General features: G+C 39.8%; 2 protein-coding genes and 2 pseudogenes across 5 annotated transcripts; 2 read left to right on the forward strand and 2 right to left on the reverse strand.

Moving 5' to 3' along the window:
* Positions 1-2978: 2978 nt before the first annotated feature.
* Positions 2979-27871, reverse strand: QTRT2 (queuine tRNA-ribosyltransferase accessory subunit 2). Of its 3 annotated transcripts, none has more exons than XM_032348240.1 (9): positions 27701-27871; positions 22343-22563; positions 21528-21583; positions 19596-19672; positions 17813-18025; positions 12144-12343; positions 9376-9527; positions 7128-7245; positions 2979-5074 (listed from the first exon to the last, which is right to left on the reverse strand). In XM_032348240.1, the coding sequence occupies exons 2-9, from the start codon at positions 22540-22542 to the stop codon at positions 4843-4845; spliced, it is 1248 nt and encodes a 415-aa protein (XP_032204131.1). In that variant the 5' UTR covers positions 22543-22563; positions 27701-27871; the 3' UTR covers positions 2979-4842. The 3 variants fall into 3 exon arrangements, with proteins under 3 accessions (XP_032204131.1, XP_032204142.1, XP_032204151.1); XM_032348251.1 differs by having other exon boundaries at positions 22343-22499; positions 27701-27868; XM_032348260.1 differs by lacking the exons at positions 19596-19672; positions 22343-22563; positions 27701-27871 and having other exon boundaries at positions 21528-21568.
* LOC116593794 lies at positions 14797-15605 on the forward strand (annotated as a pseudogene).
* A 50-nt stretch (positions 27872-27921) lies between the features above and the next one.
* Positions 27922-117783, forward strand: CCDC191 (coiled-coil domain containing 191). 2 transcript variants are annotated; one of them, XM_032348203.1, is made up of 17 exons: positions 27922-28190; positions 30517-30555; positions 37840-37981; positions 41979-42122; positions 45305-45483; positions 47160-47383; positions 50484-50637; positions 61519-61709; positions 69708-69957; positions 74221-74678; positions 75485-75597; positions 77585-77667; positions 78572-78673; positions 95849-95992; positions 99764-99916; positions 100466-100611; positions 117187-117783. In XM_032348203.1, exons 1-17 carry the CDS (start codon positions 28101-28103, stop codon positions 117329-117331), a joined length of 2757 nt encoding a protein of 918 aa, XP_032204094.1. In that variant the 5' UTR covers positions 27922-28100; the 3' UTR covers positions 117332-117783. The 2 variants fall into 2 exon arrangements, with proteins under 2 accessions (XP_032204094.1, XP_032204103.1); XM_032348212.1 differs by having other exon boundaries at positions 28093-28190; positions 37908-37981.
* LOC116593787 lies at positions 91718-92042 on the reverse strand (annotated as a pseudogene).
* Positions 117784-118717: the final 934 nt, after the last annotated feature.

Below are 118717 nucleotides of genomic sequence, written 5' to 3' on the forward strand. Positions count from 1 at the left end.
GACAGCGGCTCAGGGAAGGAGGCGACCATTAGGGAGAGTGTGCAGAGAGGACGTGCTAATCCCTCTGAATTGTACCAGCGGAAGCTCGGGGCCGTTTGAACTTCTTGGCAGCTTCAGCCTGGTCTCAAAGTGCATCGTGAGGAATGAGAACAAAAGAAAAGTTCACTCCGAGTTCCTCTTGTCAAAGCAGGGGAAATTGCTTTGAGGCCAGCCCTAGGAGATGCTAATGGGTAGAAAGCGAACCAAGTAAAAGAAGAAAAAAGAAATGTGCCAGGTCACTGGGAGCCTGCAAAGCATCCAGCGAGCGAGATAAAGCCACTACTGACAAGACATTCAGCCCAGGTCCCACCATGCACTGCTGTGCGAGTCACTTCTAACCAGCGCTCAGCTGGCTACAATCCGCAGAGAAGGCCTCAGCTGCTCCGAGAATATCTGTTCACTTGACGCACCGTAATTGAGCTCTCACTGTGTCAGCCAGGCCGATAGCTGTTAATGCTGGAAGGTGCGATGGGAGCCCTTATGTCCTGGTACCAACCGGTTTTGTGAGTCAGAAAGGCTCACTGGAAAGTGAGTACTGGAAGGGCACAGCTCAGCAGAAGACGGGGGAAGCGTAGGAGAGCCAGAGTGGTAACTGGGAAGAAACATGCATCTGTTTCAAGTCCTGGAGAGTGAAGACCTACTGACTGCTGGTCGTCCTTCTCCAGGCCTAGCGCTCTCATCCATAAAATTGGCTGAACAGGACGATGCATTCCTTCCCTTTGAGCAGATTTAAAATGGAGCTAGGAGTTCTCTGGGGATCCGTGCCATGGGGTTGGGACAACGTGGGGATCTCTTAATGCGGGAATCTAATCAGCGCAGGAGCTAGAAACCAGAGGTGCTTTTTCTGTATGTTTTGATGAGTCACTGAGAAAATTTAAAATGCTAAAGATGTCACAAAGCTTTCCCTCCAAATTCTAAACCTGAGGCTGCCAGCTCAGAGCACCTAGGTTTTATTTGGCTAGCAGAGGTTTTTTTTTTTTTTTTCTTTTTAATGGAACCAGCGTTTACAAATTGTGAGATTTCTGAAAATCCAGATTTGGGGCTTTGCCGAAAGACCAGAAGCTCTGACAGCTCTGGACCCACAGCGGCGAGTGGCGAGAGGTGGGGAGCAGCTGTCCCATTTAGATGAGGCACTTGCTCTCCAATTGGAGCATCTCTAGCACTCATCATGGTGACCATATAATTTGTCATCCAAACTATGGCACTTTTGAAAGTGCTCTTTTTAATTATGCCTGGATGCACAGACACGAACCAGGGCCGTTATGGGCAAGGAGGATGTATGGTTACCCTAATTCACATTGCTTGCCCTGGGCTTTTTTTTTTTGCATACTGTTCTTTGGGTTGTGTGGTCATAAGTCAGGGACTCCCCTGAGAAGGATGGGAGAGAAAAGGTGTAAAGTGAGGCTGAGACCTGAACGATGAAGAACAGGGAAAGAAACGAAAAGGAATATTAAAATGAATGCCAATTACACAAAACCTTCAGGTAAAGGCAGAGCCTTGCTAGTGGCTGGCTCAGCGTGTAAGTTTGACCTTCCCGGCTCCCTGCCCTCCACAGCACTGTCAGTTTTAATAAGCTGTAATCCCACAGCTCCGAGCGAGACTAATCAAACTGCAGAGAGCAGCCTGTTCCTAATCAGGAAGGCACAGGATCATCATTTAACTCTGTGGTTCCTCAGTGAGCTCCAAGCTGCCTCGACAGGAAAAAAAATTAAAAAAAAAAAAAAATCCTGGATCAAATAGCTGTTTACACACTCGATTCTTGACCTTTTGATGGTCTTTGTTTGAAATTTTTATTAAAATGCTTTAATTACCCAAGTATTTGGCTAAAAAAATATTTTGGAAGATTCTTTTCACTTTGTTCCCAGAGAAGACTAGAGTGGTGCTCCCCTAAGGCATTTAGGACACCTCAGACTCCCAGATTCCGAGTCCGCTTGAACTAACTGCAGACCCCCAGCCCTTTGGACACCATTCAGGGTGTGGCTGTAGTTCCAAGACTGGGGGCAGGAGGAAGTGGGGGATGTGGGATAGCACCTGCGGGGGCCAGCATGGGACCGTGGGTGACACATGCCAGTGCCGGCCCTTCCCCAGGGCGGGAGTAGGAGCCAGGCCATGCTGCCCTGAGGCTCTAGAAGCCTCCAGCACCTCAGGGCCTCATGGCCTTTCTAGTTCTCTCCCTTCTTTTCGCCCCTTCAACCCAGGGGCAAGTCACAAGAGGCTATTCAGTGCAATGCTCAACCACAGAATCTTAGACGCAGCTGAAGTTTAACTTAGGAGCTGACTAGTGTTAGGTCCTTAGGCAAACTACTGAACCTTCCAGAAATTCCTGGTAGGCCCTCTGGCAGGCTACTCAGCCTTCCTGAAACCCAGTTCTTAACACAGGAACAATATCAACACCTCATAACCGTGCTCTGAGGGTCAACAAGATATATAAGGAGAGCATTTACTAAGGTGTCCAGTACGTTAAAAATCCTCTCAATAGTTTATGGTTATTATTATTTTTATTATGTGCTAGCATGGCCTTAAGGTCCCTAACTGTATAATTTAAAGAGACAGATACATTGCTAAATCTCCTTGGATTCTGCATTTAGTATGAGTGCACTTAAAACAATGACCGCAGATGAAATAAATGTAGAAAAAAATTCTTTTCCAATGGAGAACATTTCTAGTATCATGGAAATTTAATAGTTTGCTTAATAGACTCACTACTATTTACAGGAAACAAGACAGTATATATATATATTTTTTAAAGATTTTATCCATTTATTTGACAAAGAGAGATCACAAGTAGATGGAGAGGCAGGCAGAGAGAGATAGAGGGAAGCAGGCTCCCTGCTGAGCAGAGAGCCCGATGCGGGACTCGATCCCAGGACCCTGAGATCATGACCTGAGCCGGAGGCAGCAGTTTAACCCACTGAGCCACCCAGGCGCCCGACAGTATATTTTTTTAATTAAAAATATTTATTGGCTATTGACTTTAACAGACTTACATTAAAGGAAAAAAACATTTTTTCCAAATGTGCTAATAAGAAAAAGACCCAGAAAAATGAACAATGCTTGAGCAGACTATCCAGTATTTTGAACATAAATAAAACTCATAAATTTAATATGGATTCTGGGATATTAATATTCCTCCAACAATGGATTTGGCATTGAACAGGAATACAAACATATGAACAAGTCTAGTCCAATATATTTCAAAGCAAGCAGATCCTTGAGAGCGGATACTCTTTCTTAACTATGCTTGCCATTCATGGAGGAGAGATTATAGGAATGTCAAGGACATTCCTAACCATTAATTAAAAAAAAAAAAAAGATACCTAACACATAAAAATATAGTAACCACATAATAATTAAAAACGATGTTCAGTAATGCCCACTGAAATGGAAAAAATACCAAATTATAGCCTAAGAAAATAAAACAAATATATTCCATGCGCCTACAAAAACAAAGGTGTTTTTTGGGTTCTGTTGGCTGCTTTTAAAAAACTATGTGTGGATATACTCTTACAGAAAACATGACAAACAGAGAAAAGCCCAAAGAAAATAAAAATCACCTGTCACATCAACATGAATGTCACTCCTCTGGTGAAAGCAGAAAAAACTCATAGAATTAGAGATGATCCAGGAAGGTCTTCCCAGTCTCAAGATCTGCTGATGCCAACTCACCAACCACTTCAGAAGTCACAGCCCGAACCTCTTTTTTGGCTCTCAAACATCTCTACTGTTGCCTGATTCCCAGAACCACTCCATTTTTATACCAGGCCAACAGGGATCAGGATACAAGAAGGCTGCAGAGATAATCTAAAACTTTTTTTCCCCCCACATTACAGCTAGATAGAATCTTGGAAGTTCATGTGGTCTTACCCCCTTGCCTGTCCCCGTTTGTTCAGAAGGAAATAGGCCTGGAGGGGTAAGTGATTTGTCTGGTGTCACAGCTGAGCAGAACTGAAACCCAGTCTTCCAATTGCTGGGCCAGGGCTCTGTCCAAGTGAACACATGGTGAATGAATCTCCCCAAGTGATGGGGCCACAGTTATTACGTGGCGAGACTATTAATGAGCCTGAAGGGTAGACCACAGCGATCTGTCTGATCAGACGAAAGCATCTAGGCAAACTTTTGGCTTGTAAGCGGCAACTACATGGGTTCTCGGGAGACAAGTCACACATAGATCATGTGGTCAAATGAAGGCATGTGCCTGGGGCCAATTGGTCCTAGGAGTGATGTGTGAGCCCCACATCCCATGAAGACATGAGCCTAGTTAAGTCACAAGAGCCTTTTCTGATTGATTGCAGCAGGGAGACAGCTGGGAAGGCAGAAGTGTCCAAGATGCTCCTGAGAATATAAGGATTAAAACTAGGAAACTCTTAAATCAGCCAGATTCCTTTTACAGTCAAAAGGCATGCGTCTACAGAAGTCATGCTGCTCGGGACCAATCATCTTTTCAAGCTCTGATCCAACTTCACGAACCCACATAATCTCATCAACCCCACTTCAAGGCTGTCCCTTCACAACCAAAGCTTTTGTCTTTGACTAAACGAATCTCCATTTGCTAAAAGAGTTAGCACTGAAATACTAAAGGTCATGGTTCAGTTCTTTCTGATCAGTCTGGGTCACTTAAGTCCTGAGAAGAAATCTCTTGAGCCTCAAGTGGGCAGAGTTTAGTTCAAATGTTCCTTATTTATGGGCAGATCTCATTCTCCGATATAAATGGTTAAAGCCACGTTCATCTCTTGTTCTCTTCTTCCCACATTCCAACAGCAGGACAGGCTCAGTGTGAAGAGTCAGACTCGCATGTGCCAGGTCTCAAGATGCTTGCCTGCGGATGAGCTCTTTCAACTGTGCCAGTCTGTCGCTTTTTAGTGCTTCCCGGATGGAGTGGAAAAATCCAAAATAATGTTCAAAGTTGTGCATCATGAGCAGGACCCCAGCCAACAGCTCGTTGGTCACCAGCAGATGGTGGATGTATGCACGAGTATGATTCTTACAGCAGTAACAGGAACATCCTCTCACAAGTGGATCAAAGTCCTCCTGGTACCTGCCAAAGGAAGTCACAGTGATAGTCCAAACAATTAGGACTACAAGACATCCACAGCCTAGGCTATCTATTTGGCCAGTACATAAGCAATAATTAATAACCTCATTGGCAAATATAGTGCTGGGCACCTGCTTAGGATGACAATGTGGTAACAAGTTAACCTAGAGCATGATGAGTCAGGAAACTCGGGAGTCTTCTCCTGACAGACCTAACCTCCTGGACTGAGGCTTACAGAGAGCATCGAGAGCCCCGGGATCACTCCTGCACACTGAGCTTTGTTAGTCATAGTGTAAGGGCACACAGTGACAGTAAATGCTGTTCTGAAGCATGACATACTTCTCACCCTCGCCACCAGAACTAGTACAGAAGACACGGTACGACCTTTCACTCCCAGAGTTTGTGTGTGTGGGTGGATTGCAAAGCACTTTGACATACACTGTCTTACTGAACCTCTGCAACCACGTTTGAAGACAGGCATTTTTACGGTCATTTCCCAATGAAGACCACTAGGGGGGTGGAGAGGAACGCCTCCAGAGCTATAGAGCCTAGGCTTGATGTCTGGCTCACAATTCACTTGGGCATGTCACTTACTGTCCCTCTGTATCTGTTTTCTCATCTGCTATGATAATAAGTGTAATAACAGCATCTACCTTAGGGAGTTATTATAAGAATTAAATGAATTAATATAGCAAATGATTCTCTCTTTCTCTGTCAAATAAATAAATAAATAAAATCTTTTTAAAAAGGGGGAGGCTGCTTGGGTGGCTCAATCTCTTGGGTGTCTGCCTTCAGCCTGGGTCATGATCCCAGGGTTCTGAGATTGAGCCCCACATCCGTCATGCTCCCTGCACAGTGGGGAGCCTGCTTCTCCTCCTCCCTTTGCCTGCTGCTCCCCCTGCTGCTCTTTTTCTGTCAAATAAATAAAATCTTAAAAAAACAAAACAAAACAAAACAACCGAAAGGATTTGGACATTGCTGGGCACCTACTAAGCTATACTTAACACATACTACATATGTGTTACTTTTTATCAGCTATTAAAAAGAAGTTAAGGGGTGCCTGGCTGGCTCAGTCAGTAGAACATACAACTCTTGATCTCAGGGTTTTTGAGTTCAAGCCCCACAGTGGGCATGGAGCTTACCTTAAAAAAAAAAAAAAAAAAAAAAGGAAGTTAAATGATCTGACCAAGGTTACAGAGCCAATGAGTAGTGCTAGGCTCTGAACTTGAACTCTAGTGCTCACAATAAGAAAACTACACTTTCCAGCTAAATCTATAATGTGAGGGAAGTTTAGTAGTAATCCATTTATATTACCCTACCATTTGAAAAACAGAAATGAATCTCCTTGGCTATTTTTCCAGAAGTTAAATGAGTAAACATCACCACTTCAGACCTACAATCAAGAAGTCCCTATAGAATACAAATTAGACCTAGGCTTTTCATATTCTTTCATAAGTTTTCAAGTCTGTACTATTCCTAGATAGGCATAAATTAAGTCCGAATCCCTAGAATGTTCCTTTACATAAGACCAAAAACACCCCAGCACTAAAGTAAGAACACCAAACTCACAGAAAAACCTCTCAGTGGTTCACTAATAATTACTACTTTGGCCCAAATACAAAGTTATAAGGTCTCTTAGTTCATTCCTCACAGAGGGAAATATTTTATTAAGATTTATAATCTGTATATAACCAAGATGACTTAAGTTCCTTAGGATTGAAATGCTTTGTTGTTTTTTATCTTGAAATCTTTATTTTGCTCTGACATTATTTAAAGTAATCGGAAAGAGTAAAAGACACCAGACAATGGATTTGGTCTAATCTTTCTGACAGTTCTTCTAAAACAACAGTTATCTAGCCTCGGTTTTCTGACATGACAAAGTACACAAATTCATCTGCAGAAAAAATAAGTTTTTCTGGAACTGAATTTAAGAAGGCCCAAATAATATCCAACTATAAATATTTTATGAAGTCATAAACTGAAAAGGGAACAGTTACATAAACTTTTAAAACAGACTGAAATTAAAAAGAAATCAAAATCTAAAAAAATTCCTTACTTTTTTTCCTTCAGATTAATTTCAAATGATGTCATTTCTTGGTTGCAACTGGTTGTTTTAATCTTCTTTGTTTGATCCACATATTTTATTTCTTCCTGTATCCCATTTTGTTGTAATACTGAAGGACAAACCAACAAAAAGTCTTGAATAAAAATCAGATACAGACTGGCCATTGCGAGATTATTTTAGTTATATTTTATGGCCTTTAACCTTAAAATTCCACTCATAAGAATTTATCCTAAGGAAATGACACAAGAAAAGTAGTAATATGAACCAAGATGATCACTGACATATTCTCTATAATATCAAAACTTGGAGATTCAACAATGTCTAAGCAAACTATGGTTACAAGTAGATAATATATAATCTTACCATCAAGGAGTGATTTTAAGAAAACAGTTGGGGAGAGAAAGAGTGTGTGTATGTGTGTGTGTGTGTGTGTGTGTGAGTGAGAGAGAGAAATTTGTGTGTATATACTGGAGTTATGTCTTGTCATCATATACACGCAAATTAATTGTGCTTTATAACTGCTTATGTTCCAAATAGATTAAAAGTAGAATATGGTTTTAATTTATGTATTCTATATGGGGACCCTAGCCTTATGTGGAACTCAGATTATCCAGAACTAAATGAAGACTTGAGTTGTTCCCTTTGAGCTCTTTAAGAAAGAACATTCCTGCATATATAAGGAAAACACCAGTCACTATGCAAAGAGCGAGCTATCTTGAACAGGGGCAAGTAGAGAAGTTTTACTGGAAATGAGCAGTTAACAAACTCAGGGCAGCCCAAGGGGAATGGGCAGACAGTCCTAAGGAGGTAATTTTGTCCAGATCAAAGGAAAAAGAGAAGTGACCTGAGCATTGAGCAGAGGGCTGTTATAATTTTCCTGCCATGAATTTGCAGGCTGATGTGGGAAACCACAGTAATGCCCTGGCTTTCTGGAAAATCCTTATCCTAGGGGGAACTATATTAGTTCCTGCATTAGGCAACTTACTCCTCTATAATTTTCACTTTATAATTGACAAAATACTTTAATTTACTACATATACACATATACACCTATGATTAATAATACTTCTTTAATGGAAAATGTTCAAACTATTTCAACTTTTCTAATCATAAAGAAACAGCTTTCTCTAGCCAAAAAAGGAATTTGTTTGTTCTGGAGAATGAATATCAGGTTCTTAAGTTTTGAATATTCATGGCACAGAATGATTAACAGTTACCCATGTCCTTGTGGAGATACTTAGGTTTGTAAATGAATATTTTATAGTATTTGTGGTACGCTTTTCTACCCATATACATTATGTTCTAGTCAGTTTAAAGGACAGCAAAACTGACCCCCTGTATATAAGAATCTGACCAATCTGATTTGTTTTGTTTCCAGAAATAATTCAATTTAGGTTAATGGTTAGGTTGCTTTACAAAACTGTTAACATCTTCTGGATGAAATTTTAATAACTTGTGGGGAATAAAATGAATCTTTAAGGAAGTCTCTGGCCCATGTTAAATGTAAGGCCAGAGGTGACAGAGGTAGAATTCAAAGGACAGCAGGAAGCAGGGAAGGAAATCACACCTGTGAAGGCCAGAAGGCAGCCCAGGTGTGCAACATTCTCCAAAAAACTTGGTAGTTTTTCTAAGGGATCCTGGCCCATAGCCATCCCAATTCTTTTTCCACTGTCAGTCAAATGTTCAGACTCTGAAACTGATATTCATGACTTCTGAGTAACTAATCAATACAAGAAAATGGTGGTGCTTCAAGGTAATATTAGCTTTCACATCTCTGTGTGTTTAAAAGAAAAAAAAAAAAAAGCCCAAGTAACACTAAGATCAGAGGGGTGAGAAACTCCCTGTATTTTGATAGCATGGGGTTTACAAAAAGCAGACAAGAAGTCTTCTGTGAAAAACTGAATTAACTTTTACCAAGTAGTTCAAAGGTTTTCTGTTCTTAGATTTTCATCACTATTCACTTTGAATGTTCTTTTTTCAGGTTGTTAATAGAAAGGGTTTTGTTTTTCTTGGTTCTCACTCTAAGATCACTCCCTATTATTGAGCTAGAGGTATAGCACTAAGGACCGGTTTTGTGTGCCGACATGCCAGAGCATACAGATAAGAAACAAACATGGTAGTTTTATAAAAGGCTGGTGTTACAGTATGTACATATTTCTGGCTGTGACTCAAGACCAATAATGAAGAGGAAACAGAAGAAACTTGAGGATAACAAAGAGACTAACTTCAGAAGACCTACGTGTCTCTTCAGGGTTTGGCTGGTAATCAAAGCTGAAAGTCAGGGCACATCCCCGCTCTGTCACTTGATAAGGGAAAAAACTCTCAAATAAATCCACTCCCCTTTCGATACACTCGAGAACCTCATCTGGCCGGCTGACTCCACAGATAAGCCTGTGAAAACAATAGTAAGAACACTGACGTGAGGACAATGCTAGAAATGGAAGCAGAGACTCTTCCCAGAGGGCATTAAAAGTAGTAATAACGAGGGAACCTGGATGGCTGAGTCAGTTAAGTGTCTGATTTTGGCTCAGGTCATGGTCTCAGGGTCCTGGGATTGAGCCCCACATCGGGCTCCCTGCTTAGCAGGGAGTCCGCTTCTCCCTCTCCCCCTCTTTCCCTATTCCTCTACCTCTCCCCTTGCTCATGTGCACTCTCTCAAAAAAATAAAATCTTAAAAAAAAAAAAAAAGTAGTAGTAATAATGAAACCCACCAATCACGGATGGATGGCAGGCAACAGATAAGATGCGATAGAAAGAAGGGCTTTGGCAACAGAGAGACCTGGGCTCGAATCCCAGTTCTGCCTTTTATTCACTTATTGTACTACTTTGGGAAGGTTTCTTAACCATTCTGGGTTTTAGTTTTATAATCTTAAAAACAGAAGCAGTAATACATACCTCATAGATTTGTTGTAAAGATTAAGGAGGTATTTGAAAAAGCTCACTGTCAAGTCTCCAGACCCAAAAAGAAGTTCAATAAAGGTTAGTTACCTTTCCCCTCCCACTCCTTCTAAAGAACCTTCCTAGTCTTCAATTGAAGTTAACACCCTATCTAACTACTACAGAGATTTTTTTGAGAGTACAAAGTTATATGTCAACTATACATCAATTTTTATTTTATTTATTTTTTTAAGCTTTTATTTATTTGACAGAGAGAGATGGGGAGACAGGAAACACAAGCAAGGTGAGTGTGAGAGGGAGAAGCAGGCTTTCCACTGAGCAACGCGGGGATAGATTCCAGGATCCCGGGGTCAGGACCTGAGCCGAATGCAGATACTTAGTGACTGAGTCTCCCAGGTGCCCCTATCAATTTTTTTAAAAAAATTTTTAAAGAGTGCAATTGTGTGTTTTATTTCCCCCTCAAATCTTTCCATGTTTAAAGCATATTTGCCTAGAATTTTTTATAATTGGTTCAAGAAAGACATTTGTTATCTACTGTATTCTTCATAGGTTCATTTACAAAGCAACTCTTGCTCTCAGACTTTCAACTCTGACCATAAGATCTAAGACTCTATTTGACTTTCTTTATTCTTCTTTTATTTTCTCCATTAATAAAAAGTCTGCATGGTGGAATGAGATGGTATTTTCAGAGGTAACAGGTAAGGCATTCTGGGAGCGATCATACCACTCAGCTGAGTTTTGCCACTAAAACAAGAGGGGGAGGTGCACTAGATCAGGGCTGGCTGGCTGGCTGGCTGCTATCTTTTATGTTTGTTTTTCTACCCATAGTCCCTTTTATGAACTGGCAGAGAAAAGCTTACAGACTCCCTGATTTCTAAGAGAAGTCCAAAAAAGGCTTATGTAATATTAAACAACTCAAACACTTAAATATATGCCGGTTTTTCTGACTAGTTTCCTTCAACTAATGTAATGTTTTAGAACTCCTCTCCAACTGAAGCTGTCATTTCTACGCACATATAGAATGAAAACAATCCCAGCTCTCAAATCCAGTAACAGACATCTGTGAGCACTTAGCTCAAATAAGTCATAAAATGACTAGAAATACTAGTGCTGAATTGCTATCTGCACCAGAACAAAATCAGCGCAGGATGGGGAACAATGAATACAAGAGAGCTAGGTTAAAGCTATGGGGTAAGTGCTGCCCGGACCGCTGGAAGTATCTTGCTTTGGCTGAGGTTTCCAGGGTTGTATGCGTGCGTAAAAATCCATCAAACTGTACCTAGATTCACACACTATTGTAAGTTATACCTGGATTTTTTTTTAAGTAGTAACATTTATGTATACTATATACCATCCAACAACCCGAGGGGCATAAAACAGCATCCTATAATCAAACCTCTTAATAGATCTGTAGGAAAAAAGCATGAATATTCATACCAAGTTGGATGAAAGACTAGGGTTTTAAAACAAAAAAGAAAAGAAAAAAAAGAAAAATATGGGTAGTCTAATAAGACATCAGCTGCACTTAGAACCTTGGGATTTTGAGCTTTGAAACTTGCAGATTGTTTCTCTACACCAGTACAGAGTGAATCCTATTTATGGAAAGAACTAGCCCCATTAGTGTTGCCAGTCCTGTTGATTTCAAAAGTGACTTAGCTACCTGCCTCAAATCTAAGAACTTCTTCAATGTCCTTATTACTACAGCCCATGTTCATTCTGCTAGGCACCTCAGATCTGTCCTCAACTTTCCTTGATTAAGGCCAGAGTTCCACATGATTTTATACCTGTCCCCAGGCACCATGTAATAATGAAGCAAGTAGACCAACCCTGGCATAAAAATGAGAAAAAACAGATAACAGTTGCCCTCACTTATGAGGATCAAATAAACTAATTCACTTGGCGATTGTCCTCATCTACGTTCTGAAATCAAAAGCAGGACAGCCATGATGGAAACTCCCCCGATAATCGGCCTCAGCAGACTCAGCCCAGAAAGGCCATAATCAGTTCATCAAAAGACATGTTCACGTAGAGACTCTGCATAATACACAATCACCGCACTCCTGCCCTGAAGCCCCCGAAGCGTGGCCTGTGCCCTAACTGAACACTAGCCTTGGTTTGTCCTCTGGCAGCTCTGCAGTGACTGATGACAGCAAGTACAGTCTAGTTTCCAGGGTTGCTGGATTCCCTTGAAAGCCATCCAGAAGGAAGCCGCCTACGGGCCGCTTGGCCGTCTCCCGTGCTGATCTCAGCCTCTCCTCCATCACGTCTCCACCTTCAATCACTCCAATGATGGCACTTCTCTGAAGGACCTAAGGGAAGAAAGGACTGAATGCTTCTAACTGTTTCCAGTAGTGGAGACCTTTGTTTAAATGAACTTCACATGGAAGAGATCTCGGTGCAGCTGCTAGTTGAAGCATGAGATGGAGCTCCCTCCTCCCTGGGAACCTTGCGGGCTCCCAAACACACAACTTGAAAGCCACCCAAACAGGTAAGAAAAGACTGAGGAGAAATTGAGTAATCGATACATGCAGTCATGTTTGATCTTAGGTTAAATAAAACACACACTGAGCAAGTATTATGAGAGGGAAAGGACAAAAGGATCAGTTTTCATTCATTTAAATAACTATTCAGGCCTGCTTTAGGCTTGCTACCCCCAAGTCTCTCTATTAGAGAGAACTTTAAGAACTCTGTGGTTGGGATAACTTACTATCTGTTCGGAAAAAAATCAAACTACACCACACACCATCCTCAAAAAGAAATCCCACGTGGCCCTCTAATCTAAACATACAAAAGAGTTACACAAATCTCAAAAAGATATATTCAAGTTTTTATAATCTTGGAGTAAGGAAGGTCTCCCTAAGCAAGCTAAAGCTTACCAGAAAAGGCTAATGTATTTGAATACAAAACTTCTCTAGTGAAATATACTCTCAACAAAGGCAAAGGAGAGCTCACTACTTATTGGAATAGACAAAAACTTATGCCATGGAAAACTTCTAACAAATCTTCTATGGAAATGACAACCCCATAGGAATCAGGGCAGGTATGTGAATATGAACTTCAATAATACCAAGTAAATGTGAATGCCCCATAAACATATGGAGAGCTAACCAAAGCTCACCAGGAAGGAGATACAAAATGGAAATAGTTAGATACCACATTTGCCCATCACTCTGACAAAATAGTTAAAAGACAGAGAGCAACACTGTGGAGGTAAAAGTGTTAGAAAAATGCCACATATTCTGATAATGAGAGAGAGAACAGATTAGTTCAGCTTCTTGGGAGCGCTAGTAGACAATATTCTCAAAATGTCAATTCTTTTATCTTTACGTCCTAAAATTCCACTTCTAAGAATTATTCCTACAAATAAATTCATTCATATGCATCAAGGTCTATTTACAAAATGTTTACAGTAATGAAAACCTGGAAACAACTTAAACATACATCAATAGAGCAAAGGCTTACAGGAATTCTGATATATTCATAGTATGGCTTCCTATGCAGATGTTAGAAATAATGCAGCAGATACAGCACTATAGGCACTGACAGAAAGAGTTTTGAGCTATTGCTAAACAAAAACAAGCACATTTCTGAACATATGATCATACTCATGTAATGAAAACCCTATACAGTAAAGCATATATAAACACTATATGTATGCAACTAAGAAGTAAAAATGCAAAGCAACAGTGGCTCTCTGGTAGAAGAGAATGGGAAGAGAGCCTGGAGTGCTATGAAGAGGGAATTCCGCATCTCAATTTAAGTAGGACGGACATAATCAGAGAGAACACTTGGACTGCTGTATGAAGAATGATTTAAGAGTGAGTATGGCTAAAAGATACGTAGGAGGCAAGTTTAATAATTCGAATGAAAGACGAAGAGGACCCAGTCTAAGGGAGTGGCAGTGGGTGAAAGGGAGGGACAGGATCTGAAACTTCATCAGAAGGTATGATCAACAGGGGCGCCTGGGTGGCTCAGTCAGTTAGGTGTCTGCCCTGGACTCCGGTCGTGGTCTCTGGGTCCTGGGACTGAGTACCATGTCAGGCTCCCTGCTCTGCTTTTCCCTCTCCCTCCTTGTGCATGTGCTCTCTCTCTCTCAAATATATAAAAATCCTTAAAAGAAAAAAAAAAAAAGAAGGTACGATCAACAAACTTGACTGATTAGTTGCCCGTGGAGAGGATGAAAAGTTTAGGATAACGGCTCCTGTTTTGGAAGTCCAGGGAGACGATGGGAAGAGCAATGACAAGGAATCCTAGGAAAACAGTGGCGGGTGATGCAAGATGGTCATTCTGTTTTGTGCATTCTGAGTTTGAGGTCAGCAGCCACTGAGGACACGTGTGCAACAAATGTGACTACCCAGGCTGGAACTGTGGACACCTGGCACACTGCTGCCACTCCCCACAGCAGACATGGCTGACAGATACTCTCTTCCTGCTGTGCCCAGGCACGGCTCCAAGCACCATAGGATGAAATCCATTTGCCTTCACTGGCCTAGGAAGAAAAGAGAGCCTACACCAGAATGCTGGAGAGCTTCAGTATTTAAGGGCATTCAGAATAAGAAGATCCAGTGAGTAAAAAAGGAAGAAATCACAGGAAAAGGGAAAGATGTATGCAGATATACAAAGCAGGTAGTTCCCTGCCCCTAAATGTGTCTAAATGTGACTGGCACAGCCCTATCTGAGAAACCCCCGTTCATGGACACAAGAAGTATAATCATATAATTTATTGTTTAAAATGGAACACATGTGCCCTTCCCACCAGCCATCCAAGATGCCAAAAGGAAAGAAGGCTAAGGGGAGGAAAGGGGCCCTGGCCCCTGCTGTCATGAAGAAACAGGAGATCAAGAAGATGGTCAATCCCCTGCCTGAGGAAAGGCTCAAGAGTTTTCGCACTGGACAGGACATCCAGTCCAAAAGGGACGTCATCTGCTGTGTCCAATGGCCCCGCTACATCCAGCTGCAGCGGCAAAGGGCTTTTCTCTATAAATGTCTGAAAGTACCTCCTGCAATTAACCAGTTCACCCAAGACCTTGCCCCTGGACCACTAAGCTACTCAACCGCTAAAGCTGGCCCACAAATACAGACCAGACACAAAGCAAGAGAAGAAGCAGAGATTGTTGGCCTGGGCTGAAAGAAAGCGGCCAGCAAAGGGAATGTCTCCACTAAGATGTCACCTGTCCTTCCAGCTGGGGTTAAGAGTCACCACCTTGGTGGAAAACAAGAAGACTCAGCTGACGGTGATTGCACACAATGTGGATCCCATTCAGCCTGTTGTCTTCCTGCCCATCCTGTGTCATAAGATGAGGGTTCCCTACTGCATTATCAAGGGGAAGGCCAGGCTGCAGCATCTGGTCCGTGGGAAGACCTGCACCACTGCTGCCTTCACACAGGTTAACTTGGAAGACAAAGGACCTCGGGCTAAGCTGCTGGAAGCTGTCAGAACCAACTACAATGACAGATATGATGATATCTGCCATCACTGGGGAGGCAATGTCCTGGATCCAACGTCGGTGGTTCACACGGTCAAGGTGAAAAAAGGCAGAGGCTAAAGAACTGGCCACCAAACTGGGTTAAGTGTGCACTGCTGAATTTTCTGTATGTAAGAGTAATAAAAAGTGCTCTTTCAAAAAAAATGAGACACATGTAAGCATAAAAGGGGGCGCTGTTAATAATCATGTCAAGACAACAGCAGATCATAGGGATAGAAAGAGGGACCACTGCACAGCAATAATGTGAAGTGTAACACTGACTAGCATGGAAGAGGGACTTGAGGCTCAGCCGGCTGTTCTAATAATCGTGCCATCACACTCCCTGTCCTCCCTTCTACTCATGGAAACATTACTCATCCTACAAGGATAATCACTGGCTCAAAACAATTGCTAGTGAGCAACACTAACAATCAGGACCCACGGCAGTGTCCGCATGCTGAACTCTTACTGCAGATACCCAGAGTTCTATTCAGAATGACAACCAAGTTTCCCCTATGATTTTATGTACACTAACTTTATCAGTCAATTAAATTTTTTATTGGTACACTCAAGATAACAATGTTCCTCAATCTCAGGGCACTTGCCATTGTGGGACCTGACCACTGCTCAGGATTACTCCACGTAAGTGATCTCAACACTGAATTCTCCCCTCCGCTCGCACCTTCTCTTCTCTCACCAGCTCTGCTATCTCCTAGTGACTGCATCCTTTCCCAGCTTCATTCACTCTGCTACCAGGCTCTCTGGTCCACCGCCACAGCTTCATCCTCCCCAGCCCGACATAACCAGCCACCATCAGCAAGCATTTACTGAGGGCTTACTTATGTCAGGTATTTGGTACAGGATGGAGATACAAAAAGGACATTCAAAAATTGAGTTTAAGGAGGTCACAATCTAATGAAGACAAGCACACACAGAAATCATTGCACTACGAAATAACTGGAGCTATAATACAGTCACGTCCAAATTAAAGGAGGTGGCCGAGGATGAACAGAACTTCCTGGAAGGGTCAGGGACAGTTTCCTAGAATGAGGAATGGAATGCAATGAGCTGAATCTGGAAGCAAGAGCTACAATATGGCTGGAGATAAGAAAAAAAGAAATAGTCAAGAAAGAAGTCTGTGTACAGCCCCAGCAGAATGAAACAGGGTAATGCCTCAGGGAACTGCGGGTGACTAAGAAGGGCCACAGCCACAGGAGAAAGTGGTCGGCACTGAGTTGGAGGAATAGGCAGAGGCCATGTCACATAAGAGTTGAAATAGAGAGTCATTAAATTCTCTTTGGGAAGTCGATATGGGATCCAATTTGTGTTTTATGAAGATCTCTCAGATAGCAGGGCTGAAGATGGATTTGATGGAAACAAGAAGAGACAGAATAATTAAAAGGTAATGTCTACATAAGAGATGACGAGGTTATTAAGCCTCAAGGTGGTGATAAGAAAGATGGGGAGATGGGGGCAGATCCTGGATATATTTAGGGAGACGGAATCAAGAAGAAGCAAACCACTGGATATTAAACCGGGTATTAAAAAGAGCCTTGAATGTGGAATTTAAGAAACAAAACAGATGAACATAGGGGAAGGGAGGGGAAAAAAATTAGACAAAATCAGGGAGGGAGACAAAACACAAGGGACTCTTAAACTCTGGAAAACAAACTGAGGTTTGCTGAAGGGGAGGTAGATGGGGGAATGGGGTAACTGGGTGACAGGCATTAAGGAGTACATGTGATGTAATGATCACTGGGTATTATATATGACTGATGAATCACTAAACTCTACCTCTGAAACTAATAATATACTCTATGTTTATTAATCGATTTCTAGTAAAATTTTTTTAAAAAGGGAAGACTCAAATTGCTGGGCTGAGGACCTTGGTGGCTACTATGAACTGAGACAGGAAAAGGTTTGAGGAGATCAGATACTGAGTTTGGTTACCTGAGTTTGAGGTGCATGTGAAGGGATACTCTAGTATACTCTAGTAGAACCCAGCTGAAGTCCACTTTATGTCATTCTGAAGCCACGCAGAGCAAGCTTGATTATCCATGCAATTTCAGAATTATTCAGCAAATAAAACCAAGGTGAGGCTGCCCAGGGAAAACACCCAGCGTGGGGCCAAAAAAGAGCCCAAGACAGAATTCTAGAGAGTTAGGATACTTGTGGTTCAGGAAAAGAAAACAGGGGAGTAAGAGATCAGGAATTGAGAAGCAGAGAAGCAGGAGGAGCAGAGAAGGCAAGAGTATGGAACATCAGTAAGCAAGAGTTTCAAACAGAAAGGAGTGGTGGGCAGTGCATCCTTACCTCGGACTCTTCCTGTAGCCGTAGACAATTATCCAGGAATAGAAGCGATCGATCAACAGACTTTCTGGCTCTTTTTATGGAAGTGGCTTCCTCACAAGACGCCTCTCCATCTGAGAGACACTGGAACCAGTCTGGCTGAAGGGCCTGCTGAATTGCCATGAACTTGGAAGCAGTCATTTCCACTCTTCCCCCAAGACCCCACACGGACACAGACTGCCACGGAACAAAATGATGAGGAATCAGCAAAAGTAAAGTGTAAATCAAAAGGAAATAGTAAAATGATAGAGCAATACTAAATTCAATTCTTTATAAATGGAGAGATGGTGGCATTTCATTATCTTAGACATGGAGGATAGAAGAAGCTTCCTTTATTATATCCTAATTCTCTGAGCACCTTATAGCTCATAGAGAATCCAACCATGGCCACACAGCCAGCTTCTGAGCAAGTCCCAAGAATTCTTTGTTATACTTTTCCAGTTCAGTGTTCCATTCTCTGAGACCCCACCCCATGCATGTTGTCCCTAACAGAGCCACAGACTTTGATCTTTCTCTGTGATCACATTGTTCCTTCTGGCTGAAATACCCTCCTCCTACTTCTCTGCCTGGTAAAATACCATGCATCCATCAAAACAAAGTTCAAATATCATCTACTCTATTGAGCCCCCAAAACCTATCTGGGCATAATCCATCACTCACTCTTCTAAGCTCCTACAGCAATTTGTACTTACATCTTTTATAGAAATGATAGTACTGAGAATCCCAATTCATGTTTGTGCCCCAAAAGCCTAGCCTAGGGCTTCATACATTAGTGAAGGTTAGTAAGTTTTACTGGGTCGAGTTAGATACAGATACAAAGAAATCAGAATGTACAGAAGCATCTCTATACGATGTTCTTTCTTTGGTTACTCCTTCCCATATAGTACCTTTCTTCTTAGAAGAGACTGACAAGGACATAAATGGGGAAGTCACATAGAGTCTTTTTATTCGGGCCTAAGGCTTAAGAACATCGTTTAAATGAATCCTCTCTCCTTCACAAATGGGGGTAGATAACTGAGGTAAAAATATTCTTTTGGATTAAAATTACAAAATAAAAAGAAGGTAAAGCAGAATAATTTAAAATAATTCATCTCAGATAAGATTAACAGGCATCGCTGACATCAATAAAGTGGGTACAAGAAAAGTAGTCGCATTGGTAAAGCAGGAGCACACACGGAGGACTTGCCAAAACGTAGTCCTCAGGGACAAGACCATTGTGCCATGTCTCAGGTGGAAACTTTTAACAAAGTCCTTTTGATACCGTTCTTAGCTAGCTAAAATCTCTGGCTGTGAACCCAGCTTTTTCAAACGCTATTCTAAAAGCAAGCAGTATTATACCGAGATTCTACTATATATAGTCATACATGTGATAACACTCATCAGCAACTTTCCTAGCGCTTCCTGAGGTTGTTAAAACTGCAAATAAAGCATGGCATAAAAAAACTAGTGCTTTCTACCATCATAGCAATTTCTTTTTTTGCCACGTACTTGACCCTCTTTCATCCCCCAATTTTTTGTAAGAATGAAAATGCTGAGGATATATTCCTCACCTTAACCCCATCTGCAGGCAGCCCTACTTTAATTCCTATAAACCACTCATGCCATTACATTCGTCGAAGTAAGAAGAAGGTATAAAGGGGCCAGGAATGGGCTAGCATCCCAGGCAGTGGGATCTAGCATTGAAAGGATACAATAGGCTGACTTTTAAGACAAAGCTGCAGCCCTGGAGGCCCTTCTGAGAACACACCTTGTTTGTTACATAACCGGCTGGGCAGGGGCTGACTGGATCGTGCAGGGAACAGTACAAGAGCAATTCCGGCATGCCTGTACAAACATAAAAAAGAACTCCTGAAAGCACTTACATCAACAATTGCACTGTGTTGTAACGGACAGCAGCCTCATATACGTACTGCTGGATAAAGCATCTCTAGATATAGTACCCTGTTCATAATTATAAGAGGCCTGTCAATACGAATGAAAAGATTACCTTTAAAATCTACTCATTTGAAAAAAGAATTAAATGTTCGTGTCTAACGACTAATGAGTTGCTACAAAGGAAAAGTGTATCTTAGTATACAATAATAATAATAACAATAATAATGAATGAAAAGGTTACCTTTAAAATCTACTCATTTGAAAAAAGAATTAAACGTTCATGTCTAACGACTAATGAGTTGCTACAAAGGAAAAGTGTATCTTAAAGTACACAATAAAAATGTTTAGTGGCATGCTGACCCTACTAGATTTATCTTAAAAAATATATAATATCAAGTACGTTCATTTTAGGTACCATCCAATGGAACTAGCCAGTGGAAAAGACAAAATGATATGGTCAAAAGGTAATCTCACTAATAATAAAGCCATCCCACGTCATTTCTGTCCATTGACCTAGGGGCAGAATTACAGGGAAGCTACAAGGCACTGAAAATGGACTGAATTCTCAGTAAGTTTCATTGACTCAAGATGACAATTTCTTGGGTTCTTTAGTCAAAAACACAGTCATTTAAAAAAAAAATTTTAAGTGCTTACTAATCCATATGTACTTAAATTTCCCATGGGAAATTCTCATTTCCCATGCTACCTTACATTTTCATTAAAAAAAAAAAAAAAATTTTTTTCACTGAAAAAAGGCCCAGAAAACAAAGCAAGCAAAAAACCAAACAAACAAAAAAACCCAACTCTGCAGTTCTCCACCTATTTTCCCACAATTTCAATTATTATAGTTATCTCTAGAAAGCTTTTTAAGCTATTTTCACTTAATTATATGCTTGTATACTTTAAAGCTCGTTTTAAAATTGGATTCAGCCCAAGGAAAACATTACATAAATCCTTCTACTTAAAAACAGGGCCTTGTGACCAACAAGTCATCATGCAATTCCCCAACAGAAGCAGAGGACAGAAAAACCAATGGAAACAGAATTTTCATTCACTTAAATGAGTCTTAGATATTGGGAGACAGCTCAGGACAAAGTAGTCTGCAGAAGAATGGATTCTCTAGTTGCCAATGTGAAGCTTTTCCTATAAACAAATGGACACACGCATCTCCATATAAAATCGATTTCTGGAACAAAAGAGAATATAAACATACCAGAATACAGCTACAGATAAACACTTCATCTTCGGCTTCATCTTATGTTTTAGGCTCAACCACGGCTAGACTGCTTTGGATCTTAGGTATATCCCATGCAATTTCTTACCTCTGGGTCTCTGCTCTGTGCCTGGGATGTCTGCCTACACCTCTCTATCCCCACCACAGTGCCCACCTCCCGAACTGGCTAACTTCTACTTTTCCTTGACTCAGATAAAGTACCCCTTCTTCCTCCCTTTCTCAAGAATCCTTTCCTTAGTCTGACCTCTGTCCACATGAACCCTACAGCAAGTTATGTGCTCCTCCCTCTGGCCTATCCTGGTACATGTACACATTCCTAATCCTGCAAATGAGGTCCCTGCATCGTACTAGAATTATGTATTTATCTTTATTCCAGACAGGCTCTGAGTTCCATTAAGGAAGCAACTGTTCCTACTCATCTTTGAATCCCCAGTGCATAGTTCTTAGATGCCCAATAAATGCTCATTAAACTAATGAATAAGTAAACGTATGAACAAAAGATAAGTCAACAGCACCTCCAAACTTCAAATTAATACATCACAAGGCAAATACAAATAACCTAATTTTTACCTATAAACTTTCCAATTCCTTCCTTATATTCTGCCAAGACTTCATGGTGTTCTGCCCTATAAGCAAAACAGAAAAATACATAATAATGAATCATTCTATAGACACTATGCAACAATTGGAACCTACTTCTCTGTACCCAAACAAGTTACATGACAGTAAATGTGGTCTTGAACAACAAAGTACACCATTATTCGAGAGTCCCAACCCATTAGGCTGTGTTCATTAGCCAGAGTACAGGTCTTCAATTTACAACTAGTTCGGGGTGAACAGAAATTGGCAAAGATCAACCACTTCCAAATGCCTGGATTTTCTTCTTCCCCTCTCCCCTTTAAAATCACTATTATTAACACAATATTGCAGAGTTATTTCATCATACAGCAGGTTCTTCAATTAAGCACAAAGCTAGTACATACATTATATAAAATGATCTAACTTCATTAGTTTTGTTTTCATTAAGCAGGACTATCAAGTACAGGTGCAGACACAGGGAAACGTCTGAGGCTGGTACATGAAGTTAGCCTCTAGAGTCCAAGTTTAGTGCATTCCCTGCCCTGTCACCTCTGGGAGCGGCGGCAATGAGGGCCACCATCCTGGCACTGTTGGATCAGAGGACTAGTGAAGCAGCTCTGATATGTAGGTCTGGCCTTCCAGATTAGGGCCAGATGATGTGTAACACTTGACGTCTCCTGATTTCAGTCTCAAAATCTATAAATTTTGTGCATATAATCAAAAAAGTCTTTTTCTTCACTGCACCTTATTGAGGTATCTAAACTGCTGGCAGAGTTGCTATTTAAGTGATTGGGTCTAACACTTACAACGAGGACAGCGTAAGCTGAGCCATGGCAGGAAGCCCATGGATAGTATGCAGTGTCTGATGGGTCAGGTGTGGGGCAGAGCCAGTCTTGGTGTACAGGAGGCAGGCTGGAATGTCCATGGTCCGGTCCCCTGCTTTGCCCAGGTTTTTTATTTTTCCTAGGCGACAGCCATTAACAACCTTGGTAAGACTCAGCTTCATCCTAAGAGATTCCCCTAGGTCCTGATAAGAAAAGAACAGTAAATTCAGGAGTTCCATGACATCGAAAGGCTAAGCACTTTACAAAGCAACCTACACGATGATGAATGACAGCATTCATTACTATTTCTATTACTATTATTACTATTACTATTTCTACTATTATTACTATTACTATTACTATTTCCAGTCTACAACTGTTTTAGATATTAGGAAGAAGGAAACGGAAGAAGATAGAGAGTAAGACAACTTCCCCACAAAGACCCAGAGCAAAATGATGACATCAACCACATTTAAATTCAGTGGTGGAATTTTTATCTGCACGATGAGAATCAAACAAATGGAAGGACAGGAGTAAGGACTAGTCACAGAAAGAGTGTGCACTCTTTTGTCAAAGGCTAGTTTTCAGCCTTGAAAATGTGTATAGAAGAAAGCCACACTGTTTAGGCCATATTAATTACTAATTTGATCCATTTTTCCATTCTCCAATTTGAGAGAATACCATGCAACATAACAATTTCTCCTAATACGTTGTTAAATAAAGAAAGCAGGTTTCAAAACAGTGTCCTGGTGTTTACTAAATCATATGGAACAATATACACCGAAAGATAGAGATTATCTCTGAGAGTTGAGATTATTTTCCAATTTTTTCTCATATGGTGTCCAAATGAAGGTGAGAAAACACATGGAGCATACATGCAATTCATAAGCAGTTCAGTATTACTTTTTATCAGGGATCTTGGCGGACTAGTTCCTGGTCCTTTTGTGTAACAGCTCTGAGGCTGATCTTGTCCATACAGCTAGCACAGATCCACCCTTAGGGTCAGGCTCAAACAAACCATCTCAAAAACTGAACAATAAAATCAGAATCACATTATTTAATCGGAGAACCAAAAAAGGAAGGAGGACCAGTTACTGTATTCATGCCCCGTAGGGTACCACACAGGAATCCAAATGCCACGTGAGCATATTATCTGGAATAGGAAGGGTAAGTAATGATTAGATATGGAAAGAAAACTGAAGGGAAACCCACTGGTTCTATAATACAACCAAATCAGATTCCCCAAGGTTAAACACAGGCACTCTCCAAGAGAGAAGCAGCAGCTAAATCTGGAAGCCCAGACTCTTGGCTTCCAAGACTTAGCTTTCTCTTGGGGACCTTTTAGACCTATCTTTGTGGAAGGAAAAAATGAACATATTCTAGGAGTCCCTATCTCCTAACAGAAGAGTTTCAAATGTGATTAATCATCTGCTCGATTCTGAAAGCATTTTCTCTTATCTCCTTTTCCCGCTGTTCCCTCAATTGAAGAAATAGATGTCTTCATTCTTAACCCAAGGTCTGGTTGGGAGCTCTAGAGGACATTGGCCACCATGTTCTTAGATGCAGAGATGGGTTCTCCTGTGATACAATGCACAAAACTTTAATCCCCATATTTTTAAAGATAAAATTCAAAATCCTCAGCTTAGTGTACTGAACCCACTAGGTCAGCTAGAGAGGAATATCTACTTGGCTCTCTCCATGGTACAGGACTCTGATGTACTCCCATCTGCTGTTTGGGGCTTCTTTTTTTTTTTTTTTTGGAAGATTTTATTTATTTATTTGACACAGAGAGAGAGATCACAAGTAGGCAGAGGGGGAGGGGGAAGCAGGCTCCCTGCCAAACAGACAGCCCAATGCGGGGCTCGATTCCAGGACACGGAGACCATACCCTGAGCTGAAGGCAGAGGCTTAACCCTCTGAGCCACCCAGGTGCCCCTGTTTGGGGCTTCTTAAGAGTCCCATCCTAATGACAATAAATCAACATGTCACCAAAAAAAAGACAAACAAGGAAAAGTAGACGGCTGCATTTAAGAAAAAGTATAATAACAGGTAAGTTGCTATTGTCAGTGATCCTCTATGTCATGAAAATGAATACAACTATTAGAAGGCTTTAGAAAATGCCTTTCAACTGGAAATCAATATTTTAAAAAAAAAAGCATGCAACTTTGCCCGGAGCTAGCAGAACCACACTATCCTTTCCCCATTCACTGTTCAGGTTATGGTAATTTTTATAAGTGCACCAATTCTCTGAGGGCTCAAATACAACAAGTTTTTATTATGGAGTAATGTAAACATAAATATGCACATACACATATTCATGTACATTTTTTTTAAAACATGCTTTGGGAGGGATATAATCTAAACCAAGCAAATTTCTCAAGAAACAAACCAATAGTCTCCAAAATATCAACTGACTTTTATTTGCCTTCGTCATCACCCTATTCTCTGTGGGTCACTCACTGTAAGTATCTTCTAAGATTTGTGCTGTTATGCTTTTCTTTTTTTTTTTTTAAAGACTTTATTTACTTATTTGACAGATCACAAGTAGGCAGAGAGGCAGGCAGAGAGAGAGAGGGAAGCAGGCTCCCCGCTGAGCAGAGAGCCTGATGCGGGGCTCGATCCCAAGACCCTGAGGTCATGATCTGAGCTGAAGGCAGAGGCCTTAACCCACTGAGCCGCCTAGGCGCCCCGTGTTTTGCTTTTTTAAATATACATTCACACTTCACCTTTACAAACAGAGTTCCTGGGGAAGTCTTAAGGAAAAGCCATTAAAAAATAATCTGGAAATGCTTCATGGAAAAAAGTTTATCACTTTCAGAATAAGTGATAAGCTGTCAATGGATTATGCCTTCACGAGGACTAACAGAGATTCCCTGCACCTCTGGTAGCACTGTACCTGTCCTAACACTTCCAGTGTCACATGTGCCCCACCACGCCCCAGCATTCCCTCAGAAGAAGGGATTTCTAAAATTTTTTTTAGATGAATTCTCTACAGACTGTCATGACTGTGATATGCTAAGGGAAAAGAGCAAGCTTAGGCAAGCACATGTTTCAAAAGAAACAAAACCGTTTCAAAGAAAAACCATATATATATTTATAAATACAAAAGTAAACATACATGCTACAATGTTTGTATATGCATAGAAAAAAGTCTGAAGGACTTCTAAACAATATGGTGCATTGAGTTGACTCAGAAAGACACAGAAATGATGGACTTTAAAATTCTAGTAACCAGGGATGGCTGCGTGGCTCAGTCGTTAAGCGTCTGCCTTCAGCTCAGGTCATGATCTCAGGGTCCTGGAATGGAGCCCTGCATTGGGCTCTCTGCTCAGCGGGGAGCCTGCTTCTCCCTCTCCCACTACCTGTGCTTGTGTTCCCTCTCTCGCTGTCCTTCTCTCTCTGTCAAACAGATAAATAAAGTCTTTAAAAATTTTAATAAATAAAAAAATAAGTAAAATTCTAGTAAACAATAATAGAAGATGAAACAGAGACTATTCAGAGGTAGAGTATTCTAAAATCTTTACACTATTTGGGAGGGGAGAGAGAGATAATGAATCATGTCAAACTGTTAAGTATGTGCATCAAAAATTTCAAAGTAACCATTAAAAGATTAATGAAAGAATGCATAATTTCTGAAACCGTTGGTGACGGATGGGGGATGATTTAAAAAAAACTGGTTAATATAATAAAAGGCAAGAAAGAGGAAAAAAGAACAAAAAGCACATCCAATATAGAAATATAAAATAAGATGGCAGAAGTAAATTTAAATATGCCAGTCATCACAATATAAGTTAACAATTTCACATAACGACAATAGTAGCAACTAACATTTATTGGGCATTTACTGTCTTTTACATATTAACCCTGCTAAAATGTATCATCAAATGGACCTCGTAAGACAGATGCTATTATTAAGTGCATTTTACACAAGAGATACTGAGGGTAATAGAGTCACCATCTGAGAAAAGGCAGAGCCAGAACTTAAATCACGGAAGTTTGGCTTTAGAGGTTGTATCTACTTGGCCGACAGCCAGTTAGAAGTTCCATCCTGTCCATACACATATGCAATTTCACGTATTAACTGTAATGTTAAGATACAATTTTATAGCCATATTTTCCATTTTGTGTAGTGTTACTTTTGTTCTTGCTTTCCCTTATCTTCTTTCTCTGCCTCTATTCATCCTCCCAGCCTCTACAACCTTTCTCCATACTCATACAAATATTTAAACATACTCGTATATGGAAGGGGATTTTTTTTTTAAAGATTGTATTTATTTATTTGACAGAGATCACAAGTAGGCAGAGAGGTAGGCAGAGAGAGGAGGAAGCAGGCGCCCTGCTGAGCAGAGAGCCCTATGTGGGGCTCGATCCCAGGACTCTAGGACCATGACCTGAGCGGAAGACCGAGGCTTTAACCCACTGAACCACCCAGGCGCCCGGGGATTTTTTTTTTTTTAATGGAAACATACCACACGGTATGTACTTCTCTACAATTTGCTTTTTCCCAGGAGGAAATGGGTATCTTTCCTGGAGAAGAGACACAGAACTAACTTACCCTTTTAAAATAACTACTTCATGATATTACATAAATTGGGTGTGCCACAATTTATTCAAAAATCACCCTTCTGATGGACACTCAAGTTACAGAGCAGGTCCTGTGATCTCTGCAATAGTACGAGGACACAACTTCCCTGATCTCATTTTCACCCTTCTGAAGTCTAGCTTAGTTTATGTTTCCTGGCAAAGCGCTATGTTTATATTGATTTTTCTTCGTTACGACATTCCAATGATGTAGGTTTGCCAATGAGTAACTCCAGGGTCCGCTTTACTAAGGTTTCCTCGGGCCATAGAGCCACAAAGCTGAGTCCAAGCTCGCACTGTAAACCACCACCCTGCCTGATAAACCCATGTATCCTAGGAAGTACTGCCTCCGGGGACATCTAAGTTCAGTCAATAAGGATGGATTTTTCTTCACTCCATGGGCCCCCTCCAGTGGCCCCGACCTCACGAAGCCCTTAGCAGAAGGATTCGAGATCGTCCCAACCCTCCTAAATATTGTGTGCAGTCCAGAAAGCACTTCCGGCTGACAGCCTGATTCTTGAGCAGAGGCCGGTAATGGAAAGGAGGTCCTTTGCTTCCTGAGATGCAGTTTAGCTTACACGATTTGGGAGAATCTGGACTTTGAGAAGCCAAGATCCTCCAGGACAGCCAGAAGAGGGAAGGCGAAAAATGTCAGGATTCTAACTACAGTTACTGCAAAACAACTAGTACGCGTCTGGGCGCGACGCGACTCATCCGCCCGTGGTAGCCCTCATTCTAACAGGAAAAGGGGGCACTTACCTGCACACCTCCCAACTTGTTTTCGCCTTCAGACCCCTCAAACTCCTCGTAGTTCCCCACCACGTGTCCGGCTTACAGAATTCTCGGCCCCCTAAACCACCGCCTCCCCTGCTGAGCCAATCAGGGAACACTGCGTCATCACCGGGCGCCAGGAAAAGGCAAGGGCGATATCAAAGCGAGCTCTAGTGACTGCGTTGCGGCGGGGCCGCTGCCGTTGCCATAGGTTACTGAGCAAACCCGTTCCGCCTGCGCAAAGCCTCCTGGGAGTAGTGGTTCGGCGGCGCCTCATATCTGCCTTCCTTGCGGCCGGAGGAACTACAACTCCCAGGACAACGCGGAAGCAGCCCGGCAACTGAGCGGTCGTTCCAGTTTTGCGGTGGTCCCGGCCTGAACCTGGAAAATGCTGCTGGCCCCCCAGGAAGGGTCCTCCTCAAGGAAGAGGACGGGGCCGAATCGCTGGAAACAGTTTACAAGGAAGCCGAGTCCCAAGGTGATCCATCCCAAACGGGAGCTCTGGGGGAGGAGGGGGGGCGGGGACCGGCCCCGAGGCCTGCCGGCTGGGCTGCGCTACCTCCCTCTTCCCCCAGGGGCATCCTTACCCGTCTCCCCCTTGCCTAGACGACCCTGGAGACAGCATTGCCCTGGCGAAGAGGGCCTATGAACTTTGGGGTCTGGATACCTTGCTACTTTGGTGGGCAGCATCGTGAAAGAACTAGTTCCATCTTAAACAGGAGAGGTCGGCTAGTGCCCATCCTGGTGAAGAGAATTCTTGAACTCCCTCGCCACGCATTCCCACCTCCACATTCCCACCTCCGCATTCCTTCCTTCCTTCCTTCCATCCTCCCTCCCTCCCTTTCCAATCTTTCCTTCCTTCCTTCTCTTCTTTCCAAATTTTGGATCGTTATTGGAGAGGGCAGATCTTCATGTTAAGTCCTCTACCTCATATTCCTCCCTTCTAATTTTTCATAAAGTATCAAAACGAACTCAGGAATGCAAGTGGTTATTAGACATACCACTACTTGATTCAATTGAATTTTTTTTTTAATTCAACCAACATTTCCTTTTTATATCTGTTACCTCCTTTGATGCCTTAGCATCCAAAGACATGGAAAACTGGTAACCCTATTTTAAACTTGAAACATACATAAATGCCATGTGCAAAGTCATAGTCACACGGTGTGCGCTTTCCACAGACTACCTTTTTAACAGACACAAAAATAAATGCTTGAAATGTAAGTGAGAGTACCAAAATGGAGTGGCTTCTCAGCTTCCAGCTCCAGAGCAGTTTCACCAGCTGTTTTCACCCTGAAGTTACACTTTCTTTAAAAAAAAATTTCTGTAGAGATGTGGCATTCTTAGGGCTCTAGACAATCGTGCTTGCAGTTTGTTCTAAATATATCTGCTAAATAATGTCCTGGACATATTCCACTTGGTGAATATCTTGCCCCAGATACCAGAGGGTTAGATAGGAACACTAGAGAGAGTTGGAAACAGAGTCTGCTCCTATTGTAATGTGCTAGTTCCACAAGAGATTGGATCCCAAATAGGTCATGGGTATAGACTTGATGATGAAAGGTAAAATTTGGGACCGTTTCTTAAGACTCCAAAAGGAAGGATTTTGCTGCTAGTACTCCTTGTTACTGCCTAGAGAATGAAAAGGAAAAAGCACAAGAGCTTCTTGAAGTTCAGTTGTGTTTTAATAGGATCAGCTCTTTCTTTTTTGCAGAGACAAAATTATTCAGCAGTACAGCTGCATTAATTAATTATCTTAAGGTACTTTGAAGGTGAAGTGTTATGTAAGTGAAAGAGTATTACACCTTTCCTTCCTCCATGTGACAGTATGCTAGTTTAGATATTCCCTTCTTTATTTAAAGACCCCCTGAATTATTAGCAAAGCACATACCTCTATTTGCTAAGTGACTGTTACAGGGAATTCTACGAGCTTCTGAGAGTTACAGAGAGTTAAGAAAGGAGGTGTCCTACTGGTCTGATTTCTAATTTTAGATTAATATCTGACTGACCTGGGTAGAAATGATCTTTACTTCATTTTCTGCTTTATAAGACAGAAGAGTGATTATCCCCAATCACATCCTCCCACCGCCACCCCCACCCCTGGTCATATTGGAGCAAACAACAGTCCTGCTGTAGGTAAGATAGGAAAGCCCCTTGATATAGGTTATTCTTGAAAAGAGGGACATGAGGAAGGGGGCATACCCTTCTCCAAGCAGATTTGCTTCCATGACTTTTGAATAATCTGGCTCATTAATCAGTGCTTATTTAGTTTTTTATAAGGAATATATCTAGCATTCCTCTATTTTGGCTCTTGGAGAGCTTTATTTTTTTTTTAAAGATATTATTTATTAGAGAGTACGAGAGGAGGAGCAGAGGGAGAGAGAAAAGCACACTGTGTGCTGAGCACAGAGCCTGACGCAGGACTTGATCCCAGGACCCTGAGATCATGACCCAAGGCAAAATGAAGAGTCCACTACTTTAACCGACTGAGTCACCCCGGTGTCCCCCTGGAGAACTTAAGAAAAAAAAAAAAAAAAGGATACATCTGGGCCATATTCCAGACCAATTAAATTAGAATATCCAAGTGGGCTTAGGCAGGAGATAAAAACAGAAGAGTTCCCAGAGAAGGTTTCACGTTTCTTCTTCCAACCATCATTCTGTGTTCTTGCTGAACTTGCTGATGAAATGGCTTGGGGAAAGAAAAAGGACACATTTCCCTATGCTTTAGTCAGAAAGATAGATTAAAATGGCAAAATTCATAAAGTTATTGCTGTGTATTAATATTCTCTATATGTTATCTACAGCCTGCCTTTGACCCTGACAATGTGGAACACTGGATTAAGGTAAGGATGTTGCACAGTTAAGATAGAGAGTTAAGAGTCAGACATAATCTGATGGGAAGGAGTACTGATAGATCTCCGTTTTGTGCACGTTTTGCTATTTTTATTCTAATGGGACTGTGTTGCTTTAGTTTTAGATTCCTTAGTTTTTCTTTATCATTCTGTTGCTTCTCCTGAAAATATGAATGACAAGAAAATGAGTATAAACATGCTTTTTTTTTTTTTAAGATTTTATTTTTTTTATTTGAGAGCATTCACAAGCAGGGGGAGGGGCAGAGGGAGGGAGAGCTGTGGGGCTTGATCTTGATTCTGGGACTCTGTGGTCATGATCTGAGCCAAAGGCAGACACTTAACCAATTGAGCCATCCAGGTGCCCCTAGATGTGCTTTTTCAAATGTTGTGAGGATCCTATGAAGAGGACTAAAGGGGCAGGGGAGAAGAAGCTGTAAGAGAGGATGTGGTGGCCTTCCTCGGATATTGGAAAGACTGTACTGTAGTTACATTGATCTATGGGACCAGTGCATTAGGAAAGATGTGCATGCATTGTAAGAGTTTTCTCATAACTGGAGGGAGCCAAAAATGGAGTGGGCATTCTCATAAAGAGATGTATTTTCTATCAGTGGAAGTATTCAAGTGGATTCTAAATGGCCACTTAATGTTAGGACTAATGAAGAATATGTTTGAGTGTTCTGTGAGGGGAGGATTGAGTTAGGTTAACTTTCTGAGCTCTTTTCCAGGCCTGAGCTAGGTGTTTTTGAGTCCAAGTACCATTTAAGTTGAAAGTACTATTAAACTACTTCCGGTGCATGCCTCAGAGTGCCAGTTTGGCATCTTGCCATACTCAGTTCATTTGTGCAGCATATGTTTCAAAATCATGCAGCATTTTCCTGGGAAAATACCATTCTGCCTGGTCGTATTTTGAAGAGCTATTACTTATCTAAATTGACAGGCATTATAAGTTCCAGATGGAACCTAAGCCACATGTAATCCCTATTAACTATTTATTTATCCAGCCAGTATTTATTAAGTCCTTCTAAGTACTAGGCCATTCTGTTGAACACTGAAGATAAAACCATGCTTGGGGCTGGTATAATCCCTGCCTTCCCTGAGTTTATAGTCCAGTGGAGTTAAACAACTTACTTAAAACTCTTGGGAGAATTAAGGATGTAATAGAAACATGTGGTGGGTTACACTAAAATATAGATGGCGCAGAGAAGGCTTCCTGGTTCCTGCAGAAGGTCTGACTTAGAAGACCAGTAAAACAGATCTGCTGTTATGGAGGCCAGCCTCTGGGAAGCCCACTCCCAGCCTCCTACAAAGCCTAGTTTCCATGTCTGTGCTGAGTGTCCCAGTGCCAGGCCCCTGCAGGGCTCAGCTGCACATTTAGTTACTGTCCCCTCCAGAAGGGAAGATTTAAGTGAAAGAGAAGGATAAAATTCTGCTCTGACTTTATGCAGTTGTCAGACAGCTTGACCGGTTAGATTTTTAGCATTCCTCTAAAATTTCTGTGGTAGCTCTGTCTCCATTATGCCCTCAAATCTCTCATCTCAAAAAAAAAAAAAAAAAGTAAGTCCTTACTTGACCCTGCAGTCCATTCTGATTATGGTACATCATTTTCTTATCCAGTGTCTTTGAGTGTATAGTCTAGACTCCTTCCCTTGCATTTTTATTATCCTCTGGTGTCTACAGTAATTTTCCTCCTCCTGTTTCTGTTTCTCACCACTCCGCAGAAGCAGTTGTCATAAATGACTTCCTGATCAAATCCACTGTTTTCTTCTTCATCCTCAAACTTTGTAAGGTTCCTTTGATACAGTTGTCACTTTTTTAAATTATAGAAATCTCCTCCTTCATTATCTTTTTATGACCCTGTTTTCTCATGCTTCTCTTACTACTTTTCTGTTCACTCCTGTCTTCTTTAATGATTTTGTTCCCTAATGTAACCCAGCTCTCTGGGGGTATCCTGAACAGTTAGGACTTCTGGACCTAAGACTTCCAAATCCCCTTAAGTGTACCACCCTCTCAAAGTCAGCTTAGACCTTGTTCCATGGAAAAAGGAAGAGAATATGGAGAGGGTATGGAGCATGGTGAAGGTCGAGAAAGGGCTTTCTTTGAACAGAAGAGATCACTGGGGCAGCCCTGGGGACTTGGCTGAATCAAGTAACCAAAATCTTATGTGGTACCAAAAATTGGTAGAGCAGATTGATCCAGGCTTGAGAGTTTTCACTGCAGAAGCAAAGATGCAAGAGATCCGAGGCTTATATAAGAGAGTAGCTGAATATCCAGGCAGAGTAGGAAGGAGGGGGGCCCTTTAAAGGACCCTTTAAAGGAGGAGGAGACCTAATTTGATGAAGGTTGTGGTGCAACACCAATGTAGCAGAGGAAGGGAAGCAAAAGAGGTAGATGGGCAGGAGGCTGATGTTGGGGAGGGGTTATCAGCTTTGGGGTTGAACAATGGAAGATTCTATGTCATGTGGTTCAGGACCACGTCAGTGGGTTGTGGAAGTACGATTGCGGGAAAGGCCATTAGAATACAGGAGCCAAGCAAACTTTGAGGCTGAAATGTTGGTAAGTCTTCCGGAGGGACGCTGAAGTCGCTTAGAATCAGGCAGACCTTGAGTAGAACTTTGCGTTCTGGGGCAGCTCACCGAAAATGCAACAATTCACTGTAACTTACAATTTATCCTCATCCTGATTTGATTGACTGACTCGTCTCTTTACTCCTGTGGATTCTGTTACTTTGATAATTAAGCTTTTTAAACATTTTCATTGATTCTCTATTCTTAACTTTCAGGGATTCTGTATGCAACCCGATGAAACTTTAAATTCTAGATGGGCATTTAAGGCCCTCTGTCAGTCTAGCTGTAATATAAATCAACCTGCAACAACACCTTTGCTGATACTCCATGTGACTTTTGTCAGGCCAGTCTCCTTCCCCTTCTGTCTTCCGTTTAGTTTGACTCACACTGATCCTCCAAGACTGGGATACCATTCCTCTCTGGGAGGGCCATTCTAGATCTTTCCCTTAAAATTCAGCTTGAGGTGCTGAACTTCCCCTGACCCACCTCAACCACCTAATCCCATCTTCTAATACTTTTTCCCTGGGAATTGTATTGGCATTCATACACAACAGAGACTGCATTCAGCATTTGCTTGTATACAGAGTGATTTTTTAAAAAATTGGACACTCTGAAAAATATATTACTCCCCAAACTATTATTTATAAACATGCAGTTTACACTTGAAGGCATATTGAGAAAGTTGTGCTTGTACCTCCCAGCCTTGAGGAAATGAAAGAGTGCATTATAGTTGCTGTTCCTGCTGTTGAGTGGACATTGGGATTGATGTGTGTCATGGGATGTAAGGAGCTCTTACTGAGTATTTATAAGATCATGGGAGTAACTTAAGATAGTTCTTTATAAATTATATATTTACATGTAACACAGTTACTGAGTAAGAAACATTTGATTAGAAACTCTTCTAATCACTTTGTGTTCCTTTAGAGCGATTCTTGAGTTGTGTCTTGCACACATGGCACACGAAGCAATAAATAGTAGATAGTAGGTGAGTGGTAGTTAGATAAAGGTGAACTCTTTGATAGTCACTTTTAGTTTTGCTTTCCCCTCAGTGTCCACTAAGGTAGTGAGAACAGGGCTAGCCTTCAGTCCTTCAATCAACTTGCTTAAATAGTAAGCTGTTAAATTGATACTTTGTGTTACTGAAATATTAATTTAAGATAGACCTCTTCTGTCTCTCACATATTTATTTTGAATGAAGTGGTAAGGATGTAATATTTTAAACAAGGAAATACAGAGACTATCTCTTATTTTATGTTTATTTTTATTTTTTTTATTTTACAGACAGAGATTACAAGTAGGCAGAGAGGCAGGCAGAGAGAGGGGGAAGCAGGCTCCCCGCTGAGGAGAGAGCCCCATGTGGGGCTTGATCCCAGGACCCTGAGATCATGACCCAAGCTGAAGGCAGAGGCCTCAACCCACTGAACCACCCAGGCATCCCCAGAGACTATTTCTAATCCCCAATATCATCTAGTTGGGTTTTTTTTTTTTACCAAAATTTTCATTTTAAGTGATATTCCAAACACTTGCTTTGTGAGAGCCAAGCAAACAACCCTTCCTTGTAAGTACCAGCCCATGTCCTTCTTTATTACCAAAATCAGTCTGCCCCTGTGTCCAAGCTGTCTTTACCTCCTTTGTTAAGAATCTATACTAATTCCAGTTCAGGTGAGATGATCTCTCATACAGAGTTCTTTCTTTCATTCATAGCCTAAGGAACAAAATCTACAATCCTGTTTTTGCTGTTCATTTTTTGTTTGTGAATGTTAGTTTAAAAACTGAAAGTTGATCTTTTTTTTCCCCTAGTGGTTCTTTGTTTATAATGTAGGCTGAAGCAATAAAAAGTAGAAGGGAGATACATTACACCGTTGTTATTGGACAAAAAACTGCAGAGGGAGAGGTCAACTCTCAGTACAAACTAGTAATAAATCACAATAATTTACCTTTAGAAACCATTTCTTTATTTTTAGCTGTGACACTGCTTTTACAATATGCAAAAGCCCAAAAAGAACTACCCAAGATGTGTTGTCACATTCTTTCTACGTTGAATTTGGCAACATTTTATATTAGATTTATTCAGATTATACTAACATTTTAAAATGTTATATACATTTAAAATGTTATATACATTTAAAATGTTATATACATACATGATATATATGAAATTCATCTTGCTGTCTTAGAATTTTAAAACGTTAAAGGAAAGGACTATGTGCCAAGCATATTGTGACCATCCATTAAGTGCCATATCAACCATCATAAATTTGGGCACATCAGAGGCCAAGAAATAATGTGGGAGACAGAGCTCTCCAGAGTGACTCATAAAGAATGAATGATACTTTCTTTATTCTAACCCTGATTAGATCATGTTTTCTTCTGATCCATATCTTTTCCTGTGTGTTCTGTTTTCTACATCTTTTTCAAATTACCCTTAGCTTTTCAACTTTAATCCTCTGTTTCTAATTCAAACTTAATACATGAAACCCTTGAGAATTTAAAAGGTAAACTCCCTGGCAAGTTTTGCCAGAGGTTCTACCAGTCTTTCCGTGAAGGGCAGGAGGAAAAATCTTTTTCAAAATAGGCAGGAATATAAACTGTGGGTAAGTACAGCTTTTTAAAATACATTTTAGGGGCACATGAGTGGTTCAGTTGGTTGAGTGTCCAACTCTTGACTTTGGCTCAGGTTGTGATCTCAGGATTGAAGCTGGTGTCAGGGTCGCCACTCAGCGGGGAGTCTGCTTGTCTCCCTCACTCTCTGCCTCTCCCCCTGCGTGTGCACGCATGCTCACTCACTTGCTCACTCGCTCTCAAATAAATAAATCTTTAAAAAAATAAATTTTACATGTATTCTTTTTTTTTTTAAGGTTTTATTTATTTATTTGACAGAGAGACATCACAAGTAGGCAGAGAGGCAGGCAGAGAGAGAGAGGAAGAGGAAGCAGGCTCCTCGCTGAGCAGAGAGCCCAAGGACTCAATCCCAGGACCCTGAGATCATGACCCGAGCCGAAGGCAGCGGCTTAACCCACTGAGCCACCCAGGCGCCCACATGTATTCATTGTTTTAACAGATATTTATGGGACACCTGTTATATGCCAAGCACTCTTATAGGTACTGGGGGTTTTACACATGAAGAGGACAAACATGCCTGCTTACATTCTACTAAGGGGAGACAATATAGGGTAAAATATGTTATGAGGTCAGAAGTGCTATAGAGAAAGAACAGAGAAGGGGAATAGAGAGAGCTGTGAGGAGGGTGGTTACAATTTCATGTAGGATAGTTCGAGAAAGCCTTACTATGAAGGTGACATTTGGGTAAAGACATGAGGTGGCAAGAGGGAAAGCAGTGCAGCAGAGGGGAAGTAAGAACAAAGGCCATGAGGTGTGACCATGCTTGGCACATTTGAGAAGGCATGCGCATGGTCGGTGTGGCTGAAGTCAAGTGAGCAACGGAATGTAGCAAAGGAGAAGGTTGGAGAGTTTACAAAGGGCTTCATGGTGCAGGACCTTGAAGCACATAGTAAGGACCTTGATTTTTATTCTGAGTGAAATAGGGAAACATGAAAGGATTTTAACCAGAGTTATGTACGGCTTTCATTTCAAAGGGACCATCTGAGCTGTGGTGGGAGATGATCACAGAAAACCTGTCAGGAAATTGTGGTGCTTTGAACCAGGTGATAGCAGTAGAGATGATAAGAAGGGGTCAGATCCTGGATATATTTTGAAAATAGAGTCAACAGATTTCCTGACAGATTGGTTTTGGGGTAAGAGGGAGAGAATAGATTCAAGGACTCCCAAGGTTTTCATCCTGAGAACTGAAAAAATGGCATTGTCACCTAGGTTGGAAGCCTGGGAATACAGCAGATGTGGAGGAGACCAAGTTTGTGGGGAGGGAGAAAGTCGGGGATTTAATTGCAAAAGAAATTCTTTTATATTGTGCAGGTAAATCAAAGTGCCAACAGTTTGCCCACCTCCACCAATCCCATTAATTGGGCCATGTTTTTACTGTTGCTTCAAACCATTCTGGATGGCTATAATCCCAATTTCATTGAGCCTATAGTTTGTTTAATGTATGATGGGAGGTTCATTCCAGGGGTAGGATTTTCAGGAAGTGTAGCTGCTCTGCCTCTGCTTTATATTCATATGCAGATCCTAGTAGCATTGGGAGCTAATAATACTGTATTTTTTATTTAAAATAAAATATCCAGGTGTCAGGATCCCATCACTTATGCTCTAAACAAAAGTAATCTAAAGTTTAAATAATAACTTTTGTTCAAAAATAAACATTGTGGGGGCGCCTGGGTGGCTCAGTGGGTTAAAGCCTCTGCCTTCGGCTCAGGTCATGATCCCAGGGTCCTGGGATCGAGCCCCGCATCAGGCTCTCTGCTCAGCGGGGAGCCTGCTTCCTCCTCTCTCCCTGCCTGCCTCTCTGCCTACTTGTGATCTCTGTCTGTCAAATAAATAAATAAAATCTTTAAAAATAAATAAATAAATAAACATTGTGAATACATGTTAAAATTTGGGAAACTATTGCAATTAATTTCATGTTTAAAAAATGAAATTATTTGGGGTGTTTAAGCCTCCAGGATTCCTTTAAAAATGGAACAGTGGAAGTTATCTTAGTTGGTGGTAGAAAATCAGTTTCTTGAGTAGGAAAGAAATCCATTAGCCCTAACAAGGTTGTCGTCATCTAAATGAGTTTTTTTCTATGATATGAAAGAAGGTGGAGAAAGCCTCCGAATTTGCAGTTTCAAAAGCATTTTCTGCTACAAATTCCAATTTGTCCAGAAGGCTTTGGAGCGAAATCAGAGATTTGGAAACATCTGAGCAAATAGAGGATCATGATGAAGTCTATGCAGAAGGTAAGAAAATACGTTTTTGCTGCAGTATTAACAGTTCTTTAGAATACAGCTTGCTAAAGCATAACCTATGATGCATTTCAGAGTACAGGATGGAGACTTTTCTTTCTCTTTCTCAAGTTTTGTGTCTTCCTACCTCGATCTATCCTGGAGTGAACTCCAACATTATAAGTAAGGCTATATTTAAGGCCCATTTTGTCTCCCAAAATGGAACCACATCCAGAGGCAGTTTGAACGACATAGCTGCCTGGTGGGTGTTATAGGTGTCCCTCTTGCAGCATGATCACTTGATCTAGTCTTAGGAGATCATTTGACCATTAGTTTGTAAATCCACTTCATTCTTTCTGAAGAGAGTCTAAACTTCTCTAACCTTCCTACCTCCCCAAAACATTTACTCTTCTGTAATTTAGTATTTAGTTTCCGATACTCTGGGGAACCCCAGCATTTAGGGATGAAGAGATCAGGGGAACCAGCAAAGACTGGAAAGGAAAGGCCACAGAGGTAGGAGGAAAGTCAGAGCGGCCATGTCCTGGAAGCCAGCTTCCATTTACACTACTGTCTCTTTTTATTCCATTAATTTATTCTATTAAATGGCTCTATTTATTCATAGCATGTCTTCATTCAAAAAATATATAAAATTATTTATAAGTATATATATAATAACAACTTACGTTTATAATAAAATCTATTATATACAAATATATATATAATTATACCTGTGCCAAGTACTGTTTTAGGCACTGGAGGAACAGGTTTTGAACAAAAGAGGCAAAGCCCTTGCTTTCATGGGATGCAAATTCTACTGTAAGAACAAAGGAAACTTAAAATTATTAGGTAGTAATAAATCATTCAGGTTTGGACCTGAGTAATAAGAAGGAGCCAGCTAACCCGTAATGGAGGAAGGGCATCCCAGACAGAGGGAAAGGTAGCATCAAGAGTTAAAGTACAGACAAGCTTGGTGTCCTTCAGGAACTGAAGGAAAACCAGTGTGGCTGGAACTTCCCAATGGAGATGAGCTTGCAGGAGTGAGCAAAATACCTGTTAACATGGCCTATAAGCCTGGTAAGAGAATTTAGATTTTATTCTGAGTATGATGGGACATCATCATTCAAGGGTTTTAAGCAGATCAATATTTTAAATATACAAAAGTGAATTATAGGGGAGAAAAGGAGGGAAGAGCGAGTTCAGTGAGAGGCTGGTATAGGGGTCTGGGTAAGCAATAAAGGCCCTTGGTCTTGGGTGGTTGCTAGAACTGGAGATGGGAAAAGGAGATTGGTTCTGAAATTGGCAAGGCTACACCTTGCACACTGTCTCCCAACCCACTGGTGGGAATACATAATATACTTTAGCCTCTTAGAGTTTCTGAGAAGTCATGCTGTCTAAAAAATGTTTAGTTACCCCAATTCCCAAGCTTCCTATACTTTGAAACTCTTTTTATCCTGAAATCCATATTCCTATCCTGAGGAATTAGTGCTACAACATTGGAAAGTACTAGTATATGAAGAGAACATGGTTTTCAAAGGCTAATATCCTTTTTTCTCCTCTCATCAATCATCATTAATATTCAATAAGAACCAATGTTCCGAGGAACATAGTTTGAGAAACTCTGCTTTAATGTAGCCTTAGAGCCTCTGATCCAAAAGGAGATGTTCCTGCAGTTGAACCCTCCAAGGGAGGGCAGTTCCCGTTCTTTGTTCTTTTGGGGGACTGCATAGCAAACCCCTATTTACTAATGAATGGCATTTAGTAAATCTGACTTATTCACATATAAATTATTATACATCTAAATGTCTGAATTATTGTACACAGGGTTACTCAGTAAATATCTGTTCCCTTGGGCCGCCTGGATGGCTCAGTTGGTTAAGCAACTGCCTTTGGCTCAGGTCATGATCCTGAGGTCCCAGGATCAAGTCCCACATCGGGCTTCTAGCTCCATGGGGAGTCTGCTTCTCCCTCTGACCTTCTCCCCTCTCTTTCTCTCTCTCTTTCTCTCAAATAAATAAAATCTTTAAAAAAATATATCTGTTCCCTTTCTTTACCTTCCTCTGAAAGCCAATAAAATTGCTAGTATACTTTTTACATGGTTTCTACTGTCTTGATTCATTGTTTTCTATTTTATATGTCCTGTATTCCTATCTGTTTAAAATGCCTTTTTTTTTTTTTTTTAAGATTTATTTATTTGACAGAGAGGCAGTGAGAGAGGGAACACAAGCAAGGGGAGTGGGAGTGGGAGAGGGAGAAGTAAGCTCCTCACTGAGCAGGGAACCCCATGCAGGGCTCAATCCCAGGACACAGGGATCATGACCTGAGCCGAAGGCAGATGCTTAAGACTGAGCCACCCAGGAGCCCCGCCTTTTGGCCTCATTTAATGTAAGAAACATTCCATTCCCTCAGCACTATGTGATCATGGTAACAGTGATGAAGATAGTGCTGAAATACATACTTTTCTTTGAAACCCCTATGTCCTACTCATAGAGCTGTTTGATAATGATGATAGTGATGAGGGTATTGCTAAAGTAGACATTGTCTCTCATACCTATATATTGAAGATTTCTGAATATTACTAAGAAAAAAATTCAAATAGAAGTTGGCTTCCATTATTTGATTTGGCTTTCATTATTTGGTTTTCCTCCTACCTCAATGGCCTCTCCTTCCTAGTCTGCTTTTCTGGTTCTGCCTTATCTCTTCAACCCCCAAATACCGGAGTTCTTCAGGGCTTATTCCTGGAACCAGTTCTCTATCCATCTTCCTCTTTTGGTGCTCTCATCCACTTCTGCGGCTTTCAATTCTATCCATATGCTGACGACACCCACATTTATTTCTTCAGCTTGGACCTCTCCCCAGAAATCCAGAGTGGTATAGCCAATACCTGTTTGACATTATTATGTGTATGTCTCCTAAGCATTTCAAACTGAACTAACCTAAAACTGAATTCCTGGTGTTCCCTCTAAACCTGCTTGTCCCTCGGCCTTCCCTGTCTCAGTAAATGGCATCTCCATTTTTGCAGTTGCTTCAGCCAGAAACCTTGTAGATTTCTTTCTCTCATTCCCATATCCACTACATCAGCAAATCCTGTCAGTTCCACCTCAAAGCAATACTTTCTAAAATTGGACCATTTTTATTACTTCCTGTCCAGGCCCAGGCTACTATCACTTCTTTGCTGGATTATTGCATTTATCTCCCAACTGGTGTCCCCTGCTTCTGTGTAAGGGATTTTCAACCTCAGCACTGTGGATGATACAACAGATAATTAGATAATTATCTTTGGGGTGAGGGCCCCAAAGTTTGGTGTCTAACCACTCAGTAAATACTGACACCAAACATTGCTGATGTTTAACAGCAAATCTGGCCTCTGCCTACCAGATGCTAGTATCACTTATCCCTGTTACAGTAACCAAAAATGGCTCCAGATGTTGCCAAATGTCCCCCGGGGGGACAAGATCATCCATGATCTAGAACCACTGCTCAAAATCTGATCCCCACATTATCTCTTTCCTTTATCTCCTATTATTCCCCTTCACTCACTCCTTTCTAGCCGCACTGCCTCTTTGCTACTACTCCAACACTCTGGACATTCTCTTCCTTAGGGCCTTTGCAACTGCTTTCCCTCTGCGTGGAATAAGATTCCTCACATATCCATATGGCTCACTTCCTCACTTTCTTCCCTTTTTTGCCCAAATATCTTCTCAAAAAGGCCTTCTTTGAGTCCCCAGTTTCAAACCGTCAATACTTACCTTCCGTTTCTTTACGTACTGTTTCTCACTTGCCAGCTCTGTTTTTCTGATTTACTTATTTATTGTCTCTTTTCTCCAGTTAAAATGTAAACTTTGTTGGTGATAAGTTTTATTTGTCCTTTTTTGTTTTTTGCTCTTTTCTTAGCATCTAACACAGTACCTGACACATGATAGATACTCAGTATTTACTGAGTGAATGAAAACAGTGAAAGAAGAAAGTCTCTGAAGTAATAGTAATATTAAAAATTTTTTTGTTTTGTTGATAGCTCAGGAACTAGTCAGTGAGTGGTTAGACACCAAACTTAAGCAAGAACTAGCAAGTGATGGTGAAGAGGATGCTGAAGACACTGGGTTAAATACCCTTCCTATGCCAGAAGCCAGTGATCATTTGAAATATGACAAGTTTGATGGTAAGAACTTTTTTGATTGTTCTAAGCTTTAACATCTAATGAATGTATCTAAGAAGTCTTTTTAATTGTTTTAAATAATGAATGAAATATTATTTGCTGTGGTTTGCTTAGTTTTATAAATAACTTTAATTTTTCTTGGTTCAATTTAAATTATTTACCTATATCCTCAGTACATTCATGGTGTTTTTTAAATAAAATATTCTATTTGTAATTCTCTTATGACTATAATAGCAATTAATGCTCTTTGAGTGTCTCTTCCCATATATTGCTGGATGACTCTTTATTTTGATGTGGCTACATTTAAACATTTTACATTTATAAAAGAGTTTACTGCTTATACACCCAACTAGCGAGTAAGGGTTCATTGAGTGTACTCGGAATTTGGTATTTTTTTTCCTCAGCATAAAGGTACGCCCGGCAATGGTGGTGGCAGCTCCTCATGTGTGACTCACACACATGCTTGGTAAACTCACCTGGCAGTATTCCCCTTGTTTAGGACTCTACAAAACCTACAATATTCCCAGCCCAGCAACCACAAAATCATGAGCTCTTAAAGTTAGAGGAATCCTTCAAGGTCACCTGGTCTGATCTCCCCTTTTCACGCCCTCAGATAGAGATCATTCCTTAGTATCCCTCACACATGGGTGATATAATTTCTGCTGGCACATCTCCCAGGATAGAGGAGCTATTGTCGGGCTCTAATCCTCAATATATTTTCTCTTGGGAGAAGTAGGAGTTTGACATTTGTAGCTCTTTAGTGTAAGAGAAAATAATACCATGTTCCCTCTCCCAAGAGAAGTATTGTTATGTTTGTTTGTTTGTAATATAATCATGTCTGATCTCTCCTATACTTCAGTGTTTCTAGCTTAAATATGCCAGTTCTCAAAACAGTTCTTCATATCACATCATTTCTAAATCTTATTATGCTGGTTGCCACCTTTTGGATGTTTTCTAATTTATTAATATCATTATTAAAGTGAGGCATTTCCATACTTCATATTTATTCTGAAACTGTGTGGACTATAGTGAAACTATTAGTCCTTTCATATGATGCTAATAGATCTAGTTGTATTTATTTAGATTGACAATTATCATTTAGTATCATACCAGGCCTCACTCTTATGCTTGTAGAATTTTTTGTTCTGTTTTCTTCCCCCTTTTTTTTTTTTTGTAGATTAAAACATTCCTATTCTGTAACCATTAAAAAAGGATATTTACCAAAAATATTGATTAATATGGGATTATCTCAATAGACACAGAAAAAGTACTTGGCAAAATCTAACATCCATCCCTGATTAAAAAAAATACTTAGCAAACTAGCAATTTCTCAGCCTGACAAAGGGCATTTACAGAAGACATATAGGAAACATATGAAAATGACAAACATAAGTCGTACCTTATATTTGTACATACATAGGTAGGTATGTACGTAGTCGTACCTAAATGAATTACATTTAATGTGAACAGGTTAAATATTCCAATTAAAAGACAAAGATTGACAGAATGATTTTTAAAATATGTAACTATATGCTATCTACAGGAGACACAATTTAGATTCAAAGACATGAATAGATTGAAAGTAAGAAGATGGGAAAAGATATACTGTGTAATCAGTAACCAAAAGAGAGTGAGAGCAGCTTACTAATATCAGGAAAAAAAGTAGACTTTACCATAAGAAATTGTTACTAGGGACAAAGAAGGGCATTTCATAATGATAATAAGGTCAGCCATCAAGAAAACATAAGTATAAACATACATACACCTAATAAAAGAGTTCCAAAATAGGGGTGCGTGGGTGGCTCAGTTGGCTAAGCATCTACCTTCAGTTCAGGTCATGATTTCAGGGTCCTGGGATCGAGCCCTATTTCAGGCTCCCTGCTAAATGGAAAGGCTGCTTCTTCCTCTCCCTCTGCTCTCCCCATTCATGTTCTCTCTCTCTCAAATAAAATGTTAAAAAGGAAAGAAAAAGAGCCCCAAAACACATGAAGCAAAAACTGAGAAAGTCAAAGAGAGAAATAGATACTGCACAAGTCTCCAAATTATTCGGAGACCTCATATCCCATTTTCAGTAATGCATGGAACTAAACAGAACATCAGTGAGGAAGATGTTCATATCATTAGTCATTGAGAAAATGCAGATTAGAACTACCTTGAGTAACCATTACATACCTATCAAAATGGCTTATATCCAAAGACTGACCATACTAAGTATTGGTGAGGATAGAGGAACTGGAGCACACCAGTACTGCTGGTGAGAATATAAAATTTTGTAACCACTTTGGAGAACTGTTTGACAGTTTTTTAAAAAGTTTAACAGATACTTCTGTGATCCAGCCATTCCACTCCTAGGCATTTTTCCAAGAGAAGAGAAAGCATATGTTCATACAAAAACTTGTACACAAATGTTTATAACAACTTTGTCATAGCCAAAATCTGGAAACAGCCCAAATGTTTATCCATGAATGAATGAGCAAATGATGGTATACCCATACAGTGAAATACTAATCAGCAAGAAAAAGTGATAAACTGTTGATACAACAACATGATGAATCTCAGAGATAATTACGCTGAGTAAAAGAAGCCTGACCAAAAAGAGAGTACATTGTGTATGGTTTAATTGATAAGAAATTCTAGAAAATGTAAATTAATTTATCGTGAGAGGAAAGCAGGTCTGTGGTTGCCTGGGATAAGACCGAGAACATGGGGAGGAGTGGGAGGAGGAGATTGCAAATCAGCATGAGAACCCTTTTGGAGCTGACAGACACGTTCTTTATCTTGATTATAGTCATGATTTTACTGGTAGATGTATATGTCAAAACTTATGGTAGACTTTAAATATTTACAGTGTATTGTATGTCAGTTATACCTCAATAAAGCCATTTAAAAAAAACAATGGAGTCTTCAAGGATGTTTAGACTGAAGTAGTGTCTTTTACATTTGGCAGTGAAGGAGTATTTTGTGACTTGGGTGAGGGTAATTCCTCATGAGTGGAATTTTTTTCCTCTCATTTGAAGGTAGTTAATTGCTGAGGGCTGTGCTCATCCAATTGGCATTATCAGTTACTATTTATTGAACACTCACAGCTTCGTATTTTTATTGTACCAGGATTATATAAATATGGAAATTGTACTAAATTTTTTTTTAATGTTCCCTTTTTTTTGTTGTTGCTCTGTCTCCCCCAGAGTTGTGTGGCTATTTGGAGGAAGAAGAGGAAAGTACCACCGTTCAAAAATTTATAGACCATCTGCTCCATAAAAAAGTGGTGGATTCTGGAATGTTGGAAGATCTTGGAATGAATGGAAACCAAGACAAGCAGCAGCAGAAGGATCCTCGTCTTACCATGGAGATGAGACATAAGCAGGTGGGAGGGAAAAACAAAATTAAAATGGGTAACAGGAAGCAATCTTTGTGTAGCACATTTAATAAGCTTAAATAAAGACTTAGGCTTTATTATGAAAAAGAGTGCCATCTGTGGTTTGGTTAGAAAGAATAAAAATAAAATAGAACTTCAGAAGAAAAATAATGCTCATAAACTGAGGACAGGAAACAATTTATTTAAGAAAACCAAAAAAAAGAATAACTGATTTCGAACAATGGAGTGGTGAACTAAACTTTATTAGTTTGTATATGGTACTATCTATTATAAATATGTAGATTGGTTTTGCTTGAATTTGATTTTTGAACTGTGGCATGAAAATATTAATATCATGAATATTCTAGTGAATGTTATAATGATAATTCTTTTCCAGACAACTGAAAAATTCACTCATTTTGTGATTATAATTTGAAAGGGAGGACAGATCTGAATTAAATCTAGTTCAGCTGTTTTGAATTAGAAGGGCATATGGGAACTTTCTTCTCTTCAAAGGGAATAAATAGTGGGTTATAGGAAAAAGATGTGTCTCAACTCTTCGTAGGGGATCTTCAGGAAATCAGAATGACCAAGTCTTTTCCACATGTCCAGAACTAAGACTGAACTAGAATGAATGTCTATACATTGTATCTTGTTTTTTTTTAACCCTGAATTTCTGGTTGCTTTAAACTATTAGGGTGTGCCTAATCAGCCCTGAGGATGTTAGAAAAAGGGTTAGAAGTGTGGTTCTAGTTCAGGTTTATGATAAAAGGGAGGAGAGAAGGTTCAACAAGAGATTGCCAATATCTACAAGTCTTAACATAAGTGGAGAGAAGTAAGGGTAAAGTTCAGTGAAGAGGGAGGTAAAGGAGCACTCCTTAATTCATAGCTAGAAAGGGCTCTGGAAAATTAATAGGTTTGAAAAATTGTGCTTATTCGCAAATATCTGTGAAAGTCATGGTTTTGATTTCCAAATATGAGCCAGAATCATTAGTACATTTAAATAACAATAGTGAATAGTGTTGCGTTCCTCATAGCAGTAAATCACTGTTGTATCTTTTTTTTTTTTAAAGATCTTATTTATTTATTTGACAGAGAGAGATCACAAGTAGGCAGAGAGGCAGGCAGAGAGAGAGAGGAGGAGGAAGCAGGCTCCCCGCTGAACAGAGAGCCCAACTCAGGACTCCATCCCAGGACCCTGAGATCATGACCTGAGCCAAAGGCAGAGGCTTAACCCACTGATCCACCCAGGCGCCCATCACTATTGTATCTTTCACAATGTAGTCTCCCCAAAATACCTGTATTCTTTCTTAAATTATAATCAGCATGCCCACAGGGCCTCCATAAACAGCAGTAGTATATACCTTAGAAAATTTTAGGGGTAGGATATCATTACTAAGTAAGAATCCAGAGCTTGGCATCTGAACTGTAGATTTTCAATATTTACTTGGTGCAAATCATTGTCAGAGTTCTGGGAGTCTCTCACCTAACTTCATGTAGACCCTTTTATTGGCCCCTACCCAGGTAAAAAATGAGTTTTTCATATTCTTCCAATGAACAGTGGGCTCCTGGACCAGAATGTTTCAAACTGGGCATATCATGAACTTGAAAATGTATTCTAAGCTTTTGTTTTATCTTTTTCTATTTGAAAGGCTGCGTTTCACCCTCACTGTATTCTCTTTAAGGTAAAAGAAAATCGCATGAGACGTGAGAAGGAACTAGAGCGCCAGAGAATGGAGAAGACCCTGAAAAAATCGGTCTTCTTAGAGGCTCAGTATTTGGTGCAGGAAGAGAAGAAAAAGAAGGCTCTGGAGGCCAAGAAAGAGGAGGAGGAGATTCAAAGGGAGATGGTAAAGCTGCGGAGGGAGATAATTGAGAGGAGACGCACTGTGGAAGAAGCATGGAAAATGTAAGCCAACCGTGGTGAGCAGTCTGGAGGGTTTTTTTGTCTAAGCAGTCATTTTGGAAGTTAAAAATATGGACATTGTGGTAACAAAATACAAAGGAGAAATCACCCACGATTCCACAATCTTAACAAATTGTTTACATTTTTCTAATTCTTCTGGGTCTTGATCCCTTTACATATTTAATTGCAACCATAAAGTTCATTTATTTTGCTTGTTTTAATTAACACATGGCCCAGAGTCCTGAGGTCTCAGTTCCATTGAGTTCCTAGACTGTAATTTATGTAATGACCTTCCCCCCATCTGATAAGCATTTCAGCTATTTCAGGTTTTTCACCATATAATAATGCAGTGAGTTTCCTTAAGCACAGAGTTTTTTACACCCTTAGGCATGTAATTACCGAGTTAAATGGTATAGGCCTTTGAAGACTCTTGAAACATTGCCAGATTGCTTTCCCAATGGGTTGTCCTTATTTACACTATTGCTGGCAGTGGGCCGGTTTACCACACACTTCTTAGTACCGGGAGTACTATCACTATTTTTGCACTTTTAATAGGTATTATATTGGTTAGTTTGCATTTCTTTGGTTACCTGAACAGTGTTAAAGTTGTCTGCTAATTGTGCAGACACCTTTGTGAAGGGTGTGAGTGTCTTATCTTCTGATAATCATACAGACTCATCATTGCCTCCCAACCACTGATAAAGAACAAGAATATCTGACATAAGAGGAAAATCAAAATAGTCCTCACAGGATGTAGTACTGTTATGTATCCGCATGCAGAAAATGAGCTTCTAAATGAAATAACTAGTGTATTTATTCTGAGAAACAGCACTGATGCATGAACTGCAAAATGCCTTGGAGCAACGTGCCTGAAGGGACTGAATACTCAAACTCAGAGGCCAGAAAGACCTATTAGATAATTCCTCCCACCCCCATCAGCCTACTCAGCTTTTCCCCCTGTGGTCCTGATTGCTCTGATTCTACCCAATTTAAAACAGCTCGGCAGTGGACAGAGTGCTCCGCTCTTTCAAGTGCCGGGCTCAGGCCTCCTCCAGACGCCATTCCTTTCAGAAAGCAATCACCGGTGTTTTAGTGAACTCTTGCTAAGGTCGACCTTACTTTTCAGATTGCTTTTAAACCCTGAAAAATCTAGGCTGACCTAAAATATATCGTGAAAACAAGTAACATTTGATGGTAGCGGGACGCTCTGTTCATAGCGGGCACTCGACAGATGCTCGCTGACCACTCATTTCTTTTAAAAGTTAAAATCTTATCCATGGTTACAGTGATTCAGATAACATGCGATAGTGCTAGCAGAGGAGCTGATTTAAACGTTCCAGAAGGCAATTTGGCAATAAACAACAGGAGCCATAAAGTTGGTGTTACTGGTTGACCTGGAAATTCCTCTTAGGAAAAGACCCCCAAGAAAATGATCAGAAATCCAGACAAAGATTTGTGCACAAAGATAATATAATATTATTCATAATGGACATTAATAAATACTGGAGAAATTAATGAAAATGGTTATACAGTGAGACAGTACTGACATATTGTCTGGTTTTGTTTTTTTTTTTTCTGGACATATTTATGGCTTTTATATCTTCAGTTTTTCACAGTGGGCACCTGTCCCTTTCATAACAGATACAAATTTTAATGTTATTTTAGAAAATCAGATCCATGGTATTAGAACTGTATTTCTTTAAATGGCCACTGGGATCTGCCTATAGCTGTCTAATATAACATTGTTATGGCATTTGGATAGAGTCAATAAAATTTTATTGTCAATAGAGCTTTTTAATTTATCTGTAAGCTACCCTAAATCTGCTTCATTGCATAGTTTCAAAATATCTCCTCTAAGAGATTTATTAATTATTAATTTATTAATTAAGGGGAAAATGGCAACTTTATACTGGAGAGGTCCCCTTAACCAAGTGATGGTTAACATCACCAATAATAAGATATAACATTGTGTGCTCCATGTCGATGAGAATATAGAGTATTCTGGCATCCCTCCCAACTTGAGTTTCTGTAAGTTGAAGGTGGAATTCAGAAAGACAGATTTGTGTGAGTTTTCACAGCTGCTTTGTGGCCAGAGCCCATGAATCCCAATTTCTGACTAGCTGCTGTTTTTACTGTATTGTTGGTAGTATATAGGCCTTCCACACATACATGTACATATACTTTAGTACACTCCAAAAAAAAGGGCAGTGACTTACCGTGAGCTTGCTTGAATTGGCGTGTAGAAGAGGGATGACCTGGCTGAGAAAGGATATGTGGGTAAGACAGAGGATGACCAGAGAGATGAGCAACAAAGTTACAGAGCAATTCCTGTCACTTGCCTGAAGGCTTTTTCCTTATTGTTATTAATTTCTGTTTTTTCTCTTTTCAGCTATGTTAGAATGAATACAAATTCCACTCTCTCCTTACACAAGAATACCTGATTCTTTTATTATTTTTCTCCTTAGAAACTTTGTAAAAAGGCTTGAGGTAAAAATCTCATCCCTTTTTTTTACCTGAGAGTCCTTTTTTTTTGTCCCTCCCTTGAAAAAAAAGAGAGAACTTATGTCTACATGTTGTTAACTCTCAAATTTTGATCAAAGTATCCCTCAATGATAAACTCAGTAAAAATACTTCACTAAAATATTTATAGGGTTTTCTACTTTTCAGAGTATAACAGATTCTTATTTCATTTAATCTGCATTTTATAAAGGAATAAACTAGGGCTAAAAAAAAAAAAAAAACCTCCCTACAATGTAGTTTTAGAACCAGATCTAAAAATCTGTCTTCTGGGGACACCTGGGTGGCTCAGTCGGTTGAGTGGCTGCCTTTGGCTTGGGTCATGATCCCAGCGTCCTGGGATCGAGTCCCATATCAGGCTCCTTGCTCGGCGGGGAGCCTGCTTCTCCCTCTGCCTCTGCCTGCCACTCTGTCTGCCTGTGCCTGCTCTCTCGCTCTCTCTCTCTCTCTCTGACAAATAAATAAAAAAAATAAAATAAAAATCTGTCTTCTGATGGAAAATTCAGTGTTCATTCCACCATAGTAGGTAGTAATTACCCATCATTAAGTCTGTTGTTCATACATGTGTTTTTTAAATTGTTAACAGAGAGAGGAAAAAGCAGGAAGAAAATTCTCCAAAAAATGCCAAAAAAGGCATGTTTCAAAATGATTATATTCTTCTGGATGAAGAAAAAATGTCAAAAGAAAGAAAGAAGAAACTGAGGGAGTTATTAATCCAGACTTTCAAGGAAAATCATCAGGTGGGAATTATAACCTCTCTTTTTTCAGCGTTCTGTGACATAAATGACAGAGGGCTCCATCAGAGATGGGCCAGTGTCTCACTAAAGCCCAGCGGAGCCTCATCGCAAATACCAAATTGCCCACACTGTTGGTTCTGTGCTGCCCAGCTGGCCAAAGGCATGGGACAGTGCTCCATTCCCCTGTCTGGGGGCTATTCTTATAGATACTCTGTGTAATCTTGGGAAATCAGGTGTGATTTAGGGTGGCTTCCTAAATTACTCTTCAGTAGCATGTAACTACTAATGTAGATCTCTGGTAGGTTTTGAAAGCTTGGCTTCCACAGTCTTCTGGATTATTCAGAATTATTCAGAAAAGTCACTTGCCTTCTGCAAGGATACACTTCTCCTTTTTATGGTCTGCATTTTTATTACTCTCTTCTCCTTTTACTTTCACTTTTTGTAAAAAAAAAAAAAAGGTTACTTTTTATTGACAGATGGGCTTCCTTTCCAGGCCATCTAAGCAGAAGTTTCTCTCAGTGAAGTGGGATTGACAGCAGTATGCATTTAGGACTTATAACATTTCAGGTGAAAGGGATTAGTTGGAATGTTTGTAAAATGAGAAGGTTGGATGAGAAAAGATAAATAGGGATATTTTATATTTCTTACAACACCCACCCAGAGCCTTAGGCTTTCCTGAAATTCAGTGAAAGTTAGTGAAGTGAATGCAGGAGTGCACAGATTTAACAAGAAAAAAGACAATGTCAAGATGATATTGAGGGAGCTTGATAAATATAGGACAGACTTACAGAAGTCCTGGAAATCAATAACAGGAATTTGAATATAATATTGATAACTGGGATATGAGCAAAAGCATAATCTAAATGATTGAAAAAGAGAGAGACATGAGGTGCCTAGGAGGCTCAGTCAGTTAAGCATCTGCCTTTGTCTCAGGTCATGATCTCAGGGTGCTGGAATGGAGTCCCGCATCAGGCTCCCTGCTCAGCGGGGAGCCTGCTTCTCCCTCTCCCTTGTACTCACTCTCTCTCTCTCAAATCTTAAAAAAGAGAGAGAGGGACGCCTGGGTGGCTCAGTTGGTTAAGCAGCTGCCTTCGGCTCAGGTCATGATCCCAGCGTCCTGGGATCAAGTCTCGCATCGGGCTCCTTGCTCCGCGGGGAGCCTGCTTCTCCCTCTGACTCTGCCTTCCACTCTGTCTGCCTGTGCTCTCTCTCACTCGCTCTCTCTCTGACAAATAAATAAATAAAATCTTTAAAAAAAAGAGAGAGAGAGAGAGAGACTATGTTTGATGGAGGCATTTTGGACTGATGAGCAAGACATAATTATTGAGATATAGAACAAGAGCTTTGGTCAGAATTTTGGCTTTAGGATTAGCGAGGAAAGAGTAGCAGGAGGAAATGTTAAGAGTTGGGATTAACATTTTGAGAAAGATTGGCAAGGACTCAGATGTTGTATCCTTCACGAGACAGAATTGATGTGTTCTACAATAACAGTTTAGATTTCTGAAGGAAAATAGGAAAGGAGATCGTACTCAGGGGGCCATCTAGAGAAGAAGTGAGGAAACGTGCCATGATACGTTATCCAACCAATGAGAGATGAATAAGACATGTGTTTTCTAGAAACTTAATTTTTAAATTTCAGTGAAGTTCACTGTACAGGAAGAAATAATACATGTTTTAGATATAAGTGGCTAGCTATGAATTTTAGACACTTGTAAAGAGTTTTACAAAATTAATGGTCTACCTAAAACAGATTACTCAGTTTTAAAAAGACCAACCAGTATAACTTAAAAATGTGATTATGAGTAAATTATCTCCAGTCCTCACAGATTCTGCTTGATCTAAACCTACACTATATTGTTGTTAAGTTCTTATTTTGAAATAATTTTAGACATACAGAAAAATTGCAAAAACAAGACACAGAATACCTGAATTCCCTTCATGCAGCTTTCCCCAATGCTAACACCTTATACAAGTGTAGCATAATTATCAAAACTAGAAAATTAACCTTGGTACAATAACATTAAACATCATTAGCTAAACTTAATAGAATGTCACCAGTTTTTCCACTCTATCCTTTTTCTATTCCAGGACTCAGCCCGTGATTCTGCATTAGAGAATGCCTAGGAGTATATAGCTAGAACTCAGTCCATAATTATGTTTCATATAGCTGTCATGTCTCCTTTGCCTCTTCCAGCTTTATGACAGCTCCTCAGTCTTTCCTTGTCTTTTGCAACCTTGACATTTTTTAAAGGTACTGATCAGGTATTTTGTAGAATGTCTCTCAATATGGGTTTTCTGATATTTTCTCCTGCTTAGATTGAGATTTTGCATTTTGGGCAAGATTCCTACAAGAAGTGATGCTGTGGCTTCTCAGGATCATATTGGGGGTACACAATGTTTGTATGCTGGGTTTCTGTACTGTAAAGTATCTTTAATTTTTATTTTTTATTTTTTTATTTTTTTAATTTTTTGAGAGAGATTGAGCATGAGCAAGCGTGAGTGGGGCAAGGGAGAGAGGGAGACAGAGAATCTCAAGCAGGCTTCATGCCCAGTGCAGAGCCTGATCTCACAACCCTGAAATCATGACCTGCGCTGAAACTAATAGAGGCTTAACCAACTGAGCCACCCAGGTGCTCCTGTACTGTAAAGTTACCATATCTCCTTTGGAATGTCTTAGAGGAGATATTGTAAAACTATGCAAATACCCTGTTTCTCCTTAAATTTTGACTTGTTAATTTTAGCATCCATTGGTAGATCTTGCCTGTAACATTAATGTATTTGTCTAATGATGATACTGTATTTCCCTCATTTCTTCTCCATTTATTAATTAAAATGTTTCTAGAAAGAAAACCTGTCCTTTCTCCCCACTTATTTTTTCCTTCATTCAGTTGTATCTTTTATCAATATGGGCTCATGGATATTTATTTTATTCTGTGGGTAATCTATTACTATCATTGTTTACTCTATTACTCAGATTGTTCTACCTTTGGCCATTGGGAAATCTTTTAGGTTGACTTCTTTTTCTTTCAAAATTCTTCTGTCCTTTTTTGAGCACTTTCTTTTTGGCACTGTAGGACATTCCAGGCCCATCTTGTAGTTTCCCTGTTCTAGCTGTGGAATCAACCACTTGTACATGAAACTCTAGTTTCTTTATTGGAGAATAGTATTTAGAAACCCAAATATGAACAGTGCTATGACTTACATATTCATGTATGAGTTACTTTTACTGGGGTGTCACTACTCAGCAAACAGAGCTGGGAAATGTGTGTATACTAACCCAGATATATAGACATTATATGTATTTCTCTGTTTGTCTATCTATATACATATTAAAATCTGTGAGTCATACTGGTGTCTTGAATTCCAGTATAGTAACACAGGGGTCATCGTATCCTTCCCTCTTCCTTATTTATAACTTCTTTCTATAACTATCTGTATGTTTATTAAAATAATCATGAGTTCATAATGATGCCTTCAGCCCTAATCCAGCACCACACGTTTCAGTGTACCTGTTCCCCCTTGCTTATTTATAATTCCTTTCTCTGGCAGTGAGAAACCTGGTGCCCATTATCCAAAATAAATTTACTTATTTAATCCTGATGCACTATAAAAGTAGTTTCAGAATTGCTGACCTGTACTGCTATGTAAACAAATTCACTAACTAGAGTACAATATTTGTACATGATTTTCATTTTCATGTTCATGTCATATTCAGCCAGAATATTATTACTTAAGTTAGTTCTGGTCTTCCCCCTTCTGCTTCAGTGTGATTATGTTATTCATTTGCTATATGGCTAGTGAACCTGTAATTTTTATTTCCCCCGTGTATGTGAGTGTAACTGAGACACAGGGAAAATCCACCTGCCAGACTCCTCAGGCTTTTACGTAGACTTGGCTGGAGACAGGAGAGTCCTCTGGTAAATGCCACGGAGTAGCAGGCCCCTTGGGCTCATTACCTTGGCCTCAGTCCACATCTCCTCACCTGGTTCTAAAGGAGCCTAAAGCTGCCCTTGGGTAATGAAACGTGGACACTCAGCAGCCTCAATACGACCACAGGATGAAAAGGGGGAGAATGCCTAGCCGGCTTGCAGTGAGTGGCTAGATAACAGGAAACTCTTGTCAGCACCCTCAGAATGGTTCACTGGCACAAACCCAACAGCAAGCTATATAGAGTATTTGTAGGAAGACTTTAAAGAATCTGTTTCTAGGAGGAGTTCCAGTTCAAGCTCCTTTAATTCTTGTAATTCCCTGTGCTTTAACTGTGGGTTGTATTTGTTCCCACAAACAAACTCTTAGCATCATGTGTGGGCCCAGTCATTCAATAGGAGACTTGTGAGAGAAACAGAGCTGGCCCTCTCATCCAACCGGAAGTTCAGGTGCAGCGGTGTCCATGTGTCTTCCCCACATATTTCATTGCCTGGTCTCTTTGTTTTATCAAAAACATCTCTTTTTGTATAGACACTTTCTACTTCGATTTTCCATCCTATTTTCTCTTTGATCTTGCAGTGAAATCTCTCGGGGAGATGCAGCAATCCTCATGTCATTGCTAATTAGCAGAAACAACAAGGGATTAACTATGAAACTCTTATACTATTTGGGATATGGCCCTCTTAATTCTCACCCTGTTCCAAAATACATTTTATGTTTTCTTAGGAAGATGAGAAAGTCTGTGATCTCTTGCTGCTTGTGAAAGTTGAAGATGGATTGATACTAACTTAAATCTTAATTCTGTGGGGGAAGGTTTTTGGTTGCTTATGGTTGGGTTTCTCTGTTAGTAAGTTTAATAGTGACCCAAAGGAATCATTGCTTAAGGCATAGCACCTTCTAAACCACCACGCCCCCCCGCCCCAACTAAACCAGGGGAACATGAAGATACATGGAAAAGAAGCCTGGATTTTTCTGACAAGATGATGAAAATTGTAGTTAAGCACCTCGATTTATATAGCACGATTCATCCCCAAAGATCTTCGCTCTCTCGGGGCTGCCTACATGCCACTGAAGTAAAGCCATTTCTGAGTGGAAACATAGCAACCATCCTCTCTCTGTCTAAGGAAGGAAATGAGGGAAAAGCCTCTTTGCAAATAAAACTGCAGAGAAAGAAATGTCGGGCACACGTGAAGGACATTGGGATTCTTATAACTCTCCCCTCTAAGCTTACTGCCAAAGAGCGAGTGTAGTATGCATTTTAGGAGAGTTTTGAAACAGTAAATATTACTTCATACAGCTAACTCTGGGAAATTTCCAAGTAAAATTTTATCAGCATTAGTAAGGAGGTGGTTTATTCTGCTGTTCTATTCTGTCTTACCCTCACCCTGTGAGTCACTCATGTTTCGCATTCTCCCAGAAGGGACAGTGAGGGCCACTTTACCGAAACATCGTGTTGGTATGTTTCTTTTCAAAATGCCATGGAGCCGTGTTTGAGCCAGAGGTTCCAATTCATGTATAAGTAATTTTTTTGTCTTTTGAGAAAACTACTGATGAAATTCTGCTTTTTAAAAAATGAGAAAAGAGCCTTTGGCATAAATGGAACCCATTCCATAAAATTTTACAGTATAAAATATCTTTTCTCCTAAATACTAGACATTTCAGGTGAAAACCACATGGGTAGAAACAAATAACATCATATTGTTTTACTGTCAGACTACCCTGGAGGTGAACCTAACAATTGTCTCATATATTCTGAGGTGAGCTGTACTCTTGGCTTAGGTCGAGTGTGTGTGGCTGGGAGTGGGGGAGAATGGGCAGGGACTGGGTGTTGGTAGAGGGGGAAGGAAGTCTAGAAGAAAAAAGGAAGAAAGGAGAGAGGTCTTGGGAAGCAGCAGATCTGCCCTCCCTGAAAACCGGTCTAAGCTACATTGAGGAAGGAGGACTGTGCTAATGACTAGTCAGGTTATAGGTTGTATCGTGATCATTCTTTGAAAGATCCCAGAGAGTTTTGCTCGTTAATAATTTACTGCACGGGGGGTGCCTGGGTGGCTCAGTTGGTTAAGCGACTGCCTTTGGCTCAGGTCATGATCCCGGAATCCCGGGATCGAGTCCCGCATCAGGCTCCCAGCTCCATGGGGAGTCTCCTTGTCCCTCTGACCTTCTCCCCTCTCATGCTCTCTCTCTCTCTCACTCTCACTCTCAAATAAATAAGTAAAAATCTTAAAAAAAAAAATTACTGCACAGTACGATTAAGCAATTGCTTTCTGAAATTGTATTATTTCTGAAGTGAAAAAGAACTAGATTAATAAAAGCAATATTATTGATTGAAGTTCTTAGCAGAAATTAAGAAGAATTTACAAAATGTCCTTCTGTTGCTAGTACATACGCACACATTTAATGAGTGAAGTGACAGAATGTCTGATGTATGGGCTTTATTCGTAAATATTCCAGAAAAAAAAGTGGATGAAGGAGAGAGAAAATAAGATCAGCAAAATGTTGTTAATCTTTAAAGCTGAATGAGGAGTTTATTCTTCTGTTCTACTTTTGGGTATGTTTGTTCAATTTCTATAATAAGGGTGTTTTTTGTTTTTGTTTTTGTTTTAAGTTTAAAAAAGGAAGGAGAAAAAAAATTTAAATACCGAAGTTAAAAGAGCTTTACATCTTCTGGGATATGACAAAAGTAGCTTTCTTTCTGTAACCAGTGTTAGCTTTTCTCACAGATTTGGTTGTCAAAGTTTAGGCCTCTGGGCTTTTCCGTGGAACCAGACATTGTCTAGGTCTTAGCACTGTGTGAAGAGAACTGAATGTATTTTTCCCTAATGTAATTAGTTACAGGAGTGTTTATGCTTTGGGGTAGGGGCACTACAGTTTCCTCTCTTTTCTTTGGGGCATAATTACGAAAATCAGGAGTAGGGTTGGTCACAGGATACACCTTCTGAAGGGCATTCATTTTGCCCCAGTGGGATCCTCCTCTCTCCAACCCCCAGGGACTGCAGAGGTTCCGTGAGGCTTTTGCCTAGCTGTAGTGGTCCCCAAAAGGAAAAAAGTTACATCCTTACGTAGCTATAGACCCCCTATTCCTTTGGGCCAGGGAGCAGCAAGGAGTCACCAGGTAGGGTCCTAGGGGGCGCGTAGCTTTCTTCCTGACGTGGAGGCAAGTGTTGGCCAACTCCCCTCGACCACTGGTTGCACCATAGTTAGTTCTGTTCAGCAGAAATAAATTGTAAACTTGTTGACATTTTTGTCCTCTTTACAATGCATTGTTTATTTTTTCATGACTGAGAATTTTGATGCAATTATCACTGAGCTTTCTGACAAAAGGGAAATAGCTGAGGAATTTTGATGAGTTACCCACTTCATTAATCAGAACAAGCATCTCTAGTGACAGGGTTAGAATTACAATGAAGATTAGATAGCAAATTGCTGTTCCACCTAACGTCAATCACTCTCCGTGACAGCAGTGTGATTACACTTCAGGGAAGAGCTTTTCTTGCCAACAAAAGGAGGGCAACTCCAGTGCAGGTAATAAATTTAGCAGGGCGAGCTGTCATTTCTTTTCTTGAGTGGAATCCTTAACGATCAAATGGTGTCTTGTGGAAGATTTTGAGAGGAGAAGAGCATTTCCCTTAAAAACTTTCAAAATTTCACTTTATAGTATTTTATTTTATAAATTATTAGAGATAATGTATTTAGGAACAGTTCTTCCCACCATGATTTTCAGAATTTTACTTACCTGTAGAAAACCTTAATTTTCACCACTACTATGTTAAAGTTAAAATCCATGACTCTATTTGAAAATCTATCAGAAATACAACATGGGGCAGAAATAAAGGAACTGGGTAAGAAAGGGAGGGAGGTCAGCCTAGTCATCCAGCTAGTTAAAACATTAAATTCTGAAACAAAACTTATTAACTAGAATGTATTAAACAGAGTATATTCCTCTTCCAACCTGATTATGCTATTAAATAATAATTCTTTTTTCAGAGAGCAAAAGGATAGAGCACAGTTGTCGCTCCAGAGTGCAGTACTGAAGAGGAGAAGCAGGCCTGGGAACAGCAGGGACTCAGCTGGGGGGAGAGGTAATAGAAGGAATAAATAGCTCATGACTATGGAAGTATGCCACTTCTCATCCCTTCTAAATAAAAGCAGAGTGCTGGCATCTTCCAGAGAAGACAGGACTGAGAATATTCTCCTTTCCCAAATATTTTCCTCTAGCCACATTTATGAGACCTCCGTTTGCCTGAATAACGTTTGCTATGAGTCAAGAATAACTAAGTGGCTATTCTTGGCTCATACTTGTATTTTTTCATTTAAATTTTAATGGGATTGCCCTTTTGAATAGACAGGAAAAAAAACCAATCAATTGATTTCAAGAAAGCAGTTGCTGTGAGTCTGTCACTTTGCTGTTACCACCTTCTATGTAGTAAAACTGAATTACAGACCTTTAAAACTGATCATTTCCCTTTCAAAATCCAAACATAACTGTTTTAAAGAAATATGTTGACTGTAGCATTTATGAACTCAAATTTTCCCCTCTTAAATTCAGTTTTACTCTAGAGGTGCTCTTCTACCATAGTTAGATATGTACTGACTTCTTTCTCTTTCAGTATAAAAGAAACAAAGATTTTGCCCTTCGTTTTTAGGAGACTTTTTGCCTAATAGTTTGGGTCATCAGGATGCCAGAATGTTTTGGTTTTAGCCTTAGGTGTACCACTAACTTTTCACTCTGTGAATTTAGTCATTAACCCTTCTCTACATGAAGTTCAGCTTGGTAAGGAAATCGTAGTAATAATACCTGCAGTCTCTCTGTTTTCTAATGATGGTCTATGAATTAATAAAATGCATATAAGGGGCACCTGGGTGGCTCAGTGGGTTAAGCCTCTGCCTTCGGCTCAGGTCATGATCTCAGGGTCCTGGGATGGAGCCCCGCATTGGGCTCTTCACTCAGCAGGGAGCGTGCTTCCTCCTCTCTCTCTGCCTGCCTCTCTGCCTACTTGTGATTTCTCTCTCAAATAAATAAATAAAATATTTTTAAAAATGCATATAATATTGTGCTTACAGTAATGCCTTGAACTTAATAGACAAGGAATGTAGAAATCCAAGAAGTACACCATTAATAGTGTTATTATTGTCTAGGTGGATTATGTTTATACTATTTCATCATTAGATATATTCTAGGAGTTAAAATTAGAGATAGCTGTACATCAAGAGGAGTCTCTTAAATGAATTTGGTAGACAGAGGATATTTTCTTTTAACAATAGCACACAAGTTAACAGTATATTTTTTTCATGCTGTATTTTGTGGGTTAGACTGGCAAATAGTAATGCAAAAACTCAACCTAGCAACTATGTGTATGTCTTTTCCTTTTTATGACTGCAGGCATAACCTGTGTTCAGCAAATCTCCCTTCCTTCCTCCATCTCTTCTTTTCTTCCCTTACTTCCAGGGGATCTAAGGTGAAGGTCTAGACATGATGGAAAGGGAGTGAGAGCTTTTTAAAGTTTGCCATGGTTTCTCCTGATAAGTAATAATAAAGATTTTGTAATTTGTCTAAATGGGAATAGACCTGAATTCTTGTGTAAGAAAACATTGCTAGCCAAATGGGCTGTTTCTAAGAATTCTAACATATGCTCCCTTAGGTTATTAGCCTTTTATTTGCCCTCTTTCCCTACAACCTCTCAAAAGAGAGATTATATCATAATTTTGTTCAGAGTTCTCCAATTTAAACCCAGTGGTGGCTGCTTACTAGATGTTGAAATAGTGAACGGTAAGTGTTGTTACACAGATAGAAGCAGTTAATACAGCTGACACCGGGAAAGCTAGCAAGTGCTTGAAGCTGGTCATCAGGTCCCCCTCTGCCTCCCACAAAGTCACTTACTGTGATGTTCTTTTCTGTTGTATTGCTATCGACACTTGGTACAACTCTCAGATTTTCCATTTTCATTTATGGGACTCAGTCCCCTCCTTCTGGAGGCTCACAGTCTAGTGGAAACCAGCAAACAGGTAGTTATAGTACAGTGTAATGAGTGTTTTGATGGAAGAAAGCAGAGGTTGCTCCAGGAACACAGTAGAAGAATGCTTATATTTGGGGAGAGTGGTTGGTAACAGGAGAACGTCCAGAGAGAAGTGAGTCCTGAAGTAGTCAGTCAAAGAAAGGGCAGAAAAGGGGGACTAAGAAATTAGTATGAACATAGGAAAGTGTTAAACAGTGTGGTTGATGTAAGGCCAAGAGCTGAAAGTTACGGGATGTAGTGGGGACATGAAGTTTACTGTGAAGGTTGGAGATGTAGGCACGGGCTAGATCTCAGAGATTTTCTTAGACTAGGACCATGAATAAAGTACTTCTCTGGGGACATCCTTAGGCTCAGTGGAACTTACTGTCAGATGCACATCGTGGAAGATTCCAGACATCCCAAGCAGCTGGTCTCTAGGCACTCACCAAAGCTCTGTCATGGTCAGTGGTGGCTCAGCTGAAGCTATCTTGTTTCCAGGGACCAGAGACCCCCATTCTGTCCTCCAGGGGGTCTTCCAGATTCCTTTGTGCAGGACATCAGCAGTGTTAATAATAGGAATGAATTAATCAGTTGGTATTTTAAACTCCAAGACAAGCTGGCAATCTTACTGGAAGCAGTTGTTTCAAGCTTTTCAAACAAGTCCCTGAACTCGAGTCTTAGATGTGACTGTTACTCAGGCTCCCCATAGGACTGATGCTTTACAGGGAGAACCAAGTATTGGAGTTTAAGTCATGAGCCTGAGAGTACCTCAGCTGCATGACTTGAATATTTGTTGTCGTTATTAACATAAAGCGATTGTACTTTGTTCCCTTCCATCAAGACAGCAGTTCCTAGATTTGCAAGAAAAAGTGTGAGGGGGGAATCTGAGGTGACAGCTCTTGGTATTAGATATTAGAGACACGAGTGCTCGTCAGTGGTGATTTTCCACAAATTTCTATTGCAGTGTCAAAAACGATATTTCTCTGCCTGGCACAAGCTGATTCTTGATCATAGGATTAAGCTTGGAAAAGCTGGGACCCTGTCCGACTGGAAGTTTCAACTGAAGGTCCTGAGGGCCTGGAGAGACTACACCAGATCCCAGAAGTTGGCGCGGGAGACTGAAGCCATGCAGAACGACCTTAGGGAAGAAAACAGGTACTGTTATTTGTATCATGAAAACCCTGGTGTGTTTAGGGCATTTTTCCTTATGAAGAATTCTGAAATAAGCTCTAAAAAGTAGATCATCCATTATAAAATGTGGTTATTGCGGGTTTTTTTTTTTTTCCTCTAGAAAAAAGCTAGAAAGTTTTAACTGAAAATTCTAAGTGAAAAACATTTAATTAAAATATGCTAATGTCTATGCTTTCCTTTTTGATGGAAGCAAGTATTATTCTTTTTCCCTGGTGCTCTGATGTCACTGCATTGCGCCTTGGGCCACCTTACAATTCAGAAGACAGAGTTTGGTTTAAACACCAGTAATTCTCATTGATAGAAATCCCTGTCTACACACAAAATGTTAATTAGGGACACAGGGAACACCCATCTGGGAGGACAGACCTGCCAAGGTAATTCCTCCCACTCCTCCATCTTTTGTTCCACACCCTGTTTAGAGGTTTTGATACCTTTATATTGGCTCCCTCTTACGCTTGTGAATGACAGAATTTGTCTTCAAATAAAACTTGCTTTGTCCCAGCATCTTAAAATTAAATACATTTTCTTCTTTTCATTTCCAAGTTCAACTTTGCACCCTTGAACCAAAATCATGGCTTTAAAAGGAACCATTTGTTTATTTGGGGGTAGGGACAGTTTATGTTCTTGTGTGTGATCACTTCTCTCACCAGCAACTCTGTTAGCCGTTCAGGGTGAAACTTGAATGAATGGTATGTGAAATCATTGTTATGTAGAGGGAAATAGCGCCCCCTAGATGTGACAGCATCTGGCCCCGGGGTGGATTCACAGGAGCCTGAGGCTAGTGCTGAGCAGCATCATAAACTGCATAGTGTGTCCCCTGTGCCACTGAGAATTTAGCAGAACAGAGTGTCACAGGGACTGGGGAGGCTCCTACAGAGTGCCAGGAAGGGCTTCATCAGGAAGGTAGGTCGTGAACTGGACTCCTTACCACAAGTAAGGAGTCCTTACCATGCCTAGGTGGGGAAAGGGAGATGAGGTAATGGCATGTAGTGTAGCCATCCAGGTGGGCTGGAGATCATCAAGTATGTGGTTCTCAAGTTCATCAACTTGCGAAAGTCCTTGAATGCCACAAGGAGTTTTGGGATTCTTTGTTAAATAAAGGTGAATTTTTGACAGATTTTAAGCAGAAGGATGACTTCGTTTCCCTTTCTTTACAGTATGCTGGGGGAATCTTCACTGGGGTGGGAGGAGGAAAAAGGCAGCATAGAAAACTCTTTCCCATAATTTGTTTCTAAGTTCTCAGTATCCAGTGATTGATAAAAGGAATTGGGATGATAGCCTACTGATAAATGAATGGCTAGCAGGGTTTGCTGGGTAAAAGAGGGAAACTGGAGGTGCTATAAAGGGGAAGCAACATGAGTGAGGGCATGAAGGGAGTAGAAACTGAGTAAGGAAGTTCAAAGTGTCCTGTGAAATTTACATGCCAGAAGAAACTTGTGGAAGAAAATCTGAAGAACTTGAGATTTCATTCCAATTAAACTGTTTAAATATAAAAATCACTAAATGGGTATTTCATAATAGCATGATGTGCCAGTTTTTTTAAAGATCTTAGAACTTTTTGTCTCGTATCTGTGAATTATTTTCAGGTGTCTATTTTTAAATGTTCAGAATGGGTACTACATTTTTTTAAGTGCCAGAGTTAGAAAACACAATAATTTTTTTACTACAAACTTTAGAGCAAAAAAATCTTAGAGTAGGAAGGCGCCTCAAGGATCATCTAATCCTGCCCATCATTTTATAGATGTTAAAAGAAAGGCCTAGAGAGAGTAAACGACTCTCTCAAGGTCTTGAAGGTAAGAGTAGCTAATCTGAGACTAGAGTCTGGCTTTTTGATTCTGAGTCAGATGCCTTTTCCTATACCACCCTGCTTCTGTGTTAAATGTTAAATTGCATCTAGGTGCTAAGTCAGCCACATTTTTCAGTTCTATGGCAATTTACTTTAGATGGTTGCAGATGAAAAATAAAGCAGTAATTAAAAGATAAGTCATGCTAGAAACATGAGAAGAAAGGAGCTGTTAAATACAAACCATCCTTTGTGCGGCTTTCCTACAAATCCCTGGCTCCTCTGCATGTTTTTCTTGGTTCTAGAAATTAAGTTGGGTGTTTTTGTTCAAAGAAGGTTGGGATATTCAATGTGGGGAAAAGCTCAGGAGTAGATCCTATGAGCAGAAACCAAGAAATGTCAGTGGGATTGAGCATGTCTAGAGAGTCTCTTCTATGTTCATCATAGTTTCTCCTTGAACCTCACTGGGCACCAAATATATATTTGTTGAATAGTAAGTGAGTCAGTGAGTGAATGAGCTCTGTGGCTTATCCACCCGGACATGGAAATCATGTGCTGTGCCCATGACTCAGATGTCAGCTATGTCCTCATCCTCAAGCTCCTGATCCCCATTTGTTTTTGACACCTAGAGTTTCCCCCCACTGGCCTGTCTCCTGTTCAGGGTCCAGCTTTCCTGGCTTGCTCCTTCCTTCCTTCCTTCCTTCCTCCCTCCCTCTTTCTTTCTTTCTTTCTCTTTCTCTCTCTCCTATTTTTATCTATCTCTTTTCTTTTAAAAGTAGCTATGAAAGTGGTATTACAACATGCCAGTACCATATCATAATACAATCTCAACATTCACAAATATTCCCAGATCCTGAGAATTCACTTGCTTAGACAATACAACAAAACCTGGTACAACACAAAGTTAGGTCCTTTGATCCTCTCTCCCTTCCTCTCTTACATTTATGGCCAGCCCTGGACAAAACTAGGCAGAAGTAGAGCTTGTTTTCAGCCTCCTCTACCCGCTCTTCCTGAGCCCCTATTTTCTCAGTTCTCACCTGGGAAGCGCCTCTGTCCTTCCCTTACTCACCTCCACATTGCCTGCAGTCCTTCCCTCTCTTGTACCAGAGTTCTGTGCCTTTCCTAGAATATGCTTTTATCTCTGCCCTTTGTCCCTCAAGTCCCTCATACCTTTTTTACTGTGATCCTCAGTTGATGTTATCCCTCTCAGGAAACTTCTTACACTTTCACAGGTGTCGTCTGGAAACAGTGCCCAAAATGTCAGTGGTGGGGATCTCAGGACTTGAGGGTCCTGTGGCCAACCGGTGGACAAACTGGCCCTTTGGCTTCCCTCAAACCATAGCATTCATTTGTTCACTCATTTTTTCGTTCCGTTTGATAGAATTTATTCTTTCAGCGAATCAGCTTTACTGGCGTTTACTGGGCACTAGGCTCTCTCCTAAGTACAGGAACGAGGACTTGGAAAAAAAGTGTTAAACGCTTACCTTCTAGGAGTTTTCAGTCTAAGTGAAGTGAAAAATGGTACCCAAATACTAAAAATAATTGCAACAGAAGGCACCACAAGAAAAATACTTAGGAGTGACATAGACTTGGCTATCGTACATTATAATCCCCCGAGGAGCTTTTTAAAAATAGGAATTCATGGGCCCCATCTTCTGAGCGAGAAGTGTGGCTAAGTAGGAGGGGGCGTTTTTTAATTTGGGGGAAAAACTGGTAAACCAGCACATAGCCAGCTTGTGGGAGAGCAGGCTGGGGTGAGCCCACATGCTAGCCTAGAGGTAGGGAGGCTGAGCTAAAAATAGACTGTCAGGTATCCCCATATCCCCACACCTCATTTTAGCATTCTTTTGGGCAATCACTTATGGAGCCCCTCTGCATGTCACGTTCAGTGCTCTTCCCTCCATATTCATCTGGGTATCCAGGCGAGAGGCCAGAAACTACATGGCATCCGAAGCTGGTAAAGCTCCTCATAGGTCTGTCAGACAGGCAGGGGCCCACACTCAGACTGCCTGGCTCGCTTTAAAACTCTTTCAGACAGAATCATTGTCAGCTTCCACTCTTTCCCTGGGGGCTACCTGGTGCATTATTGAATGCATTAGCTTATCCATCCCCGTTCCTGCTCATCCCAAATGCAGCTGTTCGCACCGCTGCTGTTTTCGTGTTCTGCAGCAGATTTCAGCACTCAATCCAATCACGAGTGTGTGGTTATTTATTTATCACTTCTCATTTCCTTTTAAAAAATTCAAGACACTTCTTAGATATCTAGTGGTCTTGTCCTAAGAGAGTGTTAACTTCCATGAGTTTGTTCTATATATTCAGGGGTGTGTGTGTGTGTGTGTGTGTGTGTGTGTGTGTGTGTGTTTTCAATTAGATCTTTTTAAAAAAAAAAAAGTCCTGTAGGACAGGCAATGTAGGTTTTGTTGTTTTTTAGGGTGACACCATTTTTAGGAGGAAACTGAGGCTTAGAAACTTCCAGGGGCTTATCTAGTGTCCCCTGTCTTGTTAGTATTCTTCTGACTTAACAGGTTCTAGAACATGCACTGATCAGTAAGCATCATTTGAGGTGTTGATCCTGAACAGCACAGTTCATATTTAAATTCCTATTTAAACTTTTATATTTTATATTCTTAGGTGTGAAATAATAGAAGATACATATTGGTCTCTGCCCCTGATTCCTGAACAGCTCTCCTAAAACCCATGTAATTTCCTAAGTGATAAGAGTACTAGGAACATCTCTTGTTCTAATATTGATCTTTGACCTCTGTTCCTGACACAGAACTCTTGAAACCCTTGTAATTTCCTGAGTGATAGGAGTGACTTTTGTTCTAAAGAGATAGCTCTGGTTTGGCTCCTGGATGGCCCTTGGTTGAGGGTTGGTCACTGGAAAGACCAAGCCATGATCAGAAACTTGGAATTTTGGGCCTTGTCCCCCATTCTCTTGAAAAAAGAAAAAGGCTTAAATGGAGTTAACATCAACCATAGCTACATGATGAAGCCTCCATAAAATCCCAAAAGTACGGCGTTCAAGGAACTTCCAGGCAGGTGAACACATCCACGTTGACACTCCACATACATGGGGACAGAAGCTTTTGTGCTCAGGATCCTCCCAGACCTCACTTTATGCATCTCTTTATCTGGCTTTTCATCTATATCCTTCATCATATCCTTCAATAAACTGGTCAACCTAAATGTTTCCCTGAGTTGTGTGAGCTACTCTAGTAAATTAATCAAACCCAAGGATGGGGTGGTTGGAACCTCTTGATCTATAACCAATTGATCAGAAGCACAGGTGATAGATAACCTGGGTTTGTGACTGACACCTGAAGCTGGGGGATGAGGGGAGGAGGGAGAGTCTTTTGGGACTGAACCTTTAACCTGTGGCATCTGACACTGTCTTTGGGGTAGATAGTATCAGAACTGAGTTGAGTTCTTGGATACCCTGCTGTGTGTCCAAGAGTTGCTTGTTGGCCTGGGGAAAAACTTCTACACATTTGGTGACTGTAGTGCCAGAAATGAGGTGTTCTCTGAGAAGGTAAAGGAGACAAACACAGGAGATAAACACGGTGGGGAAGAACCAGGTTTTTCCTTGAAGAGGAAAGAAAATGGAGTTTTTTCCATCATCTTTGGTCTTTAGGGACAGCCTTTCTGTGCATGCAGTTATGTAACTATGATGATCAATTTATATACTCTTGCTAGAAATTCCCAGATTTCAGCTTGGAAACATGTTTTCCTTAAGGGAACTCTGTCCTTCATTTTATGATTATCTGGGAACTATCTGAAACCATTTCTTTTGGTTAGCTTACCTAAGTACTGCATCAGATTGAGGTTTTAGGAAGTTTAAGTAATTTTTCACTTTCAGAAATATTTATATTTTTAGTGTCATCTTTTAAAAAGTATGGAAGTTAGCTTATTTGGAATATTATCCCTCTGCCGAAGTGAACTGCAGAGGAAAGGAATAAAACCAGCCTTGCGTCTGGATCCCTACCTTCTGCATTTCTGCTCTTCCATTTCAGTGCACAAATGTAGAGATCTTAAATATATTTTGAAACCCCCTACATAACCACTATAGCGTGGGCTCTAAGCACTTTGGTCAACATGCAGTTATTACCCATTTTCTTACTGTTTAGTCTTTTTGTGATAGTTGCAGAAGTATTTTTCTCTTTGTCTTTTTATACTGTCCAAATAATCTCTTCCATGACAGTTGCTTACCCTAGTGCTGCTTTTGGCTGTTTATGCTCTAAAAACATGAAATTAACACATCAGGTAAATTTCACACTCCCCCTTCCTGAGCAGATTGATGTAAATTGAATTTCACATTAATCAGAGCAGAATATATCTTCTATCCAGTGGAAATTTATGATCTTCACTTAAAAAAAGTGCTATAGGCTTTTTACTTGTTTCACTATTTAAACATTGATGTTTTGGAGCTTTTTTCTTACCTGGATTGCTGCCTGATTTGTTATCCTTATTTCCTCTAAAATTTGTATTTTAAAGTTATTCAGTCCCATGTTAGATAATTTATTTCCATGAAATTAAATTTGATGTATAAATATTACCACCTATATTGTACTTTTATTACAAAAACACCAGTCAAGTATTAATTGAGTACCTGTCATTAATACAGTAGAGGGAAGCAATTAAATACAATGAAATACACTGAAATGCAGTGTTGTTGTTAGTGTTTATCCTGAATTTCACTATTTCAGTTGGCCCTGCTCTCACTGATTGGTTGTTTCATCCAACTCCTCTGACATAGGTTAAATTCTGTGACTTTAGTCTTTTTCAAATCAAGGGTTTTAACCCATTCATGGATCCTGAAATCAGGCTCTAGGTGAGCTATATTTTTCAAAGAAAAGGAGTGGAACAGAAATGCCAGAATGCTTCTCTGGTAGAAAGGGTAGATATTGTTTATTGAAACATCTGTTCCAATTATATATACTTTTGTTTCATACACACATACATATATACTTAAACTTGTATATTGTGTCACAGTGTAACATTTTTCTTACCGTAGGTGCCAGTCAAAAAAGATTTAAATCACTTAGGCATTTAAGAACTCTAGAAATGTTCTCCTGACTCATTGACTTAAGAACTTTATGATTTTTTTAATATATATAACCCCAAAGAGTCCATGAGGAGAGCTAAGCATTATGGATGTTTAACAGAAATGGGTGTGCAAATAGTATTATAGAGAACTTATTTGAATCACCTTTACAAAATGAAATCAAGTAGGTTTCTAAACAATAGTAGATTTTAAACCTCCAAACTGACCCCTGATGCAATATAATAAGTTCCAAACTCTACACCTTACTTCTTCAGGTTTAATAATCATCCACTTGTAGATAGAACTCAGAGACCTCCATGCCTAAATTCTCAACTGGCCGCCACAAAAATGTCTCCTAATGGAGATCCTATTTGGGAAGGAAGGTAGCAAGAAGTTCCCAGCTCCACTCAGTGATGTCCCATAATAGCATAAAGTTTCCAGGAATCAAAAGGAGCTCTTCCTTATGAAGAGAATAAACCAGACCCGCTACTGGACTGTGAGTGAGTTCAACAAGAGCAAGAGCTTTGTCTTTGACGTGTGTTTCACACATTTCTGGTGTTGAGCAGGTATCCTTCCTTCATTCAGTTTAAGGGTGTGATAAATGAATCCTTCTCTTTATAGACCCTGTCTCTGATCACATCCTTCTTTCATAAGAGCCACACTTATTGACTTTATATAAGCCTTATATTTAATTTATTATTGACAGTTCACTTATTACATCTTCTTCCATTCCCTTTCTTCCAAACCTCTGTCTTCCTTAGATTTGCAAACATGGCTGAAGTCTCCCTCGTGCATTCATCGTTTTAAAAGTGGTTATTTATATGCATATTTCTTTTGCTCCTTCCCCTCCATAAGCACTCTATTTTATGGTAATTTAAAAAATGTAATATGCCTCTGTGATGTGATAGAACTCTTTCTTCTGAGGCAGTCTCTTAAGGTGCCAACATCCTCTACAAGCAGACCTTTTGTACCAGGGAGTTTGATAAAGTGATTCCATTTAGCTTAAATAAAAGGATACGATGCATCTAAGATGGAGCATTTCTGGGACTCTTTCAGACTTGTGTTTCATGTATATTATCAACCAATAAGCTGTAAATAGCTTCTTCTTATTAACGGGAAATACTTTGTCGCTTAGAAAACAACAGCTGGCCACTGAGTGTAACCGGAAACAGGTTCTCCGACACCACTTCACAGAATGGCAGCGTTGGCACCGTGCAGAGATCCTGAAGAGGGAGCTGGCTCTAGCAAAGGAGGAAACTAGGAAGAAAATGAATGAGCTGCTGGAGGCAGCCTCACTAGGGAAGCTCAGCACAAATGGGTCATCAGGCGTCATTCTACTTGAGGAGGCAGCAGCTGTGGTGGATCCGCCTGTAAGACATGGAGAGGTACATTGTTTTTTCTTGGTCTTCTGCTTATTAAACAGTGGCGTTTGAGCTCTGCCCTTGAGTAGCCTGGGTTATGTTAGCCACTGTCAGATTGCCTTCCCTGGACTGTCTAGAGGGTGTGAGCTGTGTACAGTGTACAGAGGTTACCTTTCAGTCAGTGTTTATTTTCTTGAACCAAATCTTCTTTTTATATATCACATACAAACTCTGGTATACTTGAGACTTAGTAGGGACATAATATAGAGAGGGAATTGAAAACAACTAAGTGAAAGACTCCTTCAGGAATAGTTGTATAAAGCATTTTATAACTCTGGAACTCCTCATACTTGATCATCAGACATTTCCTATCTAAATGAGCTTGTGATACACATACATACATACATACATACATATGGGAAATTTTTACATTTTTATTTTTCTAATAAGAAAAATCATATGTGTTAATTATGGTAATTTGATAGGAGAAAATGACACAGAAAAAGAAAAGTAGCCTATAATTCCCTCATCTGGAGTAACCACCAGTAACATGTTGGATAGCTGTATTGTCTTTTCTCTATTCAGGCATATGCAAATTTTTCTCCTTAATATTTTATTTAGCTTTTAAATGTTCTTCAGCTAAGTTATTGAGGATACCTACTTTTTCATAATACATAATACAGAAGAAATAAGGCCATTTTTTCCCTAATAACAATTTAACTGTCCTGTTTTTCTAAAAAAAAAAAAAAAAAAAAAAAAGTTGCAGTTTCACAATATATAACATGAGGATTTTCTCTGTCACTGAATCTACTGCTGCAACTTTAGTTCTCAGCTAACAGTAAACCACAGATCAGACCTGCTCAGTCAGCATTTCTGGTTGTGGGGTACCTGTATTATTTTTTTTAACTTTCACAGGTGAACCTGATGAATACCCTGTGATTAAGGACTGCTTTTCAATGCCATCATTTTGTAATGGCTCTCGGATATTCAGTCATGAACCAGAAGCTAGAATTTGTTTACCTTTTTCTGTATTGCTGGACATTTAAGTTGTTTCCAGTTTGTCACTATTGCAAACAGTGCTTTAGTGATCATCCTTGTAATGCAATCTTTGCACACATCCACTTTTACTTAAATGCTTTACTTAGGATATAAAAAATAGAATATTTTTATATTATTATATTTATCTTATTTTTATTATATTTTATAATAATAAATATTCTAAAAATAGAATGCACATTTTAAAAACTATTACCAAATTGTCTTTCTAGAAAGGCTGTACCAAAGAAATGCCTATTTTCCTGCCTTGTAACACATTTTCATTTTTGTTAATTTGATAGTAAAATATTTTCATCTTATTATTGCTTCAGTATTTGCATTTTTTTTATTACTCTTGAGGTTAAACATTTTCTGTAATGGCCGTTTATATATATATGTATGTGAAAATGGATATAGAAGGATAGATATTTAATAACTTGTCTATTCATGCCCTTATACATTTTTCTACTTTTTCATATTTATAGGAGCTCTTTGTATTTTTAAGACTACTGGTGTTTTTATTACTATATATTTTGCAATTTTTTTTTCATTTTTTCATTTGTCTTTTTGGGTAATTTTTGGTGTTTTTGTACTATACAGAGTCTCAGTTTTCACAAAGTGAATCCTATCAATTTTTTATTTCATAATTGCTCTTGACGTATTTGAAAAGTCCTTTGGAGAAAATCTACCCCCTCACCTTCATCCCAGACCCCTGCACCTAATGCTGAGTATTTAACTCAGACATATAAAATTAAGTTGGTTACCAGAGGGGCCTCAGTCTTGCTTTTTACCCTGATTACTCCCAGCAAGTAGGCTGGTATGTATGTATGTATGTATTAATTTATTTTTTATTTTATTTTATTTCTTTTCAGTGTTCCAGAATTCATTGTTTATGCACCACACCCAGGCTGGTTTTAATTTAAGCCTAGGGTTCCAGCAAAGGGGTATCATGAGGATCCTTATTGAGACTTAGGTCCTCTAGGCAATTTATCTGCCTTTATGTCAGTTAGATAATTTTGTTTCCATTAAGACCCCAGAGTCTCCATCTTAAGAAATAGCTATCTGAACCTTTTACTTTGCAGAGTTACACTGTTGTTATCTGTAAATTTTTGAAAAGTCAACAAAGTATTTTTATATGCATAAAACACAAAAATTACTATGTGTATATATAGGACTCAAATAAAAGCCTTTAAATCTCTGAACAGAATTTTATCAAGAAAGGATAGCATAAAAAATAGAGCAAGTGAAAATAAAAGGACATAATAGACTCTCTAGTTTATTAGATAAACTCTGATTTTTTCCAGAATGTAGAGTGTAACATGAACAAATAAAATATGGTATCTTTAGTTAGATCCCCACTAATTATACAGTCATAGGGACTCATGTACCACAAATGCATGCATTATATCTTGAAAATTTTCAAAATTATCAGTAAGCTAATAGGTGACTTTCACTAATTATGCCAGACTGTTCAGTCCTGTACTAGTAAGTACAGTCTGTACCATTAAGCTTTGTTTCATTCTCTTATTTTCACCTTGAAAAGTTACTGTGATCCAAAAGAAATTGTTGTGCTATACTCAAGGCTTTTACAGTCTTGCTGGGTTAATAATGTACCATTATCACAAAGTTTAAAAAGGTCTAAAACATATACCCTGCTTGATGCTAAATTACTTAAGCAGGTGTTCTTTTGAATAAATGTCCATTGACATTTCTGAAATAGGAGGTTATTTTTTAGTTTTTAGCATGTCAGAGTTTCCATATATCACTTTTTTCACTCCAGCTGAGTCTATAGGAAATATTTCCATCATCATGAAAAATATTTTTGAGTACCTTAGAGCAAGAAGCTTCTAGGAAACAAGTAGTCCATAGTATCTTTCTCCTTGTACCACTACAGATGGCAGAATCAAAAGCTGGTCAGACCTTAGGCCATGGAATCAAACCATTCTAGAAGAGACATTTTAACTGTGCATTATTTTGCCCAGGAGATGTTTTTCCAGTTAAGAATTCTGTTTCCTACCCCTCTATATAGAACTTAAAATTGGGTGATACCTCAGTGTATTAAATGAGATCCATTACAGGATAAAGCTGCTTTTTTTTTTTTATTAACATATAATGTATTATTAGCCCCAGGGGTACAGGTCTGTGAATCATCAGGTTCACACACTCCGCAACACTCACCACAGCACATACCTTCCCCAATGTCCCTAACCCTACCACCCTCTCCCTGGCCCCCTCCCTCCAGCAACCCTCAGTTTGTTTTGTGAGATTGGTCTCTTATGGTTTGTCTCCCTCCTGATCCCATCTTGTTTCATTTATTCTCTTCCTACCCCCCATACCCTCCACATTGCATCTCCACTTCCTTATATCAGTGAGATCATATGATAGTTGTCTTTCTCCGATTGACTTATTTCCCTAAGCATGATACCCTCTAGTTCCCTCCATGTCGTCACAAATGGCAAGATTTCATTTCTTTTGATGGCTGTGTAGTATTCCATTGTGTGTGTGTGTGTGTGTGTGTGTGTGTGTGTGTGTGTGTGTATACCACATCTTCTTAGGATAAAGCTTTTAAAACTACTCAGTCGTATGCTAAAATATTATATTATTGATAATATTCTTATGTAATGCAGATATTTGCCTGGTAATCCTGGGCTTACAGATATTCCCCACAGATAGCCTGGCAATAATCTGGAGATTGTAAACTGTAATCCATGCTTTGATCCTGAGAATGAATGAATGAATGAGTGAATAAGTATATACATACATACATACATACCCTGTGATTCAGTTATTAGTGGCAAGAGAAGCATTGAGAGAACAGAGCTATTATTGATTTATAAAGGTATTTGGTAGTTTTCAAACATTCTTGAGGGAGAATATGTCCTTTGCCACAAAATTCAGAGTTAATTCATGCATATTAAAGTTCCTATAATATATATCTGGAGTAATCCTGCCTCATTCACAAATAAACTATCCAAATCAGAAATTTCTGAGTACAGTTTTCTTATTGCAAATGGCCTGGCCCATGGCAATGGCCTGTACTCTGTAGCCACTCGCCCACACAGGTTCCATGGTGAGCATCAGTCCACACTCTGAGAATAGCTCACAGAGCTAAGGCTGGTAGCCTCTGAGATAGCCAGGCCCAGAGCACGGCCAGTTGCACCATTGAACCAAACAAGGCTGATTAGATGACATGGGATCTCGTCAACACAGTCCTTTAAACAGCTAAAGTGTAACATGCTCCCTCTCTCTCAGGTGACTGCTGGGCCACCTCTGTGGGAAAAGCCTCCCTCAGGGAGCCATGACTGCATGCCCAGCCCCCACCTAGGAAGACCAACAAAGAGTGACTTGCAGGTTCCCCTCCAGCATGTCTCTCTGAACCCATCTGATAATAAGCAGCCCACGACTGGGGATGCTGAACCCTCCCAACAGCCTGGCAGCAGCAAAAAGCTCAGAACTACCAGCCAGAAAGCAGAATCCATGTGCTTGGGTCATTTCCATAACCGCCACGTCTTCCAGCAACTGTTGATTGAAAAGCAAAAGAAGAAACTTCAGGAACAGCAGAAAACAATTCTGGAACTGAAGGAAAGCCAGCGGCTGGCAGAGGCTCGGTGGGCTGCAGAGCGGGCTGCAGCAGTCACTGATGCCCAGAGCTGCCTGCTGTCGAATCCCAGGAGAAAAGAACCCAGAAGAACCTGCCAGGTGCTTCCAAAGTATGTCCACTATATCAGAATATTCTTTGGACTTATGATTGGGGTTTTTTCACCTGTGGTAGATAGGCCCCTGAACTTCTTTTGTCCAGCTTCCAGACTCCATGAGTTCTCCCTTTCTTTGAAAGTACACAATTCAGAACAAAGCAACCCCCTACATTGTGACTGATCCGTGACAGGTACTTATAATATTTGAGGCAACTGGCTACCTTTGAGTTACACAGTTAGCATTTGTGTTGTGCTACTTTTGTCCAAGGAGCTCTGTTACTATACCAGTAAAAGAGAACAGTGCTTACTTGCTCTGCCTCAGTGCTGGGTTTCTGATTATGTGTGGTTCTGAGAAGCCGGGTTGTACAATGTCAGGTACAAATGGAGCAGCCCCTGGGCTGGCTCATTACCTAGCTTAAATTTGCAGTTGTTTTGGATAAAAGTAAACATCTTTGAGGCTGGAATAAGAGTCCAAATTTCTCAAAAGTCACTTACAATGGTTCCAGACGTGTTTGAGACATACTCAGTTCACGTGATAAGGCTAAGAAGTGGGTGATAGATACCTAATGATTTGAAGCCCTAGGGTGGGAGTCAGAGCACCTGACTAATGGCACACTCCGGCCAGTCACTCAACTTTTCCATGCTTCGTTCCACCAACGTCTAGAGTGGGTTTAATACATAGTTATCTTAGAGAGTAAAGATTAATTATAATTTGTGAAATGCTTTGAGTTTCTCAGGTTTGAAAGCTTTGAACAAAGCTGGTTATTGGTCTGAATTCTTTTCCTTTTTTTTTTTTCTTTTTTTTTTTTTTTTACCCCCAGTTCGCCTGTTGCTTCCCCTGAGACTGATGGTAGAGGAGGTGACTCCCCAAATTCTCTCTCTGGACCCAGAAGGAACCCAAGGCAGCAGAAGGCACCCCACCCCATACTAAAAGGCAGGGCGGTCTGGGTGGTTGTGGCCTGGTGGTGGTTATCTTCCTTCCTGAATTAGAATATGCTAGGACTGAATCCTAGTGACTCTTAAGTTTTGAGACTTGGCAGAACCTGGTCAAAGATGGCTAGACATGTGAGGAGTGCAGTGCACCAGAGAGTTCCATGCATTTTTTTCCTGCCCTCTCTGCCAAATTTTTTGGCCTTCCCAAAGAATACCAGAGGCGGGGTGGGGGGTGTTGAAAGGTATATCATTTTGAATTGGTTTGGATTACGAAAAAAAAGTGGGACAGTTACACAAAAATACTCTTGAGTAGCTGCTAAGGACAAACATTGATAAAGATCATCTGTCATTATACTTTGTTAACCTTGAATTATTGATCCTTTTACAGCAATCCCTGTGATTTTATGAGTTGTACCTTGATAGGCTTTTAGTAATGAAATCTACAAACCAGACATTTTAATTTAATAACATTTTTGATGCATGTAGAAATCACTGTTTAAACAAAACAATACTATGAAAAGAAAAGCATTCGCCACCTAGCGAATCCACTGATTGTTTTTTCTGTATACATAGTCATGAATGTGCATATGTTTGTATTTGGAGGTAGGCACGTTGGCAATTATATTATACTTGTAAGTCTGATTTTTCACCTTTGGCAAGATTGCTGCCCTTAGAAGAAGTGATGCCATCTGAAGCACACTGTGCCTGAAGTCCATTCATTTTAATGAAGAAATTAGCAATCTCTGCGTTGACTCTCTGCCAGGACGGCAGTTGATGCCATCTTTGCCTACCACTGAGCATGATCCGGAAATGCCCAGTTCGATGTGATTATTTTTTTTAAATGATTGTTTGATCAAGGAGTTAACATATTTTAGAACTCCAGCCTACTTTTTAAGTGGTCGTTAGTGATTAGCTCTAGAAAAGATGGGGAACATGCTTCTTACCAGAGCCTGCCTCTCAGGGCTCTCACTTTAATCCTCTGTTTTGTTTCTGCCTCTTTAAAGACAGCCTCCCTGCCACCATCTGTGGCACCCCCACTCTTCTTTTTTCAGCAGTGCAAACACTTAATATCTGTAAGAAATAGCCTGGTGAGTTTTTTGTTTATTAATTCTTGAAACTTGGACTTAAATCTTCTTCTCTATAACATGGCACAAGGAAGCAAAAGTAACTATTGGCTGACTTAGGTGAGCAGAACTTGATACTCCTCCCCCCCATTTCCCTCTCCTGTAAAAGTCCCGATTGATGACAGAGTCATATTATCAGACCATCTTGCACATTTGCTTCTTTTGGATCGATATTTAATAGACTGTCAAGAACAGGAGTCTGACACTTGAATTCGTTCAGATGCCAGTTCTCCAAATGCCTAGTACAATTCCATTTCCTGCCCATCTGTATATCTATCCAAGCCTTAAAACTAGATTTTAATATATTCATCATGACCCTAAACTTTAGTTTGTTGGTTGTTGTTGTTACATATACAGACGTAGGTATAATGACTTAGGAAAAAGAGCAGACTCAGTGGGATTTGAGGACTGACTGTACTGTCAAAGTATTTGTTAGATGTAGTTAAAGTTTTCTCCATTCATTGAAAGATTACCAATTTAAAATTCTGGTTTCTGGGTTTCAGTAATAAAAGTGTCATCAAGGTACACTGTCTTATTTAAACCAGTAAACAATTATTCTAATAGAAACGTGAAAACAATTTGCAAATTGTTCATCATTGATGAGGATAGGATTGTAGGTCTTTAACCTGTAGGGGGTAGATAAATAACATATATGTACTTACATATTTATAAATACAACTACAACTTATATTTTTAAAGTATAAATTTTATATTTATAAACAAATAAATGTTTCTGAAATTGTAAACACTCAACTTGCAAGAAAACCCTAACAGTAACACGAGATTTTGCTATAAAATGTGGAGACATTTCTTTTGCAGTTCTCCTTATATTTTTGATATTGGAACTCTGTTACTATTTTCTAGCCATGGAAGAGAGAGCAGTTCAGCGAGCTGAACGTAGGCGGATCTTGGCAGAGAGGAAGAAGAAACAAGAAGAGGACAAATTGGTAAATCAAGAATGAAACCTGAGGCAAGAAAAAGGATTTGTATAGGTCTTTATTAAAAAAAAGAAAAAATGAAGCCTAGGGGTGCATGGGTAGCTCAGTCGATTAAGCATCCAACTCTTGATTTTGGCTCAGGTCATGATCTCAGGGTGATGAGATCGCAAGCCCCACATCAGGCTCGCCTGCTTAAGATTTTCTCTCTCTCTCTGTACGCCACCCCCCCCACCTCTCTGCCCCCCTCTAAAAAAAAAGAAAAGAAGCCTAGCTTGTTTAAGTATCTTGAGACAATCGAGCTAGATTAACTTCAGAAATAGCTTTTTATCCACTGGCCCAAACTCTGAAAATTTTAGGAAAAGAAAGAGAGAAAACAGTAACACCATTAGCATAGCAAGAAGGAAATGTTATAAAAGTTGATGGGAGCCAGCAATGAGGAAGATTTACATATTTAGATTTAGATGTCCAACCTGGTAAGTTGCAAAGGTGAGTAGTTCTTACAGTTTTGACCTAGACTATCAAAAATAGATTTTGTATCTACTAAGAGAAAATAAACAGTTTCAACAGTTTGGGGGGTTTTTGTGTGTGAAATGAAAGAAAAAATTTGTCCTACGCTGTATGGCGTTTAGACTTAGTACTTCACAAGTAAAAATAAAAACTAAAAAGGAATCATTATTTGATGAAAAATTAATGTTCTCTTCTTGCTCTGTATCTCCTTTCCGAGTAGAGAAGAAACTTTTAAGTTACACAACTGACTACCTGTTGGTTGGCTTTTCTACTTTTATCAGAAAATACGGGCTTCTTTCAGAGACAGGCGGGTACTCTTGTAGATACTTGACATTCCTCAACATAAAAAATCTTACTTCCATACAAACATAGCATTCTTATTTTTTACAACTCTCCTCTTGACCAGGCCCAGTTAAAGGCCCAAGAGGAGGAGCGTCAGAAGAGGGAAGCAGAAGAAAAGGAGGCTCAGCTTAAGAAAAAACGAGAAGAGAAGAGACTGCAGAAAATGGTTCGTAGAATCTGTTTGGTCAGTCACCTGCTTAAAGTCTATTGTGTAAAATACCGTGACCCTGTGCACCTTCTCCATCCCCAGGCTTCCCTCCAGAACACTCTTCTCGCACCTCCGCCCTTTCACGCACTGTAAACCTCACGCAGTGAAAACCTCATTCTTTAGATTATAGCTCAAACTTGGCTTCTCCCAGATGAGCCTTTCTTGCCTTGTACACTCGCTTCTCCACCCAAGGTTAGGTTATGTTCCCATTTTACCTCCGAAATATATTTCCTTCAAAGCATTACCAGAGCTTATAATTATGCATATGTTTTGTGGTTGTCTTATTGATTTCAGCATCTCTAACGAAACTGGAATCTCCTTGAGAGTAAAGGGAGCAGTCTAGTGTTGCTCACTGTTGTATTGGTGAGCAGTGTCCCTGGCATACAGTAGCAACTTAGCAAGGGTGTTGAATGAGTGAGTGAATGAGTGAACAAGTAAATGAACAAATGGAAGAAAATATACGCCCAAGAAATAAGAGATAAAACTCTTACTTTCAAGAGTATTGAATTCTAATTGGAAAGATAAGGCCTAAATATGCCTGTCAGACAATATAATACAGCACATGTTGTCTTGTGGCTCAAAGAACAAAGAAGGGGCGCCTGGGTGGTTCAGTCAGTTAAGTGTCCAACTTTTGATCTCAGCTCAGGTCTTAATCTCAGGGTCATGAGTTCAAGCTCTGCATTAGGCTCCATCCTAGGTGATCAAGCTCTGCATTAGGCTCCATGCTAGGTGATCAAGGAGAGCCATAGAAGGAAAGCAAAGGAGATAAGAGAGCCATAGAAGGCAAGACCTATAAAGATTGAGGAGATAGAGACATTTTCATAGAAAAGAGATTCTAATTGGAAATTGCATTAGGATTCTACAGAGAAACAGAATAAATAAGTTATATGTGTAGGAAGAGATTTATTATGAGGAATTGGCCCATGTGATTATAGAGGCTGAGAAGTCCCATAGTCTACCATCTGCAAGCCAGAGACCCAGGAAAGCCAGCAATGTAATTCCAGTCCTAGTCTAATTTGATGGTATAAACTCCAGTTCAAGGGCAGGAAAAGACCAATGGCCTGGCTCAAGCAGGCAGCCAGGAAGGAAAAAAGGGGCAGATTCTTCCTTTTGGGTTTTTTGGGTGTTTTGGTTTTGGTTCTAGTTAGCCCTCAAGGGATTGGATGATGCCCGCCCACATTTGGGAGGGCAGTCTAACAGACTCCATGGATTCAAATGCTAATCTCATCCCAAAACACATTCGGCAGATACACCCATAAATGTTTAATCTAGGCACCCTGTGGCTCGTTTAAGTTGGCACATAAAATTAACCATACAAGTCTCCCCCGATACACTTGGCACCCATACACATCTCCTTAAACCATACTTAATCTCTAAATAAAGAAAAGAAGATCGTAATTCTGCTTAACATGATACAACTTTCTTGCATACAACCAAAACTGTACTAACCCCTTCCCCAGAAGAGGTCAAGTCCTTGAATGATGTTTACTCTTCTCATTGATATCCCGTAACTTAACTACTATGATATAAAATAAAAATACTTAAACACGATGATACAAATTCAATACATCTTATATTATGATTCATTGTAGAACATTTGAGAACTACAAAAAAATGGAAAAATATGAGCTCAGCTATAAGAGGTAACTAAATATCCTAGTATATTTACTTTGTTTCCTCTAAGCATCTCTCTCTTTATAGATTGATAATTTGGGGGTGGGGGGAAGGTGTATATAGTTCTTAATCTGCTTTTTTGCATTTAAGAATCTCTTATGAATATTTTCATTTACCATTCGGAATTTTTCAAAACGTTTTTATTTATACGTTGACAGTAAATTTTTTTCAATTTTTATGTAAATTCCAGCTAACATACAGTTTGATACTAGTTCCAGGTGTAGAATGTAGCGATTCATCACTTACATACAACACCTGGAGCTCATCCCAACAAGTGCCCTCCTTAATACTTACTATTTTTTAAAAATAAACTTTTTATTTTGGTTTACTTTAGGTTTATTAAAAAAGTTACAAAAGTAGTACGAGGAGCTTTTGTATACCCTTCACTCAATTTGTTTCTCCTTAACATTATCACCTTACATTACCATAGTGCATTTGTCAAAACGAAGAAACCAACATTAGTACATTATTATTAAGACCAGACTTTATTCACATTTCACCAGTGTTTCCAGTTTTTCTGACGACTCATCGTGTCTTTTCTGTTCTGTTACCCTTTATGTATATTCCTTTGCCACTACCACCTGCCTTTGATGGCTATACCTTTATAGTAGATATTGAAATTGGACAGTGAATTCTTCTACTTTATTCTTCTGTTTCAGAATTACTTAGCTATTCTTTGCCTTTTTATATAAGTTTTAGACTAATTTATCAATGTGTACAAAAAAAATCTTGCTTAGATTTTGATTGGGATCATATTGAATCTATAGTTCAAATTAGAGAATTGACATCTTAACAATATGAGTCTTTAATCTATGAGCATGGTATAGCTCCCCATTTATTTAGATCTTTGTTTCATGAGTGTTTTATAGCTTTTCGCATACCTTGTATATGATTGGTAGATTTGTACCTACATATTTCTTTTTTGGTGCTCTGATAAATGATGCTTTTTTTTTTTTTAATTTCAAATTCAGTTTTTTCATTGCTGGTATATAGGAGCACAGTTCATTTTTGTATGTTGACCTTGTATCCTGCAACCTTACTATAACTCACTTATTAGTTCTAGGCAGGGTTTTTTGTTTTTTTGTTTTTTGTAGATTCTTTGGAATTTTCTACAAGTTGTTTGCCAATAAAGGCAGTTTTATTTCCTCCTTTCTGATTTGTATGCCTTTTATTTGTCTTTCCTTATTGAACTAGCTAGGAGCAATACCAGTGCAAGATTGAATAAGGAGTAGTGAGATACACTTGTTCTTGTTCCTGATCTCAGGGGGAAGATCCAGTCTCTCATCTTTACTGTCATATATGTCATGTATTTTACTTTTATATGTATTATAAATACCCAGTATCTTCTTAACTTTTATTGCTTTAAACAATTGTGTTTTAGTGTGACTAAAAATAAGCTGGAGGCACATGGGTGGCTCATTCAGTTAAGCATCCAGCTCTTGATTTTGGCTCAGGTCATGATCTCAGAATAATGAAATAGAGCCCTGTGTTGGGCTCTGTGCTGGTTGTGGAGCCTGCTTAAGATTCTCTCTCCCCCTTTCCTTCTTCCCCTCCCCCACCCCACTCACCTGTATGCTCTGTCTCCCAAATAAGTGTTTAAAAAAATAAGCTGAAGATTATAGTTTTTCATTTCTGATGCTCTTTATTTCTTTGTGTAGATCTAAGATTTTAACTATATCACATTCCCTTGGCCTGAAAAATCGCCTTAAACATTTCCTGTAGGATAGGTCTGCTGGTAGTGAATTCTCTTAGTTTTCATTTGTCTGAAAAAGTTTTTGTTTCTTCTTCACTTTTTTTTCTTTTTTTTTTTTAAGAGAGAGAGAGAGAGCACATGAGCAGGGCAGGGAGAGAGGGGGAGAGAGAACCGACTTAACCAACTGAGCTAGCTACCCACTCTCCCTCACTTTTGAAGGTATTTTCACTGGATATAGAATCCTGGGTTGATAGTTTTTCTTTCAACACTTCACCTATGTCATTCTGTTGTCTTCTTCTTACCTGGTTTCTGACAAGTTTGCTGTCATTCTTATCTTTGCTCCTTTATTGTAAATGTCTTAATCTGCTTAGGTTGCCAGTTCTGTAGATTGGCCATCTGAGATCAGGGTGCCAGCATGGTTGGTTTCTGGTGAAGGCTCTAGTCCTGCCTTATAGATGGCCACCTTCTCACTGTGTCCTCCCATGACCTCTCCTAGTGAGAAGAGGAGTACATGAGCTCTCTGGTGAGTTAAAAGGATACTAATCTTATCTTTAGGACCTCATTTTACCTTCATTACTTCCTTAGAGGCCTCATTTCCAAATAAAACCACACTGATTGTTAGAGGACTTCAATATATGAATCCAGAGGGGGTTATAAACATTCTGTCTATAGCAGTAGGTAAGGTGGATTCTTTTCCCCCAACTGCCTTCAAGATTTTTTTGTGTCTTTGGTTTTCAGCAATTTGAATATAATTTGCCCAAATGTGATTTATTTGTTTTTTTTTAACCCCTGCTGCTGATCTCTGTTTCTTAGATATGTGGCTTTTATCTGTGAGTAATTTTGGAATATGTTTACCCATTATTATTCAGATATTTCACCTGTCCCTTTCATTTTCTTCCCCTTCTGGGATTCCAGCTTGCAATGCTTGCCTTACACTGATACTGTCCCACAGCTTTTGGATGTTCTATTGTGTTTTTCATTCTTTTTTTCTCTTTACCTTTCAGTTTGTGTATTTCTACTAATTTCAAGTTACCTGATTCTTTCCTTGACTATGTCAAGTCTAGTGATGAGCCCTTTGAAGGCTCTCTTCATTTCTGTTACCATGTGTTTTTTTTTTAATTTTCTAGCATTTTCATTTGACTGTTTATTATAGTTTCCATATCTCTCTTAAAATTACATATCTGATCTTGAATGATGACTACTTTGCTCATTAGAGCCTTTAATGTTGTTATAAGTTATTTAAAAATTAAAATTCCCTCTCTGGTAGTTCTAAAATCTCTGTCATATCTGAGTGTTGTTCTAAAGATTGATTTCTTTTTAGACTGTATTTATTGCTTATCTTTTGGTATGTCTTCATCATTGTTGTCATTGTTGTTGTTGAAAGGCGGGCTTGTTGTAGAGAACAGTAGAAACTGAGATAAATTGGCCTTTAGTGTGGAGATTTGTGTTAATCTAGCCAAGAGTTGGACTACATTTGAAGTTTTGTGTTGCCGTGGTTACCATTGTTGAGGTTTGCTATTGCTATGAGTACCATAGACTTCAATTTACACTAGCAACTTTGTTTTTATCTCTCTCTCTCTATTTTTTTTTTTTTTCTTGGTTTCAGGTCTTCTCTCTGTGCTGTTCCCCAGAGAAAGTCTGTCTATCTCTTTCAGGTCTCTCAGGTACACGCCACTGTTATTACTAGAGATTTGTTTGCATGCTGGTGGGGTATGGATGAGGGGAAACACTCTATAACATTGTAATTAAATCTGTCTTTGGAGTACACAGTATTGGGCAGTCAGAAGAATTTCCGCTCCTACTCCTCTGTTCCCTTCTTTTTGTATCCACTGGCTTAGTCTGTAACCTTAAAGCCCTTCCCTCTGAGGTTCCCCCTCCACTTAAATGAGAGGTTCCCCCTCCACTTAAATGAGAGGGGCTAGTCTGCTACCTCCAGCTGCAGTAGCATTCCACTAATGTCCTCAGCTGGGGCCACGTGCAGGTGAAGGCTTTTGTTTCCCAAGGGAGAATGGTCGGGGCAGATCTTAGTGGTTGCTGTTCCTCTCCACTAGCCAGAACCATGGTAGAAACTTTATCTGGATTCTCCCTGATCTCCATGAGAGCCTACAAAAAGGTGGAGTTCCTAGAGCAAAAGCCTGCAAAAAGGCAGAATGTCCCTATGACAATGACCCCCAGGTAAAATACAACTTCAGTTTATAATCGTAGACAAAAAGATTTTGTCACATAGACTAGTTTCTATTTAATAAATCATCTATAGTTATTTCAATCAAGATAGATGCATGTACAAATTGGTGGTGTTTGAACTTTCTTTACAAGCGCTTCAGATCTAAATTGCACTTGGCAGGGTGCCTGGGTGGCTCAGCTGAGCGTCCAACTCTTGGTTTCAGCTCAGGTCATGAATTTGGGGTCACGGGATCAAGCCCCACATCAGGCTCTCTGCTGGACCTGGAGGCCGCTTAAGATTCTCTCTCCAGGAGCACCTGGGTGGCTCAGTCCTTCAGCTGCTGTCTTCAGCTTCTGCTTAGCGGAAGCCCACTTCTCTCTCTCCCACTCCCCAGCTTGTGTTCTCTGTCTCGCTGTGTCTCTCTCTGACAAATAAAATCTTAAAAAAATAAATAAATAAAAATAAAAAGATTCTATTTGGGGCACCTGGGTGCTTCAGTCCATTAAGTGCCTGGCTTTGGCTCTAGTCATGATCTCAGGGTCCTGGGATTGAGCCCCACATCGGGCTCTCTGCTCAGTGGGGAGCCTGCTTCTCCCTCTCCCTCTGCCTGTCACTCCCCTGCTCACTCTCACTTGTACCCCCCCAATAAATAAATAAATAATCTTTTTTAAAAATTTAAAAAGAAAAGATTCTTTCTCTCCCTCTGCCTTACCCCATCCTACCCCCAACTTGCATATGCTCCCTCTTTTTTTTTTTAATATTTTATTTATTTATTTGACAGACAGAGATCACAAGCAGGCAGAGAGGCAGGCAGAGAGAGTGGGGGAAGCAGGCTCCCTGCTGAGCCCGAGGTGGGGCTTGATCCCAGGCCCCTGAGATTATGACCTGAGCCGAAGGCAGAGGCTTTAAGCGCTGAGCCACCCAGGTGCCCCTGCTCCCTCTCTCTTAAAAAACAAAAATGCGCTTGGCAGTTTTCTCCTTTGCTTCTGGGCAGTCTTGCTCTCCATAGTGTATTTCTTTTCTTTTTTTTTTTTTTTTTAAAGATTTTATTTATTTATTTGACAGAGAGATCACAAGTAGGCAGAGAGGCAGGCAGAGAGAGAGGGGGAAGCAGGCTCCCCGCTGAGCAGAGAGCCCCATGCGGGGCTCGATCCCAAGACCCTGAGATCATGACCTGAGCCGAAGGCAGCGGCTTAACCCACTGAGCCACCCAGGTGCCCCTCCATAGTGTATTTCTCCACCCAGTTTATCACAGGCTCTTTTTCTATTCGGTGCACAGGTGATTTTTTAACTCCTTGTATACTTTATGTAGCTACTCCCAGCAAGCAGTAACCAAGGCCGTGGCAGCATTATTCCTCTGGACATCAAAAAGATGATGACACTTCTGAGCCAGTACCTGCTATGACTTCTCTGAGTAGTCACATCCTCGATGTGTTGATGGGAGCCTGCTTTATCTCTTTTAGTTGGACATTTTTTACTCATTAAGTTTATTAGTTTATGGTGTGAGGTACCATATTTCTAATTATATAGAGGAGTTGCTCTATATAGAGCACTGGAGAAGTTCTCTAGGGCAATCACATGTATTTCTTTGGATAGAAAATACAAGATAAGTCCTGACCATATTTTGGGCTAAGGGAACTGGAAGAATTCCTCAGGGATAGGCTCATGACAGATTTGTTCTCCATATTCAGGAAGTGGTTCAGGGTCAAGACATGGCTGCCCTCTGCGATCCTTGCTACCTACAACTCCCCCGGACCTAGAAGCGCTACATTCTTCATAGGGGGCCTTTGTAGCCACGGCAGGAAGTCTGGGGCAGGATGGTCTCTGATACGGAAGTGTTGCTTAGTGTTCTGTGGCTTTGACAGGATAGCCTGTCCGGTGTAGCAGTAGGATGGCCACTTGGTGGGTCTCATACAATAACCTTTTGAAAATAAAAATCTAAACTCCTCTTAAATCCCATTGCTCAGCTGGGAGCCTGTTTTCTTCTCCCTCTGCGGCTCCCCCTGCTTGTGGCTCGCTCAAATAGGTAGATAAAATCTTAAATATAAATTTATATATATATATAATGCTATGTAATATTAAATTTTGGCTCAAGAAGATCTCTAGTAGATGTTTTTCTCTCTCTTTTTTCATGGAAAAGTAAACTTAAAAGAAGGCTATTTTTCCCCACTCCATCGGAAAATGGATTTCCTTTGGAGCCTACACCACCAGCCATGGAGTTGTAATTCTAGGAAAATAGTTACACTGTAACCTAGATGTGCCTGTGAACAGGGTTGACCAGCCTGAGGGTTGTTGTCTGTGTTAGATTCCTGTCTGTAAGTCACAACTGCTGTCTAATGCTACAGGAGCATTTCAATGGATGAGAAAATGGCTACTTTCTGTTTTCACCCACCACATAACCCTCCGCTGTTACTTGTTACTCCTAAGAAAATTCTTGTAAATAGTTTTTATTTCTGGCCATCCAAGTCAACATTTTAGATGTCTGAAGTCAAGATTATAAAGATAATTTGGGGTTAGTACTTCAGAGAATGTGGACATTTCATTTTGAGGAATTTGTACTGAAACAGGTAGTTTGGATTAGAAGATCAGGCAAATCTCCCTTCCATAGTAAAAATGTTCTTCTGGTGCACGCTCTCATTTTTTTTCTCACAGAAGACTCCGCAATTAGATAGCTTATCAGATTCAGCCAATTCACCACACTTTTCCTGAAGTGAAATTGGCGGGGGGGGGGGGGGGGGGGACACTTAAATGAAATGTTTTTGTATTTATATTATGTAAATGACAACTATTGTGAAGACAGTCTGCAGTCTTTGCTTTTCTCTTGTGACTTTTGTAAGGGATATCACTGGCTACCACTCACCATTTTTAGGTAGTTTTATTTTTCTCACTTTTATTATAGCCTATTTTTATTAAAAATAGAAAAATACAGTAAACCATTACACTTCTGTCATCTTTCTCAGTCAGCCCCTCAAGGGGTACGTTCTTCTTTGAGGAGCAAGGGAAGTCTTTCCTCAGGGTATTACCAGAAATGGTTACTCTTTCTCGCTGCCTAATGATCATCAAATACTTTTTAACTTTTTTCTGGACTTACTTGTTCATCGCTTTTAAAAAGAGTGCAGTGTAAGAATATTATTCTAGGCTTTTAATGCAGGGTGGAGTATCTTTAGGGTTATTTACATATATCTCTCTACCCTGTAATCTAAACGAAGGCGCTGTATTGCTAGGTTTCCCATAATAATGAGGGAGAAATATTGATTGCTGTCCTAACTAGATACTTTACTTTTTAGTAACATAGTAAGATACAAATCATCTGTGAACAACGCTGAATGTGTCTAAGACCATGCATAGTACTGATTCTTGTAGTACTCATGACCACCTTTTCCTCAGCTGCTTGGCAGAATTGTTTCCGTTAATGCTCCAGTGTTCTGGTACCATGATTAGCACATGGTTTAGTGGCTATACGTTCAAATTAAATTAATTACCTGTTTGTTGAAATGAAATTTCATTAGTGTTTTGGTCATGGCATTTTTACTTATTTTTTCAGTTTTGCTGAGGTATAATTTATAAAATTGTAAGGTACTTAAAATGTCCAACAGGATGATTTGATGTACTTACACATTGTAAAAGGATTCTCACAGTTGGGTTAACACAGCTGTCACCTTATATATTTACCCACTGTGTGTGTGTGTGTGTGTGCGTGCACGTATGTACACTTAAGTTCTCTCTTAGTTAATTTTAATTATAAAATAGTGTATTAAAAACTACAGTCACCATATTACACTTCAGGTCCTCAGACTACATTCATCTCACAACTAAAAGTCTGTACCCTTTTTCCAGGCTCTCCCTATTCCTCCCCATACCCCAGTTGCAAGCACATTCTCTTCTCTGTTTCTAGGAATTTGGTAATAGCCATTCTAACAGTTGTGAGGTGATAGATACCTCATTGTGGTTTTGATTTGTATTTCCCTGATGATTAGTGATATTTGAGTCGCTTTTCATATACTTGTTGACCATTTGTATGTCTTCTGGAAAAACATCTATCTATTCAGGTTCTTTACCCATTTTTTAAATGGGTTATTTGGGGGGGGGTGCTTTTGAGTTGTATGGGTTCCTTGTAAATTTTTGGTATTAACCCTTTATCAGAAATGTGGTTTGAAAATATTTTGTTCCATTCCATAGATTACCTTTTCATTTTGTTGATGGTTTCCTTTGCTGTACAGGTGCTTTTTAGATTGATATAATCCCACTTGTTTATTCTTGCTTTTGTTGCCTTTGTTTTAAGGTGTTCAGTACAAAAGCTCATCTCCAAGTCCAGTGTCAAGGAGCTTACCTACTGTGTTTTTTTCCAAGAGTTTTAGTTTCAGGTCTTCCATTCAAGTCTTTCATCCATTTTTAGTTGATTTTTATGGATGGTATTAGATAAAGGTCCAGTTTTATTGTTTTGCAGGAGGCTATCCAGTTTTCCCAGCACCGTTTATTGAACAGACTTTCCCCCTTTGTATATTCTTAGCTCCTTTTGAAAATTAATTGACCATATATGCATGGGTTTATTTCTGGGCTCTCTATCCTATTCTGTTAATCTATGTGTCTTTTTTTTTTTTTTTTAAATGCCAATACCATACTGTTTTACTTACTGTAACTTTGTGATACAGTTTGAAATTAAGAAATATGATGCCTCCAGCTTTGATGTTCTTTCTCAAAACTGCTTTGGCTATTCAGGATTTTTCATGGTCCCATACAAATTTTAGGATTTTTTTTTAATTTCTGTGAAAAATACCATTGGAGTTTTGATAGGGATCGCAATGAATCTATAAATTGCTTTGGGTAATATGGACATTTTAACAATATTAATTCATCCAATCCATGAAGACAGTGAATCTTTCCATTTATTTATTGTTCTGTGAAAAGATTCACAACAGCTGTGTTTTGGTTTTGAAAAAGAAAAGAAAACTTTATTATTGTTATTATAGATACCTAATAGAAACAGAAGAGGAAAGAAATCTACACATAGATGAAGGTAATAGAAGGGAAGAAGCCTGGGCTATGTGCATCTGCTTCCCCTCCCGGATTCCATTCTAGGGAGCTGGTGGGGCCTGGAGCAGAAGGGGAGGTGAGACAAGATTTAGAGATCTTGACATCCAGAACAGAAGAGCCAGTTCTGACCTGGAGACCAGAAAATGTATTTCAACAACCCGGCTCCCATCGTTACTCACACATCACAAGTCTCACAAACAACATTCCTTAGCCTGCCTACGTATGTGCAGGTCTTGGGGCTGGTTATGCAGGACATATCACAGAAAAAAAAAAAAAAATCTACCCATATAGAACATTTGTGTCTTCTTCAATTTCTTTTATAGGTTCTGGTGGCGCCTTTAGGATTTTTGATATACAGTATCATGTCATCTGCAGAGAGAGATAATTTTACTTCTTTCCTAATTTGGATGCCTTTATTTCTTTTTCTTGCCTAATTGCTCTGACACTTCCAACACTATTTTTTTTAAAAGATTTTATTTATTTATTTGACAGAGAGAGCTCACAAGGAGGTAGAGAAGCAGGCGGAGAGAGAGAGAGAGAGAGAAGCGGGCTCCCACTGAGCAGAGAGCCCAATGCGGGGCTCGATCCCAGGACCCTGAGATCTGACCTGAGCTGAAGGCAGAGGCTTAACCCACTGAGCCACCCAGGCACCCCACTTCCAACACTATTTTGAATAAAATTGATGAAAGTGGGCATCCTTATCTTGTTCATAATAGTAGAGAAGAAGCTTTTCAGTGTTGGGTGTGACGTTAGCTGTGAGCTTCTCAAGTATGGTCTTTATTGAGATACGTTCCTTCTGTACCCAATTTGTGGAGAGGTTTTATCATAAAAGGGTGTTGAATTGTGTGAGATATATTTTCTACATCTATTGAGATGATCAGAGGATTTTTATCCTTCATTTTGTAACATGGGAGTATCACGGTGAGTGATTTGTGGATGTTGAACCATCCCTGCATCCCTGGAATAAATCCCACTTGATCATAATGTATGATACTTTTAATGTACTGTTTAATTTGATTTGCTGATATTTTGTTGAGATTTTATGTTCATCAGGGATACTGGCCTGTAATTTTCTTGAGTCCTTGTCTAGCTTTGGTATCAGGGTAATATTGGCCTTATAAAATGACTTAGGAAGTGTTCCCTTCTCTTACACTTTTTGGAAGAGTTTAAGAAGGATTGGTATTAATTCTTAAAATACTTGGTGGAATTTACCAGTGGCGCCTTCTGGTTTTGGACTTCTCTTTGTCAGAAGGATTTTGATTACTTATTCAGTCTCTTCACTAGTAATCCGTCTGTTCAGATTTTCTAATTCTTCATGATTCAGTCTTAGTAAAAGTTGTATGTTTTTAGGAATTTATCCATTTGTAGGTTAAGTTGTTGGTATATAATTGTTCATAGTAGTTTGTTATGATCCTTACTATTTCTGTGTTTTCTCTTTCATTTCTGATTTTATTTAAGTCTCTCCATTTTTTCTTAGTCTAGCCACAGGTTTGTCTGTTTTATCTTTTAAAATAGACATCTCTTAGTTTCTTTGATCTTTTCTATTGTTTTTCTAGTCTCTATTTCATTTATTTCTGCACTGATCTTTCTTTCACCCTTCTGCTAACTTTGGGCATAGTTATTTCTTCTTCTAGTTTGTTGAGATGTATAGTTAAGCTGTTTGAGATCTTTCGTTTATTTTATGTAAGTGTTAAATGCTATAAACTTCCCTCTTAAAACTGCTTTTGCTGCATCTCATAAGTTTGGGTTTATTTTGTTTACATTTTCATTTGCCTAGACATGTTTTTTGATTTCCCTTTTGATTTCTTCTTTGACTCATTGGTTATTTGTAAAGCATGTTGTTTAATCTTCATGTATTTGTGTGTTTTCCAGTTTTCCTTTTGTAATTGATTTTTAATTTCATAACATCATGGTTGGAAAAGATGCTTGATATGATACCAGTTTTTTTTTTAATTTATTAAGATTTGTTTTGTGTCATATAACATACAATCTATCCTGGAGAATGTTCCCTGTACCCTTGAGAAAAATGCGTTATTCTGCTGTTGTTAAATGAAATGTTCTGCATGTCTGTTAGATCCATCTGGTCAAACATATAATTTAAGTCCAGTGTTTCCATAGTGATTTTCTGTCAGTGTGATCTATCCTTTTGTTTAAAGTGGGTTATTTAGGTTTCCTACTATTACTGTACTGCTCTCTAGATCTCCCCTCAGAATGTTAGTATTTGCTTTATGTATTTGGGTGATTCAATAATTGGATGCATATTTTTTTAATTAGATGAACTCATTTGATACATTAAATTAGGCAAAGAAAAATCTATGCAACTGAGTAAAAAGAAGGACATTCTCATACTACTTGAACACACAGCAGTGGTCAAAAATAATGAATTGTGGAATGGATCCCAAGATTTAATGCAAAAAAACACCCTATACAGAAAACTTCAGGCTTCTAACTTTACTAAATCTAATACTAAACACGTTTCCTTTTAGTCCTCAGCTTCTTGCAAGTCTTTTCCACTCTCAGTACTAACTGCAGATCAGTATATGCGGCTTCCAACCTGTGCTAGCAATCTGGAATCATTATCTAGGACTCTTAAAGGATCTCTGCCTCCTTTTTAATTGAATGATTTTCACCATCTTCAGCTTTCTTTTTTTTTTTTTAATCTTTTCTTCTTTTGCTTCTGTTTCATGCATTATTTTTTCTATGACCAATCACTTCGCCATGCCAGCTTTGATCTTGATCTACCTCACTGGAGGATTGACCATGATCCACTGAGCACCACGGGAAGGAGGGGTGGAGAACCAAGGGTACCGTGGAGGAATACTGGTGTATAAATATTTATAATTGTTATATGCTCTTGATGAACTGACCCTTTTGTCATGGTATAATGCCTATTTTTTTAAATCTCTTGTTACAGTCTTTGGCTTAATGTCTGTTTTATCTGATATAAGGCTAGCTACTCCTGCTGTCTTTTGGCTTCTGTTTGCATGGAGTATCTCTTTTCTATCACTTCACTTTCAGTCTCTGTGTGTCCTTAAAGTTGAAATGAGCCACTCATAGGCAGCAGTTTGGGTCCTGATTTTTTTCATCCATTCAGCCACTGTATGTATGGCTTTTCACTGGAGAATGTAGTCTGTGTGCATTTAAAATATTGATAGTCATGGCTTATGATTGCCATTTTACTAACTGTTTTCTAGCTCTTTTGTAGTTCCTTTATTCCTTTCTTCCTCTCTTGCTTTCTTCCTTTGTAATTTAATGATTCTCGTAGTGTTACGCTTTGATTCCTTTCTCTTAATCTTTTTTATTTATTTACTATAGGCTTATGCTTTGTGGTTGCATGAAGCTTGCATAAGATGTCTTGTAGTTTTAACAGTCTGTTTTAAGCTATAACTTCAAATGTATGTAAAACCTCTACATTTTTATACTCCCGCTCCCAAAGTTTGTATTTGATGTCACAATTTACATCTTTTTTTAAAAGATTTTATTTATTTGTTTTAGAGAGAGAACATGAGTGGGAGGGGTAGAGGAGGAGAGAGAGAATCTGAAGCAGACTCCATGCTGAGTGTAGAGCCCGATGTGGGACTTGAACTCACAACCCTGAGACCACAACCTGAGCTAAAACCAAGAGTCAGATGTTCAACTGACTGGAGCACCCAGGCACCCCACAATTTACATCTTTTATAGTGTGTATCCATTAACAAATTATTATTATAGTTATTTTTAATACTTTTGTCTTTTAACCTTTATACTAGAGTTATAAGAGATTCACCTACCATCATTACCATATTATTTTGTATTAAACTATTTATATATATACCTTTACCAGTGAATTTTACAGTTTCATATGCTTTTATGTTACTAGCTAGTGTCCTTCACTTCAACTTAAAGCCCTTTAAAAAAAAAAAAAAGATTTATTTATTTATTTGTTTGTTTGTTTGTTTGAGATAGAGAGAAGGGGCAGGGAAGCGGATGAGCAGAGATCCTGATGCAGGGCTGGATCTCAGGACTCTGAGATCATGACCTGAGGCAAAACCAAGAGTCAGATACCTAACCGATTGAGCTACCCAGTTGCCCCTTGAATTAGTACTTTTCAGTGTTGGGATTTGAGTAAGGCTGGTCTAGTGGTAATGAATTTATTTCGCTTTGGTTTGTCTGGAAAATTCTTTTATTTCTCCTTCAATTGTGAAGGACATCTTTGCTGGGTAGACTGTTCTTGTTTGGCTGGTTTTTTCTTCTAGCACTTTGAATATATCATCCCACTCCCTCTGTCCTGCAAGGTTTCTGCTAAAAAACTTGTTGATTGTCTTATGGGAGTGCCCTTGTATGTAACAAGTTGCTTTTCTCTTGCTGATACTCTACTCTTCTTTAACTTTTAACAGTTTAATTGTCTTGGTGTGTCCCTCTTTAGATGTATATTGTTTGGTATTCTTTGGGCTTCCTGGATACGGATGTCTGTTTCTTTCCCCAGGGAATTTTTCAGCCAGTATTTCTCTAAATAAGCTTTCTGCCCCCTCCTTTCTTCTGGAACCCCTGTAATGCTTATATTTCTACCCTTGATGATGTCCTGTCAGTCCGTTATGCTATCTTCATTCTTTTTTTCTTTTTCCCCTGATTGGATGAATTCTCTGCTCTGTCTTTAAATTGGCTTATCCTTTCTTCTGCCTGATATAGCCTGATGTTGAACCCTTTATCAAATTTTTCAGTTCAGTTACTGTATTCTTCAGCAATATGATTTATATTTGGGGGTTTTTTAATATATATTTTGTATCTCTTTGGTGAAATTCTTTGTTCATGCATTACTCAGTGGGCATTTTTTTATGATCACTGTTTTGAATTGTCTATTGAGTAAATCATTTATTTCATTAAGATTGATTTCTAGAGATTCATCTTGTTCCTTTCATTGGAAGATATTCCCATCTCTACTTTTCTTGACTCTTCCTGTTGGTTTCTGCACATGAGATAAAGCAGCAACCTCTCATAGTCTTGACAGAGCGGTCTCTTGTGGGAGATGAACCTTATCAGTCAGCCTCACCCAGGTTCTTGACCTTAGTCTTCATCCAGTCTGTTGTCTTTGTTCTTAGCTCCCAGTAGTTGAGCTGTACCAATACTTGTCAGTGTCCCAAAGGGGAAAATCTCAGTCAGCACCTAGATCCAAGCTGATTAGCTGATTATAAAACTGTACCCTCCTGTGAAATGTGTAAACCTGACAATTCACAGACCTGTACCCCTGTGGCAAATAATACATTATATGTTAATAAAAATAATTAATAAAGGAAAAGAAGAAAAAATATATTCAAAAAAAAAAAAACAACAACAACACTGTACCCTCAAGTAGCAGCTGGGAATGTAGGGTAACTAAGCCCCTTCCAGGGAGAAACTATGAGATGTATTTTGCCTGCTCCCTCTGCACTGAGTCCACATGGGGAGAAGGGTGCTTCTAATTTAAAAATTACTTCTTTGTAATTTGAAACTATGAGATGTATTTTGCCTGCTCCCTCTGCACTGAGTCCACATGGGGAGAAGGGTGCTTCTAATTTAAAAATTACTTCTTTGTTACAGTCCTGTAGAACTTGTAAATGTAAGCTCCACTGGCTTTCTGAGCCAAGCAAACCAGGGTCCCATCCCTCAAGTGGTAATCATAAATGTTGGGTAACCAGATTGTGTCCAAGCTCCTTCCAGAGAGATGCTGGTTGTTTGGTTTTATTGGAGTGAGCAAGAGGGAAAAGGCAGAATAAGAGTCTATAGGGCACTTCCTTTGGGGAAGACCACAATCAACCCCTAAATGTGTGCTAAATTAGAAGCTGGACCTACAGGCCTTAGCTTACCATATGGTCAAACCGCTTTCAGAGCGACTAGGAGATGGGCATATTTGTCTGCTCTTTCAGGGCTGAACCCTAAAGGGATAGCCATAGGAAGTGTGCACACATCCATTAAGAACTGTTTCTTAGTTTCCTATCATTTTGTATATCTCATGGACACAAGCCCCAGTAGCTTTCAGAGGCAGTCATTTTATGGCCCTTTTCCTGAGTAGTTGTTTTAAAAGATGAAGTGCCAGATATGCAGTCCAAACCCCGTGTTCCTCAGAGAGAAGTTCCAAGTTAGGAGTTCCCTCCCTGTTGTATGGTGCTGTGCCAGGGATGGGGTTTATGTCAGAAGCCTGTTTCAGTCCTTCCTACCCAATTTGATATGAGTGTTTTCCTCATTCACCTGATAGGGAAGAGTCACTCAGCTAGTTTCTAGATTTCTTTCTTTTTTTTTTTTTAAAGATTTTATTTATTTATTTGACAGAGAGAGATCACAAGTAGGCAGAGAGAGAGAGAGAGGAGGAAGCAGGCTGCAGAGAGCCCGATGCGGGACTCCATCCCAGGACCCTGAGATCATGACCTGAGCCGAAGGCAGCGGCTTAACCCACTGAGCCACCCAGGCACCCTAGTTTCTAGATTTCTAACAGAGGGAAGTGCTCTGTATGTAGCTGTACACTGAATGCATCCAAGGCCGGAAGGAAGTCCAGGACCTCCTATGTCACCATCTTGGTCCCTTCTCAGCATTTTCACGTTTGAATTTTTCCCAGAAAGAACTAGAGAAGCAGAAGAGAATTAAGAGGAACCAGCAGCTGGAAGCAGTCGCCAAAGAACATTATGAAAGGATGTTGCTAAGGAAAAAAGGCCTGGAACCTTGGAAGAGATTGAGACTGCAAAACAAGCAAAACATCCAGGTATGGTGTCACACACTTCCTTCCAAAATTACAAAATGGACTTTTCAAATGGAATAAACACCCAATTCAAATTGAGGGCTGCTTGGTGATTTAAAAGCTAAAAATAAAAGCTAACCGAGTATATGTAATTCTTTGTTTTGGATAAGAGTTCAGATTTGGTCTTCCAAGACAGAGAAAGATTTCTATAATTGCGTAGGTTGGAAACAAAGTGAGTAGATTTTTTATTAAAGACTTTTTTAAAGTAAGATGAATAGAGGCTTCTCTCAATTTTAGCCATGTTTCTCATAAAGAGGAAATAATTACCATAAGGTATTAGGTTTCTGTTTGAGTAAAGCTGCATAACGCCCTCAAAAATCAGCGGCTTGCAATTTAGACATTTGTTTCTTACTCACACGTCTGTGGGCCAGCTGTGGATTATATTCAGGTCTCTCCACAGCCTCTTTCTGGCTTCAGCAGTAATTCAGGCCGTGCTTTTCACCTGGCAAATGTCTACTGTGCAACAACTAAACCCAATGATGTAAACAACCCACACAACTTCTCTCCTTGTATCCTGTCCACTAACATTTCATTGGCCGAAGCAAATCATAGAGACAAACTCAAGGTCGTTAAGAGGAGGAAAAGTTCCATCTACTTCATTGAGAGGCATTATGAAATCACATACAAAGAGTAGGGATCTGTAATCCTATTATAGGGAACCATAACCTACTCTGCCACACAGAGATATATAAAATCAAGTAAAATCAAGTAAATCAAGCTTCAAACTTACCCAGTGCATAGGGCAGGGCATTCTAAACTAAATGATCAGAAGCTCAAAATAGATGAGATGTTATTTTTAGAATTGTTTAAAAATAAGCACAGTAATTCTAGGTATGACCACTATTGCTTACACATTTGGCCAGGTTAATATTGAAGAGTAAAACTCGCGTTTTGGGTTATGAAAACCAAGTATCATGAGCCCCACTAAATTGAGTAATGCTGCAGATTATACCTCTGGAAACGTGACGTAGGCTCCCTGCCTATTCATTCTTCATTCTGTTTGTTCTCTCCTTGTTTTTCATACCTTTTTACCTTCCCAAAATTGTTTTTTTCCTCTGTCCCTGATTTTTTTCCTCAGCCTCCTTACCAGTGGTTCTGGAATTACTGAGTATTCCAAACCAGCTGAGGAAGGCCATTTGTGGTGATCTGGCCTGAGGGCAAGAGGATCTATCTGTGCCTCGAGCCATTTACTGTTTTGCTGTGGCTTTTTCCTTGTAATGAGAGAGAAGGGCTGACTCTCTAGTCTTCTGAGTGAATGAATTTGGAAATCAAATTTGAAATTTGAACTGAAAATTTCCTTACAGTACACTACTACAAAGATCATTTGCTATCTAACTGGATGCTTCTAGTTTTGTTTTATCTGGCTTTTGTATATTGGGGGCGGGGGTTCATTTATTAATACGCAAAGGAAAAGCAGACAGCGAATGGAAAGATTCATTCTTATATTCCTATCAGCTCTTCTTTTTTGGTCCTAGTATTTGAATAAATTCAAAAAAGGTATAAAATGCTGAAACAAATTGAATCTATGGGTGAATAACCAAATTAAAATTTTTCTATTTCTTTATTTAAATAAAAAAATAGAAACTGGAGTTTGATCTGAAAATGACAACTATAGGCTTTAAATACAGAAAAACCCAATTAAAAGAAAAACAGGAAGACAGATCTGAAACCAGCCTTTCCAAACTTTTCTGTTCATAAAACCTGTTATCCATTCATCTGGAGATCTTATAAAAATGTACATTCCTGGTTCCACCGCCAGGTATTCTCGGTATGTCTGAGATGCTGGCTGGTGTGCGTCAGGGAATCTGCATTTTTAATAAGTAGCCTGGGGAATTCTGAGTGGTCTGAGCACCACATTTTGGGAATCACCTCTCTAGCTCATAACAAGTGCATTCGCTTCCTATTGCTGTTACAACAAATTACCACAACATTAGGAACTTACAGTAACACATACACTAACTTAAAACTGGACTTGCTGGGCCAAAGTCTGAGTATCAGCAGGGCACCTTCTTTCTGGTGGTTCCAAGGGGGGTGGAATCTGTTTCTGAACCTCTTTCACCTTCCAGTGGCCACCGGCATCCTGTTGCTCTCAGCTCCCTCCTCGAATCACTCTTCTCTCTGCTTTCAGGTCACATACACTGATGCTGACCCTGTCACCTCCCTCTGACAAGTATTCTTGTGATTACATTTAGGGCTCTTGCATATCATACAGGATAATCTCCGCATTTTACAATCTTTCACTTAATCATATCTGCAAAATCCCTTGTACCACATAAGGTAACATATTTACAGGTTCCAGGGATCAGGACATGGCCTTCCCTGAGAGCCCACTATTCAGTCTGTCATGACAAGGTAGTAGAATTTTAGAGCATTAGCAGTCCTCTCCACCTCTTTCTATTTGTAATAAGGGCACTGAGCCTTAGAGAGTACTGACTTCTTGAAGTCATATAGCACATTGGTTACAAAGCCAAAGTGTAGCCAGCACCTGGGAACACAGTCCAGGAAAGCAACCCAGTTCTGGCACACCATTAAACTGTCAGAACCAGAATATTAAGGTAGATGGTAACCACCAGGTGAAAGTTAAAAAATAAGAAATAAAAGGAAAAGTTCTGGAGCACAGTAAAAGGAAGGGGTAGCTTCTTTTACCCAACTGAGTTGGCTTCTAGGAAGGGATACCAAAAAAATTAAGAAAAAAGAAAGATCCAGTTAAACAGTCCCTGCCTTGTTTGTAACATTTTTTCAGAAGAGTTATTTAGCATTTTTCCCTTAAACTCAGTATACTATAGGATATTTAATCCAAAAACCATCTCAGAACTTCTTTGAGACCTTCTGATAATCTTTTTCTTCCTGGTTCTCTGTTTTCCCAGAGGACAAAGAGCAGGAAGCAAAGGAGGCTCCCCTTGCCTCTTGGCTCGCAGACTGGGCTGAGTCAGGCCAGACAGTGGTTTCGAGTGCCCCAGTGGCCTCCTGGTTGGTCATTTGGGCCAATAAGTAGGGCTGTCAAGAGATTCACTTGGATCACTCCCATTCATGGTGCTGGCTGGTTAGGCAAGACTTTGAAAAAGGTGTAATTGTATGAATAGGATTGAGAGGGAAGGGTTTTTCCTGCCTGCCTCTTAAAAGAATATAACAGTTACCTTTTAAAATTCATAAACTCTGAGTTACATGTTTATTTTGGAATGCTTTTTCTGAACCTTTTAAGTTGGTAATACATTAAATTATTCATCCTGTTATTTTCCTATCAAATGTTTTTGTGGTTTATTAACAATATCTAAATTTCAATGCTGGTGACAGCTCATACTAGAAAACTAGTTGAAAGTATTGGCATTTCCTCAGTTAGACAGTGGTTAAGTACATAATAGAGAGGTTTATTATGGAGTTGCTGTCCAAGCTCCAGGAGAACAAACTGAGAATATCATCACCTACACACTTCGAAACTTGATGCAAGTGAAATAATGGCTTTGGAGGTTTATTCCATTTTCCAAATAACCAGCCAGTCACTGTGGTCTTCGGGGAGTCAGCACTGCAAGGCTGTGCATGATATGAATCTAAAACCCCCATAAAATAGGGTCAGTAGAAGAGCTCTTAGGACATAGTCTGAATGCCCTTAAGATTATTCCCTCCATAGTGACTTACAAGTAGTTTATGGCATTATTTGCCAAGGTGGTATGTAGTTCCTTAAGTGATTAAACATACAAGGGATAAATTCCTTTTCTCATTTAAAAAATTGTCCAGGTGGCTGAAGAACATCACTCTTTGGCTCTACAGAGAAAATGCCTGCTGTCCTGGTTCCAGTATAGTCAGGAAGTCCTGGCTAGGAACACAGCCCGGGCTGATCAGTTCTATTGCCAAATGTTGCTTCGGAGAGTTATCCGGAGCTGGCTACAGGTAAGGCCATACAGGGAAGGAAGCTTTAAATACATGTCTCTGCTCAATCCTATGTAAGAAAATTAGGTGCAATCCAGATGTCCATAACTATTGTTTTTCTTTTTTTTTTTTTTTTTTTCAAGAATAATATAGAATAGTCGGTCCTGTTCCTTTCTTTGAAATGAATATGAAAATGTCAAATCAATTCTTCCTAAGTATAAAACATTTTTTACACAGAGTGTCCATAAACTGTTTATAAACTTAATGTAACATTACATCAGCTTTTGCTTTTATACTCATTTCTTGTTGCTTATCCCATAATTGCTTAAGTGATTTTACTAGAAACCTACCCCTCAGGCTTAGAACAGTTTCCACACCTCTGGCTCCATTGTTTTTTTAATACATTGCAGAGGATATTATCTTGGCTGCCATGCTATCTTTTTCTCTTTATGCCCCCAGTGTCCTTTGTTCTTTTGTATTTGTTGCAGTTCTCTTTTGTACTGTTTATTTGCTCTAATTCTTTGTCTGTGATATTATTTGTCTCACTTCTATTCCTTTCTTTATCCCCAGTACGTGACTGATCTGGAGGAAGAAGTACAAAAACTGTGGGTACATTTTCTTCAGAAGAAGATATTCAGGGCCTGGTTTACTATGGTCAGGGAGGCCCAGATTGTTTCCCAGAGCAAGCATGAGATTGCAGTGGAACATCATGACAGGTGAGGTTCTGATTTCTGAGGAAATTCACTCGGACTTCATAACTCTTCCACAGTGTATTCTTTGCCTGGGATATGGCTTATGGATGAGGTGAGGGCTCGGAGAGCTGGGTACTTGAAGCTAAACCAGACAGCGGGGGGAGGCCCAGCTCATCCAGTGACTCTTTGGAAACCCCTGGAACTCCTGGGTCTCCATCTTAAAATGAGGGGGAGGAGGATGCCTGCTCTCTCTGCCTCACAGGGGCTTTCCAGAGGGTGAAATGATGAGAAATACATGAATCACCTGAGCAAAGTATTACTGGCTATTAGTCGTACAGGTTTATCTCTGAAGTTCAGTCTTTAACATTTACTCTGAAATACACCACCAATAGAAAAAAGTGCTTAAATCATACAGATACAGCTTAATGAATTACTGTCAAGTGGACTCCCATGTCACCACCACTGAGGTCAAGAAATAGGACGCTGCTGGCCCCTGGAAATCCCCATGGGCTCCTTCCCAATTACAAGCCGTGCCCTTCCCTCCAAAGGTAAACGGCTCCCCTGACTTTTATAATGAGTACATCCTTGGGTTTCTTTTCACTTTGGCCTAAGGATGCAGCCTTCGAGGCTATAATTTTGTGTTGCCTGGCTTGGAACTTTACAGTAGTGGAATCATGGTATACATCCTATTAATATTTATAATACAGTGGTGTCTTACTTAAGCCAGTGCCCTATAAGCTATTCTTATATACATTTTGTGTCCTATAAGCTTATATACATTTTTGCTTGGATTCCTAATTTTAAGTATTTTGGATGGAAATGTTCTAAATTTCATTACATACTTTCCCTTGAGAGTAAACAAATGATCTGTGTTTTAATGATCAGTAGTCATTGCTTATGAGCATGATGTGGTGGGCGGATGCCTCCAAGCTCTGAGGCGGGAAGATTGTTCTTTAACTGGAGAAATGACCCCTAACTCACTGCACCCAGATTAATTTTTGGTTCCTTTGTTTTCATTTGCTTGTATGTGCCTTTGTGAATGTCTGGTTTTTATAAAAGCATTCCTGTCTTGCCGCTAAGGTGCCCACCACCAGCAAACCCTACTCACCCTTGTTTACAGGTTACTGAAATCTGTGGGCCAGGAAAACAATAAGCAAGTTGATTCTAATTTGGTCTAAAATAAAATAAGCAATGAGTGAGGATACCCAGAGGACTTGCATTTGAATAAATGCTTCCCCTTGAAGGTTGCCGTTTAAGACTGGGTCTGCATGACCCTGGACAAATAACCTTTCAGAGCTTCCCAATCCTCTTTTGTAAAATGGGGATAACCACAGAACCAATCTAACAGCATTGTTGAGAAGACTAAACAGGGTAACATGGTACCTCACTTAGCACTGCTTAGCCCCCAAATAATAGCTATGTTTTATTTACTGTCGATGTTCGAGTGTTGTTATTAAACATCCTATTTGTCCACCTTTATTTTCTTTCTGTTTCTCAGCTGCCATGTACAGACTGAGAGATTCACTGGGACAGTTGCCCAGTGTGGCGCAGGACTGCCAGAGAGGGTGTTCACACACCCCAGAGAGGAGGGGGGCAGTGTCAGGATTTCCATTTTCAGGCAAGGAAACAGAAGCTGCAAGTAGCAGATTGATTTAGTACACAAATACCAAATGATGGAGCCTGGGCTCTGAGTCAGGCTCTCTGACTCCAGACCATTCTCTTCTTCTTGTAGCCCACCTCCTTCGCCAGTTTTCTAATTCAGTCTTGTTTGTAAACTGTAAGATACAGTAGTAAGATAGTGGTCCTATGCAGGGCTTGAAGTTAGGAAATCAATATGGGAATCCATGCATTCAACAAGAAATAAATTCTCAGCCAGTTTCTAGTTGATATAAAAGCATCACCAGGGGTGGCTCACTCAGGTTGTGCGTCTACCTTCAGCTCTAGTCGTGATCCCAGGGTCCTGGGATTGAGCCAAGCCCTGCATTGGGCTCCCGGCTCAGCAAAAAGTCTGCTTCTCCCTCCCCTACTTATGCACTCTCTGTCTTCCGTCTCTCTTGCTCACTCTCTCAATTAAAAAAAAAAAATCTTAAAAAAAAGAAAAATCATCACCAGGACTTGATGGCTTCCATCTTAGCTCCGTCCTCCATGGCTGACCCCTCCACGGCTCCTCAGACAGACCTCGTGGCTTCCTTGGAGCTTTCACACAAGCTGACCCTGCACCTCCCTGACTACCCAGTCTCCATGTCCCACCCTGTTTTCCTCATAGCACTGAAGACTGTCTGAAGTTACACATTTATTTATTGTCTGTCCCTCCCAACAGTAGAAGTGCCGCATCTTACTGTGTTCCCAGGTGGTGGGAATGTGCTGTGTTCCCAGGTGGTGGGAATGCCCAGTACAGGTGCAGAGCGGGTACTGTGATACTCGGTCCGGAAATGAATGGATACATTTTCTTGCAGGAGTGACCCTATTGTTTAGTCACGGGTCTTTTAAAAGGAACTTTTAAAAAGAACATTTAAAAATTGATATTCAAGTTCTTATTCAATGTTATATGAATTAAAGAACATTATCTAGAACAGTTGTGGGGGAAAGGGAAGGAAGGAGAGACATTTATTAGTGTGAGGCCTCATCTTAAAAGTTCAGTAACACTGAGATGATCCTAATAAGAACATGAGGCATAATCTTACATATTTATATCACTTCTCAATATATTAATTTATAATTACATAGAGAGTTACAATCTGTAAATCTGGAATTTTATACTTGGTGGGACAAGATGTCAGCCAGACCTAGGTGTCTCATCATCAGTACTTCCTGTGGAGTTCTCCCGCGAAAGTTCAGCTGTGTGCTTGTCCGGCTCCTCGTGCATGAACCAGTAGATTTTTTTTAATATTATAGATACTGTTCTATTTGTCTTACATATGTGATGGCACTGGATAAATGACATCTCCGTGACTGAGCAATTACTATTATTATCCTCATTGTTTAAATCCAGTCTAATTAATATGCAGTGTTAGTTTCAGGTGTACAATATAGTAATTCAACAATTCTATACTCTACTCAGTGCTCATAACAATAAGTGCACCTCGTTAATGAAAAGTAAAGGGGCTTATTAGAGAAATCTCAGAGCCTTTAATATATTAAATGTGCACTCTGAGTCTTTAACAGAACAAATGTGTACTTTTTGCTAAACTTTTTTATTTTTAATTTAAATTCAATTTAGTTGACATAGATTAGTTTCAGAGGTAGAGGTCAGTGATTCATCAGTTGCATATAATATCCAGTGCTCATTACATCAAGTATCTTCCTTAATGCGCATCACCCATTTATCCCATTCCCCCACCCACCTCCTCCCCAGCCACCCTCTGTTTCCTATAGTTAAGAGTTTTTTATGGATTGCTTCCCGCTCTGCTTTTAATCTAATTTTTCCTCCCTTTCCCCTGTATTCATCTGTTTTGTTTCTTAAACAGTAAATGCACTCTTAATCCCCTTCACCTGTATCACCCATCCCCATAGCCCTCTCCCCTCCAGCAACCGCCAGTTTGTTCTTTGCATTTAAAATTCTGGGGCTTTTTTGTTGTTGTCTCTTTCTTATTTCTTAAATTCCACATGTAAGTGAAATCATACGGTATTTGTCTTTCTCTGACTTACTTTACTTAACATTATACCTACCCTCTAGATCCATCCATGTTGTTGCAAATGGCAAGATTCCATTCTTTTTATGGCTGAATAATATACCATTATATATATGTATGTGTGTGTGTGTGTGTGTGTTTTGTCGTATAATACACACACAAACACACACACACACACACACACCCCACATCTCCTTAATTTATTGTATTGCTTCCATATGTGGCTATTGTAAACAATGCTGCAATAAACGTGGGGGTGCTTACATTTTTCAAATTAATGTTTTTATATTCTGAGTAAATAGCCAGTGGAGGGGTGCCTGGGTGGCTCAGTGGGTTAAAGCCTCTGCCTTCGGCTCAGGTCATGATTCCAGGGTCCTGGGATCGAGCCCCGCATCAGTCTCTCTCCTCAGGAGGAGCCTGCTTCCTCCTCTCTCTCTCTCTCTGCCTGCCTCTCTGCCTACTTGTGATCTCTTTCGAAGTCAATGTACAGAAATCAGTGACTTTCTAATACACTAACAATGAAAATACAGAAAGGGAAATTAGAGAATCGATTCCATTTACTATAGCACCAAGAACCATAAGATACCTGGGAATAAACCTAACCAAAGAGGTAAAGGATCTGTACTCAAGGAACTACAGAACACTCATGAAAGAAATTGAAGAAGACACAAAAAGATGAAAGACCATTCCATGCTCTTGGATCAGAAGAATAAACATTGTTAAAATGTCTATACTGCCTAGAGCAATCCATACTTTTAATGCCATTCCGATCAAAATTCCACCAGTATTTTTCAAAGAGCTGGAACAAATAATCCAAAAATTTATATGGAATCAGAAGAGACCCCGAATCGCTAAGGAAATGTTGAAAAACAAAAATAAAACTGGGGGCATCACGTTACCTGATTTCAAGCTTTACTACAAAGTTGTGATCACCAAGACAGCATGGTACCAGCGTAAAAACAGACACATAGACCAGTGGAACAGAGTAGAGAGCCCACATATGGACCCTCAACTCTATGGTCAAATAATCTTCGACAAAACAGGAAAAAATATACAGTGGAAAAAAGACAATCTCTTCAATAAATGGTGCTGGGAAAACTGGACAGCTATATGTAGAAGAATGAAACTCGACCATTCTCTTACACCGTACACAAAGATAAACTCAAAATGGATAAAAGACCTCAATGTGAGAAAGGAATCCATCAGAATCCTAGAGGAGAATATAGGCAGTAACGTTACCTCTTCAATATCAGCCACAGCAACTTCTTTCAAGATACGTCTGCAAAGGCAAAGGAAACAAAAGCGAAAATGAACTTTTGGGACTTCATCAAAATCAAAAGGTTCTGCACAGCAAAGGAAACAGTCAACAAAACAAAGAGGCAACCCACGGAATGGGAGAAGATATTTGCAAATGACAGTACAGACAAAAGGTTGATATCCAGGATCTATAAAGAACTCCTCAAACTCAACACACACAAAACAGACAATCATATAAAAAAATGGGCAGAAGATATGAACAGACACTTCTCCAATGAAGACATACAAATGGCTATCAGACATATGAAAAAATGTTCATCATCACTAGCCATCAGGGAGATTCAAATTAAAACCACATTGAGATACCACTTTACACCACTTAGAATGGCCAAAATTAGCAAGATAGGAAACAACATGTGTTGGAGGGGATGTGGAGAAAGGGAACCCTCTTACACTGTTGGTGGGAATGCAAGTTGGTGCAGCCACTTTGGAGAACAGTGTGGAGATTCCTCAAGAAATTAAAAATAGAGCTTCCCTCTGACCTTGCAATTGCACTACTGGATATTTACCCCAAAGATACAGATGTAGTGAAAAGAAGGGCCATCTGTACCCCAGTGTTTACAGCAGCAATGGCCACGGTCGCCAAACTGTGGAAAGAACCAAGATGCCCTTCAATGGACGAATGGATAAGGAAGATGTGGTCCATATACACTACGGAGTATTATGCCTCCATCAGAAAGGATGAATACCGAACTTTTATAGCAACATGGACAGGACTGGAAGAGATTATGCTGAGTGAAATAAGTCAAGCAGAGTCAGTCAGTTATCATATGGTTTCACTTATTTGTGGAGCATAACAAATAGCGTGGAGGACAAGGGGAGTTAGAGAGGAGAAGGGAGTTGAGGGAAATTGGAAGGGAAGGTGAACCATGAGAGACTATGGACTCTGAAAAACAATCTGAGGGTTTTGAAGGGGCGGGGGGGTGGGAGGTTGGGGGAACCAGGTGGTGGGTATTGGAGAGGGCACAGATTGCATGGAGCACTGGGTGTGGTGCAAACACAATGAATACTGTTACGCTGAAAATTTTTAAAATTAAATTAAAATAATAATAAATTAAATAAATAAAATCTTTTTTGTTTAAGTTAAAAAAAAAAATACCCAGTGGAATTACCTGATCATAGGGTAGTTCCATTTTTAATTTTTGAGGAACCTCCGTACTATTTTTTACAGCAGTTGCATCAGTTTGCATTCCTAACAGTACACAAGTGTACCTTTTTCTCCACATCCTTGCAACTTTTGTTATTTCTTAGGGTTTTAATTTGCATTTCCCTGATGATGAGTGATGTTGAGCATCTTTTCATGTGCCGTTTGGCCATCTGTATGTCTTCTCTGGAGAAATACATCTTCATGTCTTCGGCCCCATTTTTTAATCAGATTGCTTTTTTGTGTTGAGTTGTATAAGATTTTTATATATTTTGGACACTAATCCCTTATTGGATATATCATTTGCAAATATCTTCACCATTTTGTAGGCTGTCTTTTTGTTTTGTTGATTGTTTCCTTTGCAGAAGTTTTTTATTTTGATGTAGTCCCAATAGTTTATTTTTGCTTTTGTTTTTCTTGCCTTAGGAGACCTATCTAGAAAAATGTTGCTGTGGCTGATGTCCAAGAAATTACTGCCTATACTCTCTTTTAGGATTTTCATGGTCTTAGTTCTCATATTTAGGTCTTTAATCCATGTTAAGTTTTTCTGTACGGTGTAATTAAGTGGTCCAGTTTCTTGCTCTTGCATGTAGCCGTCCAATTTACCCAACACATTTGTTGAACAGACTGTCCGTCCTTTTCCCATTGCATATTCTTACCTCCTTTTTTGAAGATTAATTGCCCATATAATCATAGGTTTATTTCTGAGCTCTCTATCCTATTCCATTGGTCAGTGTGTCTACTTTTGTGCCAGTACCGTACTATTTTGATTACCACAGCTTTGTAGTATATCTTGAAATCTGGGACTGTGACACCTCCAGTTTTGTTCTCTCTCAAGACTTCTTTCACTATATGGAGTTTTTTTGTGGTTCCATACAAATTTTAGGATTATTTGTTCTAGTTCTGTGAAAAATGCTGTTGGCATTTTGATAAGGATTGCATTCAATCTGTAGATTAACTGAGTTGTAGGGACATTTTTAACAATATCTGTTCTCCCAATCTATGAGCTTGGAATATCTTTCCATTGGTTTGTGTCATCTTCCATTTCTTTCATTGCTGTTTTATAATTTTCAGAATACAGGTCTTTCACCTCCTTAAAGTTATTCCTAGGTATTTTATTATTTTTGGTGCACTTGTAAATGGAACTTTTTTCTTAATTTCTCTGTCTGCTACTTCATTACTGGTGTATAGAAATGCAATGGACTAATGTATATTGAATTTGTATTATGCATCCTTATGAATTCATTTATTCTACTAATTTTTTGGTGGAGTCTTTAGGGTTTTCTAGAGGTAGTATCATGTCATCTATAAATAGTGAAAGGTTTATCTTCTTCCTTACCAATTTGGATGATTTTTATTTCTTTTTCTTGTCTGATTGCTGTGGCTAGGACTTCCAGTATTATGTTGAATAAAAATGGTGAGAGTGGGCATCCTTGTCTTGTTCCTGATTTAGGGGGAAAGCTCTCCATCTTTCACCATTGAGTATGATGTTAGCTTTGGATTTTTCATGTATGGCCTTTTGTTCTTTCCTTCTCTCTCTTTCCTTCCTTCCTTTCTTTTATATCTGGCCTTTATTATGTTGAGGTTTGTTCCCTCTAAACCTGCTTTTTTTTTATTTTTTTATTTTTTTCAATTTTATTTATTTATTTGACAGAGAGATATCACAAGTAGGCAGAGAGGCAGGCAGAGAGAGAGGGGGAAGCAGGCTTCCTGCTGAGCAGAGAGCCTGATGTGGGGCTCGATCCCAGGACCCTGAGATCATGACCTGGGCCAAAGGCAGAGGCTTAACCCACTGAGCCACCCAGGCACCCCTCTAAACCTGCTTTGTAGAGAGTTTTTATCATGAATGGATGTTGTACATTGTCAAATACTTTTCACTTTTTCTGTATTTACTGAAATGATCACGTGGTTTTTAATCCTGTCTCTGATTTTAATCCTGTCTCTAATCAATGTATCACATTGATTCTTTTGTGAATATTGAACTACCCTTGCATCCCAGGAATAAATCCCACTTGATTGTGGTGAATGATTTTTTTTCTAATATATTGCTGGATTAGGTTTACTAGTATTTTGTTGAGGACTTCTGTGTCTATGTTCATTAGAGACATTGGCCTATAGGTCTCTTTTTTATAGTGCCTTTTTTTTTTTTTTAAGTAGGCTCCACCCATGCCCAGCTTGAAGGCCAATGTAGGGGTTAAACTCATGACCCTGAGATCAAGAGTCAGATGCTTAACCAACTGTGCCATCTGGGCACCCCTTTCTTGTAGTGTGTTCATCTGGTTTTGGTATTGGGGTAATGCTGGCCTTATAGAATGAATTTGGAAACTTTCCTTCCTCTACTATTTTTTGGAATAGTTTGAGAAGAATGGGTCTTAACCTCCTCTTTAAATGTTTGGTCAAACTCACCTGTGAAGCATCTGGTCCTGGACTTTTGTTTGTTGGGAGTTTGTGGTTACTGATCCAATCTCATTGTTGGTAACTGGTCTATTCAAATTTTTATTTGAGTTTTAGGAGGTTATATGTTTCTAGGATTTTATCTACTTCTAGGCTGTCCAATTTGTTGGCATATAGCTTTTCATAATATTCTCTTAAAACCCTTTATATTGCTGTGGTATTGGTTATTTTTTTTCCTCTTTCATTTCTCAGTCCTCTTTTTTTGTTGATGAGTCTGGCTAAAGGTTTATCAATTTTGTTGACCTTTTCAAAGAGCTAGTTTCATTGATCCTGGTGTCATTGATCTGTTGTCTTGTGGCATTTTTTGTTTTTTGTTTTGTTTTTGCCTTCAATTTATTTCTGTTCTTCTCTTTATTATTTCCTTGCTTCTACTGGTTTGGGGTTTTCTTTGTTCTTTTTCTAGCTCCTTTAGGTATAAGGTTAGGTTTGAGGTTTTTCTTCCTTCTTGAGGTAGGCCTGTGTTGCTATAAACTTCCCTCTTGGAACAGCTCTGGCTACATCCCAAAGATTTTTGGACTATTTTCATTTGCCTCCATGTATTTTTTTTATTTCCTGTTTGATTTCTGGGTTGACCTACTCATGTTTGGTAGCATGTTATTCAACCCCTATGTATTTTGTTACTTCCAGATTTTTTTCTTGTGAATGAAAAGATGCATGGTATGACTTTGATCTTTTTGGATTTGTTGAGAGTTGGTTTGTGTCCTAACATCTGATCTGAGAATGTGTTCCATGTGCACTTGAAAAGAATGTGTATTCTGATGTTTTAGGATGGAATGTTCTGAATGTGTCTATTAGATCCATCTGGTCCAATGTATCATTCCAAGCTATTGTTTCCTTGTTGATTTTCTGTTTGGATGATCTTTCCATTGATATAAATGGGATGTTAAAGTGTGCTATTATTATTGTATTACTATCAATTACTTCCTTTATGTTCACTGGCGCTCTATGTATTTGGGTCCTCTCATGTTGGGTGCATAGTTATTTACAATGATCTTCTTGTTAGATTGTTCCCTTTATGACTATGTAGTGTCCTTCTTTGTCTCTTTTTACACCAAAACACATGGTAATTAAAATGGCAAAAAGGTAGTGATAGAGAGTTTTAAGAGCAACAAGAAAAAAGTTACATACAAGGGACATTCCATAAGGCTATCAGCTGATTTTTCAGCAATGTTGCAGATCAGAAGGAAGACATGATATATTCAAAGTGCTGAAAAAAAAATTGCAACCACAAATATTTTATTCAGCAAGGCTAATCTTTCAGAATAGGAGACCAAGAGTTTCCCAGACAAACAAAAATTAAAGAAATTCATCACCACTAAACTAGCCTTACAAAAAATGTTAAAGGGGATTCTTTGAGTGGAAAGGAAAGACCATAATCAGGAATAAGAAAAGTAGGAAGCACAAAAGCAATAAAATTAAGTCTATATATAAAAATCGGTCATGAAGATAAAGGACTAGTATCCAAAATCTATAAAAGCTTATCAAACTCAACACCCAAAGAACAAATAATCCAATCAAGAAATGGGCAGAAGACATGAACAGACATTTAGGCAAAGAAGACATCCAGATGGCCAACAAACACATGAAAAAATGCTCTACATCACTTGGCATCAGGGAAATACAAATCAAAACCACAGTGAGATACCACCTCACACCAGTCAGAATGGCTAAAATTAGTCAGGAAATGACAGCTGTTGGCGAGGCTGCAGAGAAAGGGGAACCCTCCTACACTGTTGTTGGAAATGCAAGCTGGTGGAGCTACTCTGGAAAACAGCATGGAGGTTCCTCAGAAAGTTGAAAATACCGCTATACTTCAATTTCACTACTGGGTATTTACCCTAAAGATACAAACATAGTGATCCGAAGGAGTATGTGCACCCAATTGTTTATAGCAGCAATGTCCCCAATAGCCAAACTATGGAAAGAGCCTAGCTGTCTATCACCAAATGAATGGATAAAGAAGATGTGGTATGTATATACAATGGAATACTATGCAGCCATCCAAAAAAACCAAAATCTTGCCATTTGCAGCAGTGTGGATGGAACTAGAAGGTATTATGCAGAGGAAATAAGTCAATCAGAGAAAGACAATTATCACGTGATCTCACTGATAATGAGGAATTTGAGAAACAAGACAGAGGATCATAGGGGAAAGGAAGGAAAAATGAAACAGGATGAAACCAAAGAGGGAGACAAACCATAAGAGACTCTTAATCTCAGGAAACAAACTGAGGGTTGCTAGAGGGCAGGGGGGTGGGAGGGATGGAATGGCTGGATGATGGACATTGGAGAGGGTATGTGCTATGGTGAGTGCTGTGAATTGTGTAAGACTGATGAATCACAGAGCTGCCCCTCTGAAACAAAACCCAAAAAAGGGGGGGGGGGGGGTCAAGAGAGTCACAGAATAAAAGAATGTTAAGTATGATACCATATATCTAAAACATGGTGGTTGGGGGAAGAAGAGAATAAAAATGTATGGCTTTATAATGAGTTCAAACTTAAGCAACCATCTGGGACGCCTGGGTGGCTCAGTTGGTTAAGCAGCTGCCTTCGGCTCAGGTCATGATCCCAGCGTCCTGGGATCGAGTCCCGCATCGGGCTTCTTGCTCAGCAGGGAGCCTGCTTCTCCCTCTGCCTCTGCCTACCATTCTGTCTGCCTGTGCTCACTCTCTCCCCCTCTCTCTCTCTGATAAATAAATAAAATCTTTAAAAAAAAAAAAAAAAACTTAAGCAACCATCAACTTAATATAAACCACTATATGCAGAAAATGTTATATGTAAACCTAATGATATCAAAAACATGTAATAGATACGCAAAAAATAAAGAGAAAAGAATCCAAGTATATCACTAAAGAAAGCCAACAAACCATGAGAGAAGGGTAAGAGAAGAAATGAACAAAGAACGACAAAAATAATCATAAAACAATGGCAATAAGCACATACTTGTCAATAATTACCTTGAATATAATAGACTACATGTTCCAGTCAAAAGACATAAGATGACAGAATGAATAACAAAGCAGACCCATCTATATGCTGCCCACACGAGACTCCTTTCAGACCTAAAGACACTGAAAGATTGAAAGTGAGGGGATGGAAAAACATTTATCCTGCAAAAGGAAGGGAAAAGAAAACTGGGGTAGAAATACCTATGAAGGACAAAATACACTTTAAAACAAAGACTGTAACAAGCAACAAAGAAGTACTTGTTATATTTCTAATATTGCCTCAATACTATAGTTCTGAAGCATTCTGGAGTCATAGGCCCCTTCATAGTAATAAGTTATATACCAAGACCCCCAGACATGCCCCTATGCTCATCCCATACAGTGTTATATAAAATGTCAAGGAGTTTTTGGACCACAGGTTAAGAACTCTTATGTTGTGACTTAAATTACATTTATTACATAAAACATCCACAGGTCATCTATCAAAACATATTTGCCAAGCATAACACTATACCCAATAACATGGTGTCTGGCTCTCATAAGTCAGTAGATCATGTGACGTAGGAGTTCCGAAGAAGGAAAGATAAATGCAGGCAATGTCAGTCTGGGAAGATTTCCTCTGCGGGACTGGGGCACAGCATTTCCATTAGGGGAGAACAGTAGGAGATGAAATAAGGAAGTCAGAAAGTGGGACAGTAGGCAGGAGAACTGTGAACAGAGGTAAAAGTGGGAGACAGGTGAGGACGGAGTGGGCAGAGAGCCAAGGACAGGTGGCTGTCAGTGGAGGCCTGGATGGATGAAGGAAGAAAGCCACTTTGAAGCAGCTCCACTCCTTGTAGCCTTTTAGTAACGTTTTCACTTCCAGCAACAAAAATCAACATAATCAGAAACAGCAAATAGCCATTAGCCATAGAGTTAATGGCGGCTGTGATGCATTCTAGGATTTGAGAAGGTCAAGAAGCTAGACTAAATCCCATCTGTGCCTCAAGTTGTGAAAATACAAACTTAGCTACTCTACATTTTGTTTCAGCCGCATAACTTTGCTTGTAATTCCTTACACACACCATTCTGTTCTTACCTCTTTTGCCTGTACTCAAGACATGTTCTCTTCTAGAAAAAGTCTTTTGTCTGACAAAACTCAGTTCACATCATCTCTTTCAAAGACTTGTGATGCCCCTTATTACCAGACTGGGGGAGTACCCGGTGCATATCTCCACCACGACGACAGCCCCTCACTGCTTTGAAGTGATCTTTTCACCAGGGTGACTCCCTCTTTGGGCAGAGACTGTCTGGCTTACCTTCACATCCCTAGTGTGCACGTAGTTGTGTTACCCTAAAAGGCCATTGCGGGTCTCCCTTCTGACAGCAGATAATCTCACTTCAACTTGGTATCCTCCAGAACCTGACATTAATATAATCTTTTCTCAACTAAAATTCAACGGTGGTGGCATTCCTTGTTGGATGTGATGTTACCAGAGGGCTTTTTAAACAGTAGGCACAAGCGTGCCTCAGAGATGTTGTGGGCTCAGTTCCAGACCACTGCAGTAAAGCGAATGTCAGAATTAGCAAGTTGAGTGAATTTTTATTTCCCAGTATTTTTTTTTAAAGATTTTATTTATTTATTTGACAGACAGAGATCACAAGTAGGCAGAGAGGCAGGCAGAGAGGAGGAAGCAGGCTCCCCGCAGAGCAGAGAGCCCGACTTGGGGCTTGATCCCAGGACCCTGAGATCATGACCCGAGCTGAAGGCAGCGGCTTAACCCACTGAGCCACCCAGTATTTTTTTTTTTTTTTTTGAGCCACCCAGTATTTTTAAAAGTTATGTTCATACTATATTATTAAGTGGGCAATAGAATTATTTTTAAAAAACAATGTACTTACTTAATTTAAAAATACTTTATTGCTAAAAAGGCCGTCATCTGAGCTTTCAGGGGGTCTTGATCTTTTTGCTGACAGAAGGTCTTGCCTCTATGTTAAAGACTGCTGATTGATTAGGATGGCCGTTGCTGAAGGTTGAGGTGGCTGCAGTAATTTCTTTAAAAAGACAACAGTGAAGGGACGCCTGGATGGCTCAGTTGGTTAAGCAGCTGCCTTCAGCTCAGGTCATGATCCCAGTGTCCTGGGATCGAGTCCCACATCAGGCTCCCTGTTTGGCAGGAAGCCTGCTTCTCCCTCTGCCTCTGCCTGCCACTGTGTCTGCCTGTGCTCACTCTTGCTCCTTTCTCTGACAAATAAATAAAATCTTAAAAAACAAACAAACAAAGACAACAGTGAAGTTTACTGCACCTATTGACTCTTCCTTTCACAATTTCTCTGTAGCATACAATACTATTTGGTAGTATTTTACCCACAGCAGAACTTCTTCTAAAATTGGAACCAATCTTCTCATCCCTTGTTGCTGCTTTATCAACTAAACTTATGTAATATTCTAAATCCTTTGTTGTCACGTCATCAATCTTCACCAATAGAAGATCTCATCTCAAGAAACTACTTTCTTTCCTCATCCATAAGAAGCAACCATTCATCCATTAAAGCTGTATCGTGAGATTGCAGCAGTTTAATCCCATCTTCAGGCTCCACTTCTAATTCTAGTTCTCTTGCTATTTCCCCCACATCTGCGCTACTTGCTCCACTCCATTCTGGAACCTCTCAACCCATGAGGGTTGGCATTGACTTCTTCTATACTCCTGGGAATGTTGATATTTTGACCTCTTCCCATGAACTATGAATGTTCCTAATGACAGCTAGAATGGTGAATTCTTTCCAGAAGGTTTCCAATTTACTTTGCCTAGATGCATCAGAAGAATCACGATCTATGAGAGGTATAGCCCTAAGAAATGTATTTCTTAAATGATAAAGAATTGACAGTCAAAATGACTCCTTGTTCCATGGCCTGTGGAATGGATATTGTGCCAGCAGGATGGAAACATTAATCTCATTGTCCATCTCCATCAGAGCTCTTGGGTGACCAACTGCATTGTCAGTTAGCAGTCCTGTTTTGCCAGGAATCTGTTTTTTCCCCTGAGCAATAGGTCTCAACAGTGAGCTTAAGATATTCAGTAAACCATATTGTAAACAAATGTGCAGTCATCCAGGTTTTGTTGTCCCATTTATAGAGCACAGGCAGAGTGGATTTAGCAGAATTCTTAAGGGCCCTGGATTTTGGAGTGGTCAAGGAACACTGGCTTCAGTTCAAGTCACCAGCTGCCTTAGCCCCTAACAAGAGAGTCCTGCTTGTCTCTCTTGTTAGGGGCTTGAAGCTTTGAAGCCAGGCATCGACGTCTACGAAGTCTTAGATGGCATCATCTTCCACAATAAGACTGTTTCATCTACAGTGAAAACCTGTTGTTCAGTGTAGCCATCTTCATGAATTATCTTGGCCAGACCTTCTGGAGAATTTGCTGCTGCCCCTTCACTTTTATGTTACGAAGATGGTTATTTCCTTAAACTTCATGAACCACCTCTGCTGGCTTCCAGCTTTTCTGCAGCTGCTTCTTCTCTCAGCCTTCCTAGAATTGAAGAGAGTTCGAGCCTTGCTCTGGATTAGACATTGGCTGAAGAGAACATCATGGCTGGTTTGATCTTCTATCCAGACTATTCAGACTTTCTCCATATCAGCAATAAGTCTGTTTTGCTTTCTTAGTATTTGTGTGTTCAGTGGACTAACACTTTTAATTTCCTTCAAGAACTTTTCCTTTGCATTCACAATTTGGCTTTTTGGCAAATGATGCCTAGCTTTTGGTCTTTCTTGGCTTTTGACATGCCTTCCTCACTAAGGTTAATCATTTCTAGCTTTTGATTTACAGTGAGAGATGTGTGACTCTTCCTCTAACTTTAACACATGGAAGCCAATGCAGGGTTATTAACTCACCTAATTTCAATATCCTTGCGTCTCGGACTAGGGAGGCCTGAGCAGAGGGAGAAAGATGGAATGGCTAGCCAAGCAGTCAGAACACACACATTTATCAGTTAAGTTTGCTGTCTCATGTGGACGTGGTTCATGCCCCCAACATCAGTGTTCACGGCAAAGGTCACTGATCCCAGATCACTGCAACAGACAGCTGTGATGATGAAAATGTTTGAAGTATTGAGAGAATTACCAAAATGCAACACAGAAACACAAAGTAAGCAGATGCTGTTGGGAAAAGTGGTGCCGGCAGACTCACTTAGTGCAGGGTTGCTGCCACAGATCTTCAGTTTATGGAAAAGGCAGTATTTGCAAAGTGCGACACGAAGAGGTATGTCTGTACGTCTAAGTACCTGGGCCTCAGACCCTGTAACTGTGGTGCTGCCTTTGCTTCTCCAGCATCTTTTCCTTGAGGGCTCTGGCTTCTAGAGTCTTTGGTCCACGGGTCCTGTCTCGAGCATAAGACACAGGCTCTGATGGGATCACCTGAGGGTGCCTCATGGCCCGCGTTTTCAGAGGCCCCTGGGAGCTTTGCCCAAATGTCTCCTCACAGAGGGTTTCCCTGATTGCCTGATGGGAAATAAAAATGATCTATCAGGGGCGCCTGGGTGGCTCAGTGGGTTAAGCCGCTGCCTTCGGCTCAGGTCATGATCTCAGGGTTCTGGGATCGAGTCCCGCATCGGGCTCCCTGCTCAGCAGGGAGCCTGCTTCCCTATCTCTCTCTCTCTGCCTGCCTCTCCATCTACTTGTAATTTCTGTCAAATTAATAATAAATAAAATCTTTTAAAAAAAAAGTGATCTATCAGTCCCTCCATCCTACTTTGCCACTTTATTTTCTTCATAGCATTTCTTTTTAAAAATATTTTGTTTATTCATTTGACAGAGACACAGCGAGAGAGGTAACACAATCAGGAAGAATGGGAGAGGGAGAACAGGCTTCCTGCTGAGCAGGGAGCCCTAGGCGGCGCTTGATCCTAGGACCCTGGGATCATGACCTAAGCCGAAGGCAGATGCTTATCAACTGAGCCACCCAGGCAACCCTTTTCATAGCATTTCAGTCTGAATTCCAATTTTGCTCTCTGTATGTTTTATATAACACTGTATTCAAAGAATCATTCTTCTACAGTTCTTAATATACTTCAGATGGAAAGTCAACTTTTCCGTAGTGTGTAACTTTTTGTCCTTTTCTGTTTCAAGGAGGATTCTCTGGGTCACATTTGAGACATGGAAGAAGTTTGTGAAATTTATGAAAGAGGAAAGAATAAAAGAAGAAAGGCGAGAGCAACTCCGTCGGAGGGTGGCTGAAATTCTTCCGGACTTCCAGCCACTCGCATCCCGGTGACCCTCGGGCAGCAGAGACTGGCGCCGTGTGAGCGCGCGGGGTGCCGGACGGGCATCCATGCATGAGGGCAGACACCCGCTCCGTCACCTGGCAGATACTTCTTGGATCGAGAGGATTACCTGGGCAGTTTTTCCTTCCTCCTCTGATTTCTGTTGGATTGCTAATTAGTTCACTAAAGCATTTAGCACAGCAGGATCAAAGAACAGTGTAAATCTCAACTATTCAGATGCATTCTATATATTTTTAGCATCATAAACTTTGAAGAGGACAAGTGTTTCCTCGCCTGAGTCTCTGAAGGAAACGTGTCCTTCTGGTGTACCATGAGTTGTTGACAAATGTAACTTTATAGAAATTCAAGGGAGTGAGTATGCAGGGAAGGAATCATAGTCAGTGATAGTGCCTTAGCGTCAGCAACAGGCGCTCTGCTGGACGCCATGCACCCCCCCACACCCCACACCCCCCACACCCCCCATGGAAAGCCGTCTATCAAATGGGACTCAGTGCAGCTGCTGCAAAGCGCAGGACTATCTCCTTATTTGGGGGACACGGTGGCACAAAAGACCCTTCTCTTCAGTGCATCCTGACAAGCATGAAGGGAATTCCAAAAGCTAATGTAACACTCTCAGGGGCAGTCCAGCAGTTCGTTAACGTATCTGCGTGTGCTCCCAGCTGCGACTTCTAAATCACATACCCGTCTGTCCTCCAGCCTTCAGCTCAGTTTGAGCCACATAGCACGATGGATTCAAAGAATGGTTTCATCTTTAAGGTGCAGATGACTATAAAGACTGATGAAATGCTCTTCTGTGAATTGCCTGAATTACCTGCTAGTGAAAAAAAATTTCATTACAAAATACATGTTCGTTATAACAAATTTAAGTAATAGACAAGTGTACTACCCAGTAGAACAAGAAAGTCCCTTGCAGCCCTGAGGTAACTACCAGTATCTGCTAGGTTTACAATTTCGAGCGGTAAGATAAAATTCTGTGTGTGGTTCAATAAATTGTTATTGTCCTTATTTCCTAGAAGGGATAGGCAGTTCCACCATCTGCAATGAGTTGCATCCTTTTTCTGTGGAACATGTGTGAAGATTTACTCAGAAATGACAAAACGCCCTAAATTGAAGTTTATTCTTTCCACAGTGTCCGTGTCCCCACGTCTTTTCCTTTAATATGATTATATAACTGTCATTTACAAACTCTTTTAGACTAACACCCACTAATGAAAACAGGACTAAAAGAAACTCATCTGTAGTCTCTTTCCATTCAAATCCCAATCTGCTCATCCCGACCTATAGTGCAAAGCACAGTACCGGCTACCATCAACCCCCAGATATCAAATACCAAGTTCCTATCCCTGCCAAGCCTGCAGATAAGGAAGGGTGAATCC

Source organism: Mustela erminea, chromosome 1 (genome assembly GCF_009829155.1).
Source record: "Mustela erminea isolate mMusErm1 chromosome 1, mMusErm1.Pri, whole genome shotgun sequence".
Taxonomy (NCBI): Eukaryota; Metazoa; Chordata; class Mammalia; order Carnivora; family Mustelidae; genus Mustela; species Mustela erminea.

Excerpts from the sequence above, each read along its gene's own strand:
- QTRT2 (XM_032348240.1), bottom strand. The coding sequence starts at position 22,542 with ATGAAGCTGAGTCTTACCAAGGTTGTTAATGGCTGTCGCCTAGGAAAA. Across the intron at positions 21,584-22,342 it reads CAGCTTACGCTGTCCTCGTT|GGCAGAACACCATGAAGTCT; the intron begins GTAAGTGTTAGA and ends TTTTGCTTATAG. Across the intron at positions 9,528-12,143 it reads CTGCCAGAGGACAAACCAAG|GCTTATCTGTGGAGTCAGCC; the intron begins GCTAGTGTTCAG and ends TTGTTTTCACAG.
- CCDC191 (XM_032348203.1), top strand. The coding sequence starts at position 28,101 with ATGCTGCTGGCCCCCCAGGAAGGGTCCTCCTCAAGGAAGAGGACGGGG. Across the intron at positions 50,638-61,518 it reads CTTTCAAGGAAAATCATCAG|TGTCAAAAACGATATTTCTC; the intron begins GTGGGAATTATA and ends TTTCTATTGCAG. Across the intron at positions 78,674-95,848 it reads AGAAGAGACTGCAGAAAATG|AAAGAACTAGAGAAGCAGAA; the intron begins GTTCGTAGAATC and ends AATTTTTCCCAG.